General features: G+C 44.6%; 2 protein-coding genes across 2 annotated transcripts; one reads left to right on the forward strand and one right to left on the reverse strand.

The window, feature by feature from the left end:
* Nucleotides 1-32,295: 32,295 nt before the first annotated feature.
* On the forward strand, nt 32,296-63,081 carry PPP1R14A (protein phosphatase 1 regulatory inhibitor subunit 14A). The gene is made up of 4 exons (XM_044305752.1): nt 32,296-32,689; nt 47,901-47,981; nt 52,743-52,772; nt 60,401-63,081. Exons 1-4 carry the CDS (start codon nt 32,498-32,500, stop codon nt 60,509-60,511), a joined length of 414 nt encoding a protein of 137 aa, XP_044161687.1. The 5' UTR covers nt 32,296-32,497; the 3' UTR covers nt 60,512-63,081.
* A 19,067-nt stretch (nt 63,082-82,148) lies between these two features.
* Nucleotides 82,149-101,813, reverse strand: LOC122946447 (cdc42 effector protein 2-like). Its single transcript, XM_044306089.1, has 2 exons — nt 101,703-101,813; nt 82,149-84,426 (listed from the first exon to the last, which is right to left on the reverse strand). Exon 2 carries the CDS (start codon nt 84,269-84,271, stop codon nt 83,573-83,575), a length of 699 nt encoding a protein of 232 aa, XP_044162024.1. The 5' UTR covers nt 84,272-84,426; nt 101,703-101,813; the 3' UTR covers nt 82,149-83,572.
* Nucleotides 101,814-144,179: the final 42,366 nt, after the last annotated feature.

A 144,179-nucleotide genomic window follows, 5' to 3' on the forward strand; every position in this document is an offset into this window, starting at 1 on the left:
TGCACTTTGGAATGTGTGCCCCTTTGCCCACCTTGGCTGCAAAAAAGTGTCACACATCTGGTATCGCCGTACTCAGGAGAAGTTGGGGAATGTGTTTTGGGGTGTCATTTTACATATACCCATGCTGGGTGAGAGAAATATCTTGGCAAAAGATAACTTTTCCCATTTTGTTATACAAAGTTGGCATTTGACCAAGATATTTTTCTCACCCAGCATGGGTATATGTAAAATGACACCCCAAAACACATTCCCCAACTTCTCCTGAGTACGGCGATACCAGATGTGTGACACTTTTTTGCAGCCTAGATGCGCAAAGCGGCCCAAATTCCTTTTAGGAGGGCATTTTTAGACATTTGGATCCCAGACTTCTTCTCACACTTTCGGGCCCCTAAAAAGCCAGGGCAGTATAAATACCCCACATGTGACCCCACTTTGGAAAGAAGACACCCCAAGGTATTCAATGAGGGGCATGGCGAGTTCATAGAAATTTTTTTTTTTTGCATAAGTTAGCGGAAATTGATTTTTTTTTGTTTTTTTTCTCACAAAGTCTCAATTTCCGCTAACTTAGGACAAAAATTTCAATCTTTCATGGACTCAATATGCCCCTCACGGAATACCTTGGGGTGTCTTCTTTCCGAAATGGGGTCACATGTGGGATATTTATACTGCCCTGGCTTTTTAGGGGCCCTAAAGCGTGAGAAGAAGTCTGGAATATAAATGTCTAAAAATGTTTACGCATTTGGATTCCGTGAGGGGTATGGTGCGTCCATGTGAGATTTTATTTTTTGACACAAGTTAGTGGAATATGAGACTTAGTAAGAAAAAACAAACAAAAAAATATATATATTTCCGCTAACTTGGGCCAAAAAAATGTCTGAATGGAGCCTTACAAGGGGGGTGATCAATGACAGGGGGGTGATCAATGACAGGGGGGTGATCACCCATATACACTCCCTGATCACCCCCTGTCATTGATCACCCCCCTGGTAAGGCTCCATTCAGACGTCCGTATGATTTTTACGGATCCATGGATCCATGGATCGGATCCGCAAAACACATGCGGACGTCGGAATGGAGCCATACAGGGGGGGTATCAATGACAGGGGGTGATCAGGGAGTGTATATGGGTGATCACCCCCCTGTCATTGATCACCCCCCTGTAAGGCTCCATTCAGACGTCCGTATGATTTTTACGGATCCACTCCCCCTGTGCTGGTAGGCAGTGCTGGCTGCCTCTGATTGGTTGGAGGGCGGGAAGGGGCGGGGCTAGCGTCCACTGGAGGCTCCTATTTCACTGCCTGCTGCTGCCTCTATGCTGATCTGACTGAGCCGTTTCATTCGGATCGGCTCAGTCAGAGGAACCGACTCTTCCGGATCAGTGAACTGAATCGGTTCAAAAGAACGATTCGTTCATGATCCAGACATCACTAACAGCCTGACACCCGGGGCAGTAGCTAGCAGGGCTCAAGAGGCAGCTGCCTTGGGCCCCCCAGGAGCAACTGGGCCCAGGGCAGCTGCCCCTTTTGCCCCTTGGTAAAGACGGCCCTGCCCCTGAGCTGCAGCAGAAAGACACTCCCCTTGAGCGGTCAGCTTGATATAAATCTAGCGGAGCAATGAATGGGGAGATCTCTGGACCCATGTGAGGTACAGGGCTGGTTCTAGCTTTGTTAGAAAGAGATTATCATGTACTATACGATGTCTGATTTTTATTTTTTACATTGGTCATGGGATAATCCCTTTACAATGTGCACCAAAATTTTTGTGCAACATAAGCAAACTAATATTTGGTAGTCTAGTGTTAAAGGGTCGTCCCAGGATTTTAATATTGATGTCCTATCTTTAGGATAGGCCATCAATATCTGTTTGGCGGGGGTCTCGCACCCCTGCTGATCAGCTGATTCAGAGTAGTTCAGGCACCAGAAGTTGGCTCTGGAACTGCACAGTTCTGTCCAATCTGTACTGGATAAAGTTGGCTACTGCAAGGCTGATCCCATTCACTTCAATGAGAGCAGCGCAGCAGTAACCAGCTCCGTCCACTGGATGGAGCTGTCAGTTCTGGTGCCGGAACTCAAAGTGCTGGATCAGATATTGATTAGATGAGTAGTTCTCTTATTTTTTTCTGATCTTGGAAATTCACTTTATATATAAAGAGATTGACGCAGCTCAGAGAGATTCATTTCAACAAACTGCATAGATCAGTAGTAGAAGCAAAGGTAAGAAAATGTGACATTTTTATTGAAGACATCAGCAGTACATGTACATGTGCATGGTACAAAACAAGCAAGTCCATTACATGCATCTTCCACCCTGTGTCATATAACAAGATAAGATTCTTGCCTCGTCTCCCTTCTTATTTTTTTTAAGGGGTTGTCAGAGTGTTTAAAGGATTTCTGTCACCTGAAAAATGGGTATTAACCTCCTAAGGACACAGGGCTTACAGGCACGCCCTGATGTCCAGGTACTTAAAGACACAGGGCGTACCTGTAAGTCCTGTGTATTTCCTTTTTTTTATTTTTTATAATTGTATATTTATTAAAGAGTGAAGAAATAACAAAGCATATCCACAACAGATCTATGCACATTAGTACAAAGCATGAGGCATAACATACGAAGCATCAAATGCACAGTAACCTAGGCAGTAATAACATTCAGTAATATTCCACAACAGAAAGAGAAATGTCAATCATTAATATGACAATAAAGTGCACAGAAGAAAAATAAACTGCGTCTGTCTTTAATTAGTCCATTATAGGACCACTGAATAACAACAAGACAAGGCTAACAACAAGAACAAAGACACAAAAGGGAGGGGAGGGGGGGGAGATACACTAATCTCAGCAGCTCTCTAAGGATGTCTCGTAGCCCAGTAAACGTCCCAGGGATCCCATATGGCATTGAAGAGAGCAATTTTGTCCTGAAACATAGATGTGGAGTATTCCAGGGTTCGGACTTCCGTCACCCTAGCGTACAAATCAGAAACCCTGGGTGGTTCGGGGCTTTTCCAACATCGAGGTACTGTGTATTTCCGATCACTGCTGCGTGGTGATCGGAACAAGGTGCCTGCTCAAATCATACGCGTCCGTATCGACCGGCTCTATAAACATATCGCATGACCTAATCCCTCAGATGAACACCATAAAAAATAAAAACTGTGCTAAATAAGCCATTTTTTTTGTCACCTTACATCACAAAAAGTACAACAGCAAGCGATCAAAAAGGCGTATGCCCACCAAAATAGTACCAATCTAGCCGTCACCTCATCCCGCAAAAAATGAGCCCCTACCTAAGACAATCACCAAAAAAACAAAAAAAAACAAAACTATGGCTCATAATTTGGAGACACTAAAACATAATTTTTTTGTTTTAAAAAAGCTGTTATTGTGTAAAACTTAAGTAAATTAAAAAAGGTATACATATTAGGTATCGCCGCGTCCGTAATAACCTGCTCTATAAAAATATCACATGACCTAGCCATTTCTTGTCACCTTACATCACAAAAAGTGTAATAGCAAGCGATCAAAAAGTCATACGCACCCCAAAATAGTGCCAATCAAACCGTCATCTCATCCCGCAAAAATCATACCCTACCCAAGATAATCGCCCAAAAACTGAAAAAACTATGGCTCTCAGACTATGGAAACACTAAAACATGATTTCTTTTTGTTTCAAAAATTAAATCATTGTGTAAAACTTACATAAATAAAAAAAGTATACATATTAGGTATCACCGCGTCGGTAATAACATGCTCTATAAAAATATCACATGACCTAAACCCTCAGGTGAATACAAAAAAAAAGGTGTAAAAAAAAGCTAGTTTTTTGTCACCTTGCATCACAAAAAGTATAATAGCAAGCAATCAAAAAATGTAAAACTTAAGTAAATTAAAAAAGTATACATATTAGGTATCGCTGCGTCCGTAATAACCTGCTCTATAAAAATATCACATGACCTAACCCCTTAGGTGAACACCGTAAAAAAAAAAAAAAACGGTGTAAAAAAAGCTATTTCTTGTCACCTTACATCACAAAAAGTGTAATACCAAGCGATCAAAAAGTCATACGCACCTCAAAATAGTGCCAATCAAACCGTCATCTCATCCCGCAAAAATCATACACTACCCAAGATAATTGCCCAAAAACTGAAAAAACTATGGCTCTCAGACTATGGAGACACTAAAACATGATTTTTTTTGTTTCAAAAATGAAATCATTGTGTAACACTTACATAATAAAATAAAAAATTGCATACATTAGGTATCGCCGTGTCCGTGACAACCTGCTCTATAAAAATACCACATAATCTAACCTGTGAGATAAATGTTGTAAATAACAAAAAAAAACGGTGCCAAAACAGCTATTTCTTGTTACCTTGCCTCACAAAAGGTGTAATATAGAGCAACCAAAAATCATATGTACCCTAAACTAGTACCAACAAAACTGCCACCCTATCCCATAGTTTCTAAAATGGGGTCACTTTTTTGGAGTTTCTACTCTAGGGGTGCATCAGGGGGGCTTAAAATGGGACATGGTGTCAAAAAAACAGTCCAGCAAAATCTGCCTTCCAAAAACCATATGGCATTCCTTTCCTTCTGTGCCCTGCCGTGTGCCCGTACAGCAGTTTGCGACCACATATGGGGTGTTTCTGTAAACTACAGAATCAAGGCCATAAATATTGAGTTTGGTTTGGTTGTTAACCCTTGCTTTGTAAATGGAAAAAAAATATTAAAATGGAAAGTCTGCCAAAAAAGTGAAATTTTGAAATTGTATCTCTATTTTCTATTAATTCTTGTGGAACACCTAAAGGGTTATAAATCAGTTTTGAATACCTTGAGGGGTGTAGTTTCTAGAATTTGGTCATTTTTGGGTGGCTTCTATTATGTAAGCCTCGCAAAGTGACTTCAGACCTGAACTGAAAAATTTCAAGATTTGCTTCTAAACTTCTAAGCCTTGTAACATCCCCAAAAAGTAAAATATCATTCCCAAAATAATCCAAACATGAAGTAGACATATGGGGAATGTAAAGTAATAACTCTTTTTGGAGGTATTGCTATCTTTTATAAAAGTAGAGAAATTGAAACTTAAAAATTTGCAAATTTTTCCAAATGTTTGTTAACCCCTTAAGGACCGGGCTCATTTTCACCTTAAGGACCGGGCCATTTTTTGCAAATCTGACCAGTGTCACTTTAAGTGCTCATAACTTTCAAACGCTTTGACTTACCCAGGCCGTTCTGAGATTGTTTTTTCGTCACATATTGTACTTCATGACACTGCTAAAATTGGGTCAAAAAAGTTATTTTTTTTGCATAAAAAAATACATTTTTTACCAAAAATTTTGAAAAATTAGCAAATTTCAAAGTTTCAGTTTCTCTACTTCTGTAATACATAGTAATACCCCCAAAAATTGTGATGACTTTACATTCCCCATATGTCTACTTCATGTTTGTAGCATTTTGGGAATGATATTTTATTTTTTGGGGATGTTACAAGGCTTAGAAGTTTAGAAGCAAATTTTGAAATTTTTGAGAAATCTTCAAAATCCCACTTTTTATGGACCAGTTCAGGTTTGAAGTCATATTGTGAGGCTTAGATAATAGAAACCTCCCAAAAATGACCCCATTCTAGAAACTACACCCCTCAAGGTATTCAAAACTGTTTTTTCAAACTTTATTAACCCTTTAGGTGTTCCTGAAGAGTTAATGGCAGATGGAGAAACAATTTTGAAATTTCTATTTTTTGGAAAATTTTCCAATATAATAAATTTTTTCCAGGAGTAAAATAAGGGTTAACTGCCAAACAACACTCAAAATGGGTTGCCCTGATTCTGTAGTTTGCAAAAACACCCCATATGTGGTCGTAAACTACTGTTTGGCCGAACGGTAGCACATAGAAGGAGGGGAACACCATATGGGTTTTGGAAGGCAGATTTTGCAGGACTGGTTTTGTTTATACCATGTCCCATTTGAAGCCCCCTGTTGCACCCCTAGAATAGAAATTTCAAAAAAGTGACTCCATCTAAGAAAGTACACCCCTCAAGGTATTCAAAACTGGGTTTACAAACTTTGTTAACCCTTTAGGTGTTCCACAAGAGTTAATGGCAGATGGAGAAACAATTATGAAATTTCAATTTTTTGGAAAATTTTCCAATATAATCAATTTTTTCTAGGAGTAAAACAAGGGTTAACTGCCAAACAACACTCAAAATGGGTTGCCCTGATTCTGTAGTTTGCAAAAACACCCCATATGTGGTCGTAAACTACTGTTTGGCCGAACGGTAGCACATAGAAGGAGGGGAACACCATATGGGTTTTGGAAGGCAGATTTTGCAGGACTGGTTTTGTTTATACCATGTCCCATTTGAAGCCCCCTGTTGCACCCCTAGAATAGAAATTTCAAAAAAGTGACTCCATCTAAGAAAGTACACCCCTCAAGGTATTCAAAACTGGGTTTACAAACTTTGTTAACCCTTTAGGTGTTCCACAAGAGTTAATGGCAGATGGAGAAACAATTATGAAATTTCAATTTTTTGGAAAATTTTCCAATATAATCAATTTTTTCTAGGAGTAAAACAAGGGTTAACTGCCAAACAACACTCAAAATGGGTTGCCCTGATTCTGTAGTTTGCAAAAACACCCCATATGTGGTCGTAAACTACTGTTTGGCCGAACGGTAGCACATAGAAGGAGGGGAACACCATATGGGTTTTGGAAGGCAGATTTTGCAGGACTGGTTTTGTTTATACCATGTCCCATTTGAAGCCCCCTGTTGCACCCCTAGAATAGAAATTTCAAAAAAGTGACTCCATCTAAGAAAGTACACCCCTCAAGGTATTCAAAACTGGGTTTACAAACTTTGTTAACCCTTTAGGTGTTCCACAAGAGTTAATGGCAGATGGAGAAACAATTATGAAATTTCAATTTTTTGGAAAATTTTCCAATATAATCAATTTTTTCTAGGAGTAAAACAAGGGTTAACTGCCAAACAACACTCAAAATGGGTTGCCCTGATTCTGTAGTTTGCAAAAACACCCCATATGTGGTCGTAAACTACTGTTTGGCCGAACGGTAGCACATAGAAGGAGGGGAACACCATATGGGTTTTGGAAGGCAGATTTTGCAGGACTGGTTTTGTTTATACCATGTCCCATTTGAAGCCCCCTGTTGCACCCCTAGAATAGAAATTTCAAAAAAGTGACTCCATCTAAGAAAGTACACCCCTCAAGGTATTCAAAACTGGGTTTACAAACTTTGTTAACCCTTTAGGTGTTCCACAAGAGTTAATGGCAGATGGAGAAACAATTATGAAATTTCAATTTTTTGGAAAATTATCCAATATAATCAATTTTTTCTAGGAGTAAAACAAGGGTTAACTGCCAAACAACACTCAAAATGGGTTGCCCTGATTCTGTAGTTTGCAGAAACACCCCATATGTGGTGGTAAACTACTATTTGGCTAAACGGCAGGACATAGAAGAAGGGGAACGCCATATGGTTTTTGGAAGGCAGATTTTGCTGGACTGGTTTATTTACACCATGTACCCTTTCAAGCCCCCTGATGCACCCCTAGAGTAGAAACTCCATAAAAGTGACCCCATCTAGGAAACTACGGGATAAGGTGGTTGTTGTTTTGGGACTATTTTTGGGGTAAATTTGATATTTGGTTGCTCTATATTACTCTTTTTTGAGGCAATGTAACAAAAAAATTAAAATCTAAAATTGTTTCTACATTCGCTATTTAGTTTTGTGGAACACCTAAAGGGTTAACATAGTTTGTAAAGTAACTTTTGAATACCTTGAGGGGTGTAGTTTCTTAGATGGGGTCACTTTTTTGGAGTTTCTAGTCTGGGCTACATCAGGGGGGGCTTCTAATGGGACATGGTGTCAAAAAAAAAACTGTCCATCAAAATCTGCCTTCCAGAAACCGTATGGCGTTCCCTTCGTTCTATGCCCTGCCGTGCGGCTATATAGCCATTTACGACCACATATGGGGTGTTTCTGCAAACGACAGAATCGGGGCAATAAATATTTAGTTTTGTTTGGCTGTTAACCCTTGCTTTATTACCGGCAAAATGGATTTAAATTGAAATTTTGCCCAAAAATAGGTGTTTTGGCACCGTTTTTATTTTATATTTTTAACACCGTTCATCCGAGGCGTTTGGTCAAAAGTTATTTTTATAGCGACGACTTTTACGCACGCGACGATGCCCAATATGTATGGCTCTCAGACTTTGGAGACACTAAGCAGGCATCCTAAAACTGCGGCCCTCCAGATGTTGTAAAACTACAATTCCCACCATGCCCTGCTGATGGCTGTAGGTTGTCTGGGCATGCTGGGAGTTATAGTTTTACAACATCTGGAGGGCCGCAGTTTGAGGATGCCTGCACTAAAACTAATATTTTTGGGGGAAAGAAAAATAGTTTTCGTGTCTCCAAAGTCTGAGAGCCATAGTGTTTTATGTTCTCTAGTGAACTGTTGGGGATTATAAAAATTTAGTACTCCATGGAAGTGCGATACTCCCTGAAGCAATCGATAACGCAGAGGCCCGGATGATCGGGGCACGTGTCGCACTGAGTGGTGGTGTCCTTCCGTATCCCCCTCCTGCGACACACTCTGCACTTTTTTTGGGTTCGTCCCTTCTTTCCAGTATGGGGGACCACACCTGGAAAGTGTTGGCCAGGGACGATCCGGGCGCCTCCAGTTCCCGAGGTACTCCGGCCTGCTCTTTCCCGGTCCGAAAAGATCAGGTCCTTGAGGACTGCCTCATAGAATTGGAGGAATGTCCCTGTGCTGCCAGCGCTTCGGGATAGTACAAAAGAGTTGTACATGGCAACCTGCACCAAGTAGACCGCAACTTTTTTGTACCATGCCCGGGTTTTGCGCATGGCGTTATATGGCGTGAGGACTTGATCCGAGAGATCAACTCCTCCCATATACCGATTGTAGTCGACGATACAATCGGGCTTGAGGACCGTTGCCGCGGTACCTCGCACAGGGACTGGGGTGGTGCCGTTACCGTGGATTGTGGACAGCATAAGGACATCCCTCTTGTCCTTATACCTGACCAGCAACAGGTTTCCACTGGTAAGTGCACGGGTCTCACCCCTGGGGATAGGTACCTGGAGGGGGTAGGCAGGGAGGCCGCGCTGATTTTTCCGCACGGTCCCACAAGCGAACGTAGATCTGGCGGCAAGGGACCTGAACAAGGGAATGCTGGTATAAAAGTTATCCACGTACAAGTGGTAACCATTATCCAGCAGTGGGTACATAAGGTCCCACACGAGTTTCCCGCTAACACCCAGAGTGGGGGGACATTCTGGGGGTTGAATACGGGAATCTCGCCCCTCGTACACACAAAATTTGTAAGTGTACCCTGAGGTACTCTCACAAATTTTGTATAGCTTCACGCCATACCTCGCTCGCTTTGTGGGAATATATTGGCGGAAACTGAGTCTCCCCTTGAACGCAATGAGCGACTCATCAACCGCGACCTCCCTTCCAGGTACGTAGGCCTGCTGAAATGTGGCCCCAAAGTGATCGATGACAGGCCGTATCTTATACAGCCGGTCATAGGCAGGATCACCTCGGGGTGGACATGCTGCATTATCGGAATAATGCAGACATTTCCGGATGGCCTCAAACCGGGAGCGTGTCATGACCATACTGTACAGTGGGGTCTGGTACAGGACGTCCCCACTCCAGTATTGCCTGACACTGGGTTTTTGGACTAGACCCATATGCAGCACGAGGCCCCAAAATGTCCTCATTTCGGCTGCACTGACCGGCGTCCAGCCACCGGGTCTAGCCAAAACTGAGCCTGGGTTTTGAGCGACGAACTGTTGGGCGTACAGATTCGTCTGCTCCACCATCAAATTCACCAGTGGGTTACTGAAAAAAAAACTAAAATAGTCAATTTCAGTAAACCCCACTGTGGGAATCTGGATTCCAGGATTGCCAGCGAAATCCGGAATCTCAGGCTCAAAGTCCACTGGGGGACACCAGCTAAGTTCATCGGCAGGGGTCTCCGGTGAACTTATTTGGTGGGCCGGGAAACCAGTACGAACCCCAGGGCGGCTCGTACTAGGGTGGGCCACAGGATCCCTAGCATGTGCGGCCCCTGGCTCCGCCTGGCGGCGTCTCCGCCGCCTTGGTGGCTCATCGTCATCCGATGATGATGAGGAGGATGCTGATGATAAGAGGAATGTGGGGTCATCCTCATCCTCACTGGGGCTCTCGGAGTCGGAGGCAATCTGGGCATATGCCTCCTCGGCCGAGAACACCCGGCGGGCCATGGGTGTGTGTGCGTGTAGGTGTGCGTGTGTGTAAAACTTTATTATATGTGCGTGTGTGTGGGGGCAACGGGTGTTCGCGTACTAAAAAAAGGAAAAAAGGGCAAGTGTTAGGAAAAAAAAAAAGTTGCTGATTAGCGGTACAACGCTGATCAGCGGTGGGGCAGGCGATGCGCTAACAGTGGACGGACGCTAAAAAGTGCCGACCAGTCAGCGAACGCAGAAAAAAAAGTGGTGGTGAGGGGGCTAGTGGTGGTGGTGGGGGGGGGGGGGGGGTTGGGGGGAGTGGTGGGGGGATGGGTGGAGGGGGTGGGGGGGCTGGTGGTGGTGGGGGGCTGGTAGGGGGGGGCAAGTGGCAGGGGGGGGTCTGGGGTCTGATAGATTGATCAAAAAAAGTTTTGTGTAAAAGTTAAGTTTTTTTTTTTTTTTTTTTTTTCCTAACTAACTTTTCCCTTCTTTCCCTGCCTAACGATGCCTCTCCCTCACTGACCCTAACCTACCTGGGTGGCGATGGGTGCAGGAGGGTGATGGATGGCGATTAGGGGGACACAGGAGCTGGTGCTGGACGATGCTGCCGGGTGCTCGTGCAGAACAGGAAGAGGAGGGGAGAGAGGAGCGCAGGAAGTTTGAATCTCGCGCCTCTCTCCCCTGCACCAATCAGCACCCTGGACAGCAGTGTTCAGCACCAGGGCCAGCACCGCCTCCTCAAATCCTCGGACTGCGATTGGTGGTGTATAATTACGCCACCGATCGCAGTCTTTTTCCGGTTCATCGGGTCACCGGACACCCGAATGGACCGGAAACGCAGAAAACCGCAGGTCTGAATTGACCTGCGGTTTTCTGCGATCGCCGATACGGGGGGGTCAAATGACCCCCCCCTGCGTTGTTACGGGATGCCGGCTGAATGATTTCAGCCGAAATCCCGTTCCGATTAACCCCCGCGGCGCCGGAATGCCGATTTTAAGTCAGGACGTACCGGTACGCCCTTGGTCCTTAAGGACTCGGGAAATAGGGCGTACCGGTACGCCCTGTGTCCTTAAGGGGTTAAAGAGGACCTTTCACTACTCTACAAACTAAAAACTAACTATACCTGTGGGCAGAGCGGCGCCCAGGGGTCCCCCTGCACTTACTAGTAAGTCTGGGCGCCGCTCCGTTCGCCCAGTATAGGCTCCGGTGTCTGCGCTCCCTCTGACTGATTTCTTGTAGGAGGCGTGTCCCTTGCTGCACTGCTGGCCAATCGCAGCGCACAGCTCATAGCCAGGCTATGCAGCAAGGGACACGCCTCCTACAAGAAAACAGTCAGAGGGAGCGCAGACACCGGAGCCTATACCGGGCGAACGGAGCGGCGCCCAGACTTACTAGTAAGTGCAGGGGGACCCCTGGGCGCCACTCTGCCCACAGGTATAGTTAGTTTTTAGTTTGTAGAGTAGTGAAAGGTCCTCTTTAAATTTGGTATTTTTTTATAAATTAAAATGATTTTTTTTTACTTCATTTTACCAGTGTCATGAACTACAATAGGTGACGAAAAAACAATCTCAGAATGGCCTGGATAAGTCAAAGCGTTTCAACGTTCTCACCACATAAAGTGACACTGGTCAGATTTGCAAAAAATGGCCTGGTCCTTAAGGTGAAAATGAGCCCGGTCCCGAAGGGGTTAAGCTGGCTGACATTAGCGATGTGTTAATGTCAGCTGAACATAACTATATTAGTGCCATCTCACTGCCTAAAGCCTTTATTGAGAAAAATGAACTTTTATACTATGCTAATTAGCCTCTTGGAGCGGGGGGGGGGGGGGGGGGGGGGGGTTCTCCTGCTCCTATGGGGCCCCGTTTGCCCACCTCTTTTCACGCCCTTCTTCTCTTGATTGACAGGGCCAGGGCAGCGCTGCTCTCCTCCCGCTGGCCCTGTCTGCAGTGTAAATCTCGTGCCGTTCAGTATTCGGCACAGGCGCAGTGAGGAAGCCAGCAGCCGCCAAGCGTCCTTCCCTCACTGTGCCTGCGCGGAATACTGAACAGCGCAAGATTTACACTGCAGACATGGCCGGCGGGAGGAGAGCAACGCTGCCCTGGCCCTGTCAATCAAGAGAAGAAGGGCGTGAAAAGAGGTGGGCAAACGGGGCCCCTAGGAGCAGGAGAAACGCCCCCCCCCCCTGCTCCTAGAGGCTAATTAGCATAGTATAAATGTTTGTTTTTCTAAATAATGGCTTTAGGCAGTGAGATGGCACTAATATAGTTATGTTCAGCTGACATTAGCACATCACTACTGTCAGCCAGCTTAATGCCCATTTATTTAGGTGACAGAACTCTTAATACTGATGACCTATCCTTAGGATAAGTCATCAGTATCTGATCAGCAAGGGTCCATCGCCCGACACCCTCGCCGATCAGTGGCTGATGTCTTATGATAAATTTTCTACTTCTTGCTCTTGCCTAACTTTGCCTAACTTTACAACACCCATTGGACAAAATTTGGGCACATCAGGCATTTTAAGCCAAACCCTCTCCAACTCACCCTTTCTCTATAAATTCATTTTAAAGCACCCATAGATATTTAATGAAAGGGGTTGTCCATTGTCATGATATTTCTCAGGATAGGACATCAGTATCGGATTGCTGGGGGCCTGCTGTTTGAAGGGGCTGCGGTGCTTGTGCGAGTGCTGCATCCTCTTCAATATTTACCTGTATGCTGAGCGTACGACATCAATACCATGACACTGGAAAAACCCCTTTAATATTAACCGATGGTTCTCATGGTAACTGAAGGCCTATGGAAATGGATACCTGTCAGCATATTGCAGTTTGTTACTTCAGCAATAAGTCGATTGTATTGAAAAGCCTTCTAGTTGGACAAAGAAAAAGGGAAAAAAAAGTTAAATAAATAAACAAAGTGCACATAATGAATAAAGTTCCGCAAACCTGCCTTTTTGCAGGTTCAAGTTCGGCGTTTAAGCGAATTACGTTCTGTTCTCACAGAATCCATCATGTAATTCAATGCCGGCATGCCGCATAATACAAGTGTGTGGCCCGCTCCGAGGGTTCTGTTGCTGGCCATACATTTGTATTATGACGACATGCAAAGTATATGTTTTTTTTTTTTTGCTGGACATTGCAGGATTGTAAAGCGTAGTGTACTGAGCTTTTGCATACTTTTCCCCCAATGTATATCTGTTAAATGTGGGACAAAAACCTGATGCGAACAGACCCTAAGGGCTCATGCACACAAACGTATTTTCTTTCGTGTGCATTCCGTTTCCATATGTCCATTCCGCAAAAAAAAATAGAAAATGTCCTGTGTTTTGCGGACCATAAAATACATACGGTCATGTGCATGAGCCCTAAATGTGATCAAAACATCACATATATCCCAAAATAGTACCAATGAAAGCGACAGCATGTCCCATAAAAATAAACTTCATTAATGGAAAAGGGGCCTTGGAATGTGATAAAAAATCCATAATCTTTTTATTGTGCAAAAGCAATAGTTGCGCAATAATGGCTACGTCGATGTAAAGCGAAGATCAGGAAACCAAAATATATTACTTATTGAAGCAAAGGATATTCGGTTAACCGCCTCCGGACCGCCTAACGCAGGATCGCGTTCCGGAGGAGGCAGCTCTGCGCACAGTCACGCATATACGCGTCATCTCGCGAGACGCGAGATGACGCGCTTAGCCGGCCCGCGCATGCGCATCGCGGGCCGGCAAAAGTTAGAGGGGGGTCACGTCACCAGCCTGCCAGCCAATGATCGTTGCTGGCAGGCTGGCGATTTTTAAAATCTCCATTCAGAAGCCAGTTAACACATCATATTTGTAAATATAATGTGTTAAATGGCTTCCCTGCTCCTCTGCTGGTCCTTTTCGTCGGTTGGTTCCAGCAGAGGAGCAGGCATCACAGTGAGTACACCAAACACTACACTTAGCCCCAGATCACCCCCTGCACCCCAATTAACCCCTTGATCACCCCTTCTTGCCCCTGTCAATCACTAGTGAAAGTGAAAAAAGTGATCAGTGTAAACTGTCACTTTTTTTTTTACTGGTATTGACTGATAGGTTTCAGTATAGTTTAGGCCCCTTGGTTAGGTAGTTTAGCGATCGGTTAGCGCCCAGCCCACCGCACCGCAGTCACTTATTCGCTGATTAGCGTATCGCTAATCAGCTTTTGTTTTTTATAGTATCTGTAAGTGATCAAAACTGATCAAAGTCAGATCTATAATAGTATTAGTGTCACCTTAGTTCGCCCTCCACCCAAAACGCAGTGTTTGCCCGATCAGGCCTGATCGGTCGCCCACACGTGCGTTCACCCACGCCCGCCCCGCCGCAGTGACAAAAAAAATATTTTTTTTGATCACTGCACATTCACTTTACAAGCGCTGCGGCGATAAAAAAAATCAGTTTTGATATTTTTTATCAACCGCAGCGGCCTCCGGTACTTCGCTAGCCTCCCATTAGTAAGACAGGCTTGCTTTTTTTCTTGGGTAGTCTCAGGGAATACCCCTAAATTTAGTTGGAGTCCCCAACTTCAGCCGCACCTGTAGTTCCCCCTTTCACTGCCCAGTCTGGAGTTCGGGTTGAGACAGCTCAGATCGGTTCGGCCCTGGGATTTTTTGAGCTGTTCTTGACTGCGGAGCTCTTGGACTTAGTTGTGGCAGAAACAAACCGATATGCCACTCAATTTATATCCGCCAACCCGGGAAGCTTTTATGCCCAGCCTTTCCGGTGGAAACCAGTCCAAGTTTCCGAATTAAAAAATATTCTGGGCCTTCTCCTCAACATGGGTCTAACCAAAAAGCATGAATTGCGGTCGTATTGGTCCACGAACCCAATTCATCACATGCCCATGTTCTCTGCTGCCATGTCCAGGGCACGATTTGAGGTCATCCTGCGTTTCCTGCACTTTAGTGATAACACCACCTCCCGTCCCAGAGGCCACCCTGCTTTTGTCCGGCTCCACAAAATTCGGCCCCTCATAGACCACTTCAACCAGAAATTTGCAGATTTGTATACCCCTGAGCAAAACATCTGCGTAGACGAGTCCCTTATACATTTTACCGGGCGCCTTGGCTTCAAACAATACATCCCAAGCAAGCGCGCCCGGTATGGGGTCAAATTGTATAAGCTCTGTGAAAGGGCCACAGGCTATACCCACAAATTTCGGATCTATGAGGGAAAAGATCAGACCCTGGAGCCAGTCGGTTGCTCTGACTACCTGGGGAGCAGTGGGAAGACAGTCTGGGACTTGGTGTCACCCTTATTTGGCAAGGGGTACCACCTTTATGTGGACATGTTCTACACAAGTGTGCCCCTCTTCAGGCATTTGTTTCTAGAACAGATTGGCTGCTGTGGCACCGCGCGAACTAGTCGCGCGGGCTTCCCCCCAACGGCTCGTTACCACCCGTCTTGCAAGGGGGAAAGGGCTGCTTTGTGTAACGAAGAAATGCTCGCGGTGAAATGGAGAGACAAGCGTGACGTTTACATGCTCTCCTCCATTCACGCAGACACGACAATCCAAATTGAGCGAGCAACCAGAGTCATTGAAAAGCCCCTCTCGGTCCACAACTATAATTTGCTCATAGGAGGGGTGGACTTCAATGACCAGATGTTGGCTCCGTATTTAGTTTCCCGACGCACCAGACGCTGGTATAAGAAGGTGTCTGTATATTTAATTCAATTGGCGATGTACAATAGTTTTGTTCTCTACAGTAAGGCTGGGAGAACAGGATCCTTCCTCAAATTTCAGGAAGAGATCATCGAGAACCTCCTGTACCCAGGAGGTTCCGTGGCCCCATCCACCAGTGTAGTTAGCCGTCTACACGAGCGACATTTCCCCAGTGTCGTTCCTGGTACCTCAACCCAACCGTCACCCCGAAAAAGATGTGTCTGTAGAAGGAGTGGAGTAAGGCGTGACACCCGCTATTTCTGTCCTGACTGCCCTGACCTGTGCCCTATGCTTAGGAGAGTGTTTCCGGAAGTACCACACACAGGTACACTTAGCATAGGGATTGCATCTCAGAGGACAGGCACACAGGGCTATTAGGGCCCATTCACACACAGCTGCTGCAAACCTCTCCTTTCACCTGGGACAAAGTGCATAATGCACTTCGCCACATCTTTGGGCGATTTGCGCTTTGCACATTGTCCCATGGGGAAGGAGAGGTTTGTACTATAAAGGTAAAAAAAAAAAAACAGCAAAAAAAAACACCAGTAAGCAAAAAAGTTAACGTTCAGTTTCAAAAGTTAAATAAAGTTTATATGTTCTGTTCTAAAGTTATTATAAAGTTAATAAAATGTATTGCGTTGCGGCCTGTTTTTTTCTCATTTTTTTTTTTTTTTTTTTAACCTTCCAGGTGGACCAACCGATCGACTAGCTGCAGCACTGATGTGCATTCTGACAGAAGTATTGCGCTGCTGTCAGATTACACACAAGTCGGTGTATGCGGCGCTGCAAGATGAGATTTCTCCTCTGCAGTAAAAGATACGTTTGCCGAGGCATATGAGCTGAGGAGGTGGCGGTGTTCCTATGCTTTGGCAAACACTTTGTATATATATAAAAAAAAATAAAAAAATCCCGGCAATGATTTATTCATCCACATCGATTGATGTGAATGGAGCAATCGGGTTTGCCAGGGCATACGAGCTAAGTGGGTATGGATGTTGGGCGGAGCTCCTATGTCCTGACAGACTTTCCCCTCATTGAATACCTTGGGGTGTCTTCTTTCCAAAATGGGGTCACATGTGGATTATTTATACTGCCCTGGCTTTTTAGGGGCCCTAAAGCGTGAGAAGAAGTCTGGGATCCAAATGTCTAAAAATGCCCTCCTAAAAGGAATTTGGGCCCCTTTGCGCCCCTAGGCTGCAAAAAAGTGTCACAGATGTGGTATCGCCGTACTCAGGAGAAGTTGGGCAATGTGTTTTGGGGTGTCATTTTACATATACCCATGCTGGGTGAGAGAAATATCTTGGTCAAATGCCAACTTTATATAAAAAAAAATGGGAAAAGTTGACTTTTGCTGAGATATTTATCTCACCCAGCATGGGTATATGTAAAATGACACCCCAAAACACATTCCCCAACTTCTCCTGAGTACGGCGATACCACATGTGTGACACTTTTTTGCAGCTTAGGTGGGCGAATGGGCCCACATTCCAAAGAGCACCTTTCTGATTTCACAGGCCATTTTTTTTACAGATTTTGATTTCAAACTACTTCTCACGCATCTGGGCCCCTAAAATGCCAGGGCGGTATAACTACCCCACAAGTGACCCCATTTTGGAAAGAAGACACCCCAAGGTAATCCGTGAGGATTCCACTAACTTGTGACAAAAAATAAAAACTTCCATGAACTCACTATGCCCATCATGAAATACCTTGGGGTGTCTTCTTTCCAAAATGGGGTCACTTGTGGGGTAGTTATACTGCCCTGGCATTTTAGGGGCCCAGATGCGTGAGAAGTAGTTTGAAATCAAAATCTGTAAAAAATGGCCTGTGAAATCCGAAAGGTGCTCTTTGGAATGTGGGCCCATTTGCCCACCTTGGCTGCAAAAAAGTGTCACACATGTGGTATCGCCGTACTCAGGAGAAGTTGGGGAATGTGTTTTGGGGTGTCATTTTACATATACCCATGCTGGGTGAAATAAATATCTTGGCAAAAGACAACTTTTACAATTTTTTTTATACAAAGTTGGCATTTGACCAAGATATTTCTCTCACCCAGCATGGGTATATGTAAAAATACACCCCAAAACACATTCCCTAACTTCTTTTGAGTACGGCGATACCAGATGTGTGACACTTTTTTGCAGCCTAGGTGGGCAAAGGGGCCCACATTCCAAAGAGCACCTTTCAGATTTCACAGGCCATTTTTTACAGATTTTGATTTCAAACTACTTTGCACGCATTTGGGTCCCTAAAATGCCAGGGCAGTATAACTACCCCACAAGTGACCCCATTTTGGAAAGAAGACACCCCAAGGTATTCCGTGAGGGGCATGGCGAGTTCATGGAAGTTTTTATTTTTTGTCACAAGTTAGTGGAATATGAGAGTTTGTAAGAAAAAAAAATCATAATTTTCCGCTAACTTGTGACAAAAAATAAAAAGTTCTACGAACTCACTATGCCCATCAGCGAATACCTTAGGGTGTCTACTTTCCGAAATGGGGTTATTTGTGGGGTTTTTCTACTGTCTGGGCATTGTAGAACCTCAGGAAACATGACAGGTGCTCAGAAAGTCAGAGCTGTTTCAAAAAGTGGAAATTCACATTTTTGTACCATAGTTTGTAAACGCTACTACTTTTACCCAAACCATTTTTTTTACCCAAACTTTCTTTATTATCAAAGACATGCGAACAATAAATTTAGCGAAAAATTTATATATGGATGTCTCATTTTTTTGCAAAAAAATCGTTAAATTTCGATTAATAACAAAAAAAGTTAAAATGTCAGCAGCAATGAAATACCACCAAATGAAAGCTCTATTAGTGAGAAGAAAAGGAGGTAAAATTTATTTGGGTGGTAAGTTGCATGACCGAGCAATAAACGGTGAAAGTAGTGTAGCGCAGAAGTGTAAAAAGTGGCCTGGTCATGAAGGGGGTTTCAGCTAGGGGGGCTGAGGTGGTTAAAGAGAAATTCAGCTACAGCTCTTGGACTCGGATTCACCATCTTCTTTACTGAGCCAGGACTGATGCGATGCCTGGTATTGTTAGCACCAGGCGCCCACCCAGTGCCTCAGCTGTCTGGTTTCTATTTCTTACCGTTGTATCCCCGGGAATTGGGAATTGTTGTATCTGCCATGCTGCAGTGTTGCATACTACTACTTCACCACAAGATGGCGGCAGAGAAAAACGTACAAACAGTAGAAGACACAAAAGAGGAGATTTATCAAGACTGATAGCTCCTATGCCGGTCTTAGGGTGTGAGGGTTAATATTTTGAGGGTAATATTTAAATTCACTGTTTTTTTAAATGTCTATTCTTTAAATATTCTTTTGCAACAAATTTATTAAATGTTGTACAAATGACCTAGTGATTTTTAAGTCTAATGTTAGTGCCATCAGTTTTTACACCACCAGGGAACTGGAATGCACTTGCAACACTTTTAGTTGCGATTGATGAATCTGGCTAAAAGTGTAACTCCGTCCGCAAGACATCTGTCCACCCGTTCGTAAATACCAAGTACCCGGCATGTTGGAAGATACAAAGAAATGTTGCAAACACTTATATAACTTGTATATGATAAATCTCCCCCTAAATGTCAGCACTGTACACATCCTAGTGTATAAGCTGACTGAAGTGAACACGTGAGCAAGTGCTGTCATACAAACTACACCGACTGGTCAAAAAGATGTATTACGTGCGTGACTATATTTAACGCATGTTTTAAGATCCTTGAAACATTCCAGGCAGCTGCTGTTTGGTTTTTTCCACTTCTGTAATTCTGATCTGGTTTACGTATAAACTCTTGACAAATATAATATGTTGCAGGGTTGACATAAGAAGGAAGGCAACATGAAAAGCTATAGCGGGGCACAAGAAGTTGCATTATGTAGACGCCGGCGCCCTATGTCTCTGGGGCTATAGCTGGTGTTCTTATGAGATAACATATAACTGCGGCAATGAGGAAACAGTTGTAGATCACCGTCAGTAACAATCACAGCACAAACATCATATGACTTGCGTGTGACTTGCCGTGTTTTTCTTTCAGCCCATATCTTTCTGTTTGCTGTCTTTTATAAGCGACTGTGGCACGTCATCCGATATCAAAGCCTTCGCCTAATGGGCCAGGTATATTGAATCGTTAGCAGTTTCTGTCATTTGAAATTGACTTCTATGGAGGATGAAAAATTGTAATAAGTTACCACTAACATGCATAAAGTATTTAGCATAGATATACATCGGGACTTCGCTTACATGATCAGTTTGAGCCATAGGATTAAGTAACATAGTAACATTGTTTATAAGGCTAAAAAAAGACATCTGTCCACCCAGTTTGGCCTGTTATCCTGCAAGTTAATCGATAGGAAGGCAAACAAAAAACAAAAAAAAACCCTGTGAGGTAGAAGCCAATTTTCCCCACTTTAGGGGAGAAAATTCCTAGTTATGAGATCTCCCCTCAGTCGTCTTTTTTCTAAAGTGAATAACCCTAATGTTGATCATCTTTCAGGGTTCTGTAGTTGCCCTATTCCAGTTATTACTTTAGTTGCCCTCCTCTGAACTCTCTCCAGCTCTGCTATGTCTGCCTTGTTTACAGGAGCCCAGAACTGTACACAGTTCTCCATGTGTGGTCTCACTAGTGATTTGTAAAGTGGCAGGACTATGTTCTCATCACTGGCATCTATGCCCCTTTTGATGCAACCCATTAACTTATTGGCAGACTCGGACTGACCCACAGGGGTACAGGTGAATCCCCTGGTGGGCCCCTGAGCAAGGTGGGCCCCTAGTCTCCCACCCCCTACACACGTGGCACATAACACAGACTTCCTGCACTACATACATATATCCAATGTTCAGCACCTCAACCAGCCTATATTCAGGGGTGCACCGCCAATGAGGCCAGGTTTGGCGATCGCCCTAGGCAGCACCAGGTAGGGGTATAAGGGGGGCAGCAGAAGAGCCATGGGCAATGAGCACTTTCATTGTGGCAAAGGGGTTAGGTTAAGAAATTGGCAATGGGGAAGGGGGCTCCGCTGCGGTTTTCGCCTCAGGCAGCAGAAAGGCTAGGTGCACTCCTGCCTATGTTCATATAAAAAACTTGGTGGATGAGGAAAGAAACTCCCTAGTTTATTATTATAGCCACAATCAGAGCTGAGATGACTTCTAGGTATAAAGGTAAGCTGCCAGTGTCCTCTTTTCCCCAGGACCTACCTTCTCAAAGTTGCTGCAGGGACCCCCATATTCAGTCATCTGGTAACGTCTTGCTGCTGTGTGAGCAGGTAATATTTGAATGTATCTATACGGTGGGCCCCAAAAAAATACATTTTACTGGTGGGACCTAGGCACCCCAGTCCAACACTGCTTATCGGCCTTGGCAGCAGCTGCCTGACACTGGTTTCTACCGCTTAGTTTGCTGTCCTCAAAAATCCCTAAGTCCTTTTCCGTGTCAGTGTTACCCAGTGTTTTACCATTTAGTATGTATGGGTGACATGTATTTTTCCGCAGATGCGCCTAATTTATGACAAGGCGCATGCCTTGTCATAAATTAGTCATATCTAGCTGCAGCGCAGAGGGGGAAACTAAGACCAACATAAAAAGCCGGTCTTAGTAAATGTGCTCCTTTAAGTTATTTATAATTAATAAATGGCGCGGCTTACACTAGTGCGTATTGGATATTGGAGGGTTCACTATCAATTTGGGTCACCCAATCCCAATCTGCCAAAAATAAATATGTAAATAAGATAGGCACTCCTCCTTCTGGTATGTATGTAGGATAGAAAATGTATTAACTTAAAAAAAAAAATGTATTACAACACAAATAATAATAGTTATAAAAATATTAAAAGAAATATATACACAAAATAAAAATATTTTGTGATTCATTATTATTCATAATCCATTATCCCACATGATTAGACAGTGCAAAAATAACTCTCCAAGCAGTAATTCATATAATGCCACTGAGGAAGGAGCTTGGAGCTCCGAAACGCGTCTGGTGTTATATGTCACTACGAGATATATATTTTGTTGGCATGTCAACAGATTCATCTAATGAAAGATACTTCTACGCTTAGGCCTCTTTCACACAAGCATGACGGATTGGCTCCGGATGCGTTCAGTGAAACTCGCACCATTATTGCAAGCAAGTTCAGTCAGTTTTGTCTGCGATTGCGTTCAGTAGTTCCGTTTTTTCCGCACGGGTGCAATGCTTTTTGATGCGTTTTCAAACAACATCTCCTAACAACCATCAGTGAAAAAACGCATTATACCCGCACTTGCTTCCGGATGCAATGCGTTTTTCACTGACGCCACATTCACTTCTATGGCGCCAGGGCTGCGTGAAAAACACAGAATATAGAACATGCTGTGTTTTTCACACAATGCAGAACTGATGCGTGAAAAAAAAACGCTCATTTACACAGACCCATTGAAATGAATGGGTCAGGATTCAGTGCGGGTGCTATGTGTTCACATCACGCATTGCACCCGCGCGGAAAAGGGGCCTTTAACCACTTAAGGACCACAGGTTTATACCCCCCTAGTGACCAGGCCCTTTTTTACAAATCGGCACTCCACAACTTTTGCGGTTTATTGCTCGGTCATGCAACTTACTACCCAAATTAATTTGACCTCCTTTTCTTCTCACTAATAGAGCTTTCATTTGGTGGTATTTCATTGCTGCTGACATTTTTACTTTTTTTGTTATTAATCGAAATTTAACGATTTTTTTGCAAAAAAATGACATTTTTCACTTTCAGTTGTAAAATTTTGCAAAAAAAACGACATCCATATATAAATTTTTCGCTAAGTTTATTGTTCTACATGTCTTTGATTAAAAAAAATGTTTGGGTAAAAAAAAAATGGTTTGGGTAAAAGTTATAGCGTTTACAAACTATGGTACAAAAATGTGAATTTCCGCTTTTTGAAGCAGCTCTGACTTTCTGAGCACCTGTCATGTTTCCTGAGGTTCTACAATGCCCAAACAGTATAACTACCCCACAAATGACCCCATTTCGGAAAGTAGACACCCTAAGGTATTCGCTGATGGGCATAGTGAGTTCATAGAACTTTTTATTTTTTGTCACAAGTTAGCGGAAAATGATGATTTATTATTATTATTTTTTTTTCTTACAAAGTCTCATATTCCACTAACTTGTGACAAAAAATAAAAACTTCCATGAACTCACTATGCCCATCACGAAATACCTTTGGGTGTCTTCTTTCCAAAATGGGGTCACTTGTGGGGTAGTTATACTGCCCTGGCATTCTAGGGGCCCTAATGTGTGGTTAGTAGTTTGAAATCAAAATGTGTAAAAAATGGCCTGTGAAATCCGAAAGGTGCTCTTTGGAATATGTGCCCCTTTGCCCACCTAGGCGGCAAAAAAGTGACACACATCTGGTATCGCCGTACTCAGGAGAAGTTGGGGAATGTGTTTTGGGGTGTCATTTTACATATACCCATGCTGGGTGAGAGAAATATCTTGGCAAAAGACAACTTTTCCCATTTTTTTTATACACAGTTGGCATTTGACCAAGATATTTTTCTCACCCAGCATGGGTATATGTAAAATGACACCACAAAACACATTGCCCAACTTCTCCTGAGTACGGCGATACCAGATGTGTGACACTTTTTTGCAGCCTAGGTGGGCAAAGGGGCCCACATTCCAAAGAGCACCTTTAGGATTTCACCGGCCATTTTTTACAGATTTTGATTTCAAACTACTAACCACACATTAGGGCCCCTAAATTGCCAGGGCAGTATAACTACCCCACAAGTGACCCCCTTTTGGAAAGAAGACACCCCAAGGTATTCTGTGAGGGGCATGGCGAGTTCCTGGAATTTTTTATTTTTTGTCACAAGTTAGTGGAATATGAGACTTTGTAAGGAAAAAAAAAATAAAAAATCATCATTTTCCGCTAACTTGTGACAAAAAATAAAAAATTCTAGGAACTCGCCATGCCCCTCACAGAATACCTTGGGGTGTCTTCTTTCCAAAATGGCGTCACTTGTGGGGTAGTTATGCTGCCCTGGCATTCTAGGGGCCCTAATGTGTGGTAAGTAGTTTGAAATCAAAATGTGTAAAAAAGGACCTGTGAAATCTGAAGGGTGCTCTTTGGAATGTGGGCCCCTTTGCCCACCTTGGCGGCAAAAAAGTGACACACATCTGGTATCGCCGTACTCAGGAGAAGTTGGGGAATGTGTTTTGGGGTGTCATTTTACATATACCCATGCTGGGTGAGAGAAATATCTCAGCAAAAGACAATTTTTCCCATTTTTTTATACAAAGTTGGCATTTGACCAAGATATTTCTCTCACCCAGCATGGGTATATGTAAAATGACACCCCAAAACATATTCCCCAACTTCTCCTGAGTACGGCGATACCAGATGTGTGTCACTTTTTTGCAGCCTAGATGCGCAAAGCGGCCCAAATTCCTTTTAGGAGGGCATTTTTAGACATTTGGATCCCAGACTTCTTCTCACGCTTTCGGGCCCCTAACATGCCAGGGCAGTATAAATACCCCACATGTGACCCCATTTTGGAAAGAAGACACCCTAAGGTATTCAATGAGGGGCCTGGCGAGTTCATAGAATTTTTTTTTTTTGGGCACAAGTTAGCGGAAATTGATTTTTTTTGTATTTTCTCACAAAGTCTCCCTTTCCGCTAACTTGGGACAAAAATTTCAATCTTTCATGGACTCAATATGCCCCTCATGGAATACCTTGGGGTGTCTTCGTTCCGGAATGGGGTCACATGTGGGGTACTTATACTGCCCTGGCATTTTAGGGGCCCTACAGCGTCAGAAGAAGTCTGGAATATAAATGTCTAAAAAAATTTACGCATTTGGATTCCGTGAGGGGTATGGTGAGTTCATGTGAGATTTTATTTTTTGACACAAGTTAGTGGAATATGAGACTTAGTAAGAAAAAACAAAAACAAACAAAAACTTTCCGCTAACTTGGGCCCAAAAAAATGTCTAAATGGTGCCTTACAGGGGGTGATCAATGACAGGGGGGTGATCAGGGAATCTATATGGGGTGATCACCCCCCTGTCATTGATCACACCCCTGTCATTGATCACCCCCCTGTAAGGCTCCATTCAGACGTCCGTATGATTTTTTACGGATCCACGGATACATGGATCGGATCCGCAAAACACATGCGGACGTCTGAATGGAAGCCTTACAGGGGGGTGATCAATGACAGAGGGGTGATCACCCATATAGACTCCCTGATCACCTCCGTCATTGATCACCCCCTGTAAGGCTCCATTCAGACGTCCGTATGATTTTTTACGGATCCACGGATACATGATCGGATCCGCAAAACACATGTGGACGTCTGAATGGAGCCTTACAGGGGGGTGATCAATGACAGAGGGGTGATCACCCATATAGACTCCCTGATCACCTCCGTCATTGATCACCCCCCTGTAAGGCTCCATTCAGACGTCCGTATGATTTTTTACGGATCCACGGATACATGGATCGGATCCGCAAAACACATGCGGACGTCTGAATGGAGCCTTACAGGGGGGTGATCAATGACAGAGGGGTGATCACCCATATAGACTCCCTGATCACCTTCGTCATTGATCACCCCCCTGTAAGGCTCCATTCAGACGTCCGTATGATTTTTTACGGATCCACGGATACATGGATCGGATCCGCAAAACACATGCGGACGTCTGAATGGAGCCTTACAGGGGGGTGATCAATGACAGAGGGGTGATCACCCATATAGACTCCCTGATCACCTCCGTCATTGATCACCCCCCTGTCACTGATCACCCCCCTGTAAGGCTCCATTCAGACGTCTGTATGCGTTTTGCGGATCCAATCCATGTATCCGTGGATCCGTAAAAATCATACGGACGTCTGAACGGAGCCTTACAGGGGGGTGATCAATGACGGAGGTGATCAGGGAGTCTATATGGGTGATCACTCCTCTGTCATTGATCACCCCCCTGTAAGGCTCCATTCAGACGTCCGCATGTGTTTTGCGGATCCGATCCATGTATCAGTGGATCCGTAAAAATCATACGGACGTCTGAATGGAGCCTTACAGGGGGGTGATCAATGACAGGGGGGTGATCAATGACAGGGAAGTGATCAGGAAGTCTATATGGGTGATCACTCCTCTGTCATTGATCACCCCCCTGTAAGGCTCCATTCAGACGTCCGCATGTGTTTTGCGGATCCGATCCATGTATCAGTGGATCCGTAAAAATCATACGGACGTCTGAATGGAGCCTTACAGGGGGGTGATCAATGACAGGGGGGTGATCAATGAAAGGGAAGTGATCAGGAAGTCTATATGTGTGATCACCCCCTTGTCATTGATCACCCCCCTGTAAGGCTCCATTCAGACGTCCGTATGCGTTTTGCGGATCCGATCCATGTATCCGTGGATCCGTAAAAATCATACGGACCTCTGAATGGAGCCTTACAGGGGGGTGATCAATGACAGGGGGGTGATCAATGACAGGGGGGTGATCAGGGAGTCTATATGGGCTGATCAGTGGTTTATAAAGGGTTAATAAGTGACGGGGGGGGGGTGTAGTGTAGTGTAGTGGTGTTTGGTGCTACTTTAGTTAGCTGCCTGAGTCCTCTGGTGGTCGATCCTAACAAAAGGGACCACCAGAGGACCAGGTAGCAGGTATATTAGACGCTGTTATCAAAACAGCGTCTAATATACCTGTTAGGGGTTAAAAAAATCACATCTCCAGCCTGCCAGCGAGCGATCGCTGCTGGCAGGCTGGAGATCCACTCGCTTACCTTCCATTCCTGTGAGCGCGCGTGCCTGCGTGCGCGCGTTCACAGGAAATCTCGGCTCACGCGAGATGACGCCTATTGGCGTTAGTGTGACCTGGGAGAGCCGCCGCGATGATGCCTTTCGGCGTTAGCGTGGCGGCAAGCGGTTAAGCAAGCTACCTATTGAGCTTTGCAGCTATCAACTTTGGAACAAAGTAAACAACGGGGGAGCAGTAGGAGAAAGAAAGGAAAGATACTAACTACCACCCATATGCTCACACGTGTACTCGAGTAGTGTTAATCGAGCACCAAAGTGCTCAGGTGCTCTGGTGATTGAGTAGAACACTTTGCGATGCTTGGGTGCTCTACAGAGCAACCTGGCACAATGGAAGTCAATGGGAGAAACCAAACATTAAACCAGCAACCCCCTGCTCTGAAGAGAGGAGGGTGTCGGGTCCCACTGCGGTCTATGCAGAAGATTGCTGTACAGTGAGGGAATCCTCCAGTGTGAGTCCACGGCTTAGAAGTCCCTGCTATGAAACCATATATAGCTATGTCCATATATGGAGTCAGTGCTTGGGGACACCCAGTGTATTTAAATCTAATTTAGCTTCTATTTCTGAAAAGTTTCTGCTGGGATTTGAACTCACAATCTTCTACATTAGAACCTTAACCACTACGCTATACAGCTACATGTTAACCTGCAGTGAAATATGAAATGATACTTCTGCTGTATATCCTTTATAGCTGAGTGGTTAAAGTCCCTGTCTCTAATGTAGAAGGTTGTGAGTTCAAATCTCGGCAGAAACTTTTCAGAAATAGAGGCTAAATTGGATTTAAATTCACTGACTCGAGCACACAAGGTATTCGGCCGAAAACTGTGATGTGCCAAGCATCGTGATGCTCCAGCTGAACCGGTGTTCGGCCGAGCATGCTCGCTCAACACTAATGTATTCATAGAAGAACGCTGAGTGCCATTTATACCACTTACAAGTGCTTCTAAAGAGGATACCTAAAGGTAGGGGTAAGTGCACAGCCCCGGATACTTCTATATGTGGTTCAGAAAGTAAGCGCTATAATACGTTGCTGTTGGAATCTTTTACAACATTCAATTAAGCAGTGTCTGCAGTATTTGCACCTATGGACGTCATTATTAAAAAACGAATCAATAGAGTAGAGTTTTATTCATATTGAGTGACTCTAAGGCCCCTTTCACACGGGCGTTGCGGGAACACCCGTGATTTTTCCGCGCGAGTGCAAAATATTGTAATGCGTTTTGCACTCGCGTGAGAAAAATCGCGCGGGCTTGGGATCGGTGTTCTGTAGATTGTATTATTTTCCCTTATAACATGGTTATAAGGGAAATCAATAGCATTCTGAATACAGAATGCATAGTACAATAGCGCTGGAGGGGTTAAAAATATATTTTAAAAAAATTAACTCACCTTAGTCCACTTGCTCGCGTAGCCGGCATCTCCTTCTGTCTTCATCTTAGCATTGTGTAGCAACAAGGACCTGTGGTGACGTCACTCCGGTCATCACATGATCCATCACCATGGTAAAAGATCATGTGATGGATCATGTGATGACTGTGACGTCACCAAAGGTCCTTGTTGCTACACAAAGCTAAGATGAAGACAGAAGGAGATGCCGGCTACGCGAGCAAGTGGACTAAGGTGAGTTAAATTATTTTTTTTATATTTTTAACCCCTCCAGCCCTATTGTACTATGCATTCTGTATTCAGAATGCTATTATTTTCCCTTATAACCATGTTATAAGGGAAAATAATAATGATCGGGTCTCCATCCCGATCGTCTCCTAGCAACCGTGCGTGAAAATCGCACCACATCCGCACTTGCTTGCGGATGCTTGCGATTTTCACGCAACCCCATTCACTTCTATGGGGCCTGCGTTGCGTGGATTATCACACCGCAATGCACAAAGAGGAGCATGCTGCGATTTTCACGCAACGCATAAGTGATGCGTGAAAATCACCGCTCATGTGAACAGCTCCATAGAAATGAATAGGTCGGTATTCAGTTCAGGTGCAATGCGTTCAACTCACGCATCGCATCCGCATGTGAAAGGGGCCTTATTATATTATTTCGCTCCAAAGACTCTGAATTCACTAATTCCCATATCTGAACTATCTAATGTATAATCATGAAGATTTATTACTAATTATGTTTACAAAAATCAAGTTTCGATCATGTTTGTGGGAATTAAAATTTTTATAATTTTTGGGAATTAACTTTTGGGACATTTTTATCTAATTTTCATTTGCTATATATATATATATATATATGTATATATTATTATTATTTTTTTTTAATTATTATTATTTTTTTTTTATTAACCTTCTCCCGACCGTCTAACGCAGGGATCCGTCCTGCGGGCGGCTGGGTTGTTCCTCATTGACGCACCGGCGCGTCATCCCGCGAGAGCCTGGATTTCGCGTTCACAGCGACGCGCTGCTCGAAAGTTATACTACAGCCTGCCAGCGATGATCATTCGCTGGCAGGCTATAGATGTTAAAATAATCACATCAGAAAGGTATATTAGACGCTGTTTTGTTAACTGTGTCTGATATACCTGCTACCTGGTCCTCTGGTGGTCCCTTTTGCTGGGATCGACCACCAGAGGACACAGGCAGGTCTGTAAGTAGCACCAATCACTACACTACACTACACCTTTCCCCCTGTCACTTATTAACCCCTTATTAACCCCTGATCACCCCATATAGACTCCCTGATGACCCCCCTGTCATTGATCACCCCCCTGTAAGGCTCCATTCAGACGTCCGTATGTGTTTTCCGGATCCGCAAAACACGGACACCGGCAATGTGCTTTCCGCATTTTGCGGATCTGCACATTGCCAGAACTATATAGAAAATGTATTTTCTTGTCCGCAATTGTGGACAAGAATAGGACATGTTCTATAGGCTCTACAAAAAAAACAGTGTTCGCCCGATCAGGCCTGATCTTGTGTGCACACTTGCGTTCAGTCCGCTCCACCACAGTGACAGAATTTAGTTTTTTATGATCACTGCAAAAACACCGTAAAATCGCTGCGGCGCTATAAAGATCACTTTTGAGGGGCATGGCGAGTTCATAGAAGATATTTTTTTTTGGCACAAGTTAGCAGAAATTTTTATTTTTATTTATTTTTTCTTACAAAGTCTCATATTCCACTAACCTGTGGCAGAAAATAAAATCTTACATGAACTCACCATACCCCTCACGGAATCCAAATGCGTAAAAATGCCCTGTGAAATCCTAAAGGTACTCATTGGAATTTGGGCCCCTTTGCCCACCTAGGCTGCAAAAAAGTGTCACACATGTGGTATCACCGTACTCAGGAAAAGTAGGGCAATGTGTTTTGGGGTGTATTTTTACATATACCCATTCTGGGTGAGATAAATATCTCTGTAAAAGACAACTTTTCCCATTTTTTTTATACAAAGTTGTCATTTTACAGAGATATTTATCTCACCCAGCATGGGTATATGTAAAATGACACCCCAAACCACATTGCCCTACTTCTCCTGAGTACGGCGATACCAGATGTGTGACACTTTTTTGCAGCCTAGGTGCGCAAAGGGGCCCAAATTCCAATGAGTACCTTTAGGATTTCACAGGGCATTTTTACACATTTGGATTCCAAACTACTTCTCACGCTTTAGGGCCCCTAAAATGCCAGGGCAGTATAAATACCCCACAAGTGACCCCATTTTGGAAAGAAGACACCCCAAGGTATTTCGTGAGGGGCATGGTGAGTTCATGTAAAATTTTATTTTTTGTCACAAGTCAGTGGAATATGAGACTTTGTAAGAAAAAAAAGAAAAAAAAATTACATTTCCCCTAACTTGTGACAAAAAATAAAAACTTCCATGAACTCACTATGCCCATCAGCGAATACCTTGGGGTGTCTACTTCCTGAAATGGGGTCATTTGTGGGGTGTTTCTACTGTCTGGGCATTGTAGAACCTCAGGAAACATGACAGGTGCTCAGAAAGTCAGAGCTGCTTCAAAATGCGTAAATTCACATTTTTGTACCATAGTTTGTAAACGCTATAACTTTTGCGCAAACCAATAAATATGCTTTTATTGCATTTTTTTTATCGAAGACATGTAGAACAATAAATTTAGAGACAAATTTATATAGAAATGTAGTTTTATTTGAAAAATTGTACAACTGAAAGTGAAAAATGTAATTTTTTTGCAAAAATTTCGGTCAATTTCGATTAATAACAAAAAATGTCAGCAGCAATGAAATACCACCAAATGAAAGCTCTATTAGTGAGAAGAAAAGGAGGTAAAATTCATTTGGGTGGTAAGTTGTATGACCGAGCAATAAACGGTGAAAGTAGTGTAGTGCCGAAGTGTTAAAAGTAGTCTGGTCATTAAGGGGGTTTAAGCTAGGGGGGCTGAGGTGGTTAAGAAACGCAAACAAAATACGGTACATGATGTGAATTACTGCTTGGAGAGGTTTTTTTGCACTGTCTAATCATGTGGGATAATGGATTATGAATAATAATGAATCACTAAATATTTTTATTTTGTGTATATATTTCTTTTAATATTTTTATAACTATTATTATTTGTTTTGTAATACACAATTGGTGATACAATTATATATATTTTTTTATGTAAGGCTACTTTCACACTTGCGGCAGGACGGATCCGACAGGCTGTTCACCATGTCGGATCCGTCCTGCGGCTATTTTGCCGTGCCGCCGGACCGCCGCTCCGTCCCCATTGACTATAATGGGGACGGGGGCGCAGCACGGCGGTGCACGGCGAAAGGCCGCCGGACTAAAATTACTGCATGTCAGGCTTTTTAGTCCGGCGGCTTTCGCCGTTCTGCGCCGGAGCTCCGCCCCGTCCCTATTATAGTCAATGTGGACGGAGCGGCGGTCCGGCGGCACGGCGAAATAGCTGCAGGACGGATCCGACATGGTGAACAGCCTGTCGGATCCGTCCTGCCGCAAGTGTGAAAGTAGCCTTAATACATTTTCTATCCTACATACGTACCAGAAGGAGGAGTGCCTATCTTATTTACCTATTTAAGGTATTATTTATGCCAGTTTTCTGGGGATAGATGGCCTGGCAGACACCACTGGCGTTGCTTATCTCTAGTGGTCAGAAAGGATCTGTCAGGAAACCCAGTTCCGTCAGTTCCTGGTGTCAGAGCTAGATAAAATCCATCATGGTGAAAGTTATAAATGCTATAGTGATAACGGTAATTAGAGATGCCGAATATTAGCTTCTGTGTTCCCCAATGTCATCAGGATGTGTTCCTCAGAGGACAACGCATGGTCGCCTCCTCTGTAAATAAGGAAAATCATCTACTCTGTATATGTTCTGACCATTGCTTTTTGACAAATCTTTTCTTTTACATTTTTAGCATATGTGTCGCTTTACTCATGTAGATTTCGGAGTCAGTGAATTGTGTATAAATTGCAGGGTGGGAGAGGGTTATGTTGGAGCGTCCGTGCACATGGGAGGTCTGTGTCTCATTTGCACATGGGTGAGAGGCTTCCAGCCAGAATACTGTGTATTTTACAGGCGCCCCTCCCTCCCTCCTCTGTGGCTGAAAGGGCTGGTGCAGGATTGTGCTGTGTCAGTCCAGAGAGGTGCAGCTGGGATGTGCATGGCTACCACCGTCCTACAGCTATAGAGGAGATGCATGTAGTGGACGGTAGAAGTGAGATTTGGGATTAACCTTCCTTTGGATTGAGTGACTTGGTTGCACTGACCACCAGATCAGGAGCCCTGACCACCCACCTCCCCGAGACCAGGACTTTCAACAATGGCTGCAAATAAGGTTGGAAAAAGACTGTTAAATAAAAACCATTCGCCATCCAGGAGCAGGGATTCGGGACAAGCCATACAAAGGAGACAAGCCCGGGTGACTGTCAAATATGACCGCAAGGAGCTGCAGAAGAGGCTGGACGTGGAGAAGTGGATAGATGAGACCATTGAGCAGCTGTACCAGGGCAGGGTGAGTGGATGGGGGGTGATGTGGTCCTAAGGGTTGGGGTGGTGGGAACTCCTGTAACTTTCCACCCCACTATTTTACATCTGATCTCATGTCGCAGTCCGTTGTCTGCTATGGAGCACGACTATTGCTGCAACAACCAAGGAACATAAGAAGGTGCAGTCAACCTGAGCCTTCCCTAAAACCCCGGAGAGAACGCGGGAGTCGCACAATGTGTGTAATTAAAGATTTAAATAAAAGCGAGGAATTGAATAGAGGTCATATATGTATGGCTGGCTATCGTTAGGGGAGCGGGACAAAGCCCATAACCTCCATAACTGAAGGTCCTCGTGGCTTTCACCTTTAATCACACATTTTTTGCCCAAACACGGAACAGGTAAGTAGATATTCATCCGCGTCGTTCCTTGGTTATTGATTTGGCAAGACAGTTCTGTCAGTGTGTTATTTGTATACAGTATGATTGTGTTATTTGGGCACCACACGGTGCGCCATAAGCGGAGTCATCAATACAATGTACTGCACAGGTCACCGCCATCATTTGCCCAACATATGTAACCTCGCTGTGTAGTCTGGGCTTGAAGGTGCCCTGAACACGTTGCAGATTATGTGCGTTTTTCCATGTGGCTTCTTGTGCGGAAAAAAAAAAAAAAGCAGCATAATAGAGCACGAGCAAAGTGTATGAGACGATTAGACAAGTGTATTCGGTATCAGACAAGTCTCATGTACACTCAGCTTTTTTCTTTTGTGCAGAAATTGACCTGCCATGTGGAATTATTTATTTATTTATTTATTTATTTTTTTGTTTGTAGATTTCACCCTTTTCAATGCAAGGATGCGATCCACACCAAAAACCGCAAGTAACCCATGTGCTTTTTGGTGAGGAGTGCTGTCCGCATCTTTTGCGGCCCCATTGAAGTGAATGGGTCCGCACCCGAGCTGCAAAAACTGCGGCTCGGATGCAGACCCCGACACTGGTCGCGTGCATGAGGCCTAAGGGCTGTATTAGGGTCCATTCACACGTCCATGGTGTGTTGCGGATCCGCAACACACCCGGCCGGCACCCGCTATAGAAATGCCTATTCTTATCCGCAGCTGCAGACAAGAATAGGACATGTTCTATCTTTTGCGGAGCTGCGGACCGGAAGTTCGGGCCAATAGAGAATGAATGGGTCCGCACCCGTTCTGCAAAATTGCGGAACGGGTGCGGACCCTTTTGCGGATGTGTGAATAGACCTTTACACTGACAGATTTCTGACCAATCATTGGTCAGATGGCCGTTTACACACACTGTCTTTTGTTATACACACCAACTATTGGTCGGATTGGACAGATATTGGTCAGATAATCTTTTGGTGTGATACAGCCCTAAACGACATTGCCTGTTTTGTGGTCCGCATTTTTTGCGGATTTGATGTGGACCCTTGCATTTCAATGAGGATTCAAAAAATGTGTGCTGTCCGCATCCGTATGTCCGGTCCGCAGTCCGTTTTGAGGACAAGAAAAGGCATTGTTGACATTGGTCCACAAAAAAAATGGATGCAACATGGACGTCACACAGCCGCCATCTGTATTTTTGGCGGATCCGGATTTTCTGGACACATATGGTCATGTCAATGCATCTTTGGTCTGTGGTTTTCAGTGTAATAAGCATCACACCCGTAGGGCAAAAAACAGACACATAGACCAAACACGGATCCTTCAAGGACATCTTCACGGACAAACCACTGACTATCTTCTCACAGATGTCATTATGGACACAGATGTGTGAAAGAGGAAGCCTAACCGGCCCATATCGGTGCTTTCACATGCTCGTATATATTTTGTGGTCTGCAAAAAATATGGATGACGTCTGTGTGGCATCCGTTTTTTGCGACCTCATTGAAATGAATGGGTCAACAGCCAATCCACAAAAAATGCGGTTCGGTTCAAAGATACGGACATGTGCATGAGTCCTAAATCTGGGGCTATATGAAAACTTTGCCTGAGAGAGGTTTCATGCGACCAAAGATCGCTGTGTAGCAGTGCAGCCTTAACACAAATGGGGTCGGAGCAACTTACAAAAAAATCCAACGCTTCTTTATGTGGCGTCCGCCCCCCATAGGTGCTCATGTTAATAAAAAGAAAAAAAAAAGTGCAATGGACAATCCAAGTGCTAACTTCTGTGCTAACTCTAAAAAAACGGAAACCCTGACAGAAGCCGCCAAATAGAGACCAAAAGAACACTTTAGCCATCGGCTGTTGTAATTTGGGCCTATGGTTCAGTTTTTACAGATGCACTGCCTTCCTGGCACATTGGGTAAATGGACACTCAAGACGCGATGTGAAAAATGCTGCACTTCAAGAAGAAAAGTTGTACAGCCACCTAGGCTTTCATGCTGTTTTTTTTTTTTTTTACCTAAAACTGTGACACTACAACTCTCAGCATCCTATTATGCTGCAGAACCCTATAGTCACGTTTATTAGCCTAATCCAGTGTTCTTCTCCATTCCTGTAGTCGGTGACGATGGTATAACAGGAGAAATCAATAACCCCAATGGTCGCTGAGATGACAAGACTGTGTAGAGACTATACTTTCTGTTTCAATTCCTTCTGGTCTTCAAGATCTCTGCTTGCAGTCATTCAGTGGAAACCTTCATCATTTTTTTCCAGTGGATAAAAATCTGCCCTGGACAGGAGTACAGGCGCATTGACGCATGCTGAGCGAGCAGACCATTATTGGGAAGGTAGCGCTCCTTCCGGATAACTGCCAGCTCGTCAGTGGAGGTGATATTTACATGCAGTGATCCCCTCCACTGTATGGGGACGAGCGATGGCCACTGCTATTGCTTGTCTGCATTGGGGCACATTTACTAAGACCGGCTTCTTGCATCGGTCTTAGTTTCCCCCTTGTGATTCGTCTAATTTTATGACGAGGCTCAAATTAGGTGCCTCTGTGGCGGTCCTTGCGTTTGGTGAATAACGACACCAGCCCCTGGCTGGTGCAGTTTTTTACTAACATTAAGGCCTCATGCACACGACCATTGTCTTATTCCGTGTCCGTTGCACCGTTTTTCGTGATTTTCTGCGGACCCATTGATTTTTTAATGGGTCCGTTGAAAACTCGGCTATGGCACCGTTTGCCATCCGCATCCGTGGTTCCAGTCTGTCAAAAAAAATATAACCTGTCCTAATATTTTCGCGGAAAACGGTTCACGGACCCATTTAAGTCAATGGGCCCGCTAAAAAACACGGAGGCACATAAGATTGTCATCCGTGTCCTTTTTTTCCTATCATTTGCATAGTAAAAATGACATTTTTTTTACTTTCCTTTATGTCTGGTGATCCTCTAAAAATAAAGGGAGACACACGGAAACGGAACAACGGAACCCCATTTTGCGGAACGGAACACAACGGTCGTGTGCATGAGGCCTGAGGCTGGAGTTCCGGCCGCGACAAGCACCCACTCAGCCCCGTACCGCCCCAAACTGGTGAACGCAACGTAAAACTGTCCGTGCCACTAAATATTGTTACACGGCCGATTAAAAAGGGGTCTCGTGATTTTATTTTATTTTTCTCAAATAATCGCAAGTCCCATAATAACTGTACATTGTTTTGCTGCCCAAAAGTGATGACTGAGGTGTTCTCGTGAAAGACCATTTCACCCGATGAACGAGCGCTTTGGTTCTGGATTACCAGGAGCTGTCTTTCGTATGCACGTTCGTTCCTGAAAATCGGACTCGGTACAAGCCGCAGCTCTGATAACTGTACTGCTGGGCACGTCCACATGGGGCACAAACACTGCTGGTTTTCCACCGCGGCTTTTTGTGCGACCGATCTGCAGCGGTTTACAGTACCAGCAATGTGGATGACCTTTTAAAGAATTCTCATCCACACGCTGTGGAAAAAAAATCCCTGCAATATAAGATTTGATCTCAATGCACAGGCTGAACTCGTCAGCGAAATCCGTGATATATCCACAGCAGAAAGTCCACCATGGAAAATCCGCTGTGTGGCCGTACTCTAAGTGTATGTTCACTTAGAGACTGGCCGTGCGCGTTGTGCGTTCTGGTATTATCTAGCCCATCATAGAACTGTCCTAACACGACCGTGTCTATTTTATGGTCCGCAAAATGCAGATCCGCGAAAAATACGGATGACGTCCGTGTTGCTTTTTTTTTTTTGTGTGGATCCATTGTAACCATGCCTATCCTTGTCCGCAAAACAGACAAGGATAGGACACATTCAATTTTTTTGCGGGCTACGGAATGGACATACGGATGCGGACAGCATGCGGATTGTAGTCTGCATTTTTTGTGGACCCATTGAAATAATTGGGTCTGCAAAAGATGCAGATCGGGTGCGGACAAAAAGTACGGTGGTATGAATGCAACCTAATGTGGTTTTTGATGAGAATTTGTTGCAGATTTTCCTGCACCAAGGCGCGCCACATATGGCTGTACCCTACGGCCACCTGCACATGGTGCGTAATATGCACGGATTTTCACGTGGAAAATCCACTCCGTAATAAAGTACCAAGTAGATGACATTTTCAAATTATCATCCACTGAATATGGAAATTTTTCATGAGGAAATTGACCTACGGTATGGATTTTGAAATTGCAGCTTGTCAAAAAAAAAAAATTGTGCAGGTTTGACCCTTCGCAACGCAAAATCTGTGACAAAACCTCCCAAGTAATATCCGCGGATTTGGGTGCAGAAGAGCAGAGAAAACCGCATAAAAATCTGTATAAATACCAAATGGCAAAGCTGAGTATGAGCTGTATACTGTCTAGAGCCCATCTTCAGCTCGCCAAGTGCCAGAAAGGAAAGCCCAGGTGCTCGGAGGATCGCTGGTGCCTCTTTTGTTATAATGCTCGGTGGGGTCCCAGACCCACTACGGTCACAACTTCTGCCCGTCTCTGTGGTAGGCACACTTTAAAATGGCCAATTTTCCCAAATTTGCCTCGAGGGGGCGAATGGACAAGCATTAGACACTTCTGAAGTGACTTCTAGAAATGATGGCAGCAGCGGTGGTTAACCTCTGGGATTACTTTGGTGTTGGGCGGGTTTCAGTAACGTTCCTGTTGTCATCATGTCCCTGCTGAAGTGTTCTGCTCCAGAACCTCTCAAGATCCTGCTGTGCCGACGACAGCCATAGTAATTGCAGTGACAGGTGAGCGGCGGGTTTTGTACCAGAAACATGGGGTCACGTCAGAAGCTTAAAATAACAGGAGTCTATTAAGCAGGTTCTGATTTTGCAGGTGACAGCTAGTAGTAAGAGTCATCACTCAGCCATCCGCTTTCTGTGCACCTGCATGGTCCCCGGAGGTAAAACGTGAAGCTCCTTGAACCCAAAACTGTAACAGGCTTTACCACTTACCATGTGCCATGTGTCATCTTCTATGGCAGAAGGACCCTTTGCCCCACTGATACCTGACTGTGACTGCCTTCTCTGCACCCCCTAAAGCTATACCCCAGATGCTCCCTCATTGCTACTACTCTATATAAGGTCTTGTTCACATGGGGGGAATCTATTTAAGAGGAGCTGTCACCTCTCCGGACATGACTGTTTTAGGAACTGCTTGCATTTCCCCTGAAATAACCTATGCAGTAAAGATCCAGATGAGGGTCACCAGTATCCATGCAGTCTGACACTGGCAGCACTGATTGGATAGTGTCAGACTGTGCAGGGATATCCTCTTCCGCAACTGGTAACACCCGGCTGGACCTTCATAGCAAACTGGCAGTAATTAATTCATGACTTCTAGTAGGAATAATAGAAGAACGGCACATAACAATTTTGGAGCATCTATTCTTATGATGCTATCACTAGGGGAATGCAAGTAGTTAGTCAAACAGACATGTCAGGAGAGTTGGCAGGTCCTCTAAGACTGGTGTCTTACACTAGTCTTAAAGGAGTTATCCAACTTTAAACTTTTTAATCAAAGATGTGCACAGAGAGCTTCTAGAATAACCCCTGTTTCTAGAGCAGGATGCTGCCGCATATACTGTTGGTTTGCCTGTGCATTGCAGCCATGGTAGCGTGCACCTGTACTTTATTTCACATTCTTTGGAGGTGCTTGTCTGACTTTGTTTTTTTGAATACTAAAACAGACAGGTCAGGAGAGTTGGCATAAGACAAAGGGTTGTCTCGCTCCAGTAAGTGGCCTTTATCATGTAGAGAAAGCTAATACAAGGCACTTACTAATGTATTGTGATTGCCCATATTGCCTCCTTTGCTGGCTGGATTAATTTTTACATCACATTATATCAGTCCAGCAGCGGTGGTCGGGCTTGCACACTATAGGAAAAAGCATTGGCCTCTCTGGTGGCTGGGACCACGGGAATGGATGTAGGCAGGCATACGCAGCAGCTTCCATCCCAGGAAACGTGCAGTGTATAATGTGAGGGATAAATGAATCCAGCCAGCAATGGAGACAATATGGACAATCACAATACAGTACATTAGTTAGTGCCTTATATTCACTTTGTGTACATGAAGCGAGACAACCCCTTTAAAGGACATCTTTTGGGGGCATTTTATTATTGCATTGTACTCATTTTAAGCTAAAAATCCTTTTTTCAATTGGTCTTTATAAAAAAAAAAAAAATGTTGAACCACTGTCTTTGTGCAGCCTTGAGTTTCTCTAGTAGCCAGATCTGAAGTTTCACTCTGTTCCCTCAGGCAGTTCAGCTGACAGGCTCCTTATCTCTGCTCTCTGACCTTATCAACATTTAGTTCTCATCCTGAGAATGTGGCTTAAATTAGTGTATGACCTTTTTGTAATTTAAGGGCCCTTTACATGGGCCAAGAGTGCTAAAGTTAATCTCTAACGAGCATTTATCGGAAGGCTCCTCAGCGTGTGAATGTACCGCCGATTACACGAGTTCATCGGGTAATCCGATTGTTTGTGCACACACAAAAATCGTTGTGTGTCGGCAGCAGATCATGCTGTGTAAACAGCCTCTACTGCCGGCAAACAACGGGTCAGTATGTGGACGAGCGATGGCATTAGTGATCACTCCTCCCCATGCTGCGGAGGAGATCGCTGCATGTAAATACAGGGGTCTCCTCCACCAGCAGGCAGGCGATTGCCGGGAAGGAACACTTCCTTCCCTCTAAAAGGGACTTTTTAGAGGGAAAGTTTATTAGATGACGGCCACAAACTGAAAGTGAACGTGCAATTCACACCGCTAGACAGTTAACCCTTTGTGACGGAACAGCTCAATATTTTTGCTCTGCCTAGCACCTACTCCTGGTTTTGTCTACAAGAATGCTTGCAAGAATTGCAACTAATCTTATCTGTATGAACCAAGCCATATGTTGTATACACTATTTATAGTGGTATAAACATGAACCAGAAGGCTCAGGATGAACTGCACTATGCCCCAGGCAAGCAGGTAGGCATATACTGTATATGCCTAGTAAATATATGCTGTCATTAGGGGTGGACGGAAGGGAGTATGACTGCAGGATCGGACTAGACAGGGGTTTGTATTCTCTCTCTAAGGGCTTGTTCACAAGAACATGCCGTGTTTTGCGGTCCGCTCGTGCCGGTTATGCCACTCGTGTGCCTTCCACAATTTTTGGAACGGATGGCTCTTTATAGAAATGCCTATTTTTGTCTGCAAAATGGACAAGAATAGGACATGACTAATTTTTGCGGGGCCACGGAACGGAGCAACGGATGCGGACAGCACACGGAGTGATATCCGCATTTTTTCCGGCCCCATTGAAGTGAATGGATCCGCACCCGATCTGCAAAAAGTGCGGAACCAAACCACGGTTGTGTGAATAAGCCCTAACTATGGAGACACACCTGTTTGCATAGGAGCTGTAAACACAAAACGATAGGAGATTTGCAATTTAAGACTATTTGCAAAGTTGGTTAATTTTTATTTATTTATAAAAAAAATTGCATTATGAAGGAAAAAAATGGAGGTTCATGTGCTGAGAGCTTGGTTTCTCTGATGTGTTTCTGGCTACTACTTCATATCCTAGGTCCATATGGGTACATGGTGTAGGTGATGTCCAGATCAGCCGTTTTCTGATATTAATGCTTAGGCAAGAATTCCCTTGTAAAGCTTGGTCTTCAGATTTCACTCGCGGCCTCCGAGACATAGATTTTTGGATAGACTTTCAGCAGATGGCATTTTTTTAAAAGGAATCTCTTGTCAGATATTGATCTTGTGCCGTGGGTGGAGGGGCAGGAAGGGATCACCGTATCAGTAATAATGGGAATAGGATCTACAATGCTGGATGGATATTACATATATCAAACTGAGTGCATGGATCACCTTTCTTTCAGATAGACCAGTGATGGCTAACCTCCGGAGCTCCAGCGGTGGTGAAACTACGACTCCCAGCATGCTCCATTCATTTCTATAGAGTTCTCTGAACAGACGAGCAAGTGTACATCTTGGGAGTCGTAGTTTTACCACAGCTGGAGTGCCGGAGGTTAGCCATCACAGAGATAGACCATCAATGTGCAATCGATGGAGAGCACCCCTAGAAACCCCCCCCCCAGGCAGTAGAAAGAAGGGGATTTTCAATATGGTAGCTGCCATAGAGCAGGTGGTTATTGCATTCACTTCATTTGCATGGATGTGGATGTTACTGATTGGTGGGGGTCCCATGGGTTGGATCCCCTGTAAATCATACCTCGATGGCCTATATTCCCCATACTTGCCAATCTGGGACATCAGGAAGATTCTGATGAGGGACAAAGAGTAGCAACATTATTTTTTTCCCTTATGCACGACCCATTTATATAGGACACCCCCTAACCCATTGCATTTGAATCTCAAATTATACATATGACCCCCGTCAGCACCCCCCAAAATAAATGTAGACACATACCTGGTCCGAGAAGGATGCAGATTCCAGACCAACCCTTATACAGATGGCAAGGCCAGACTCGCACTGTATACAGACCCCAGACCAGATTCCCCCCCCCCCCCCCCCCATATACTGTACATACTTCAGACCCTCCCGGGATGATCCATGTGCTGTTCTCATCTGTATGTCCATTCATCAAAAAGATGGAACATGTCCTTTACTTGGCTGCTAAATGTGAACCATGGACTCAAGTGCAGATGCAACACGACGGTATACATATTTTGCAGATCCACAATTTCTGGGCCGCAGAATACATACAGTTGGGTGCATGAGACCCTTGAACGATGCAAATTCGGCAGTGACCCCACCAGAGACAACGTGCTGATTCCATTCATCATCAGGATCTTGTCTGGGGTGGAGGGGAGAGGTGAGTATGTTGCCCACCTAGAAAATTTGCCAGCTTTTCCCGGACATCTCCTTTTTTTCCAGAAGTCTCCTGGACATTTCAGGGGAATTGGAACGCTTTACTTTATATAGTAGGACACCCCTGCCTAAACCTATTACACGGTTATCAGGAAATGTCCCCAATAAAACTTGTAGGACTATGCCATTAATGTTCAATAGGTTTGGGTCCCACTTCTGGAACTCTCTCCTGTCTCAAGAACGGGGCCCGTCTTGTGGCCGTTGTGGCACCTGCACAGCTGTCCCCATTCCCTCCTATGGGAGTTCTGAAGAAACTCGTACTATCTCTGGGACCCTCACCTCATGTATCCTGTGGATGTGCCGTAAATCTACGTTGAGTTAATAGAAGAGGGGGTCCTTTTGTTCAGGATCTTGGAGAGGAGAGGGTCAACAAAGGACCTCCATCACTGTCCTATCCTGCAATGAACGGCCCACTGATGTGAACGGACAATGGGTTTCGGTGATTTCTCCAGTGGTGGCCCTGCAGGAATATGGGTTTTGCCAGGGAGCACAGCTGATCGCTATGGATCCTAGCAGGGGGGCAGTTTCTCATCAGCTTTTTGTAAAGGGACCCTTTTGACCAGCGTGGGTTGTCCAAACAACAGAACCCCTTTCACTGGTCACTTTTAAAGGATTTGTCGGACATAATGACTTTCACACGTAAGATTCTTGGGATTCCCCAGTCTTTGTTAGGTAGTGAAATTCTTCACATTTTTGCATTGTTACAGGAACAATGGTGCTCAGCAGGTGCTGCCGTGACCATCTTGTTACCTAGAAATACATGTACAGTGTGTGCGCTTCATGGGGTTTAGGACTTTAGAGAGAGTCACGCTGTATATAACCGAAAATTGTCACTTCTTGCCCATTTCTACGGAGTTCTGAGTTTCCTTCTGTGGCTCTGTAGCACTGGGCCTCGTATGGACCAGGCCACACGATTAGGATTGCGTGCAGAAATGCACATTGTATTCTATGAGAATTTGAAATTCTCATGTACAAAATGCTGATTATTTTTTCCGTGCGGATTTTGATATGCAGTATGTCCAATTTATTTTATTTTTCCTGATCGGATTTTCTCCATTCACTTCAATGAGGAGAGGAAAATCTCCATCAAATCTGAACTTATTGACACGGATTGTCCGCGTGGATTTTCCAGCGCATTTCAGTGCGGATTCTCCGTAAATAAATCCTGAACGTGTGCATTTACCCTTGCACACCATCAGGATTGCGTGTGGATTTTCCCCGCGGATTTGTGTGTGTAAAATCTGCACCGTAGGGCATTCACATTTGTGACTGACACGCTTAAGGGTTCATGCACACGATCGTATCTGTTTTCGCAGATCCTGGCCATGTGCACGCCACCATTTTTTATTTTTTTTCAAAACCGCTCTAGAAATGTCCTATCCTTGTCCATCTCTTTTGTGGGGCCACGAAACGGAGGTGGACCGCGCACAGTGTGCTGTCCACATCTTTTGTGGCCCCATTGAAATGAATGGGTCCGCATCTGATCTGCCAAAAATGTGGATCGGATGCGGACCGAACATACGGTCATGGGCATGACACCTTACACTAGCATTGTATGACGGCATTTTATGGGGACCATTTCTGTTCAGTCTCGGACTGCTGTCTAGGATCTACGGCTTGGTCTGGTGAACAGTTCCTGCCTGTAACCCCGGCACGTCGCCCACGGTGGGGGTATAGCTGGTCCATTTTCTTTCCCTCTCTGTAACATATTCATGCATGTATACGGTATAAATAATTCATGCAGTCCTCAGCACTGAACAGTTTCTCGGGGACATCTATCATTCATCTTCCGGCGAGCATGGCTGGACACTGTGTGTATGTGACATTAGTCAGGGTCCCTGGAGGAGCACATCCCCCCTCTGTAAGTGTCCCCTCCATTCTCCGGAGGCCTCGTCTCATTATCTGATAATTGGGCAGCTGGGTTCATCTTTGTGCTATGGTGTGACAAAGTGACCCGCGCAGGGCGACTTGTATTTAATCTGTTTACCCTCCGTCTCGCCCTTTACTGCCGGCATAATGTGCAGGTTTAACATATGTTTAGTAAATGACATCATATTCACATTTGGTTAAAGATATCTTTTCAGATCGGCTTTAGTTGTAGGCTACAGTGATGAATGCAGACTATACGTATGATGAAATGCCCTATAACTGTGTGTGTGAGCCTCATACTTCATCCTACTGTCGCCTGGATTTCGCATTATAGGGGGAATTTATGAAGAAAAATGGTGCAAAGAAAGTCACACATTTTTTAAATGCCCTTTTCTTTAAAAAAAAAAAAAGTGGGTGGGGCATTAGTGTGTGTGGGGGGGGGGGGGGGGGGGGGGACATATGGCCAACAGGTTTAACATAACTTACATCTGAAATTTACGCTACTCCCGAGCTAGTGTAGATGACAGTTTCTGGTGCACAGACCTCCCCGGGTGCATCAGAATTCTTAAAGGGGTATTCCAATCTGAGACAATGGGGGCATATCGCTAGGACATGCCCCAATTGTCTGATAGGTGCAGGTCCCATCTCTGGGACCCGCACCTACACTGAGAACGGAGGGGGATGGTGGTGGCCGGAGGACCCTGGGTTTTCTGGGGTCCAGCCACCACCAAGCGCTCTCCCCTTTAGTACTGAATAGGAGAGCACCGCGTTTGGGCGGCCACCCCTCTCCTTCATCACTATGGGGCCAACTGAAATAGCAGAGCCAGCCCTCCACAACTTTCGGGGCTCCGTTCTCGGTGTAGGGAAACCCCCTTTAAGAGGCTTGTGACTTTTAAGTGGAGTGTGTCATGAGGAAATTCCCTGGTAAGTCGGGCACAATGCCTTGTAGGTCTAGATCAGCTGAATGTGATAACGCCTTTTAATTTAGTGATCCATTGCTTTGTTCTGGAGAAAAAGTACTTGTAATCCATATGCAAATGAGCAGTTAAGGGCACTGAAGGCAGGGCTGAGCCACTGTGTGCACCCTTGCTCCTCCTGCTTCCTCTGCCAGCCCCTCCCTCTCCTTGATTGACAGGGTCAGGCAAAATGGTCCTGTCGATGAAGAAGAGAGAGGGAGGGGCTGTCAGAGAAAGTAGGAGGAGCAAGGGTGCACACAGTGGCTCAGCCCCGCCTCCAGTGCACTTAGCTGCTCGTTTTCATGTGGATCAAGGCTTTTTTTTTTTTTATGGCCTGTGAATAGTAGGCATCAAAATTTATGACATTTACTATCTTGTCTGTTTTTAACCGCGGTACAATTCATAGGGGCCATTTCGCCATTTCTAATGGGTTTCTTAACAAGGGCATCTTTAAAAAAAAAAAAAAAAAGGCTGTGGAAAATAGAAAGTGCTTTTACCTATATTGTGCAAGCACGACCACCATTGCTGGACTGCAGGGTAACCATTGAAACAAGCTGTGTATAATGTGAAAAATGAATCCAGCCAGCAAAGGAAGCAAAATGGACAATCACAATACATTAGTAACGGCCTTGTATTAACTCTACCCATTCTCTGGAGGAGATTGCTGCATGTAATAGCAGCAGTCTCCTCCGCTAGCAAGCAGGCGATCACCGGGAAGAAATGCTTCCTTCCCAACAATCGCCTGCAGAACCGGGCTGTGTAATAAAGACTTTACACAGGGAATGCTGTCAATCCCATCCCACTCTTTTCCCACAAAGCTCCTAGTTTGCACTGGCTTTCGTGGTGACAGGTTCCTTTTAATATCCCTGTTAATTCTGAATTCTGTACCCATCATGTCCCTGAATAGACCAGAGATATAAAATGCTCTTTAGGGACCATTCACACGTCCGCAAGTGTTTTGCGGAGCGCACACGGCCGGCCCTGTGATAGAAATGCCTATTCTTGTCCATGGCTGCGGACAAGGATAGGATATGCTTTATCTTTTTTGCGGGCCAGCGGAACAGAACTACGGATGCGGACGGCCTTGTAAATGAGGAGGCGGAAACATGAATAGCGTGTAACTGCACCTAAGGCCGCATGCACCCGACCGTGTGTATTTTGCGGTCTGCAAAAAAACAGATCCACAAAAAATACGGATGATGTCCGTGTGCATTCCATATTTTGCAGGATGGAACAGCTGACCCCTAATAGAACAGTACTATTCTTGTCCGTAATGCAGACAATAATAGGACATGTTCTATTTTTTTTTGCGGAACGGAAATACAGACATACTTTTTTTTTTTTAAATGAATGGTTCCGTATACGGTCCCAAAACCCGTAAAGGACCTGGAAAGATAATCCGTTCGTGTGCATGAGTCCTAACTGTTACAAAAGTAAATTCTGTGTCCCAAAGTGACTAGGCCCAAGTCTATGTCCCTCCGAGTAGCACCTCATGTCACAAACCTCTTACAAAATGCCTTTATTATGACAGAATGTCATTGTGTTATTTTGTGGCATAAAATGGCATTTTGTGAGTTCTCGCCCAGTGCTGTCCTCACTAGCGTTGTGTTACAAATTAAAACCAATGGTTATGCAATAAATCCAGTTTGGGAAGCATGTCTGTTATAGAAGTGTCTGCTCACTGGTTTATTGATCCATGCGTGATTGATGTATAACGGTGTCTGTAATTGCATTCAGTATATAATGGTTTTTATGGCCATGCACAGATGTAGCGGGGTCAGGACTGTATCAAGCGGCCATTACCATGTAGTCCAGTCTAAGTGTATTGTCTTCCTTCACTAGTCTCCTGCACTCCGTACAAGGCTCCAGGTTAAGAAAACAATAGATCACTTGGGCGCCTTTGACTCCCAGGTCTAAAAATGCAGGAGCCAAATTATATTTTTGTCGCCAATTAAAAAATCAACATGATTTTGTGCATAAAAAAAAAGTTACATGCTGTCTCCAGTAGAGGGTGCATAGGAGCTTACCGCATACACCGTTTTAGTCCTCATCTGAAACCATGCTGTAGCCACACAATGGGGTTGCCTGCTTCATCTCAAGCCATGTCCCTTTTACCGAAGGCCACATCCTTTCCCATTGAGCCATGCCCCTTTGCTGGGCGTCACACGCTTTTCTGTTAAGCCATGCCGCTTTACTGAGGAGATCTTTACAGTGATCTGTTATTTGAGACGGGGGGGATGTCCTGCATTCAATACTTATTTTTTTTCCGCCCCAAAAAACGGATCTCGAGCGGAAATGGCTCAAACGGATGCCAAATGTGCATAACTGATGCTCTGGATCCGTTTTTTTTATTTTTAATTTTTTTTCAAGCTCCATTTTTTTTTTCTTTATTTTTCTGTTCTTCTAATGGATAAGAAGAATGGAAAAATAACAGTGATGTGAACTCGGCCTTATCGGTGCTTCGGTTCCAGCCCGAGCTTCCTGACCCCACTGGACCAGAAGTGTAACGTCCTGTCTACTCAATACGCAGATAATAGGCCGCAGCTGTGGCAGCGGTCACGTGCTGTACCTGCAGTGGTGACATGTGTGTCCATCGGGGACCGGAAGTGTATTAGAAGGGTTCGCCGCTGAATCAGGAGAGCCATTGACAGCTGAGTCCTTTTTTTTTTTTTTTTTTTTTTTAACCCCTGCACATATGTAAAGGGCCTCCTGTTCTCTGAGAACCCTTTAAGGGAAAAGCTCGGAGCACTGAGCCACCATACTGCCCTATGAGGTCACTTTGCTGAGACACCATGCAACGTCTCCTGGGAAGGGTACATTAATCTTCTGCTCAGTCACCCCCACTGGGCTCGCTGACGTCTTCCAGGAACACAATGGTTCCGTAATCCTTGAATAATAACCCTATTAGTGGTCTTAGTGGCCCCGTTGAGACCCAGCAGCCATCCTGGAGACACATGGTATATAGACACTTCCCATTTCCTCTCTAGCTTCCTACGTTCATCTGTGATCACCACGAGGACCTGGCTAGAAGCCATATCTGAGCTGTTTAACCCTTTCTCAACATTTCATGCCTCTCTTGTCTTTGCAGGAAATGGACATGCCCGATGAGGTGAATATCGATGACCTCCTGGACCTAGACACAGATGAGCAGAGAAGAAGCAGCTTGCAGGTGAGGAGAGTAATGCTGGTGAACTGGTTGACTACAGAGAAGAAACAATGATGTTATCTTTTTCCTTGGAACTCACTGGAGTCATAATGGACAATTGCCAAGAAATGTTGCAACGTGCTGTAACCCTTCCGGCATAATATGCACATTGCCCCATTTTCAGCGTGTCTGCATGCAGGGCCAGATTATAGGGACCCCATGGTCACCACCACTTTGGGGTACTAGGGACATAAGTCTCTGCCAGAGGTGTCTGGGACTGGCTTGTTCCCCTGTGCCTATTGGGGACACATGCATGCTCAGCCGGCAGACAGCTACCTAAGGCCTCATGCACACAAACGTATTTTCTTTCCGTGTCCATTCCATTTTTTTTGCAGACCATATGCAGAACCATTCATTTCAATGGGTCCGCAAAAAAAATGGAAGTTACTCCGTGTGCATTCCATTTCCGTATGTCCGTATTTCCGTTCCGCAAAAAAATAGAACATGTCCTATTATTGTCCACGTTACAGACAAGGATAGGACTGTTCTATTAGGGGCCAGCTGTTCCATTCCACAAAATACGGAATGCGTCATCCGTATTTTTTTGAGGATCCGTTTTTTGCGGACTGAAAAATACATATGGTCGTGTGCATTTGGTCTAAGGCTACATTCACACGAACATATTCTGTTTCTGTGTCCGTTCTTTTTTTTTTTTTTTTTTTTTTGCGGATTGGATGAGGACCCATTCATTTCAATGGGTCCGCAAAAAATGCGGACAGCACACAGTGTGCTGTTCGCGTCCGTATGTCCGTTCAGTAGCCCCGCGAAAATGATAGAACATGTCCTATTCTTGTCTGTTTTGCGGACAAGGCTAGGCATTGTTACAATGGAGCCGCAAAAAAAATGGAAGCGACACGGACGTCATCTGTATTTTTTGCAGATCAGCATTTTGATGCAGACCGCAAAATACATACGGTCATATGAATGTAGCCTAAGGCCTCTTTCACACTGGCGTTGCCGTATTGTGGCCTGCAAAATGCGGGCCGCAATGCACGAGCGCAGTTCGTGGGGCAGCCGCAGCGGAACGCAAAAAGATAGGACATGTTCTATCTTTTTGCGGAACGGAAGTACGGGACGAAACCCCACGGAAGCACTCTGTGGTTCCGTTCCGCATCTCTGGATTTGCAGACCCATTCAAGTGAATGGGTCCGCATCCGTGTATTGCGGGTCCGCAATACGGCAACGGGGCGCAGACGCCAGTGTGAAAGAGCAGTGTGAAAGAGGCCTAAGGGAGAGGGCTACATGTAAGCACCTGTCCTATCTGTAGCTGCTATAGGGGGTCTGGGTTCAGCACTCGAGATGTGGCCTCGTCACGCTAAGGGCTCATTCAGACTGCCGTATGTTTTTTGTGGCCCACAGAAATGCGGATCCGTTTTTTCTTGCTGTCAGTTCAGCGCGTACGCAAAAAAAAATGATCGCATTCCACATTTTTGCGGACCCATAGACTTCAATGGGACGACGTCCCGATTTTCACTGACAATTATAGGACATGTTTTATTTGGAGTAAAAAATGCGGACGGCACACGGAGTGCTGCCCGCATCTTTTGGGGCCCCATAGAAGTGAACAGGTCCGCATCTAATCTGCAAAATTGCGGATAAGATGCGGAAAGTGACATACGGCTGTCTGAATGAGCCCTAAGTCTATATGTTGTGTAAACTGCGTCCAATCTATAGAAGAAAAGGGCAAACCCAGCTCGCCCCTTGTGTCTCCAGGAATAATCCTCAGCGCCCATATATCTTGGAGAAGCATAATAATACATTATAACTATAAAATATAATAATAAAAGCGTGCTGGACTGCCAGGTAGAAAGGTGGTCTAGTACGGCTCCATTAAAGCATCAGATTTAATTTATTATTAAAACCATATACATAATGGCGCTTACGCTTTTCGAGCCATCTCGCGCTTGGCTCAGCCATTATAATATAATAACCACATGACAAGGGGCAGTAAATCACAGTGCACAGGATGAGTACGAGACAAGAGATTAAGCGCCATTGCCATTATGTATACGGCTGAAGTCAATAGTGAATAAAACTTGATGGCGTAGTAGAGTGGTGTGCGGCTAATGCCATAAAGCGTTTCCGTTTTGTGACCTGGAGAGTATAGGGATGGTTTTTTACAGCCTGAGAAAATTTCTGCAATAAAGTGCCTCACACTAAGTGCCTACATATTACCATACAGGTGCCATACTGTGCCTGCAAAATTCTCCCATGCTGTGCTTATATCATAGTGCCACACAGTAAACATATAATCGCAATATAGCGCCTATATATTACCATACATGAAGTCCTTAATGGTCTAGGGCAGTGAAAATGTTTAACGGTAAGGTCCCTGATAGTACAGGTTTACATCCTTCACTCTCTGATTGCTTCAGGGGGTCCATTCATTGTGGATACCTAGGTGAGAGGGGGCCCTAGGCAGCTGCCCGGTTTGCCACTCCCTTAGGCTACTTTCACACTAGCGTTCGATCGGATCCGTTCTGAACGGATCCGCTCATAATAATGCAGACGGAGGCTCCGTTCAGAACGGATCCGTCTGCATTAAAATGCCAAAAAAAAGCTAAGTGTGAAAATAGCCTCGGACGGATCCGTCCAGACTTTCAATGTAAAGTCAATGGGGGACGGATCCGCCTGAAGATTGAGCCATATTGTGGCATCTTCAAACGGATCCGTCCCCATTGACTTACATTGTAAGTCTGGACGGATCCGTACGCCTCCGCACGGCCAGGCGGACACCCGAACGCTGCAAGCAGCGTTCAGCTGTCCGCCTGTCCGTGCGGAGGCGAGCGGAGCGGAGGCTGAACGCCTTCAGACTGATGCAGTCTGAGCGGATCCGCTCCATTCAGACTGCATCAGGGCTGGACGGCTGCGTTCGGGTCTGCTCGTGAGCCCCTTCAAACGGAGCTCACGAGCGGACACCCGAACGCTAGTGTGAAAGCAGCCTTAGAGGGAATGTGTCCTCAGAAAATGACTTGTTGTTTAAATCATGTTTTTATGTTAAACATATCTTTAAAGAATTTTCGGTGAGGTTTTTCTTTTTTTCATGTCACTATATTTAAAAAATGTCTATAATCCTATTCTGTACTTTCCAGTAGCCATTAATGGTAAAGCTATTCGGCAGGCTGTTCCAGCAGAGATACAGCCTGCCGGAGTTCACCATAGCTGGATACTGTCATGAACCACCAGGCCCCATTGACTATAATGGGATCCAGGTCATTTCGGGCATGAGTACTGGACAAAAACTGGTGCCCAGATCTCAGTCTCGTGAATGGGCTACGGTGGTGCACTGCAGTGTCTGGCCATGCCTCTGCCAGAACAGCCTGCCGAATAGCTTTACCGCAGATGTGAACGTAGCCTAAGGCTCAATTCACACATCCGTAATAATGGGTCCGCATCCGTTCCGCAAATTGTGGAACGGGTGCGGACCCATTCATTCTCTATGGGGATGAAATGGATGGATGCATCCGCATTTCCGGAGCGCACCGCTGATCTTCTGGTCCGCGGCTCCCGAAAAAGTAGAACATGTCCTATTCTTGTCCGCAATTGCAGACAAGATTAGGCATTTTCTATTATAGTGCCGGCGATGTGCGGTCCGCGTTTTGTGGATCCGCAAAACGCATACGGATGTGTGAATGGACCCGAACACCTCCTGTCCATTGTGTGTATGCCCCATGTCGCTGCTCTCAAAGGGCAAATTTTAGGCCTAGTGGCCAGTGTGAAAACTGCAGGATTTTATGTTTTTTTTTTTTGTTTTTTTTAAATATAATAAAACAGAAAAGATATATATATTTTTTTTAAATGTTCTAAAAAAACAAAATAGGCAGAATTAAGCAATACCATTTTCTGAGGACACTGGATAAGGCCAGATCACTGGATAAGGATCACTGGATAAGGCCGAGTTCACACGAACGTGTGTGACCCGTGCCCCTGCTGCGGCCCGCAATGCACGATCGCCGGCCGTAGGTCAGCCGCATCGGATCGCGGACCCATTCACTTTAATGGGTCCGCGATCCGCTTGTTCCGCAAAAAGATAGGACATGTTCTATCTTTTTGCGGAACGGAAGTACGGGACGCAACCCCACGGAAGCACTCAGTAGTGCTTCCGAGGGGTCCTGTTCCGTGCGGCCGTTCCGCAATTCCGGATTTGCGGACCTATTGAAGTGAATGGGTCCACATCCGTGATGCGGAATGCACACGGAACTGTGGCCGTGTATTGCGGCCCGCAATTTGCGGGCCGCAATACGGCCACGGATCACATGCGTTCGTGTGAACTCTGCCTAAGGAAATATTTCTCCTTGTTTTCCTTCCGTTAGTCCAGCAGATTTTTCCTTTCCATAGACGGTTTTGCTTGCGCATATTATCTCGTGGATACGAGGAAGCGCACTGGGGTTTCCAGCAGAGAACTCTCCACCACTTCAAACTAATGGCAGAGGAAGATTACGTTTCAGCTGATAAATGCAATCTGTGTTTGTGTTGCTGGGGCTTCAGTGAGAAGGTCTCATCTTTGATGTGGTCTGGAGTGAATGCTTTCCACATGGAGCAGAGACGTAGGAGGAGGTCGGCTCCTAGGTCGCACATCCCCGCTTTAGAACTCCCTGTATAAATCACATCACATAATTAGCTTTTTATGCTTTTAGTTATTTCTTCTATTTTACTGTTATTTTGTATTTATATTATATCCTTATCACATCTTTCCAATCATATGTATTTTGTGTTTGTTCCCAGGTCATCCTTGGTTCTTGTACTAACACAGAGGTATGTATTGCATTTAGTTATATGGTATTTTGTTATGTCTTCTGTATTTTGTAGTTTTAAAGGAGCTTTCCTGAAGTCGAAAATTGATGACCTATTGTCAGGTGGGGCACCGAGTCCCAGCACCCCCGCCTATACAGCACAGGGCGAGGGCGAGCATCAGGGCTGAACGGGGGACGGAGGGGGTTATGTCCTTTGTTAGCTCTGAACCCAGACAACCCCTTTAAGGCAAAGCTTAGCTGTCATTTCCCTACTAAATGGACAACAAACTTTTGGCATTTTTTAAATTATTTTATGCTGTTCACCATACAGGGACATTATGGATACAGCAATACTACAGTTATTTATTTATTTATTTTTTTCACTTGAATGTTTCCAAACTTTTTTTTTTTTTTTTTACAATTTTATATGTATTTTTTCTAATTCCTATTACCGTATTGATGTGTGTTACATCAATTAGAGTAAGGTCTCATTCACACGAACATGTGCTGCCCGTTGCCGTATTGCGGACTGCATTTGCGGATCCGCAGTATACAGGCATTCCGCATCACGGATGCGGACCCATTCACTTCAGTGGGTCCGCAAATCCGGAGATAGGGAACGGAAGCACTACGAAGTGCTTCCTGGGGTTCCGTTCTGTGCCGCCGCACCGCAAAAAGATAGAGCATGTTCTATCTTTTTGCGGAACGGGGGGATCGCGGACCCATGCAAGTGAATGGGTCCACAATCCCCATGCGGCTGCCCCACGGATGGTGCTCGTGCATTGCGGACCGCAATTTGCTGTCCATGTCACGGGCTTCAAACGTTCGTGTGAACGAGCCCTAAAACTGACATAATGCTTTTTTGTCCGAATAGGCATCCATGTGTATTTGGGCCTAGGGGCCATTGTTAGGACTCTGGCTGCTATAGAATCCCCTCAGCACCCTGTGATTGCATTCATCCCTTCTGTATGGAGACGGACGATTGCTACTACAACCCCCTACAGATTCATTGTTTGTTTGCATTTTGGGTTGACCGATGTGGTGAGAGAAGAGCCCTTTCCATCTATCTAACCACTTAGATTCTGAGGTCATCATTGACAGCGGCATCTAAAGAGTTAAAGGGTTTCTGTCATCACAAAATTCGTTATGTAGCTGGCTGACCTTAGCGATGTGCTGTGTAACTTTTATCTGCCTACATGCCGCTGTTCGCACAGAAAACTAACTTTTAAAATATGCAAATGAGCCTCTAGGTGCTATTGGGGCGTTGCTGCAGCACCTAGAGGCTCCGTCTCCTCACCGTTCGGCACGCCCATTTTGCTTTGATGGACATCTCTGCTCTGCGCTTTAAAAGTAAAATCCCGCGCCTGCGCCGTCCCGATTAGTGTAAGGCGCAGTGAGTGAAGGACGCTCGCCTGCTGCCGGCTGTCTTCACTTCCGGGGAGCTCTGTGACGTATTCAACGCAGGCGAGGAAGCCAACAGCAGGCGAGCGTCCTTCACTCACTGCGCCTGCGCCGAATACTAAACGGGACGGCGCAGGTGCGGGATTTACGGGACACCGAGGAGAACTCGAAAGTCAATCAACTGGACCTGGGCGTGCCAAAGGGTGCGTAGACCGAGCCTCTAGGTGCTGAAGCAACACCCTAATAGCACCTAGAGACTCATTAGCATATTTAAAAGTCTTTATTTTAGGAGAACGGCGGCAGGCAGGGAGTTATAAAGAACACTGTTATGTACTGCTGACAGTAGCCCATCGCTGTATTCGAGATTATAATCCCTGACAAGCAGAGCAGAAAGGAGGAGGAGGCCGCTCTTTACCTCATGTGTGATCAGGACAGGTTTTGTGTGAACTAATGGGACAGCGGCCATTTTGTTTCTCCTGATTGCTCCCCAGACAAAACGAGCCATTATAAATAAAGGTATTTAAGAATATATTTATAATAAAGTAATGTTTAAGTATTTTCATTTTCCTAATTCCCTTTAAGGGGGTTTTAAAAAAAAAAAAAATGACCATGGACAGCGGGACCATGTACATTGGATAATGTTGGCAGAACCCACTAAAAATGACCAGAAATGCAATTTGCGTGGTGGCAGCCTGACAGTCCCCTGACTACCAAAATTGGGCATGTTCAAAATGCTTGATCCTTCATCCCCCTGAGAGATTCGCTGGCAGTTTCTTATCTCCCTTTTTTTTTTTTTTCTTGCATTAAGTTCTGTCCATATGAGTTTTCACTTCCATTGATAACAGAAGCAGTGACGCTGTGCCAGAACCGTCTTAAGACAGATCCCAACAGTGTCCTATGTGGCCCCATTAACCCCTTAGTGACCAAGCACATTTTTTTTAAATTGCATTCCAAGAGCTAGAACTTTTTTGTTTTTTCATAAATGTACTTGTATGAGGTTTTATTTTATTTTTTTGCAGGACAAGTTATCGTTTTTAATGCACAATTTTAAGTACATGTAATGATTGATTAAAGCCAGCCGTTTAGCTAAAACCCCCTTTGTTTACGTCAGTAAAAACACGTATGGGTGGTCACTAAGCGGTTAACTTATAAGGGTTCCGTTTAAGTGTCATGTGGTTTCCACAACAAAAATAGAGCTACATGCCGTGATCGAACAGCCAACAGAGGCTCCAACCAGCTGTGTGTGAACATTGCCTAAATGTTACCAGTCCAAGCATGCATGTGTACAGTGGAATAAGAGGTACGACGGGCGCCTCCCCCCAGGACCCTTTAAGAGTAAAAAGTATACTTGTTTTCGTGACGCCAGTTGCAGTGAAGCAACAAGGGCACAGGACCCCTTTTTAGTGATACTGTGGACGGTACACAGGTGTAGGAATGCCAGAGTGGTGTAGGGTGGCCTAAATGTCCCTTAATGTTGGTGCACGTGTCACGGTGCTCCTACTTGGATATGCTGGACCCTAGGCATTGGCTCCAAAGCACTGAAAAGGGGTGTTGTTGATGAAGGGGATGAAGAAATAAATTGAGTCCAGACCTTGTGATGAAGTTGATAACAGCTTTACTTTCAATAAACTCAGGCTTTGTCTTGGTTCCCAGCAGGCGTTAGCATACTGTGGCAGGCAAATGCCTCTCTGCTACGTCTGTCGCTCTCTGGCTCTGCTGTGCTGACAAGCTTAAATGGAATCTCTGCTTCAGCAGGATGCTTTAAAGGGCTTCTGTCAGCCCACTAAACATTTTTTATTTTTTTTTGGTTTACCAATAATCCCTATACTGCGAGCTCCCTATACATAAGTTAAATAATCATTTTGGTTCAGTAGAATTTTATTAAAAAAAAGCTATTTTTAAAATATGTAAATTACCTTGCTACCAGCAAGTAGGGCGGCTACTTGCTGGTAGCAGCCGCATCCTCCGATCCTAATGACGCCCCCTCCGCATTGTGATTGACAGGGCCAGGGAACGGAATCGTTCTCTGCTGGCCCTGCCTGTTTGCAATCAAAATCCGGCTCCTGCGCCGCGGCCGTACCTATCTTCAATGTGCGCAGGCGCACTGAGAGGCGGCCGCTCGCTCGGCGCTCCATCCTTAATGCGCCTTTAGTGGGCTGACAGAAGCCCTTTAACTTCTCTCTTGTAGTCTGGCTCTAGGTTAGTCCAGGGAACTATACTTCCTGGCTTCAGAAGCTCCAAGCTTCTGCCTCCATGTCCAGCTGAGCTGAAGGTGCTCCAGCTGGCCTGGGCAAGGACATGCACATGCTTCCTTCCCCTAGCAGGGGATAAGCTAGACTGACTAAAACTGGTCCCCACCCTTCTGAAGGAGAAAATGAAAAATATATAGTATAACGCCGCCTGATTATCACAGACACTACATTCCCGAACCTTATGTGTGTGTAAACATTCCTAAGGTGGGGGGTAGGGTTATTTGGGTGAGGGGCTATAGATTAGATGAAGCAAGCATGGGTAATGAATAACAGATGTTGGCCAAGAAGAACATGAAGCAAGCACGCATTATCCATGTATGGAGATGTCCAATGGGGTTGTAGAGAGTTTAACCTATCCAATGAGTATGTAAAGTTTAGGATGGTTATGTGTATAAGATGAGTGTGGGCCTCTCTCCCTTTGAGCATTTTCCTTTGTGCCATTGCAGCTGTTAATGCTCCCGGCTAGCCGCAATAAACCCTATTCTTCCTGAAGATTGCGTTTTCTGAGTGGTTTTCCACAACACTTCCTGCAGGAAATGGGACTCGCCCACCACACTACAGAGGGGGGTGTTAGAATGGAAGATAAGCTCCATTCTCTGTACCTGTAGCTCTGCCATTTATGCTGCCACCTACTGGTAAACCAGGCATATTACATGTAAACATAAACAGTTGCAAAATAGGAAATGCACATTATATAGGACTTGGAAATACACAGATGCAGGGACGTAGCTAGAAATGACAGGGCCCCATAACAAAAAAATGTATGAATCTAAATGTCTGTGTATTAAAGAAGATTGTTTGGCTTCAGGGGTGCTGGCTGGCTTTGGCTTCAAGGGTGCTGGCTGGCTTTGGCCTCAGGGGTGCTGGCTGGCTTTGGCCTTAATATGAATGAGCCCCATGCCTCATATCAGCCCCCAGTAGCCTCTCCATCAGCCCCTAGTGTACCCCCCCCTCCCCGGTATTAAAATCATTGGTGAACAGTGCGCCCTCCCCCTTCCCCTCCCAAGTATTAAAATCATTGGTTGGCAGTGCGCCCCCCCAGTATTAAAATCATTGGTGGGCAGTGCGCCCCCCCTAGTATTAAAATCATTGGTGGGCAGTGAGCCCTCCCCCCAGTATTAAAATCATTGGTGGGCAGTGGGCCCCCTTCCCCCCCATCATTGGTGGCAGCGGCAGTTCCGATCGGAGTCCCAGCAGTGTAATGCTGGGGCTCTGATCGGTTACCATGGCAGCCAGGAAGCAGAAGTCCTGTCTGCCATGGTCAGTTAGTCAGCAGCATACTTACATGCGCTGTGGCTGCCCGGCGCTCCTCCTTCTTGTAACTCACAGGTCTGTGCGGTGCATTGCTTATGCTTATAGCAATGCGCCGCACAGACCTGTGACGAGTTACAAGAAGGAGGAGCGCCGGTAAGAATGCTTCTGCAGAGTAACTGGCCATGGCAGACAGGACTTCAGTAGCGTCCTGGCTGCCATGGTAACCAATCGTTGCCCCAGCATTACACTGCTGGGACTCCGATCGGAACTTCCGCTGACACCAATGATGGGGGGAGGGTTAGTTGGGGGGAGAGGCAGCCCCCTATCGCACCGCCACATGATTTTTTATTTTTTTTTATCCTCAGCTGGCGGCCCGGGCCCCCAGTGGTGTAGGGCCCCATAGCCATAGCTGCTATGGTGATGCCCTACGCCACTGCACAGATGGCATGATATTAGAGATAGTAGTGAGGTGCAGAAGTGGTAATGCCACTCTGGGGCGTTACAGAGGCGACTCGTAAGGCTGTAGTAGTCGGGAATCATTCCTTCCTTGCAATCGCCTGCTCGTTAGTGGAGGAGACAGCTGCTATTACATGCAACGATCTCCTCCACAGTATGGGGAGTTGTGATCGCTATGCCTTCGCTCGTCCCCATGCTGTCCAGTTTGCCAGCGGCAGATAATTTTTAAACCTGTCAATATATTTGGGTTGCGTGATGTACGGACATTTGTTTGTTCATCGGGTAATCGATGGCAGTATTACACTGCAAGGTCATGGCTAACATGCATTCATACGAACGCTCGTTGTCGATGATTGGCCCGACAATCGCCTGGCGTAATACAGGCTTTAGGTCTCATACACACAACTGTATTTTGGGTCCGGCATTTTTTGCGGATCGCACACGGACCGATTAATTTCTTAGAATCTGCAAAAAAGACAGGACAGGGATGTCATTTGTGTAATGGGCATACGGGCACAGCACACAGATTATAGAACATGTCCTATAATAAGAATAGTCATTTCTAATAGAAAAATGCATAATGCACAAGGCCGGTTTCTGTATTTTGAGGATCAGTGGTTTGCGGACCGCAAAAAGGTTATGTGCATGAAGCCTTAGTCAAATGGGTATCTGGACATCTGCTTTCTCCTTTTCATGACCAGAATTGGCCTTCGTTCTGGATTTCACCTTTCCCTATGGAAACTTTGGGTTCAGTATGATTATTATTGCATCTGGGGAGCCTGTCACTGTCTCTTCATGGATTGATTGAAAGGGGGGGGGGGGGGGGCGTTCTCCCTCAAACTGGGGAGCCTGATGAGCTGGCTCCCCAGTTCCTCCATGTACCCCAGGCTATTCTGCCTGCAGCTATTTTGCAGTCTTGTATTACACCTGTATCTGTGACGTCACCTGGTGTTGATGCTTCGTCTTAAAGATGGAGGTGTAACCTATGAGAACTGTAGTGTTTATGTGCGGGCAATGTACAGTCAGGACATTGTTCACACTGAGTTTATGCGCAGATTACCGGCTCGTCAAATTCCACGCTGATGGTTTAGCATTTGCCTGTGAAATGTCTGTGCAGTGTTATACGTCTAGGACGCTTCCTCTGCCTGGCGCTGATAAATGGCCTCCTTGTACCCCGAGCATAAACCTTTTCCTGTTAAGGGTGTGCGCGTATGAGCAGAACATCCCAACCTGACCCCGTCAGCAGAATTCGGGCCACCAAAGGAAATCGTGGTGAAGGCAGGGAAAATCAATTCCTGTTGTATCAACTTTAAGCAGAAAACTATGTAACTTTTTTTTTTTTTTTACTTGAAGTTACTTAAAGGGGACCTGTCCCCTCTCCTGACATGTAATAACTACTTGCGCTCTCCATGTAATAACCATTCTGGAGCATCTATTCTTATCACGCCATGTTGTGCCGTTCCCTTATTATTCCGGCTAGAAGTTATGAATGAATTACTAGCAGTTTGCAATGAAGGTTCAGAAGGGTGTTACCATTTGGGGGTGTGCCCCTGCACAGTCTGGCAGTAAACTTCACAGACACAATTTCCTTGGTGAAGACCACCAATTTGAAGTTCTCTTCAAAGAGTAGGGCTAGTTTCACACTAGCGCTAGAGATCTCTTTACCGGCAGTGCTGGAAGCTTGTAAGCATGCCGCGGTTTTCTTCCATCCAATTCTTGGCATATTTGCCGGAATGCGTCTGGATCTCCGCCGGTTCCCATTATAGTTAAAGGGGGTTTCCCGGCTTTTAATATTGATGACTAATCCTCAGGATAGGTCATTAATATCAGATCAGCAGGGGTCCGACATCCGACACCCCCGCTGATCAGCTGTATGAAGGGAAGGCGCACAGGGCGCACGTGCCGTCTCCCTGCTCGCTGCTGCTATGTCTATGGGCGCCTTTCCTTCATACAGCTGATCGGCGGAGGTGCCAGGTGTCAGACCACCACCGATTTGATATTGATGACCTATCCTGAGAATATTAAAAGCCCGGAGAACCCCTTTAATGGGGTCGGACGGAGAGTTATAAGCGATCCAGTAGACTGTTCCCTGCTTCCACAGCCTGCCGGATCGCTAGCGCTGGTGGGACACTAGCCTAATTCTCTTGGCTCCTATGAATAGTCAACCAAATTGTTGCATTGATCAAAAATCGTCTGCAAAAAAAAAAAAAAAAAAAAATGTTGCTATATTTGTACCACTAATTAGACTGAACCCTGATATTTGCTAAATGTGACTCTTGTTTTACAGGCTTTTATTCGAGATTTGCTGTTCAAGTTAAAGGGACTTCAGAAACAGACTCTCCTAAGGAAGAACGGTCTGGGGATCAGCAATGAAGATCAGATTCGGGAACATGCGTGACCGACGAATACTGCTAACCTATAACGAGGGGGGGGGGGGGGGGGGGTCAGCAAGCACAAGGCATCTCTATACGTGAAAGATGGATGGATGCAAAAGACAAAATGAGCATGGCAGTGGTGATCAGGAGGCATCTGGTGATGGGACCACATCGATGTGTCGCACATTCCCGCACTTCATTATTCTACAACCTGATGCTTCAGATACACCGCCACCTTCTTCTGCATTATCCATTGTACTAGAAAGCTCAACCAAACAGATTGCTCCTCAAGACCCCCCCGTCCTGAACGTGAAGGAAGACATATCTGTATTACGTATATATTGTTCACAATAAGTGTTATTTTTCTTTATAGACTGTGATCTCACCGGGCCGGGGACCATATAGTGATATCTTTAGCTGGTACTTTGCTTTTCCATAAACATTAAAGGGGTTATTTGAGACTTTCTAACTGATGACCTATCCAGAGGGTATCCAGAGTATCTGATTGTGGGGGTCCAACACCCGAGACCCTCGCCGATCAGCTGTTTCAGAACAGGTCAGCCCCATTCACTTGAATGGGCCTGAGCTGCTGAAAGGCCATGTGACCGATGAAGGCATGTCCTAGAGAAAACCGCAAGAAGGCAACGGCACTCACAGGAACGCTGGTGACTTCAGCAGATCGGCGGGGGTCCGGGGTGTCGGACTCCCTCCAATCAAATACTGAAGACCTACCCAGAGGATAGGTCATCAGTTTCAAAGTCTCGGAAAGCCCCTTTAACCAAGGGGGAAAAAAGTTGCATTCCATAATTTGCACATAGGTTTTGGCTCATAGTCACCTGATAGACCTATTCGGTATCCTAATATCACTACACTAGTAGGTGCCACTTGCTGGGTGATCACTATCACCTTGACCGGTGAATGAGTCAGGTGATCCATCGTGGCCAATCGGCTGAGAGGGACGCAGTGTTTAACATACACTGCTCTCTCCCTGTTGTCACCCCCAACCGAGAACTGGTACTGGGGCATGTTATAGAGGTCATCCTATAAAGAGGCCTTTCTAGTACCTTTATCAAACTTGGATTTTAGATCATATTTCAGTCATATCTTTCGACAGCTCTTTCTGCCACCTCCACCATGAACATGCACACTCTGCTGAGCTGCTGCAATCCAACATGACCAGTTAGAGGATGATCAGCAGGTCCCCATTTACCTAAGATCATCAGTCAATCCTACCAATATTGGTGGCTTTGGCCAATTTGTCGCTCATCTATATGGCTCTGGCTACTAGTATCTACAGTAAGTGTTCACATCTCGTTTGAGCCTTCCGTCAGAGGGAGGACCTGCGATGGAAAGCATTGACGTGCGCCACTGTATAGGTGTGCCGAAGCTTTCTTCGACCATAGGCATCTGTATTAAAAAAGAAAAAAAACAAAGAAACCCTCTGTAGACATTTTTTCGCAGAAAGCCTCTACATGTACAAGCACAGTTGACTGTATAATTCTATACAGTATTAAAAGGTAGCCTGACGGGGGCCAAAACTACAACCCTTAACCTCAGTCAGGTGAATAGGGGTCTATGGATACCTATAGGAGTAGGCACAGACACTAACCGCATACCACAGATGCCGTGTGAGCATAGTCTTAGCCTTGGCTCACACACCACTGGAGGAGCCGTCAGGTATAAAGTTAAGTTTAGTTGCTTTTAAAGTGTTTTTAAGAGATTTTTTTAAAGAGATTTTAGTGAGTTCTTGACAGTTTGTATTTATCCTGAGATATAAATTTTTATTTTTTTTATATTTGCACAAGGGTAGGTTCACACAATTTTTTTGGAGAAGGTTTTGAGGCAGATTGTCCTGCATGTTTTTCAGCCAAAACCAGAAGAAGTTTTGGAATTAGGTCCTTCAGAGTGAGAGACAATCCTTATAGCCTCTCTGCACTCTGACTAGTACATGGGGGTCTTGAATGGGGACCCTTTTCTATTAACTCTGGGTTTTCTCTACCCTTAGGCCTCATGCACACGACCGTTCTTTTTCTTTGCGGTCTGCAACCCGCGGATCTGCAAAAAACAGAAGCCGCCTGTGTGCCTTCCGCAATTTGCGGAGCGGGTGGCCCATTGTAGAAATGCCTATTCTTGTCCGCAAAACGGACAAGAATAGGACATGTTGTTATATTTTTTTTTGCGGGGCTACGGAACGGAGCAACGGATGCGGACAGCACACGGAATGCTGTTCGCATCTTTTGCGGCCCCATTGAAGTGAATTGGTCCGCATCCAAGCCGCCAGAAAACTGGGGCTCGGATGCTGACCAAAACAACGGTTGTGTGCATGAGGCCTTACATGTACGTATAGCAGTGTTCCTGATATTTTAAGGTGACCATTTCTTCCACAGACCATAGGACCTGGTAACTTTCCAGAATCTAGGAGGTTCTTCTAAGCTCTTTGGCCCTTTTCCACCTCATGAGATTTTATACTGCTGGCTAGTTAACTTTGGAGCCTATGTAAGCGTATTTATACACGTTTTGTTGCCTTTTTAATATAAGTATTAACATGGATGCCGTGATGTTACTTCAATGGTAATAAAATGTTTTACTTTGAGTTTGTGGTCTGCTGTCATGGAAATCTTGTAAAGTTTACATTGAGATCCTGCTGAAACAGTAAATGCATAGTAGCTGTCATCAGCATGGCTTCTACATTTATTGTCTTCATATGACTAGTCTTAAAGAGGATAACCCCTTTAAGTTAATACAGTCCCATTAGCCTCTCACTTAGGGCTCATTCAGACGGCTGTATGCTGTCTGCATAAATGCGGATCTGTCTTTTTACAGACAGTTCAACATGTCTGCAAAAAAACGGATTGCCTTCCGTATTTTTGCAGACCCATAGACATCAATGGGGCCACGTCCTGATTTTCACTGACAAATATAGGACATGTTTCATTTGTTTTGCGGAGCCGTGGAATGGAAGAAAAGGGCCCCATAGAAGTGTTTGGGTCTGCATCTAATCTGCAAAAAAAACTGATCCGCATTTTTGCAGACAGCATACAGCCGTCTGAATGAGCCCTTAGGAAAGGACTGCAAGAGGCCCCTGTACACATTAGATTGTTAAACAATCCCATCTGCAACTATGGCTCAGCCAACAGTTATCTCATGTATAGTCAGGTCCATAAATATTGGGACATTAACACAATTCTAACATTTTTGGCTCTATACACCACCACAATGGATTTGAAATGAAACAACAAGATGTGCTTTACCTGCAGACTGTCAGCTTTAATTTGAGGGTATTTACATCCAAATCAGGTGAACGGTGCAGGAATTACAACACTTTGCATATCTGCCTCCCACTTGTTAAGGAACCAAAAGTAATGGGACAATTGGCTTCTCAGCTGTTCCATGGCAGATAAAAGGTCCAGAGTTCATTTCAAGTGTGCTATTTGCATTTGGAATCTGTTGCTGTCATCTCTCAAGATGAGATCCAAAGAGCTGTCACTATCAGTGAAGCAAGCCACCATTAGGCTGAAAAAACAAAACAAACCCATCAGAGAGGTAGCAAAAACATTTGGCGTGGCCAAAACAACTGTTTGGAACATTCTTAAAAAGAAGGAACGCACCGGTGAGCTCAGCAACACCAAAAGACCCAGAAGACCATGGAAAACAACAGTGGTGGATGACCGAAGACTTCTTTCCCTGGTGAAGAAAACACCCTTAACAACAGTTGACCAGATCAAGAACACTCTCCAGGAGGTAGGTCTATGCATGTCAAAGTCAACAATCAAGAGAAGACTTCACCAGAGGGAATGCAGAGGGTTCACCACAAGATGTAAACCATTGGTGAGCCTCAAAAACAGGAAGGCCTGATTAGAGTTTGCCAAACGACATCTAAAAAAGCCTTCACAGAGTTCTGGAACAACATCCTATGGGCAGATGAGACCAAGATCAACTTGTACCAGAGTGATGGGAAGAGACGAGTATGGAGAAGGAAAGGAACTGCTCATGATCCTAAGCATACCACCTCATCAGTGAAGCGTGGTGGTGGTAGTGTCATGGCGTGGGCATGTATGGCTGCCAATGGAACTGGTTCTCTTATATTTAATGATGATGTGACTGCTGACAAAAGCAGCAGGATGAATTCTGAAGTGTTTCGGGCAATATTATCTGCTCATATTCAGCCAAATGCTTCAGAACTCATTGGACGGCGCTTCACAGTGCAGATGGACAATGACCAAAAGCATACTGCAAAAGCAACCAAAGAGCTTTTTAAGGGAAAGAAGTGGAATGTTATGCAATGGCCAAGTCAATCACCTGACCGGAATCCGATTGAGCTGCATTTCACTGGCTGAAGACAAAACTGAAGGGAAAATGCCCCAAGAACTGCCTAACAGACAGTGGCAGTAGAGGCCCGGCAGAGCATCACCAGGGATGAGACCCAGCGTCTGGTGATGTCTATGCGTTCCAGACTTCAGGCTGTAATTGACTGCAAAGGATTTGCAACCAAGTATTAAAAAGTGAAAGTTTGATTTATGATTATTATTCTGTCCCATTACTTTTGGTCCCTTAACAAGTGGGAGGCACATATGCAAACTGCTGTAATTCCTGCACCGTTTACCTGATTTGGATGTAAATACCCTCAAATTAAAGCTGGCAGTCTGCAGGTAAAGCACATCTTGTTTGTTTCATTTCAAATCCATTGTGGTCGTGTATAGAGCCAAAAATGTTAGAATTGTGTCAATGTCCCAATATTTATGGACCTGACTGTATATCGCTTTAAAGTGAATGTCCAAGATTATGTGCTGAACCATTTTTTTATTCATTTTTTTTTCTAATGGAAAAATCCAAACTTATGCTTCGCACAACCGTAGAGTTAAAAGTTAAAACTCTCATTGTTTTCAGCCACCACTAGGGGGAGCTAGATATTTTACTGCAGACTATTTAAACATTGCACTCAGTCAGGACAGATGATGCAGGAAGATACAGCTCCCTCTAGTGGCAGCTGCAGGCAGCCAGTGCGTTGTGTTTTATATAAATGCCAATGCAGAGGTTTTGGAGCTCTGCATCAGAAAAATGAGGATCGAAGCAACGATAGAAAGATATAGTATTATTGAATCAGCATAATATGTTAAACATGAAAACAACATTGCTTTGAAACAAGGATGCTCAACCTGTGGCCCTCCAGCTGTTGCAAAACTACAACTCCCATCATGCTCTAATAGCTGTAGGCTGTGCAGGCATGCTGGGAATTGTAGTTTTGCAACAGCTGGAGGGCCGCAGGTTGAGCATCCTTGTTTTAAAAAATAGTCTTTCAATTTAGGATCCAGTTCCTTATATACCGGTACCTAACGCTTGTACTAAGCCACATTGCAGCTAGTGTATAAACTGTTATCTGCAGGATATTTCCAAAGAAATCAGATCAAATTTATTAGTCTATAAAAATCTACTGATTAGGGGTCTGGAATATCTTCCATGAGGATTAGAACTGTTACTCATGGATTTACGGCCACGATCAGTCCTGGGGAATGTCTGGTTGTTGATGATCCTGCAGATGGTTCACAACAGAGGGGTCCATATTTGGCAATGACATTAAACTATGTGGGATTATCGAAGAACAGGACTGAACCTTCCTACAGAAAGTAAGCAAAAAATAAATAAATTTGACTTCAATTAAAGGGGTTTTCCATACTTTTAATATTGATGAGCTATCCTCAGGACAGGTCATCAATATCAGATCCCCGGGGGTCCGACACTCGGCACCCCTGCCGATCAGCTGTATGAAAATAAGGCACGAGCCGTGTACGCATGCTGCCTCCTGTCTCTCTTCTTCTAGCTGATCAGCAAGGGGGGGCCGGGGTCAGAACTCCGGTGATCCTGAGGATAGGTCATCAATATTAAAAGTCTGGAAAAAAAAAAACGTTAAAGCAAGAGACTGAAACGCAGCAGCACAGTGACTCCTCACATAAAAAATAAAATCACATACTGTATGTACTTTTGTCTGATCCCTGTACAAGCCTCCATGGCAGAGAATGTAATGCGTATGGCACAGTTGCCAACCAGAATGTAATTTTTTTTTTTTCTGGACAAATTTTCCCAAAATCACGGACAGACAATATTTTTTAGGGACACATTGGCAAACCATAATGAATGCTAAAGATTATAAGTATTCCATGTCTATAGCTCAATGTACCATAATAAATCATTACCAGCATTTACTGTGAGCTGTAAAATGATAATTACCACCAACCTCATAAAAAAATCAATGGACGCATCTTTTTTTTTTTTTTTACACAAACGTAGAAAAAAATTGCCTATTTTTACGCACATGCAACAGGTCAGCCAGTTTCATAGGTACAAATCTGCTGACAGATGGCCTTTAATAGCCACATAAAGGAATCATCTCCAGTCTACTGAGATTTTACACCATACATTCACGCAACCGTATGTATTTTGAGGTCCGCAAAACGCGGATGATGTCCGGGTTGCATCCATTTTTTTTTTTTGCAGACACATTGACTTCGATAGGTCCATGAACCGCATTTTGCGATCAAGTAGGACATGTTTTAGCTTTTGCGGAACGGGCTTACAGATGCGGAAAGCACAAAGATGTCCATTCTGCAGAAGATAGAACATATCCTATTCTCGGACCATGGACCCACTGAAGTCAATGGGTCTGCAAAAAATGGATGCAACACAGACGTCATCCTCGTTTTGCAGACCACAAAATACAGTTGTGTGAATGCAGTGTATCACGTTAGGAAACTATTACGAGGGTTACATTCTGAATTGGATATCACAATATAGTTTCCATTTCCACACTCCTCTCGTACCCCTTGGGGATGGTTCCTATTGTGCAAATCCCCCCCCCCCCCCCCCCCACACACACACTCTGCAGCCGTTGTCAATGTGTCATTGTTCCTTCTCCAGGGATGGACATGTGGCCTCAATCAGTGTATGGCGGTGACAGCCAGCCCCGGCGCTAATCAGCCTCAGACAAGTCTTCTACAAGAAGAATTCCATTATACATGTAAACATCTTGAGTTTGTTTGAGGCAAACATCACATGAGGGGTGCGGGGGCAGACCCCGGCGTGACTACAGCGCTCATCTGCCTATATACACACCCTAATTCCTTGGCTTCTGTTTCAGCTACTCAGCTATTGCATAGACAAGGCATGGATGAAGTTCAAATGATGCGTCCAGCGCTGCGATGTCTGAAAAAAACCCTGAAATTTATTTTAGCGGGGGTAAAATACAAGTAAAGCTGACGCGTTTTTTAGCCCTTTCGCAAAGCAGGAAAAAAATGCTATAAGGTATAATGTTCTGGTTTTATGGAGACATCGCAGTGCAGGAGGCACTTTAAACTTTATCTAGGAGCTCCAACTTGATTTATAGACAAGGATGGGACTAGCCCACCAGGGCACCAGAGCTTCCTCGAATGAGCCCCAGTGACTACAGGACCTCCATGGTTCGGTGGCACTTGTCACTAGGGTCTCTTTCTTATGGGATGATTTACTAATAACCTACTAGATCTTTCTGATAACCCTCCGCTCAGTATGGTGCTCTGAAAGTAGCACCCCGCTTTGGGGATATATTTTAACTAAAATGGTAGGTGACTGCATGTCACGGTCCCTCCTGTGACCGAGGTTAGAAGATCTGAGAGACTGGCTGCACGTTGGGATATCTGGCATCCTATGTTTTCACTTGTTGCAGTGTTGTTGGTGGTGACCACACCTCTTGTCTCAGGTGTAGCTTGTGGTCATTACTGCTCCTCTATTTAGTCTGGACTCACACTTCTTACCATGCGGTTGATATTATCTGCCTGGAGTTGGAAGAGCTGGTGTGTGGTCCTCATCTGTGTTCCTGCTCCTCCATTTTCTATTGAAGATAAGTGTACTTCCCTTTGTATTTTGTTGTTCCCCTGTGCTCGTTGTTTACTAAGCCTCAGAGAGACGCTGGTTCGTTCATCTGGGATGGAACCAGTGGTCTCAGACCCAGTCACTACTCCTAAGGATATTCAGGGTTTCTAGGGCCTAGGTTTCCAGTGTATTAATACTCCCACCTTCAGGGTCTATTCATACTGACAGGAATCAGGGCTAGGTTTAGGGTTTCCTAGGTGGTGACAGTTTCCCTAGCCGTGAGGCCTAGTTTTTGGTCATTTTCCTTCTGTTGTCATTCTATGTACCTCCCCTCCCCCTACATTGTGACACTGCAATTATGTGTGGTTACCTAAAATATTTCTACAGTGCAAGAGCTGAAGGACTTGTGATGATGTCACTGTCATGTGGTCAGTGCAGGTAGGGGTGGAGCTAAGCAGTGTAGAGGAGAAGTGGTAAGGACCTGTGATGACATCAACATCAGGTGTTCAGTGCAGGAGGGGTGGAACTCAGGAGTGGTGAGCCTCAGAAACCTTGGAAGTTGTAGTCCTCTCCTCCTATACTCCCTCTCTAAATTATCCTCTGATATCCCATAATAATGGCCTGGACACGTTGAGAGTTGTTCTCTCCTCTCATACCTCATCCCTGTAATGACCTCTAATATCACATAAGAGCCTGGACATGCTGGGAGTTGTAGTTCTCTCCTCTTATACTCCCTCTCTGAATTGTCCTCTGATATCCCATAATAACGGCATGTACAGTACAGACCAAAAGTTTGGACACACCTTCTCATTCAAAGAGTTTTCTTAATTTTCATGACAATGAAAATTGTAGATTCACACTGAAGGCATCAAAACTATGAATTAACACGTGGAATTATATACATAACAAAAAAGTGTGAAACAACTGAAAATATGTCATATTCTAGGTTCTTCAAAGTAGCCACCTTTTGCTTTGATTACTGCTTTGCACACTCTTGGCATTCTCTTGATAAGCTTCAAGAGGTAGTCACCTGAAATGGTTTTCATTTCACAGGTGTGCCCTGTCAGGTTTAATAAGTGGGATTTCTTGCCTTATAAATGGGGTTGGGACCATCAGTTGCGTTGTGGAGAAGTCAGGTGGATACACAGCTGATAGTCCTACTGAATAGACTGTTAGCTTTTTTCTTGCCATAATACAAATTCTCAGTAAAGAAAAACGAGTGGCCATCATTACATAAATTTTCAGTCAGTCCAAAAAATTGGGAAAACTTTGAAAGTGTCCCCGAGTGCAGTCGCAAAAACCATCAAGCGCTACAAAGAAAGAGCGCTACAAAGATGGCTCACATGCGGACCGCCCCAGGAAAGGAAGACCAATAGTCACCTCTGCTGTGGAGGATAAGTTCATACGAGTCACCAGCCTCGCAGGTTAACCTGAAATCGCAGGTTAACAGCAGCTCAGATTAGAGACCAGGTCAATGCCACACAGAGTTCTAGCAGCAGACACATCTCTAGAACAACTGTTAGGCCGTGTGCGGACCGTGGAACCGCGGCCTGGATCCCTCCTGAGAGCAGGAGCGCACGGCGTCACTGGTTGCTATGACGCCGTGCGCTCCCTGCTGCCGGCACAGTACAGTAATACACTGGTATGATCTATACCAGTGTATTACTGTACTGTGCCGGCAGCAGGGAGCGCACGGCGTCATAGCAACCAGTGACGCCGTGCGCTCCTGCTCTCAGGAGGGATCCAGGCCGCGGTTCCACGGCCCGCACACGGCCGTGTGCATGGGGCCTTAAGAGGAGACTGTGTGAATCAGGCCTTCATGGTAGAATATCTGCTAGGAAACCACTGCTAAGGACAGGCAACAAGCAGAAGAGACTTGTTTGGGCTAAAGAACACAAGGAATGGACATTAGACCAGTGGAAATCTGTGCTTTGGTCCAATGAGTCCAAATTTGAGATCTTTGGTTCCAAACACCGTGTCTTTGTGCGACGCAAAAAAGGTGAACGGATGGACTCTACATGCCTGGTTCCCACCGTGAAGCATGGAGGAGGAGGTGTGATGGTGCTTTGCTGGTGACACTGTTAGGGATTTATTCAAAATTGAAGGCATACTGAACCAGCATGGCTACCACAGCATCTTGAAGCGGCATGCTATACCATCCGGTTTGCGTTTAGTTGGACCATCATTTATTTTTCAACAGGACAATGACCCCAAACACACCTCCAGACTGTGTAAGGGCTATTTGACCATGAAGGAGAGTGATGGGGTGCTGCGCCAGATGACCTGGCCTCCACAGTCACCGGACCTGAACCCAATCGAGATGGTTTGGGGTGAGCTGGACCGCAGAGTGAAGGCAAAAGGGCCAACAAGTGCTAAGCATCTCTGGGAACTCCTTCAAGACTGTTGGAAGATCATTTCAGGTGACTACCTCTTGAAGCTCATCAAGAGAATGCCAAGAGTGTGCAAAGCAGTAATCAAAGCAAAAGGTGGCTACTTTGAAGAACCTAGAATATGACATATTTTCAGTTGTTTCACACTTTTTTGTTATGCATATAATTCCACATGTGTTAATTCATAGTTTTGATGCCTTCAGTGTGAATCTACAATTTTCATAGTCATGAAAAAAAGGAAACTCTTTGAATGAAAAGGTGTGTCCAAACTTTTGGTCTGTACTGTACGTCCCGGGAGTTGTAGTCCTCTCCTCTTGCACTCCCACTCTGAATTCTTCTCTGATATACCATAATAACAGACTGGACATACTGGTAGTTGTAGTCTTCTCCTCCCTGTGATGTCCTCTGATGCTGGCATATAGATGACTATTTCTATTCTATGTGTTGTCATCACCCAATGTCCTGGGTATGGTGTCCTTCTTTTGGTGGGTTATGAAAGTGGTCACCCTAATCTTGTCCCCATCTCCCGTCTATGGTCCCGGTAGGAGGTGTGAAGATCATATTGTTCCTCTTCTTTAAAAAAAAAAAAAACAGTTTTCTGGTTCCCCAAATTTAGGCCTCCTGCACACTAACATGTGCACTTCGTGGTCGTGCTGCGGCCCGCAAACACCGACCGTGGGGCAGCCGCAGCGGATTGCGGACCCATTCACTTTAATGGGTCCGCGATCCGAACGTTTCGCAAAAAGATAGGACATGTTCTATCTTTTTGCGGAACAGAAGTACGGAACGAAACCCCATGGAAGCACTCCGTAGGGTTCTGTTCCGTGCTTCCGTTCCGCACCATTGAAGTAAATGGGTCCGCATCCGTGATGCGGAATTCCCACAGAACAGCGCCTGTGTATTGTGGATCCACAAATGCGGTCCGCAATACGGCAACGGGCAGCACACTTTCGTGTGCAGGAGGCCCTAAGCAATAAGGTAGATGATGGAGGTAGATGGGGACCCCCTGACCATTACTTATATGGGGTCTAGATACTATATTTCTGATGATGGCCCTGGTTGGGGGTAGCCAGGGGGATTTGGCCTTACTTCGGAGCAGTCCTGAATCATCTGGCACATGTTCTCGCTTTCAGTATTTATTTGTCTGCTTTTACTTAGACATTTGTATATAATGGTCCAGATGCAGCCGGCCACCAGCACATGGAGTCATTACCGTAGAAGGGAGGGGGCTTTATTTTTGTCTAAACAAAACGAGGAAGAATCTGGACTTTCCTCCAAACGGGTGAACGTGGCCCCTACTATTGTGCAAACACGAAAAGGAGGAAAACAAGTTACGGTGTATTCGGAGTGATATCCTTGATGGGTGACATGCCGGTTCTTGGGTGCATCCTCGTGTTTTGTCTCAAAAACTGACATTTTTGTCATGTTTCCCTATACAGCCGCATACCATTCTGCTTGCTAGCGGGGAAATTTGCCTAAAAATTCATAATTCAGAAGAATATGGTTGATTGCAAAAGTTTCCTCTATTGCTTAATCCGTAGTAACCACCTACCTCCCACCTACCAGATGCAATACATAATACTGGTCTGGTCTTATTCAGTACAGGGACATGGGTGTGACTGTTGCCTCTGCACCTCTGTAGCTCATCCTGACTGTTTAAACCGTTTTCCTCTTTTTGAAATTCCGATAATACAGCAAGGCGGGCTCCCGCCAGCCCCTCAATTAGACAATGGTGGGGGTTAAATTTAATGCACTTTCTGGGTCCCTATTAGTCTCTGCTTCCTAAGCCCAGCTTGACACACAGGAAATAGCAGGGTATGCCCTATCAGCCAATCACTGGCTGAGACGGGTCACTGCTATGGCTCGTGATTGGCTGAGAAGGCATCTCCTGCCATTTCCTGTGTGTCAAGCTGAGACCCGGAAGTGATGCTTTGCAGGCACTTGGTCAGCAGCTGCAGGGGTCTGAAAAGTTAGTAACACTCTTTAATTTTTTAACATGTTCTGCCCCTTATTTAACAAATGTCCCAACCTCTCCTGACTTGTCTGTTGTTAGCAACTGCTTGCATTCATAGAATAACAATTCTGAAGTAACTTACTGTACAATTCTACTTTGCACCATTCGTCTGTTATTCCAATTGGAACTGTATGAATTAGGCTACTTTCACACTCGTCATGGATCTGCAAAAACGGATCCGTTACAATAATACAACCGCATGCATCCGTTTGTATTATCTGTAACATAGACAAATCGGATCCGTCATGAACTCCATTGAAAGTCAATGGGAGATGGATCCTTTTTCGATTGTGTCAGAGAAAACGGATCCGTCCCTATTGACTTACATTGTGTGCCAGGACGGATCCGTTTGGCTCAGTTTCGTCAAGCAGGCAGCGTTTTGGTGTCCGCCTCCAGAGCGGAATGGAGACTGATCGGAAGCAAACTGATGCATTCTGAGCGGATCCTTTTCCATTCAGAATGCATTAGGGCAAAACTGATCCGTTTTGGACCGCTTGTGAGATCCCTGAACGGATCTCACAAACGGAAAGCCAAAACGCCAGTGTGACAGTAGCCTAAATTGACGACTGGGTGCTACCATTACCCAATAGGGTGTCTCTACACTGCCCAATCAACGCTGACACACAGGCGCACACCTGTAACACCGAGTTATCTATTAATTTAAACATTTCCAATAGGAATAACAGAGGAGCAACACAACACAAGGTACTAAAAAATATTCAAAAGCTGTTATTTTATGGGGTACGCAAGTATTTACTAAAACAGACATGGGTTGATCTATTTTAGGATCAGTAGATGAAGATGCAATCCTGGGGGCAAGATCGTCCCCATTACTGTCCCCTAATATTCCATCTATCCCAGCAAGTGCATTCTGTTGAATCATATACATTAATCAACCATTCAGGGGGTATAAGGAAAGCTGGCGGATACCCCTATGGAAGGCAAATAGGGGCAATACTGGTTGTCATCCAACTTTCCGAACACAGATCTGAATCTAATTTTACCAGAGGAAAGATGACGACTTACATTCACTGCTGGTTGTTTTTGGTTCTGCTGTGGGTTTTTGGGTTGAGAAGGGGTCAAATGCTTAGAACCTAGAATATTTATTTTCTTGGTGAGCCAAAGTCTCGTTTTTTTTAGCCTTTGCCTCTCATGTCCTGTTCTCTATTTATAAACACCTAATAACATTCAGATGTTGGTATGTAAGGAATTCTTACTGGTAGCACTGGTTCTGCTGGAATTTGCCTGTTAACGTGCGGTACAAGATCTGGTGACTACTTTACTGTTTACCCATATGCAACAATATTTCAAACATCCAATTATCTAGATACAGATATAGTATGCTGGACAATTTCAGAAATATTGCTCGAGTAATATATGGTGGTATTACAGTATATGAGAATTATATGGTAGTATTTTTAATAATTGAGTACTGTATGATGGCTTTTATTTGAGCACTGTATGGTGGTATTATTTGAGCACTGTGTGGTGGTATTTACTCGAGTACTGTGCGGTGGTATTATTTGAGTACTTTACAATTGTATTTTTGAGCACTGCATGGTATTATTTGAGCACGGTATGGTGGTATTTGTTAGCACTATATAGTGGTATTTTTCACCACTGTATGGTATTATTTGAGTACTGGATGATGGTATTATTTGAGTACTGTATGATGGAATTTATTTGAGCACTGTATGATGGTATTATTTGAGCACTGTATGGCAGTATTGTTTGAGCACTATATTGTGGTATTATTTGAGTACTGTATGACGGTATTGTTTGAGCATTGTATGGTGGCATTATTTGAGTACTGTATGGTGGTATTATTTGAGTACTGTATAATGGTATTATTTGAGCAGTGTATGGTGGCATTATTTGAGTACTGTATAGAGGTATATTTTGGAACAATCTAAGCACTATTTAGCCATAACCTATTGATGGCGGTACTATGTATGCACTGACTGACATTATCATATAGACTGTTTATATCTTCTTACCATGATACTGAGACTGATGAATAGTGGACACCTGAAAGGGATCCTTAATAAAGAAGGATATCATCTAGATTTGTAGAGGAGACCCTTTTTTATTCTGGTTCATACTGTTGGCAGTAAGGAAGTTTCCGTGCACCCAGACACGTATAAGCCAGGATCCCGTCTGTTTGATTTCTATCATTACACCTCAGAAAACCAGAGTTGCTGACTATTGTTTATGTGGTAAGTAAACGACGTGCCAGGTCCCCGCACTCCACTTTGGGTTCATTTATTTTTTTAGGGGGTAACTGTCCTTGTTACTTCATCTGCCTTTGCTACAAATGCAATATTTAAATAATGCGATGTCGCCCTCTACTGGATGCTTTTGATATTGCAATTGCTGAAATACAGTGTATTCGTAGGCTACATTGAGATTTTGCAGCAATTTTGATGCAGATTTCAGAATCTGCATCATGCCCTAACATCTGCACTGTGAATAGGGATTTGAAAAAGGTATGTCTTTTGAGAATGGAGCAATAGGGTTGTTACTACTATCTGTTTAGTGTAGGTCCGACATCCTGTGCCCCTCATATTGGCTGTTCTGCAGTAGCTCTGGTGCTGGAAGTTTGGGACAGAACAACAAAGTTTCATCTATTGTGTAGTGGGCAAAGTTGGTTACTGCAGCACTGTTCCCATTCACTTCAGTGGGAGCAGTACTGCAGTAACCAGCTCCATCCACTGTGCAATAGATGAAGTTGTGTGGTTCTGGCACCAATGCTACTACAGAACAACTGATCTGATGAAGGGTGTAGGGTGTCAGACCCCCACCGATCAGATAGTAATGGCCTATCCTGAGAATAGGCTATGTTTTGGCAATGGACGTGGAACCACTTGCTAACCAACAGATTTGACTTTGGGCTAAACCTAAGGGCATTACTCTGGCATTGACCCTTTAACCCCTCTTCAGGGATCTGGACTTTGCTGCAGGGGAACCACCAGGCTGCTACCTCCTGGAATAGTCTCTCTGTGGTTTATAGCTGACCAACATAAGTCAGAGACACCAATATCGGGGCAGTAAGGGGTCAGGCAAAAGCACAGTGGAGAACAGTCCGAGGTCAGAGCAGGCAGCGAACGGTCAATACGGAGGTCCGGCACAGGTAAGGTCAGGCAATAGAGGGTAAGAGTCCAGTACACAGGCAGAGGTTAGTACAAGGACAGAAAAATATGGGCACTAGCAAGCTGATGAACATATTGCTCTGGCACCCTCCCACAGGGGAAGGTGCCTAAGGTACCCCAGGGTTTTCAGCCATGGGCTGGTAAAGATTAGAATGCAAGCACGCTGGCCCTTTAAGAGCTGGAGGAAGCACGCATACGGGCAAAGGATGAGGTAAAGAGCAGACCCGGCATGAAGAAGACAGTGGGATGCAGGTCTGGGCCGACTGGCAGGGTACGCGAGGCAGCAGCAACTTGTGTCTGCCTCTGTAATAAGCCATCACTTGTAAAAGAGTGGACAACTCCTATGTAGAGGTCCCCATCTATATTGGTGGCATAGGTTTATCATAAAGACATAGAAGATTGACGGCAGAAAAAGACCACCTGGGTCTATCTAGTCTGCCCTTATGTCAAACTTCCAGGTGAACCTTATTACCTGGATTTCTACATTCATTACTGATCTAATGTCTGTCTATTTATCTATCTATCTATACAGGATAAAAAAATAAAAAAAAGTGGTGTGCCAGCGGCTACGGACCCGACTAAACCTCCAATAAATAGCGAAAATGATTCGACGGCACTCCCAAAAGAAATGTCCATCCATGGGTTATTAAAAGTACACAACTTTCGACATTTCTTATGGGAGTGACGTGGAATCATTTTATCTATCTATCACCTATCTCTCTATCTCTCATATCTAGAAAAGATGTATAGAGGTTGGGCAGCACAGCTGTATATCAAGTATAAGCGGAGTGCCAGCGGCTGTGAAGGCGATCCCCCTTCAGATAATTAGCAGGAAAAATTCCACGGCACCTCCATGGCGTAAAATAATATCAGACTTTATTCACCAGACCAGTGACGTTTCGATCCGCTTCCTGGGATCTTTCTCAAGCAGTGACACTGCTTGAGAAAGATGCCAGGAAGCGGATCGAAACGTCGCGGGTCTGGTGAATAAAGTCTGATATTATTTTACGCCTTGGAGGTGCCGTGGAATTTTTCCTGCTAGCTCTCATATCTATCAATCAATCAAGCTTTATTGGCAGGTCTAAAATTATACATTAGTATTGCCAAAGCAAGTGGGAAATAGGGGGTTGAGAAATGGGGACACACCCGGGGTCGGTGTATAGGAGTCCATGGCATATCATTACAGGGGGGAAGGGGTGCGGACACATCCAGGGTCAGGGTATCGGAGTCCATGGCATATCGGGCTCCTCTCAGTCTGTTAAGGTAAAACAAAAAAGGACGATGAACAGTGCTGTTCCAGGGGTTTCCTGGGTGCACCAAGGGGGCGCCACAGAGCCAGAGAGTTTGCAGTGTTCTGAATATATTATAGGTTTTATAAATTAAAAATTGTATAAAGATAGACAGATATATAAATATGTAAAATACTGTTACAAAAGCAATAATGCAAATTGTGTATAAAAACACATACACATCAGTCTTAAAACCATTTTTTGTCACAATTGTGACTGCTGATGGATAAAATTGCAATGGTAAAGGACTTACTTTACCGGGGAGGGAAGTAAAGGAAAAACTCAATACACCAATACTTGCACCTTCCCCGCCGAGGTCGCCTCTATGTTGTGAATATGGCTTCTCCGTCCCCAAAGGATGACGCCGAGGCTCCTGGATATTGTAGAAGTCTTTATTTCTAAATAAAGACTGTGGCAGGCACTGACTGATATATTGTGCTGCTATGTCCACAGTGTTCTCTTCCTCTCCCAGCAGGATGGGCAGTTTCTCTTCCTCCTCCATGGAGCTGAAGTCTGGGCAGAGATCAGACAGTCTCCTAAAGTGGATGTCCCTCATTGCTGATTATTAAGGGCAGTATATCAGGAAGTGGGCCTCATGCTCCACCGCCTCCAGGTGGCGCTGCTGGCACAGTCGGCTTTCTCTAGGCATGTAGCTCTGTCGATGCCGTCCGGATTCGACGGCCAGGCTGTGGGCGCTCAGTCTGTAGCGGCTCAGGATTTTCCGGTCTCTGGGGTTCCCTAGTTTCTCCAGATATGGGGCCAGTTTGTAGTCTCTCTGCAGGCTCTGGTACACCGTCAGCTTCTGGGATGCTCTCACCTCCTTCCTCCATTCACTGACGTATTCCTCTTGTCTCTTGTTTACTGTGTTCCCGATCCCGGCTTTTGTGAGGTGGTGTGGGGTGATTATCTGGTCGGGCTGGGTTCCTCTCTCTCTCTCTCTCTCATATCTATCTATCTTCATATCAAGGATTACAATTCAGGACAAAGAAATACGATCCAAAGTACAAATGTATTTTTTATTATTAAAACTGACAAACCAATATCTATAAAACACCTGCTATATGTATAAATAGATACTATACAAACATTGTGTGGACAGAAAGGTTTTTACAAAGAATTTACTTTTAAAGTCATAATAATGGAAGCAACATCATATAGATTTAATAAGTGGCGCTCTGCTTTGTTTTATAGTGGACCCTAGTATACGATGTCCCCTTACTCCAGACCCTGACATGGACTTCAGTCAATGAAGAGCTTATAAAGTAATCCGGAAAATCCAAAATTAAAATCAGACACGGCCTTTGGGAACCAGTATACAGGTTATGCACCTTTGTCTTACAGTAATGGATATGCACAATTCGTATTCAAGACTCGTAGTCAAAATCATTGTCTACACAACACAATTATTAAAATGCAATATTTGTGGAAGTACCCACTTTGTCCAGCAGAGGGCAGAAGCGTCCACGTGAATTCTCCCAGCCTGTAATAAGTGTCTGCGCTGGATTTTATAAGTGTTCTTGTTCCTGTCAGGGGAGGTCATTATTGTTTTTTAGGTCATGGGATTTAAGTGCTTATCTCTAAAAATAACAAATAACTTTCAACCAGAATTGTGCCTGATGTGGGGGTCAATGACCCAAGCATTCATCAATTGTCATAGCCTTTCTTTTCTTCCAGTAACATCAGAAATAACATGCAGAGTTATCTTTCTAGCAATAAAATGACTTACAGTCTCCTCCTCCTCACATCCCGAAACAGATCAGTAGCCTGACAGACCGCTTCCTGGATAATGATATATCACCAATCCGGGGTGGGGGGTTACATGTTAGGCGGGGTCATATAAGAAAACCATGAGACCACATCTAACCACTGCACTCTGGTCCAGTATCCAGTACTGTAAGCAGTGGCATACCTTCAGTGGGGGCAGACTACAAAACACAACTGCTATGGAGCCCCAGGGCTGAACTTCCTCTTTCTATTCCTGATGGAAAAGCATTGTATTTTCTTGCAGCCACCACTAGAGGGAGCTAAGTGCAAACAGTAACTGTATACATTCTTATGCACTGAGCTCCCCCTAGTGGTGGCTGCGGCAGCCAGCATTATAATAGTAGGGAAGCAGGAGATTTATCTTTGTATTTATGAATACATGAAGAAAATATGGTGTTCAGAATGAACTTCAAATTCATAAAACACCTATTCCACTTTACTAGAAGTTGGATAAACCGGGTGAGGCCAGGTGTGACTTTTTTTGTTCCAATTTTTTTAAATAAAAATTTCTTAATAAAAATGTCTTAGTTAATTTGTCCGAAATCTGTGGCGTTGAAGCATTCTGCATTACTTGGGAGTGATTGACGCACGTGTACTCGTTTGCTATGGGGCTCTATGAGATGTATGTACACCGGCCCCTGCTGTAATGCGCTCCTAATCGTCTATTGATCATGTACCATATAGCGCACAAATATCACAATAATAGGAAGAGGTATGGAGGGGGTTTACATCTAGGGCGACAACTGGTTATGTAAGGTCTTTACAGACACTGTGCCAGCAAAGGAGATTTCAGCTCTGAAGTCTGCAGAGTGCAGCTCTGGAGTATATAATGCAGGATGTACCTCAGAACTAATCAGCAATCCAATTTATTTACAAAGTCAGGCTACTTTTCGGCAGGGTTCAGCAAAAACGCTTTCATTACTGATAAAACAACCATCTGCATCCGTTATAAACGGATCCGGTTGTATTATCTTTAACATTGCCAAAACGGATCCGTCCCCCATTGACTTTCAATAGAGTTAATGACAGATCCGTTTTCTATTGTGGCAGATTGTGGCAGAGAAAACGGATCCGTCCCCATTGACTTGCATTGGGGGTAATCGGATCTGTCTTGCTCCGCATTCCCAGGACGGAAAGCAAACTACAACATGTTGCGGTTTGCTCTCCGGCATGGGAACGCAACTAAACGGAACGGAATGCATTTTAAAGCATCCTGTTCTGTTTAGTTTTGTCCCCATTGACAACGAATAGGGACAAAACTGAAGCGTTTTTTTCCGGTATTGAGCCCCCTATGACGGAACTCAATACCGGAAAACTTAAAAGCTAGTGTGAAAGTAGCCTAACTATTTTTATCTACACTAGTTCTATGTATTTAAAGGTAGACCCACGCCTAGAGCATAGTGCATCATGTGGCCGCAAAGGGTTAATGCTGGGAGGTTGCAAGGTAATTACTGTCTTGACTGTAATATGGGACCCGAATTAAAAAACAACCCCAGCTAATAACCGGCATATATAGCGGAGAAGTGGGATAGGAGGAGATAGGAGGGTTATGGGCAGTGATGGCCAGTTCGCATGCGAACACATGCGGGCTGCCATCTTTTTTCACAAGTCCGGCGAGGCGCAGGTAAGTCCTTACTTGTGCCTGTGCCGCGAGCCGGTCTGAAAACAAGTGCGGTCAGCGGGAGCAGGCAGTTCAAAGAACGGCCACCGGGGGCCTTCATCGGGCTGTTCTCAGAACTGCCCGCTCCCGGTGACCGCATTTGTTTTCAGACCGGCTCGCGGCACAGGTAAGGGCTTATTTGCGCCTTGCCGGAATTGCGAAAAAAGATGGCAGCCCGCATATGTTCGCGGGCAAACAATGCGAACTGGTTATGGGTGGTGGGGTCCCACCCAAACACACCTATTCCGAAAACCCAAATCTTTGAGTTCTATTAAGTGGTCTATAAAATGGTAAAGACACCTTGTGCAATAGACGTGGCGTAGGTAAGTGTCCAGGGGACCGTAAAGCCAAAACAGATAGCAGGTAAGTATAACATAAAAGGTTAAAACATATTTGCAAAGCTGTGCATAAAAGGATACGTGTATAAAATAGTATACAAAAGTATCATGGACTTTTACTTTCTTCACGAGGGGGGCGGTTTATCAGGATAAGCCGAGATCACTTCTAGGATGTTACAAGATGAAGGCAGACAGTCACAAGGGGCTTCTGTTCAGTTGCCTTTATTGCTCGGAGCCGGATTTTATACTGCAATGGGGGGTGTAAGGTTTACAGGTGTATTATGCCTATCCTGATAAACCGCCCCCCTCGTGACTTTTGTATACTATATTATACACGTATCCTTTTATGCACAGATTTACAAATATGTTTTAACCTTTTATGTTATACTTACCTGCTATCTGTTGGCTTTACGGTCCCCTGGACACTTACCTACGCCACATCTATTGCACGAGGTGTCTTTACCATTTTATAGACCACTTAATAGAACTCAAAGATTATATACAAGATACTGGCGCTCCTATCTCCTCCTATCCCACTTGTCCTACACATGCAGACAATTGGGTTCCGCATGATAAACCCCTGAGCAGCCTCTACACTATTCTGTCTCCTTCACGCTTATTCCTACCATCCCCTGGCGCCTCAAGTTTTTCGGGTCTTCTAGATCCACTTCCACTAGATCCGAATAACCCTCAAACTCCCTTATATATAGCGGAGCCCAGTTTGGTGACTCAGCCTACATCGGAACCCTCCGAGTATGATTTTGTGACCAGTCTACAGGACAATCAGGTCATGTGTATACAAAGCAATGTCCTAACTGGTGACCTGCATCTAAACCCAAAACCCAATCTGGTGACTTCTATCTAAGGCTACTTTCTCACTAGCGTTAAAGTTTTCCGGTATTGAGTTCCGTTATAGGGGCTCAATATCGGAAAAAAAAGGCTTCCATTTTGTCCCAATTCATTGTAAATGGGGACAAAACTGAACTGAACAGAACGGAACTCTCCAAAATGCATTCCGTTCCATTTAGTTTCGTTTCCAGTCCGGAGAGAAGCATGCTGCTTTTTTCTTTCTGTCCCTGGGATGCGGAGCAAATTGGATCCGGCATGACCCCCAATGCAATTCAATGGGGACGTATCCGTTTTCTCTGACACAATAGAAAACGGATCCGTCCTCCATTGACTTTCAATGGAGTTCAAAACGGATCCATTTTGGCAATGTTAAAAAAAGTTAAAGATAATGCAACCGGATCCGTTCAAACAGAAACAGATGGTTGTATTATCAGTAACTGAAGGGTTGCCGGATCCAGCAATAACGCTAGTGTGAAAGTACCCTAAAGTGGAGCCCCATATGGTGACCTCTATGGGAAATTGAGCCCAATCTGGTCAACTCTGTGCAAAATTGAGCCCAATCCAGTTACCTCTATGAAAAATTTAGCCCAATCATGGTGACCTCTATGGGAAATTGAGCACAATCTGGTTACCTCTATGCAAAATTAAGCCCAATCATTGTGACCTCTGTGGGAAATTGAGCCCAATCTGGTATCCTCTATGCAAAATTAGGCCCAATCTGGACTCTAAGCAAATTGGAGCCAAATCTGGTGATCTTTAAGCAAAGTGGAGCGCAATCTGTTTAAAAGTTTAGCCTATTCTGGTGACCTGTATGCAAAATTGAGCTTAATCTGGTGATCAGTATACAGGATCACCATGCTGACCAGTATACACAGCATGGTGTAACCTAATGACCATTACATAAAGCAAAGTGCATTCTGGTGACCAGCATCCAAAGCTGAGTAGAATTTAGCAAGCATTATATGAAACTAAACATAGTCTGGTGGTAGGTTTGAAGGCTAAACCCAGCAGGCTATCAAATGTCTTCCTTCGGTTTCCTCATCTCACTTTCCCTTATATCTCTCGGACACTTTCTGCAATTTATTAAACCTAGTGATCTTTCTCTCATACTTGGAGCCATCTGAGAACTTCACCCACATATTAAGATAATTGTAGGACAGTTGCTTTGATTTCTGACAGTTTTGTTGACTACCATTCACATGTTTATGACATTGAGAGGCAGATAGCTCTTGACCAAGGCAACTATAGCATGTCCTTAAGGAAAGGCATAGTAGAGTTTTCTTTTTCATCATGTGGAAACAAAACCGTGGTGAGATCTTTGAGCATAATCACTAACGCAATCATAAAAACAGAGAAATGTTCCAAAATTTTGGTAGGTTTTGGAAATTGCACAGGAGACAAAAATACACCTAGTTGTACAGAAGTAAAGGAAAATACAGAACTGATATTTTTAGGCATCCAGTATTCGCAATACCTTATGTCAACCGTTCCCAGTAACAAGAGGATTTCCTGAAAAAATGTGTTTCCTTACGGAATTTAATATTTTGTTCTCCTGTAAATTGAATTTTTAACAAAAATAACTTGAAGTTCATGGACCTTTATACCAGCAAAGTAAATTATAAATAAGAGTAAAACATCTAAAATACTGATATAAAAGGGCCTCTTGGTTGAAAAGACCTTATTTATTACTCTGAATGACTAGATTGTCAGTTGTCCTTCTGAGGAGCATTCCTGCCAACAATAAATAGTGTCCATAAATGTCCATGTACAATTTCCCATCTTCATACAATCATGAAGCTTTGTAATCATCCATTATCCTCAGAACATCATCCAGAATTGATGGGCCAAGGTCCAGCTCCAGCCCAAAGAGAGATTCAGAAGGAGGATTATCCTGGTTCTGGGAGTCCATGTTGTCCATTTTACTTTGAGATACATCGGTCCCACTTCCTGGGCTGAACATTCCACTTCCAATAATGGAACCTTCAGAGGAACTTGTAGAAGCTGTCAAGAACCTGCTGCTTTCTTCTTTAGAAATGGAGGAGAAAGACATATCTTCTTCTCTACGAAAGCATCCTTCCCCGTAGCTAATAGACATAGAACGTTGGCTTGGGACTTCTTCCAGGTGCAGCCTGGGTGGTTTTGGAGGAGCTCTCTCCTTACTCTGTGTTCCAGTGAAGACAGGGAGAGATACTGCATTTTTTAAGAAGGGACGGAAACTTCCATCATTGTCATTAAACTCTGGGTCCAGACTGTTGTCTGTAGCTTGGAGGGTCAACTTCCGGCCCAAATTTGGAAGCAGGTCATACTTGCCTTGTAAAAAGGACAACTCCCCAAACATGTCTTCTCCATCTAGTCCTATATGAGCGCTGTGTCTGAAGTCACCTAAAGGAGGGCTAATCATTTCCCTCGATAACACATCTCGAAGTTTGGGCTTTTTACCTCTCTTAGGAGTGGACGTTTTCAAGTATATTGGGGTTTTTGCTGGCATTTTGTAAAATGTGAGGTCCAAGCTTCCAATGCAGGGTCAGTCCTGAAGAAAGGAACCACAAACGGGAACCTTCACTTCAACCTGGAGGACATGATCTCCAAAATGATACAATACTGAAGACTTGTTTGGGTTTCTTATTCAATCTTTTGTTGGATCTGAAAGAAAAACAACATGTTGAACTTGGAGTATCATGATTATTGGTCATACAGACCACAAATGATCTATTCTGCAGATGAAAGCTGTATTTGATAAATTTTTGGGTGCTACCACGACCCTATAGGGATTCCCTAGTGAAGGCAGAGGTTGCAGGTCCAATGGCTTGCTATGTAAGGGGACACCAGTATGAAAATTGTGCACGATAGTTGATGGAACTTTTGCATCGGGGCATAGGATATATAACTTCTTGGTCAAAATTTTCCACTATGAAGTTATATTGATCCTGCTTTATAAGAGTTTTAGTATAATCTGGACTAACTAGGGTAAACCAGGATTCCCTTCTGTTTTATGGTTTTATCAAGTACTAGTAAAATGCATCTCCAGTGTACCGGGGAGGACGGGTACCAGGATATTAATATCTCTCCTCTGATCATTAGTACTTGGGATTAATATAAATAGATTTCCTGTGGAAATGAGGGCCTTTGGGATAAGCTTCCTTCCCTCCACACAAACAGGATAGAAGTCCCTCCCGGAGAGGACTGCAGACAGAATCCACTGTCAGTCACTTTCATCCCACGGCCAACTTTCTCTTCTGCAGTGATTACACAGAGATTACATACTGCAGGCTCTACAGGACTAATGACAGAAGAAAAATCACTTAGAGACATGAGACCTTTCTATTTTTACTGATATATGTGACTGCCACCATAGATACTGTAACTCTATCTATGGTTTGTAATCTGACCAAGGACAACATCTGCATGGAGTTTGTATGTTCTCCCTGTGTTTGCGGGGGTTTCCTTCAGGTTCTCCGGTTTCCTTCTACGCTCTAAAGACATACTGATAGGAAACTGAAATTGTGAGCTCGACTGGAGACCGTGTGTGATGATAATGTGTGTAAAGTGCTGCAGAATATTTCAGTATGTGAGTAACAAATAAATAATAATATCTATCTCCTATCTATCTATTATCTATCCATCTATTAAATTCAAATGAGCTTTATTGGTAGGACTAAATACATTTTTTTCGAATTGCCAAAGTAAGTGGAAAACAGTTGGGTAGGTTTGGGGAATGGGGACACGTCCAGGGTGGGGAGGTGAAGTCTGAGCAGAGATCAGACAGGCTCCAGAAGTGAGTGTCCCTCACTGGTATTTGGGGCACCGCAGCAGAAAGTGAGCCTCATCCTCCATGGCCTCCTCGCCGCACTGCTGGCACAGTCTACTCTCTCTATCTTCTATCTATATATCAATCAACTCACTATCTGTCTGTACTGTAGTTGTTCAAGTTCTGTCAAGTTGACAGAAGTTCGGCTATACTGGTAGTTGTTTCTAGAAAAGCCGGTGAACAGTATCCCCCATTATAGCTCCTGTCACTCTTTTTTGTTGCTTTTCCAGACTCCTGACAAAAAAATCTTCATAATTACTCAATGATACTGGAGCAGACAAGCATCCCTGCATAACTAGACAGATTTGCCATTCAGGATTTACCGAAAGCTGGGTAACAGTCCTGTAATCGGAGTCAAATCACATTGGGTACGACCTTGCCTTCCCAGCACCATCAGCAACTGAACATTGGATGGATATGATTCTGTCCAGTCCAGGGAATTCTAGCTATGTCTTGGATGTCTTGTAATAGGAATAAGGAGAAGAATGGGGAATGCACTTTCTTCAGTTCTCCACATTTCTTTACAAATGGTTTGCTGCAGCAGACAGATGGCTGTAAAGCTGATCTGACAGATTATATCCCGTAGCGCTCACATCCCAGCTGGCTGCCTCCATTAATGGGAAACATGGGATCCATTTCAGGACAGTTCTCTGCTGCTCCTTTCTATTGGGAAGTGGCTGGAGAATATGAAACACATGAAATTCAAATGGTTTCATATAGTAAAACGTGACTCCATCTGGTGCGTGTTACATAGACCATCTAGAATGCATAGATAGTCCTTCTATTCCGCTCTAGTCCTGTCATTGTTCTGGAAACAGCAAAACAGAACCAGATCCAAACATAACTGGATCGAAAAGACAACCTCAGGAACCCGGCTGGATGTTTCCACCCTGGCCACAGGTTGTTCCACCAGATTTCACCACCTTGTGATAACCAAGATCTTCTCACAGGAGTATTACATTAGAATTGGTCTGCAACAGCCTAGCAACAGACTTATCCATCTGAGATGACCATGTTGGATCTCCACACACCAAGATCTCAATGCTCTTGATACAGGAGTGCTGCTAGCACATGTTGACCCGCCACCAGGACTTTCTACCCGGGGCAGACTGGCCATAGACCTCACAGGGAATTTCCCTGGTGGGCTGATGCCCATGGTGTGAGGAGGCCACAGAACTCACAAGAGCTCCACAGCCCTCCACAAATAGTTGAGGATAGGTCATCTATATTTTGCTCCTGGAAAACCTCTAACTTTTTAACCCCTTGATGGCAGATGTCATCTCTAAAGATCCAGAGAGGAGCTGGGCGCCATAGCCACCGAGTTTCTGCTGCCAGAGGATTCACTGTTACTCCAATGGGCCAATCCATCTCGGTGTTCTGCAGAAGAATACACCAGTGGCACACAATAACTGGGGGCCCTGTTTCATATTTTGCATTGGGGCCCAGGAACTTCAGCATTCGCCTCTAGCCAAGATCCATGCCTCTATTTCTCCAGCATCACATTTCTGCCTGACTCCTTGGCTGAACCTTAGCCGTGGCCAGAGATTACACCTGATTACGGGTTACATGATTGCTGAGGCTGGTAATGCAAGCAGTAGGTGATGTGTGTGTGTGTGTATATATATATATATATATATATATATAGCATGGATTATCTGCAGTGCTATATGAGCAGAATCTATGCCAGGAAGCAAATCAAGTCAGTCCGCATATATATATATATATATATATATATAATGCTCTAATCCCCACAGAACTGCACCATCGTGTTATCCATAAGGTCTGAGGCAAAGAAGAGTTTAATATGTGAGCAACTGAGTGTGGCCACATCATAGTACTGCCAAAATGTAGTATTTTATGGGTTTTCACTGGGTATACACTAATACATACATAATGAATGGTTCGGTCATGATGTAAGGTACGTGCGATAATTTCCTTTGTAACCAATTTGTGAACTATATTGATCCCAGTGCAGAGATTTAGAGGGGCTGTTGGGCTAGTAAACGGGTCGACACTGCTTCCCATGGGTTCTGTCTTATATTAATGATTGGGGACGAGCTGCAATACGAAAAAAACATCCACAAGGGCGGCGCTGATTTATAATTACAGATGCAAGCTCCTTAATGTGTCCGCACTCATTTTAACCTCTTTTCGGTTTTATCTGATTGTCATGAGCGTTGGATAGTTTGGCCCCGTGGATAGCAGATTCAAGTAATTTATCTGTGTAGCTCTCATGTAATAGAAATTGTGTTACTAGCTGAAGCTTTCATTGCTGACTCTTCCATGATGTACCCCCAGACAGGGCCCATAGAGAAAAATGTGCCTGCTCCTCTGGGTCAGGAGTAAATTACAATTCATTACTCTGTATGTTAGTGAGAAGTAGGGGACAGATGGAAGGTGGTATTACTGCAGAATCAGACTACACACAAGGTTTGTTTGTAGTCTGTTACCGTGGAAATACAGATCATTTTGTAGTTAATTTTTTGCTTTGCTTCTTAGGTAAGTATTATAAGGTCACAGGTAATAAAAAGCTTAAAATCTATTGCATTGATTGGACTGAGGGGGTTGTCCTCCTATTAAATAATAACCTTCATGCAAAGTATGGAACCTCTGATGGAGACGCCAAAATGCAAATGTGAACAGAGGCTAAAGACTGTCATACAGGGGATCTTTCAGTTGACTATCTCTCCCGACTATCCCATATGCATACACTTTTGCTTCGATCAAACATATATGTGTATACAATGTGGACAGAGGAGAAAGCCGCTGTCAGACACTTCTGGAGGTGGCTTATCTCCTGGAAGAACAAAGGGTTGGGTGAAAATATTCCCATCACCCGATCCTTCTCTCTCCTGACATCATCTGTGGGGTAGAATCGGAGCTCTCCATATACATTAGCCTGTTGGCCGAAGCTGCCGTTCTTGGTAGGTTCAGCTGTCAGTACACTAATGTGTACAAGAACCTTAAGAATCAAGCATTAGCCGGACCTTATCTCCTGCCCCTGAACTTGCCCTATAAGAACTTCCAGGATCAGCAGGCTGTAGGAGCAGACAGTGAAATCATGTCCTTCTAATCAAAGCCCGGCGAGTGGAGTCAGCATTTCCCCGCAGGAAGATGGTTAAATTACACATATCAGTGTTCAGTCTCCTGTCCAGATCCCTCAGCCAAGAATGTGTCATTACAGAGGCGTGGACCACCATCTGTCCGTCCATCCCTGGTGCTAAACTCTCACTGACTCTGCAGGGATAGTCCGGCTACAGAATGAAAACCCATTAGAAAGGTGCTCCAGATAACTGCCCTTCCCCCAATAACGTACGTTGTATTCTACACCCCAATAACACAATAGGTCCAGTTAAGCAAAAGCCAAACCTAAATTATTTCATTTTAAAGCAGAAATTTCTAAATGTCCTGGGATTTTGCTAAAGTCCCAGCATACAATCCAAACATGCGATGCTTCTAAGCCAGCGACAGCTGAAGTGCCACAGTCTTTCCAAACATGCCGTGGATGTGTAAGGGGGGTCACCCTATACGCTCGCTTTCTAGCACGTGAGCAGCAGTTGTATCCTTCATTGTTGGTTGCCTGTTTCTTTAAATGGACTTATTATTTGATGGACTGCTCTATGCCTTGTACATATGTATATATATAAAACTGTATATATGTTGCTTTTACTTTCCAGGTTGGGTCTCCATACCCTTTGGCGCCGCCATTACAGGTTACTGTGGCTTGCAGGGATGACAGCCCTCTTGATTAACAGCTATAGGGGAAGGCGATTACTGATGACCAGCCAACAGAATGTCACTAACTCTTCTCACACAGGAGGGACACAGTTACTTGGTTCAATGACGAGCCTGTATAAGGGCTAAAATGGTGGTGCCCGTTTGTGGCAGTCAGCTTTCTGCAGTCCTGATCCCACGGGATGCCTCTCTCAGGGCCATCCTCTGCTTGCCTAGCACACACACTGCCTTATATCTTGTTGCACTCCCGTCACAGTTCTGGAGTTCACAAAGAGGTATCTCCCAAGAGAGAGAGAACCATCTTGCCAGCTCCACCACTTGGAAGTGGTTCCCTATGAGTCAAGATCTGACTTTCCAACAAGCCTTGGGATTTGACAAGGGAATATAGCCAAGCCAGATATCCATCCATAGACAGTGAGATGGTCCTCTTTCCTGGGAGATACCTGTTTGCATATTCCTTTCCCATGAAGTATTGCCAATAAGTGTCCATACCATGAAACACTTCCAGTAAATCTCCATACAGGACTGGTCTCTTTAAGTAGATTCTGCGCCCTGCCTAAGTAAGTTCTGGAGGTCTTCTGTAAAAAAAAATCACATTGCCTTCACTCAACCAGGGTTCTCAGACTCTATGTCCTAATCTCCTCCCAGATGGGTCATATGGTACCACATGGCATGCGCCCATTCTGGTAGAAACAGGGCCATAGCACATCTCCCTCTTCCAATCAGGTGCTCTCTATACCAAAATGGCAGCTGACCTTTACTCTCTATATCACCCACCACACTTCACTCCTGCAATAAAAATATTCTTAAATAAACAGTTATATGACGTGTGTACAGTTCCCTACCTGTACACCACCTCACAGTGACAAATAGCTGCTGAGAGGAGCAGATATAAAATTGAATTTGAAGGTATGAAACCAATAGAGGAGCGTGAGGCCCGTTTGTGTTGTATTGGGACTGCGATTGTCTTGCGAGATTGTTAGGCTTGGGACCTGTACCACCTGGCTGCGGTGTGGCGGAAACCGATGGACTTTGTGTGGCTGTCATGGCCCATAACAGGTAGGAACTAGTGTTAGGGACCACTCATGAAGGATACCTTGACGTGGTGAGTGGCTTATTACGCTTTGGCCAAAATGTACACCAATGCCTTATTCAACATCCAGCATAAAGTCAGGACAGAGTGCTGGTTGCAGAGTGTGATTGCATTTGTGTTTTTGCGTTGGAAACCAATGTTGGCTTGGACATTGGTTGCAGTGGTGGACTGGAGGCTGGGAGCGGGTTGTCCATTAGAGAGACTGGTAGGGAGTTGGAGGCTAGAACGTATCACACAAAGACTAAGGAGAGTTGTCTCTCCCTGGGGATCCAGAAAATCCCCAAAAATAAAGCCTCCCTTTTTTCCCTTATGTTGGGAGCTGCTAGGTTATTCCTTCCAAGATTCTGGCTTTCCTCAGACATCCCTAGCCTTGCGAACTGGTACACTAAGATAGACCAGATTTATAGGATGGAAGAGATTTCCCACTGGGAGCTTAGAACGAGATCTGTCTTTCTAAATGTATGGAACCCCTGGAAGAAGTTCAGAGGTTACTCCTAAACTTCTTAAGTAAACTGCCTATTCTCTTACCTCTGCCTAACTAACCCTCCCCCCCTTCCCTCCTCCTTTCTTAATTAACCACTTAACACCACTGTCCTACCCGACGCTGTAATATCAACAAGCCATATACCTGTATTTCTTACAACCTGTAATAGTCATAACAATCATACTCTACCATGTATATGTCTATGCAATACTTGTGATATTTATACCTGTATTGTTCCTTGTTTTTTCATATATGTTTTTTATGAAAATAAAAATTATCAATATAAAAAAAGACTAAGGAGAGTTGTGCAGAAGATCGCCAGGGATGTGGCAATGCCTGGTGTGTTAGAGCATGTCTCTGGAGGGGTGCAGTTCAGTTGCTTCGCTGAGCAAGGCCTGGTTCTCACAGGAGTGGATAGTGACCAATAGGGTCTAAGGGAGGCTGTCTGTGGAGGAAGGTTGTTTGAGTGTGCTGTCAGTCTGCTTGGGGTTAGCTCTGGGGGAGTATGCTGAAACTGTGGAAAAAATGTCAGCATAGACAAACCATGGTAGAATGAGAGATGCTGAGTTTATATCCTGGGGAGGGTATAGTTGACTCTGGTGAGGGCTGTGATACATCAGCTCTGTGGGGACTAGAGAGCTATAGCAGATGTCTGGTTACCAGAAAGCCTGAAGTGCAGCCTTATGGGTTCAGTTTTATGGTGTTCCAGACTAAATGGGTTTGTTTCTTCCTAAAGAGGAGTAAGGCCTTTGAGAGCATAGTCTGGGTAATGAGGTACTGAGCTCTGGAGAGTAGGGCCTGAGACTGGAGGAATAGAGTCTAGAAGAAAGAGCCTTGGCTGAGGCATATCTACCTGATTTTTGGTCAAAAGTGAATTGTCAGTGGAGACCTGTATGAAGTAATACAGTCCTAGTTGTGGCTCCTGTGGAAGAAAACAGTACTTTGGATACAGGCTTACACAATTGTTACGCAAAGGAATGCTAGGAAACTCTGTACTGCTTCAGTGCTTACCTCAGCTATTTCCAAGACACCCCCCCCCCCCAGGATGGGAGATGATTGATTGGTGGTCTAACTGATGGGACCCTGATCCTGAGAACGAGCATCCTGTTCCCCCACCCTGATAACAATGGGGGAACAGGACCCCGAAGCCAGCTAGGTAATGTCAAAGGGTCTTATGAGCTCAGACCACCAAACAGTGCTTTCCAATGATATGGTTTATGTGGGCTCTTATGCGGTTTACAGAGAAGTGTGAGGTGGCACTGCTGGTATACCAAGCACTATCAGGTGCGGGACGTAAAACTGTGTGACCCAGTCAAATATTGCAATGGGTGGTGGTGCTCTGCTATCAGACAAGTCCACAATATATTATGAGACGATCCAAATGAAGAGAGAATAATGATAGTGGCACTCACCAGATTGCATATCTGATGAGTACCACTATCATTATTCTCTCTTCATTTGGATCGTTATGTGGGCTCTTATGCTGGGGATGTTATCTCAGGAGCTTTTGGAATGAGGACAGAGATAGTGAGAGGTGAGAGCAGGAAGTGTCCTGAATCTCCCATGACATCACAGGACTTTCATGAGGCAACATCAAGTGATGACATCACATAATGGTCATGGCGAGATTTCGAGAGGATAGTCCAAATGTAATGTCACTGTCAGAGTAGTGGTAACTTTCATATGACAACATGACACCTGTTTTAGAGATTTTGGATGCTGGGTAGACCCAAAGACTCCTACACATGATCTAATGGTAACCCCATCTTGGTAATACAAAAGAAAACAGCATGTGTGAACCCTGACAAACTCCCACAAAATATATTACTACGGAAACTTTCCATTGTTACATATCTGCTCTTGACCTTATTGATACCTGCTACTTGTTTACTAATTCATTAATTTCCACATTGCTCAGATTCTTTGAAAAACTGAGAATGCTTCCAGTCAGCCATTTATTTTCATCTGAAGGTATAATTTGTCAATATGCTTGTCATTGACTTTACTGGCCAGGACATTCCCAATTACACTAGACTGGCAAGCAGCTTGATTGATGAACCCCATTTGCACACAAGCCATCATTAGTCCCAATCACAAAACTGTAGTTGCAAATGGCACAAGTTACCTCAGACGTAATTGGTAAGGTTGAAGTCCACATGGAGGGAAGGAACAAGTACATTCAATTTCAGCACCCAATCCTTTTGCTCTCTCAGGAGATAAGCCACGACCAAAGGTGTCTGGCAGCAGATTTCTCCTCTCGTCCTGCTGATAACACATTCCCATTCAGCCGAACTGAAAGTTTTTTTTAGCATGGTGGCTGGTAAAGTTCTGGAGAAGGTGTATATCTTACCCAGGATGCTCAGATGGGTGAGGTAAAAGAATCCAAAAATTCTTGGTGGTTTCAGCAAAATGTAGTTTGCTGAGGCACTTTTCTTTAAAGTGTTTTACGGGCCTGGATTTTTATGGAATGGCATATAGGTGTTAGTAGTGGGACGTGCCATTCCCTTCCACTCCAGTACTCCACTTCCCCCTAGCCTAAGGTAAACCCAGGTATAGCTACTGGGCTCATTACTGTGGAGATAAATACAGTGCTAAAATGCTCTGTCAGTGTCAGAGCATGTAAGCTGGGTGACCCGGTGGCTGTGTGAATCCTGATCTCCCTGAGTTTGGTGAAATTGCCTAGGTGAGGTAACGCCTTTGTTTAGTTAGTGCCCAGACGGGCAAGGTATTTGTCTTTATGCACAATGTCTGTGGAGTGCGCGAAGTGACTGCAGAACTTTGATGCCCATGTATCAGTTTGTACCAAAATAAACATTGTTCGGACTTTAAAGCTGCTGAATCCAATGAAATCTGTCATTGACGATCCTAACTACACACTGACCTGCAACAATGTATATGTATGGCAGAGTTGGGAGGAAGTCAGGAAAGATAGCTGTTAGCTGAACCAGCGGCTATTGAATGCCTGTGGCCAGCTTTACATACTCTCTAACATTCTGGCTTGTACAGTATGGACTCTATATTAAAACTTCAAGAACCATATATGAAACGGAGGGTGGACAACTTTGTTCCATGATGTGGACCAAACACATCCACTGAAGTCTATGGGCTCTGTGAAAAGCAGCGGTTTTCACTAACCATCGGTTATAGGAGATGTTATAAAAATCCCTTCTCAGCCTAGCAATGCTCATGGAAAAACGGATGTCTCATGGAGGGCAAAAGACAGACACACGGACCAACAACTGACCCCTCACAGAAATCTTCATAGATGAAATACCTGCTGCTACACTTTTAATTTACATACACATAAATGCTCGACTTGGCCAAGTGTGCTATGTTCTGAATGAGGAGACATCTCAGCCAGCATCTTATATAACATACTGATGTTTATTCCCTTGTCTGCTGCTGTTGGATAGAATCGTCAGGCTCCCCGACAAAATCAGTGGGTACGGCCGGCATTAATCTAATATGTATATCCAGCTTATAAATCAAGGACAGGTAAAACATGAGGGTATGGCCACATTGTCAGGTTTCCTGATGCAGTTTTAGAAACCAAAACCAGGAGGGAATTAAAAAAACAAAGTCGAATCTGTCCTTTATACTTTTTCACCTTTTATGATTCACTCCCGATTTTGGCTTTCAAAACTACATGGAGAAACCTGACCGTGTGGCCATACCCTTGGACTGTTCTTAGTGCTTTCAGTCAACTGCACGTGTATGTAGCCATCAGTAGGGGAATATTTTCTTTCCAGAAGGACAAGTAGTCACGACCAGCATTGTATACACAATATATCCTCATGCAGTGTTAGACTGGCCTACCAGAGTACCAGAGGATCCTCTGGTGGTCCCAGGCTGTCATACTACAGTGTGCCCCAAAGGTCCAGGAGAAAAATACCAATTGTTGCTGCCTTTGGTACCAGTCACTTGCCACTAGGGTCCAATGCTTTGATTAAAAACCTCTTAGACTTTATTTCATATGGTGGGCCCAAGGAACCCCAGTCTGACCCTGTCTCCGTATTTTAGATATAGTATAGAATACCACACCAATAGATGACATGTTCTCCAGTACCAATGTTTTTTAATCTCTGTTGAGACGTTGCACATTGCTTGTCACGTCAGGACTGTAATTCATAGGTCAGCAGTGGAAGGGTTAAGGTTCCTAGCCTCTTGCATCTGCTGCATCCTCCATATGGGACCATGATGGGGCTACAAGGGGGTCTGAGGTGAGAGTTCACCGACTTCTCACAGTCCAGATTCTCTATTAACCCTTCCAGAAGCTCATAACAGACGACTTGAGCGTTTCTAGTAAGGTTCCTGTGCTGGAAACTTCTGCTATGTCCTGTTCTCCTGAAGCCGGAAGTGGTTGTTTACATCTTCGATATTATTGTGCTGGGTACAGGAGAACAGGCGTTTTTTGTACTTTTTGTGGATACACACTATTTTTAAATGTGGCACGAAAGTAGTATTTATTTATACAGGGATATGATCCACATGTATGTGTCGTGTCAGATATTGGGATGATTCCAACATTTCTGTGCATGACCCAAATCAAGCATATGAGTATGAAGGACCTAAAGCTGGCCATACATACAGATACTTCTTGAAAGTCATCTATGGTGATGATGTTACCACTCTAATCTTTCAGCTGAGCAAGGGGAAACAATAGGACTGATCTTCAAAACCAAACATGGTCACTGAGAGCGAAACCCAAGAGTTTCTTAGCAGACCATTGTCTACAGCAGATCAGCAGCAGATGGTTCCAAAATGGTTGAATTCACCAAATGGTCTCTAATGTGTACGTTGGCTTCTCACGAGAACATAGAAAAGGATGTGTGTCCTACTGCTATGGTATGCCCTTATAGCTTTTTTAGGACCGTGGGGAGAAGGCTTATTTTAGGTTGGTTCCATCCTTGTTTTAATAGGTGGTGGAAACATGCCCAGAGATGTGTTCTCCATGAGTAGTGCAATGTTAGAACATAGCAGAAAATGTACTACAGTCATGGAAAGAGGATGGAGGCAGCAGGACCTCCTGTTACATGTGGTTGGCAGTGTGGTGGCTTCAGGCTCCACCAGAAAGGAGTCTAATTTACATCTTTGCCAGTAGGCAACCATCTTCCACATGTTGTACTTCTGACCTCTACAGAAGGATGACTCAATTTGCCCAATTTGCCAGATTCAGCATTTGCAGAAAATTGGAGTAATTAGCAATTGGTGGACCCAACAGAGAATAGAATTTGATTATCTCTGCTAACGACCATATGCTGAATAAATCACTGACAGAAAAGACATATATTTCAATAGGACTTCTTTTAATGCCGCCTAAAGTGGTATGGCATCTGATGGAGCAAGCCACATATGAAACTGGAGGTACTCTAGGGGCCCCTATAGACTTCTGTGAGTGACATTTTATGGCTCCATACATCTCCATTGCTCGGAGCTGTAATAAAGTCTGGTTTATGAGGTCTTCTGCTTCATCTACTACTTTGAGTTGTATCCTCAGGCTACAAATATAAAAGCTGTGATCAGATAAAAGCAGAATGCTCTACATCTACAGAGAGGAACATGGAAGGTGATGAATGGATGACATCTGGAAGAGGAAAGCCCTGTGGGTTACATTGTGTAATGCTGGGGGGAATCCAGATAGAGCGGCTTCTCAGACATGACATCACTAACAGCTCATTACAGGTTACTAATGACTCACAATAGGAAATAAATCACAATATCAGAGAATTTCCAAGTGATGTGATGTAAGTATTAAAAAATGTCCCATCCCCACCACTACCACCACCTCACATCCCAGTCCAGTCTACCCAGTGCAACATGACATCACAGCTATACTTACTGTACAAGAGGACAACCTACAGGAGGGTTATCCTACAGTCACAAAATGTAGATATGATTTACTCTATCTATATATCTATCTAGAAAAGTAAAAAGCGGCAGTACATCCAGAATTCTGTGAAAATGTGTCCTTCATTTACCCATATGGCGACGTTTCAGTCCTGAAGGACTATTGTTGGAGAATCTAGTAACGATCCCAGCAAGAGGTCTGAAACGTCGCTATATGGGTAAATAAAGGACACTACTTTTTTTCACTGAATTCTGGATGTACTAACGCTTTTTCCCTTTCTATTGTTGGATGGTTTGTCACATATTATAACTGCTCCCTTCACTCCAACATTGACAGTGCTGTCCTGATTCTGGCATCTATCTATCTATCTATCTATCTATCTATCTATCTATCTATCTATCTATCTATCATATCTACTTATCTATTGTTTCATCTACCTTCTGTTAAAGGGAATCTGTCACCAGCGACCTCCCTATCTAGCTGTTTGCACAGACCCATAGCTGTGGTTCACCTGATTAAAACACTGTTTTTCTTTTATTGATCCGAGGCTCCCTTCCACAGTTATGATACTTTTTATTAACATCCAAATTAGGGCTTTGGTGCAACAAGGGCGTCACCATTGCTCTTGTTTCACCCAAGCTCCACTCCTTTCTGTGGTCACCCCCTCCCTGACTGCTTACATTGACAGGTGCAGGAAGTGTCAAAGCAGCCAGGGAGGGAGCGGAGCTTGGGCGCAACAAGAGCAATGGTGACGCCCTTGTTGCACCAAAGGCCTAATTTGCATGTTAAGAAATGTGTCTATGCCGGTGACAGATTCACTTTAAAGAGGAGGTGTCACCTCTACTGATGTATATTGTAGTAACTACCTGCAATCCGCATGTAATAACAATTCTGGAGCATCTATTCTTATTGCTCTATGTATTCTTATTGCTCTATGTTGTGCCGTTCCTTTATCATTCCTGCTAAAAGTTTACAATTAAATTGCCAGCAGCCTGCAGTAAAGGTTCAGATGGGAGTTACCAGTTGGGGGTGTGTCCCTGGGTAGTCTGACAATGGCAGCACTGATTGGACAGAGTAAGACACACCCACTACTGGTAACACCCAGCAGTACTTTTAGGGCTCATGCACATGACCGTATGCCCTCTGAGACATACGGTCCGTGAGCGGGTAATATGTCCCGGAGCGGCATACATCGTGCGCACGGGAGCCCACAGCATCATAGGTTAGTATGATACTGTGTGCATCGGGCCACCTGCGGGACTATTGTCCCACACTCATATCTATGATATTATATGTTCGGGACAATAGTCCTGCAGGCGGCCCGATGCGCACAGCATCATAGTAACCTATGATGCTGTGGGCTCCCGTGCGCACGATGTATGCCGCTCCGGGACATATTGCCCGCTGTATGGCCCGCTCACGAACCGTATGTCTCGGAGGGCGTACGGTTGTGTGCATGAGCCCTTACTAAAATAGACGAGGAGAGGTGACAGGTCTTCTTTAAGTGCCTAGCGTTCATGTAAGCCTCTTATGTGCTTTTCACATTAAAACAAAACACAGTACACCTTAGGCTACTTTCACACTTGCGTTTGGTGCAGATCCGTCATAGATCTGCACAGACGGATCCGCACCGATAATACAAACGTCTGCATCCGTTCAGAACGGATCCATCTTGAACACCACTGAAAGTCAATGGAGGGGCGGATCCGTTTTGCATTGTGTCAGTGAAAACAGATCCGTCCCCATTGACTTACATTGTGTGTCAGGACGGATCCGTTTGCCGGCGCCTCCAGGGCGGAATGGAGACGGAATGGAGGCAAACTGAGGCATTCTGAGCGGATCCTTTTCCATTCAGAATGCATTAGAGCAAAACTGATCCGCTTTGGACCACTTGTGAGAGCCCTAGAAGGATCCCACAAACGGAAAGCCAAAACGCCAGTGTGAAAGTAGCCTAAGGCCTCTTTCACACTTGCGTTGTTAGTATCCGGCGTGCACTTCCGTTGCCGGAAGTGCCGACCGGATCCGTAACACCGCAAGTGAACTGAAAGCATTTGAAGACGGATCAGTCTTCAAAATGCGTTCAGTGTTACTATGGCAGCCAGGCTAATAAAGTCCTGGTTGCCATAGTAGTAGTGGGAGCGGGGGAGCAGTATACTTACCGCCCGTGCGGCTCCCGGGGCGCTCCAGAGTGACGTCAGAGCGCCCCATGCGCATGGATGACGTGATCCATGCGTGTGGGGCGCCCTGACGTCACTCTGAAGCGCCCCCGGGAGCCGCACGGACAGTAAGTATACTGCTCACCACTACACTTTACCATGGCAAACAGGACTTTAGCGTCCTGGCAGCCATGGTAACCATTCAGAAAAAGCTAAAAGTCGGATCTGGTAATGCGCAGAAACTACGTTTAGCTTTCGATGGGCATTAATTCCGGATCCGGCCTTGCGGCAAGTGTTCAGGATTTTTGGCCGGAGCAAAAAGCGCAGCATGCTGCGGTATTTTCTCCGGCCAAAAAACGTTCCGGTCCGGAACTGAAGACATCCTGATGCATCCTGAACGGATTTCTCTCCATTCAGAATGCATGGGGATAATCCTGATCAGGATTTTTCCGGCATAGAGCCCCGACGACGGAACTCTATGCCGGAACAGAACAACACAAGTGTGAAAAAGCCCTAAGATACACTGTACATACATGGTGTCCCAGAGATCCCTAAACAGAAAGTCCAGTTGCAATCTAGAAGGCTGGTCCATGTACAGGAAGATGTCTTACAGATGTTTGCTGAGACATAATGTGGGAAGCCTTGGGGATTGATCCTTGTTTTGTAAAATGGTTTTCAATAATTAACGTTTAAAGGGATTTTCCGAGATTTTCTGTTTTCTCCAACTTTCCCTAGGCCAGTGACGTTACGGTCATCTGTCATGTGGCCCAGGAGCAGCTCAGCCCCATTCAAGAGAAAGGTCCTGAGCTGCAATACCAAGTGCAGCCACCTACAATAGATGGCGCTGTGCTTGGTGAGCTGCAGAAGGCCATGGTGCTACTACAAGCGCTGATGTCTTCTTAAACAGCTGATCAGTATAAAGATCTCAGAAAAAACCTTTAATCATTACATAATGACAAGTTCAGCAGCTTTCCAATCAAGATCTCTGCTGGCAGTATGTGAATGGAAACATTCTAGTCCAACTTCATACATTGCAATCCGGACGCAAACGGATGGCATTTGTCAGACGGATCCGGATCCGTCTGACAAATGCATTGAAATACCGGATCCGTCTCTCCGGTGTCATCCGGAAAAAACGGATCCGGTATTAATTTTATTTTTTTTGCATTTTTAAAGGTCTGCGCATGTGCAGACCGGAAAGCCAGATCCGGCACTAATACACTTCAATGTAAATTATTGCCGTATCCGGCATTCCGGCAAGTGTTCAGTATTTTTGGCCGGAGAGAAAACTGCAGCATGGTGCGGTATTTTCTCTGTCCAAAAAACGTAAGAGGGACTGAGCTGATGCATCCTGAACGGATTGCTCTCCATTCAGAATTCATTAAGATAAAACTGATCAGTTTTTTTCCGGAATTGAGCCCTAAGGACGGAACTCAATACCGAAAAAGAAAAACGCTAGTGTGAAAGTACCCTAACACCGCTATCTTTTTATACGGAAGGTGATCGTCTGTGAGCTCATTACATCAGCGTCTCAGATCTCTCCCCGACCCTGAGGGTTCATAAGAAATATACCAGTCTAGGTATCATATCTCAAAGGTCACTGTCTACACAGGGTGCCTTTTATCCACCTCTTGGGAGTTTGGGTAGGACTAGATCTGTACAATTTCAGCACCTGGATGTACAGAGGGATATTCTATTTAGTGACAGCAAGCAGAGATCTTGAAAGCAGCAGGGAATTGAAGCACATTGATATACATAAAATCAAACCCACCCCCCTACCACCCCGCCTACTTTCTTGCTTCTACTACCCTGCCTGTGACAGTTTTCACTGTTTGTCTGGCATTCAGTGTGTGAACCAGGAGGATCAGGATGAACAAAGCTATAGGTCCTAGATAGGAACGAGTTGGCTGACGTTTTTAGTTTTGCAGCAGAGTAAAAGCAGAAAATAAATATCCAAACATTCGTATTATTGTCAGATTCCAGATAACTCGTTACTCTGTGCAAGACAATGTGCACAGTAATGGAGAACCCTACAATATAGGCATCCCATGGCATAAATCACATAAAGGGTCCACAACATGAAACATAAATAAATAGCGTGGTATAAATCCAATAAAACTCTTGAAGATATAGCAGAGCCAGGTGTGTCGCTGTAGCAGAGCTGAGTTTGTCACTTGGCACAACTCCACCATCCACAATGTGTTAGCAATGGTTTTCTAAAGGAGTATAGGCAGGCTCAGGGAACAGGTCAATCCCCAGGTGGGCCCCTCAGTGGGCCCCGCATGGGAGGGCCCTCAGTCCCCCCCACCCCTTGCAGCCAACCAACACAATCTCAACCATCCTATGCGTCCATAGAAGAAACTGGGTCGATTATTTAGGAGACTGCCCAGTTTATTATCATAGATACATTAGACACCTGGAGCGTCTTGCTGCTGTCTGAGCAGGTAGTATTTGCATGTAGCTGTACATCTGACCCCCAGAATGAATTTTACTGGTGGGCACCCCAGTCTGACACTGAGTACAGGTACACTTACCGCATTATCCAGATTACGCAGAAATGATACCAGTTCGGCTCTGCTACATCTACATGCCATTCTTATATGTAAACCGTATGGGAGTAAGATGACACAGTACATGGATCTCCGGAGACCCTCGTATCATGACAGCCACCGCCCCCCTTATATCGTAGCAGTCCCTAGCCTAATACAATAAATGACAGCCAGTCCTCGTATTAATCCACTGAGCTGGTCATGACCCATGCCAGGGTGCTGGTACCTGTCATGGAGGATCCTTACCTGTGGTGTCCCTCAGGATGGGGCAGCGGCAGAGGCTGCACACAACCGCTCTCCTCCTGGTCACAGGGCTGCAGTCTGGGATCTGTGGATCCTGCAGAAAGGGAGTACAGAGTCAGGGAGGAGCCAGAACACATTCACCTTCCCTTGCCCTGACTATGGAATCCCTAAAGACCCTGACGTCAGGCTCATCGTATTAACCCCTCCATGACTGGACGCGGCTGCCAGGAATAACATCCTGTATATTGTGTTATCACTGGGACGGGATCAGATAGTGGCCGCTCTCTACATCTACTATAGATCCTCTGATATCATCGGGGCACGATCATGGAGTCAAGGGTGTCTGTATATAATATCCGATACGATCAATTGCGAGCAATAATTGAACCCTCTGGGGCAGGGGGCAGCAACCTTCGGCACTCCAGCTGTTGTGAAACTACAATTCCCAGCATGCTCCATTCATTTCTATGAAATTTCTGAGAAAAACAGAGGATGTATGCATGCTGGGAGTTGTAGTTTTACAACAGCTGGAGTGCCGGAGGTTGCCTACCTCTGATCTACGGTAGGAAAATCAACCATTTTTACCCTGCTTAGAGGCACATTACCCAGCACTAGGGCACGTCATCGCTGAGGCCAGTCATCAACCCTGTCTGTCTGGAAGTTGCCAGGCGGGGATCAGAAGTCCAGAGGAGACAACGCAGAAGCCAGGGAGCAGGAACTGAGTGGCGGGCAGCAGGCATGTATGGGTTTCTCCACTGGCTGAGGGGCAAATAAATAAAAAAAACTGGACAACCCCTTTAAAGCTAGGTTAATGGTGCACTGTGGCACATTTTAAATTTTTCGGCATTTGTTTTAGTCAGTGAACCCCACTGACTATAATGGGGTACATTGGGTTTATGTTATTCTCTCCTGCCTTTTTTTGCCTGAATCTGTGGGGCAGTCTCACTTCAGCAGATGGCATTTATTATGTAGAGAAAGTTAATACAAGGCACTTACTAATGTATTGTGATTGTCCATATTGCCTCCTTTGCTGGCTGGATTTATTTTCCCATTGCATTATACAGTGCTTGTTTTCATGGTTATGACCACCCTGCAATCCAGCAGCAGTGGTGGTCGTGCTTGCACACTGTAGGAAAAAGTGCCAGCCTCTCTGGTGGCCGAGACCATGGGAGTGCATGTATGCACCTGGTATGTGTTCCCCTGAAAACTTGAGAAGTGTATAGTGTGATGGAAAAACGAATCCGGCCAGCAAAGGAGGCAATATGGATAATCACAATACATTAGGAAGTGTATTAACTTTGTGTACATGATAAATACAATTTGCTGAAGTGAGACAACCCCCTTAATGAAACCTGTGCAGCAGATGTGAACTTCAAAGCAACTCCTGTCCATATGTCCTATTTGAGGGGATCCTCCGCTAGGGACACCCTTTATGATAGTGAAGAGTATCAGAATGGCCAAAGTGTAATACTACATTTAAAGGGGTTGTCCCACAAAAAAATATTCTACAGTTTTCAATCCAGCACCTGTATCTGAATACTTTTGTAATTGCATGTAATTCAAAATTTTGCATAGCCACGGAGTTATTCAATAAAATGTATCTGTATAGCGACACCTGCTGTTTGTTTTTTTCTTATTTCTTTGACCTGCTCACTGAGATGGCCGCACATGCTCAGTTTCATCCTGAGTGCCTCCTCAGCTGTGATAGGGAGAGCTGAGACACACCTCCTGAGCTGTGATAGGCAGAGCATGGACACGCCCCCTTTAGCTGCAGCAGAAAGGACAAGCCCCTCAAGCTTGATATAAATCTAGCAGAGCAATGAATAGGTAGATGTCTGGACCCATGTGAGGTACAGGGCTAGAAAGAGATGGTCGTGTACTATAGGATGTCTGATTTTCATTTTTCACATTAGTCACGGCATAACCCCTTTAATACATATTATTATTATTTTATGCACTTATTCCGCAGTCCCAATGGGGCTCACAATCTCTATTCCCTATCAGCAGGGTTGCACCTAGCCTTTCTGCTGCCTGAGGCCAAAAAACCTGAAACGGTGCCCCCCTCCTCATGCCAATATCCTAACCTAACCCTTTTGCCATAATGAAAGCGCTCATTGCTCATGGCCCTTCTTCTGCCCCCCTCTTGCCCCTTACTGATGCTGCCTGAGGCGATCGCCTCACCTGGCCTCATTGGTGATGCACCCCTGCTTATCAGTATGTCTTTAGAGTGTGGGAGGAAAGCCACGCAAACACGGGGAGAACATACAAACTCCATGCAGATGTTGTCCTTGGTCAGATTCAAACACATGACTCCTGCGCTGCAAGGCAACAGTGCTAACCAGTATGCATCTACAAAAAAATACAAAAAACAAAATAACTATATTGATAAATCTGCTCCAATGTGTCTTTGTTTGTGGTGTTTGTGCCCCTGTGACATTTTACTAAACAGCAGAATACCCTAGTTTTTAGGGTGTTTTTGCCCTCTAAACCTTAATTTGCTCACAATTGACATTTATCACCCATCTAAAGGATAAGTAATAATAGTATGATGGCCCCCAGAGATCACTAGAAATGGGGATGTGAACCCCCCATTCCACTTCACTGCAGTGAGGAGGCGGTTGAATTCAGCAGTGGTCAAGCATGTGTGGCACTGATGGGAGCACTTGGCTATGTCCGTCAGCCCCGTAGACATTAAATGGAGTGGCAAGGTGCATGCTCCATTCAAACTCCTCCTCACTGCACAACGAGAGGTTCAGGACTGCTTTTCTAGCGATTGTGGGGGACCCAGGGTTGGAACTAGAGCGAATAGTAACACCTAGTTGTCATTTTCAGGAGGGACAAATAAAGTATTAAAGAAAACAGGAGAGCCCGCGGGTGCTCTTTAAAGATCATCTGTCAGCATGAACAACCCTATTAAACAGGCACAATGCCTGGTAGGGCTGTTCCTGCTGATTAAAATGATACCTGTCTTGTAAAAATCAGTTGCAACGTTCCCGAGAAACAAGACTTTACTTCTTTATGCTTGTGAGGACTTCAGTGCACGGAGAGGCGGAGCCTAGCCCCTCAGTGCACCTAGGCTTTCCAGTGCTGGTCCCGCCCCTTAGTGCACCTAGGCTTTCCAGTGCTGGTCCCGCCCCTCAGTGCACTAGAGATCTCACTTGCATAAAGAAGTAAGTCCTTTTTTCTCAGGAACCCTGCAACCGATTTTCACAAGACAGGTATAATTTTAATATGCAGGAACAACCCTATTGGACAGCCTGGTTGACTAGGGTCGATCCTGCTGATAGGTGCTCTTTACAGTTGATGTTTTCTGCTTTGTTCACTTCCAAAGCAAAATTTAGAGTTTTGATGGACTCTTTTTTGGAAAATGCAGGGCGTTGTAGGGCTTTTAAGAAATTACGCCTAATCTGTATAGATTGGGTGTGAATGGAATAAGAAAAATAATGTAAGTCAAACTAATGACAATAAAGTATAAGCCAAGTTTCTCCATCTTTTCCATTGATATAAACAGTGACATGCTGTGAACGATCACGTTTGTTGTTGGTCTCTTAGGTTTTCAGATGGGACTTTTTTAGCTGATCTTCCAGGATTGAGCAGCTCCTTAAGGGGCCACACATTGTGATTTTGGCGCAGTGTGTGGCCGGACTTATTGGGAACACATTTGGAATCCTCGGCACTTTCCATATAGCTTGGGTGGTAAATAAAAATACTTTACTGAATAATTCCCATCATGGAAGGTTAGTGGAGAATGGACATCAACCCATGGATGATGTTATCACCATTTATAAATCATTCACCAGTCATCCCCTACTTTACCACACCCAGATAAAACTGCCGGTTCTCACAGACTTGAAGAGCACATCTGCCAAACAATGACCACCTTGTAGATGTCTTCAGAACATGCTCATCATTCGTTGGGAGGAACATACGGTTCACACAATTCTACGTTCTTCGTTCGAGGTATGTAGAAGATGGGCTTCCCAGAAAAACACAGGTGTTGGAGCTAAATAAACAATTTGACTTTGCTGACTTTCCTTAACACCTGGGCCCAGGACCTCAGCCTGTCCTACCGTGCCCCCTACTCTATACCACAGCCTGCCCCAGCTACACACCACTCACAGGGTTGCACGCACCTCTATAGGTTCTTGTGGCTGCAAGTCCACTACCCTTTGCATACTACCGAGTTGCAAGGATGCAACTCACAGGAGAATGATCACACACCACAGGGTGGCAAATATGTGTCTAGTCAAAGTCCTCTAGAAGGTTACCACCACTTTGGAAGACTGCTTGATATATTTTGCAGTAACAGTAAAGCTTGAATGCTTGCAGAATGCAGCTTTACAGGAGGAGTACATTTATGATTCTTCTCTTTTATCTAGCAGTCTACCTTCTCTGCCAAATAAGCCCTACAGAAGGCTTCAAAGCATATAGACACTCGGGTCACTGTTCTGTCCAAGTCTTGGCAGGAATACTCATAGCCAATCAGCCAATAGGTCCTGATGGCCTTCAATCTCTTCCACCAGCCTACCAGTTTGTCTCGTGATGGTTGGGGGGTGGTCGAAAAATAGAGGGGACCTCGCAGACTTTTGGAAGAGTTTGGCAAATCCCTCAGGTGTCTCTGAAGCCTCCCAGCACCTTTTGGAGAGCAGCCTTAATTGTGTGTAGAGCCGGGATGTTGCGTCATCAGGCAAAGCCCTGGCGTCAAAACACACAGCGGAGGAAAAAATAGGCAGAAAAAATGGTGGTCGCACGAGACGTGCACTGCAATCTTAGCCCTTCTAGAGCAGTTTTCAGAAATTTTGGGCAAGTACAGTATGCTGTACAAAGGCTTGATGCCCTTAGGCTCCACTTAATATGTCCTTCTATTGTTGCAATGCTGTGCACCAACACATTTGCAGCGAGCCCCTGTGGAGCTGGTGCAGAGGATGGGAGTGGTAGTAGTCCTGATGAGATGTTGTGTCACGGTATACTCAGGCCATCGCTTCATTGGGTTCGGTGCAGTGAAAATGTAGTTTGAAGAATCAGGCCAGAAGTAAACGTATAACAGTTAATTCATGATAGGAGCATCAGATACTTATGCACTTGGCCAATGGCCACAGGTGTGCTCCTGAACTCAACTGTATTGCCGTCCTTGGGATGATGATACAGTTGAATGCTATGGTGAGGATGGTAGTATTATGTGCAGCACTGTGGTATTTGCTTCTGTTGAGGCAATATTTTGTGCTGCACTGTGGTATTTGGTTCTGCTGGGGTGATATTTTGTGCTGCACTTTTGTGCCGTTGCCTTGTCTTTTGTCAATTTTGACCCACCTTCAAATGGAGCCACTTTAAGAATTTTTCCAGGGCCTTCTTAAGTTCCCAGTCTGTCCATGACTAGCAGGCACTTGTGGATATAGGTGTCCACTGTAATACAGGCTTGATGTTATTCTGGCCTAGTGACGGTTTAGGTAGGTGGAGGTGTCTGAGCTGTTGTCCCTCACCTTGCAGCAGTGTCTGAAAAGCTGTATTTCACTGATCACTCTCCTGTCTTGTCACACTGATGCTTTTTTTGAAGCTATGTTCTTGGATTTTGTTGATTTCTCTGAAGTGTTGGTCTCACAGGAGAACAGAATCTGGTTCCTGAGTTTCCCTCTGGAGAGTTGGTCTCACAAAGGAATAAGATATGATTCCTGGGAGCAGGAGCTCCGACATGTGCTTCCTCACTCCCCCACTATCAGAACAGGAACTCTTCTCTTTCACAAGACTAAAACTCCCCCTTCCAGCAGGAAGCAGGACCAGCCCTCTCCTACCAAGAGGTGGGCAACAGGGTGGTTAGCCCTGTCCCTGCCAACCTTTGCCAACCTTACCTTTCTGTAGCTGGAATGAATGGTCAAAACATAAGAAAATACACAACAAATCATTATAATACATAACAATTGCAAATACTGTATCTGGGGTATTGCACATTGCACATTGCCCAAAATTTAACACAGCACCTGAATCTTCCTATTTTTCAGAGTGAAAACTGGATACATAAAAATGTCTCTTGCACTTGATATTACATGATAGTCCTTTGATTTCAATGGTAACTGTATAATACTTATTACAGGGGTGCTACAGGGGTGCTGCAGGGTAATTGAGCAGTAGTCACCAGGTTTTCCCCTGGATTACATCGGATTACTGAAATCACAGCAGGGAACACTTTATCAGGACATGACTTTCTAACCAAAATGCATTGTCCAAAGGCAGACTACCTACCTCTATGATTGAAATCTTTTACATCACGTCTGATTTTGACATGATGTTCCTTTTAGATGTTTTAAGAAACATTAACAATATTTTAGGTTGGTATCATCACATACTGATGGAGCATGTGCTATGGACATTTTAAACAGGCTCATCTTGGTGTTCTCACTCTATAGTTCCTACAGTAGATGATCTTATTAAAGGGTTTCTCAAGAAATTTTCTTTACGTATGTTTCCTCCATATAATATCATCTGCTGTCTTGTGCATCAAGGATTGGATCATCCTTTTGATCAAAAAAGATGTACGAGAAATACCAAACATGTACGTCAAGGGCCTAGGAGCTGAGGGACCTAACTGCAACACAGAACATAAAGGAAGCTGAACAATCCGAGTCTAAAACTGGGTTGCAAAACCTATCCTCCAGTACGACACAAAATAATTCAATTTTGCTAGTGGATAACCATCCTGAGAGTCAAGTTTCATCTACGTTAACATGTAAATGCCCATCAATAAACAGAAGTGTGAAAGATCTGAAGGATGAATCAGGTAGAACAGGAAAAGAAGTGTTCAAGGTGCAGCCACTGAAAGCTCTAAGCAATACAAGAGGGTAAGGATCTGTATGAAGTCAATCTCTAAAGGCAGAAGACGAAGTCTGACCATCTTAGATCCTCCTTCTATAAGATTCGTTTATGGAGGGGGATGGGGGGGCAGGGGAATTCACCAAGAGGTCCAAGACTGATCTTCTATCATAGAAATATGTGGGAAATGCTGCTATGACCTTTTACCACGACTGATTAAATGGAGTCTGTCACTTAGTGATCCGTTGCTTCATTCTGCAGAAAAAGCATCTATATGCAAATGAGCAGTTGTGTTGTGTGCACTGAGGGCGGGCCCAAGTTGCTCTGTGCACCCTTGCACGTCCTACTTTCTATGTCAGTCCCTCCCTCATCTTCATGATTGACAGGGCCAAGTCAGATGTCTATGCAGGAACCTTGCCCTGTCAACCTAGCAGGAGAGGGAAGGGTTTGCAGAAAGGGCTTGGGCCCTCCCTTGGTGCACATAACTGCTAATTTGCATATGGACTAAAAGTACTTTTTCTCCAGAATGAAGCAATGGATCCCTAAGTGGAAGGTATCATCACATTCAGCTGAGCTAGCCCTTAAAGGCAAGGTGCCTGGTTAACCAGTGAATTTCCTGGTGATGGACATTTAATCAGTCATGGTAAAAAGTCATAAACCTCATTTCACAGAATTTTCCACATATATCTATGATAGAAGGTCAGTCTGAGTGAATCCCCCCACCCCCTCAATAAATAACCCTCTGTATGGTATTCAATAAGCACGACCTTTAGGAGGAAGACCTATGATGGTCAGACGTTGTCCTGTGCCTTCAGAGATGGACGCTGTCTTGCACTCATTAGCTCTTAGAGCATTTGACATGTACTAATAACATAGCTGACAGATAATGGCAGCACATCAGAGAAAGGAGCGTGCGGTCCCTGTCATAGTAATCCGGGGACTTACACGCCTATTTAAAGCCTAAGAGGATAAGTGACTCGCGTGAGATTAATATGCAGGCAGACAATCGCATTAATGAGACCATTTCCCAGGCAACTTCGTCCAGTGTAGAAAACCTAATTTCATAGGCATTTTTTTAGAGAATTCTGAGTTAATAAAGGGGGGTCCCATGTACAGGTTACTCATCGATTCACCAGAGTACAGAGGGGTGACAAAGAACGTCTCTCTCGCTTTGGTGGACCTGGCCTGTTCTGCATTACACAGACAATCCAATGGTTGGAATGGACATTGTGTAATACATTATTCTGGCTGTGGTGGCGCTGCAGGAAAGTTAAAGGTTTACTGCTGGGTTTTCCCACAGATTACACTGATCATGAGAGATCCAGGAGGATCTACAAAACAAAAAAGTCAATACTGGAACTACTAAAGAAATCCTCAAATGCATTTTTCATCAACAACCCAATCCCTTTTCATGCAGAAGTCCAAATGGATGCAATGCCTGCAGGGAACAGTAAAGGAAATTGACCACTTTTTTTTAATGATAAGCTGACAATAAGTATCCTGCTGTTAGGTATAGGGTTATATTCTCTGGGGGAGACTGGAAGCAAGCGTTCATTTTCCCTACACCGCCACCAGAGGAGAAGCAGAGATTCACACAGTTTCTATTGATGTCATTAGGCTCTCTGAAATGTAAGGAAATGTTGGGTCCTCCAGAGAGAGAGGGAGAGAGAGAGATACTCTTTATAGCCCACTCTGGCTAATAGATAAGGATCTTCTATGGGAGACCTTCCTCTATTCTAGGCGTTCTCTGGAATTTTGATATTGATGGCCTATCTTTAGGATAGGTCATTAATATCTGATCGTTGGTGGTCCGACTCTTGACACTCCCGCCGCTCAGCAGCATGTAGAGACCACAGTGCTCTGTTAGTGCTTAGGCCTCTTCCTAGATGCCACGTTCATTGGTCACATGGCCTAGGAGCAGCTAAGCTTGGTAAGCTATGAGGAGGCTGTGGCCTCCTGCGCTGTGGCATGGGTACCAGGAGTCGTATGTTCTAGCATAAGCAAGGCATGGCCCGGATTAACCACCTGCCCTAGCCATCTCTGGAACTTAGGGTGTGATCTGGCCCCACCTCCTAGTTCCAGAGTTTTTTAGTCAGTCTAGCTGTAGAGAGGGAGGAGGTAGGGAGCAGTGTCCATGTGGTCTTCTCCCACAGACTCCAGCTTCAAGCCCAGGAGCCTTCAGTACCTCCATGAGCTCCAGGGGATGAAAGAGAGAAAAATCTGAAGGAGAATTTGTATGCCTACAGCATGAGAGTCAGCAAGGTAACCCAGCATAAGGCTCCATTCACACCTCCGCAACCTGTTTTGCGGATACACTGAGCCACGGATCCGCAAAACACGGAAAGCGGCAATGTGCGTTCCGCATTTTGCGGACCGCACATTGCCGATACTAATAGAATATGCCTGTTCTTGTCCGCAATTGCGGACAAGAATGGGACATGTTCTATTTTTTTGCGGAAACGGAAGCACGGATGCGGAAGTGCGGATCCGCAAATGTGGATGCCGACAGCACATTCCGGCCCCATTGAAAATGAATGGGTCTGCACCCGTTCCGCAAAATTGCGGAACGGATGCGGATCCATTTTGCGGACGTGTGAATGGACCCTTAAGCATTCTATACCCTGCTGCTGGAGAGGGGTAACCTGTTAAGACACCCTCTACACTACAAATTAGTGGACAATACAGCCAAAGTTGCCAAATTGTAGTTGCTAGCCAGAGATACCAGTCCCAGATATTTTAGAAAGAGAAAAATGAATCAGAGGGCCATTGCTGCCAATTAACTTGCTTAGCTCATGCTTTGACATCTGGGAAGAATTTTCACTGTGTTCAGATAATTGCTGGATGTACTACAACTTCTTTTTTGTACACAGTGAAGAGAGAGTTTGGCTGAGTTCAATCTGGCCTGGTTACTGACTCTTCTCACACCCTATGCTGGCCATTGCACCATTTCAAGCCCCGTCTTGCACCGACATGAACATGTAACATCAAGGGCACCCCCTACAGCCCTAGCTACAGGGAGTGATGGCCTGAGGGAGTAAGCTGTCACACATTCTCCAGTCGGGGGCCATTACTATTCTTATCCTCCACTCACGCCCCTCAGGGGCTCGCTGCAAAAGAACATAGTATAGTACATTGGGGGATATAGACCTGTTGGACAAAGTAACTTGAAAAAGGGTAGATAGGTTTAGTACTATAAGTATGAGGAACGGTCTATAAAACCGTGTCATAGTTGAGCACCAACAATTTCGGACACACTCTAGAAGACAACATCTTGGCACAACATTTTTTGGATGGCAGGGTTGGGGAACTTGTGTTGAGGGTCAGAGATGCAGTAGCTCTTGATCATGTAGCTCAGGATAAACAAAAAAACAACAGCCCATGACATGAATGATTGATCTGATGTAGACTAAAAGGTCACTTTGGCTGCAAGCAACATGGTCTACCAAATATAGATTGTTTTATTTGTAACGTTTGATGGTTCCAGTGCGATGCAGAAGGTCAGTAACATGGTCGATGTGTCCTGTAGACCAGAAGGTCAGGCTGAAATGGCCCATGGAATGAAGGTTAAGCTATTTAGAGTCTTACTGAGAGGGTCACTCTATGTACTCTCCTAAAGGACATTAGTTGAGGGTGCTTCTCATTTTATTCTGTACCACTGTAAAGGCTTTAGCTATCCAGTCTCGAGAACAAGAAGTTAATTTAAGAGGCAGAGCTGGATAATCCCCAGTGTCAGAGGTCGGAAGCCAAAATTAAACTCTTTTCCATGAGAGGAACATTTTGTACTGTGAAAAAAATATCTCATTATTTCAGTAAAAGCGATAGTCAAGGTGATCTTTCTCTGTGTATTTCTCCTTCCTCAGCCAACGTTCACCCCCATCCCAGTTGCCCCCTCCACACTCTATTCATCATTTACTATCAGCTCCCCAATCTCTGACTCCTTCAAACCTTTTTTGGTGATCTCAGCTGCAGTTGACAGCAATTTTTCTCCCAACAAATTCCCAACCCTCCCAGTACGAGATAGCGCCGTGATGTTATTGTTTTTGCTGTAGATAGAACAGACATTTATGAGTGCCTGGTATGGGGAGAGCCTCGCTCAGTTATACAACTCATGGTAATAAACTGGGGAATGATGATATTATATTAAGCTGGGTAATGAGGCGCTATGTAGAACATCCAGTACTCCGATTTTATAATCATATAAAAAATATAAAAAATGATATAACGAGCCAGCCCTGGAACTGAACATTATTACACTCCAGTTACAATCCACTTTATGTATCACGTACCTGTTTTTGCAATTTAAAGCATATCAGTGTATGAAGAAGTGATTTAAAGGGGCTTTCCATTTTTGAATAATCACTCATATCATAAGAACAGGGGGCTTCTGTGGACTGGGAACCCCACCAATGCCCTGTATAACCGGAATTAACATATGGTTAGCAGCCAGACCTCTTAAGTTCTACACCCACCCATAGACCAATGCCAAATGTGTTTCAACTATTGATCTACATGGTTTTTCTTTCTACAAAAATTATAATGCGGAGTATCTACTCATAGCTATCTCTCTACTGATTATCTGTATACTTCTATCGCTCTATCTGTGTGTCTGTCTATCATACATTCATATGCCTATTGATTTATCTATCTAATCCCCCCAAACAGAGGATCCTTTTCTATAATTCCTGTATTCACTTAAAGGACATTTTGAAAGGGTTTCTCCTGGTTTAATAATAATGGATCAGATTTACGAATCCTGTCTAGTACTGAGACTACATGCACAGAAGTTATCAGATTGGGTCAGGCCAGAAGATAAATCTGGTGGATCCCTGGACACTGTTGTCTACCTTTACACCACCTATTGGTTGGCTTTCTTTGCACGGAAATGTTTGCACCTCCTTTGAGCAGATTCATGCCTCTTTCTCTCTAAGCCATGCCCCGTTTGAGCAGAGTCACTCCCAAGGGATGCCCCTAGCCTTTCTGCTGCGTGAGGCGAAAATTTAAATGACGTGCGCCCCCCCCCCAATCCCCATGCCAAATTCTCAACCCAAGCTCTCCCCTCCTAACATTACATACAGAACCTTATAATGTGTGCCAGTGCAAAAAATGTCCCCTTATAATGTGTGCCAGTGCAAGAAATTCCCCTTATAATGTGTGCTAGTACAAAAATGTCCTCATGTGTGCCAGTACTAAAATACCCCACTACCTTATTAGGGCCCCCATAATGTTTGCCAGTTTTAAATACCCCTATATAGTTCCACAGTGGATGCCCCATAGTGCTCTCCGTGATGTGTGGCAGTATATAATGCCCTTATATAGTGCCCCCAGTAGAAGCCCCCATAGTGCTCCTCTCTCCCTTCCCCATAGTGTCCCCCATAATGTCTGCCAGTATATAATGCCCCCATAGTGCTCCTCTCCCCTTCCCCATAGTGCACACCAAAATATGTGCCAGTATATAATGCCCCTATATGCTTCCCCTAGTAGAAGTCCCCATGGTGCTCCTCTCCCCTCTTCCCCATAGTGCCCCCCATGTGTGCCAGTATCTGAAAGCCCCATAGTGCTCCTCTTCCCCCTCCCCCATATTGGCCAACAGCATGGTGTCAAATGAAAAAAAAGAAATTCATATACTTACCTCTATGAGGCTGTCAGCAATGTGGTGCCGCGCCATCCACTGCCCGGCTCAGGTGGTGCAATGATTATGACATCATTGTGCCGCCTGTGCCGGCCTCTGATAGGCTACATACACTAGTCTTGAAGCCTCTCAGAGGAAACAGCGGGGTAGGGAGATGTTGCTCCCGTGCCCCGCTGCAGCATCCGACTGTATAGAGGGAATACAGAGAAATGAGCTCCTCCACAATGGAAGTGTGCATTTCCTTCAGCCCTGTCACCACCCCCAACTCCTCTCCAGGGCCACGCCGCCTAAGGCGTTTGCCTCACCTCGCATAATTGGCGGTGCGGCCCTAGTGACGCCTCATTCTCTCTAAGCCATGCCCCTTTGAGCAGAGTCATGCCTCTTTCTGCATCAGCCATGTCTCATTTTCTGGCAAAGTGCATAAATTGTCAAACACATAATAAATGGGGTGCAAAGTTTGTATATCAGGTTTTTTGGTGTAAATCAATCTAGAATGCTGGCACATGATGTAGCTTAGTAAATGTTTCCCAATATTTCCCGGTGTCTGGATAAGAAATGTCTTGATTTACAGCTCTGGCCCTTGAACTATTACACAAGGCGCTCAAGGGACGTGCTTAACATGTTTCCATCTAGTTTGCGCCAGCTGACTCAGAGTCTTATTCGTTAACAGTTGTGGGGAATCTCCGCAGAATGGTGGAAATTCCCAGATATTTCTATTATCACTTTTCAACTCTTCCGTCCCAGTGTGTTCAGTTACTTTCCTAAACATGACCTGTCAACAGTTTGGGACAGTACCTGTTTTTGACCACATGGGCTTCGATATATCTGTGCTCCTGGCTTATTCTAGTGACCATTTTTCACTACAAAGTGCATCCAGGGCAGAATAACATTGGCGGGGCCTTTATTTTATCTCTGTGATTTGGACCCCACCTGACACCCTATTATAGCCACTTATACACACGAATGTAAACCTCTCCACTGAAGTCTATATCAGCCATGGAGATGGCCAAACCAGTAACCCAGAATTGCTTGGCTACCCCCCTCTGCTATATTTTGTCTGAATGGGTTCACCGAACAGCCAACAAGGAGGGTGGGTGATGGACACCCCACGGCAGGAGCCCCATGTGCCCTCCCGATAATTTACTCCTCCTGCTTTCTTACCGAATTTTAGCTCCAAGGTTGCCTACCCAACTCAAAATGTTTATGGTCACATACAACACCCCACAACCTAATGGCCTTGAATTACGTGGACCACACATCAGTTCTCCAAAATTAGTTGAGGTGGACCTCCAAGATTAAGACATACCCTATGATTGAAGAGGTGTTCCCATCTCCTCGCACATGAGGAGGGTGTCATGTTTAGGCTCATATACTTTTTGTACATAATGAAGGCTTGCATATTGTTGGAAGGAACCACAGTATTAGATAGATTTGGTTTCACTTCCAGCAGAAGTAACTTTAACAGACGGTGTACACACATAGCGCCACCAGCTAGCTGTGCCACGCTGATTCCGAGTGCCATAGTACAAAAGCCAGTTTTGTTCAACTTTCCTAATCAGAAAAGTGGTAGAAAACTTCCATAAATGAAGAACTACTCACTTTTTCTGAAACAGTTGCAGAGATGTGTCAGTCCATATTTTGCAGCTCATTAACGTCCCAGTCCATTACTGCATTGTCAAGCCACCTGGTGCACTTCAACTCCCGAGACTGGCCGGCTCCATTGCACACTTTGCACTGGATAATTAGATGAGAGGAGCTGGGGAGTGGACTATCAGAGGTGCAGATGGAGAAAGAAAGTGTAAGAGGCACAATAGCTGTGCAAGGCACTCACACAAGTCTGCATGCAGGGCTGCCATCAGAAATTTTGGGGCCCCTTACACAGCTCAAGGCCTGGGCCCCCCCTCCTACCCTTCAGAATTCGTCCTGACTCCACCTCCCCTCCACCCCCAAGGACCTACCCCCAATTTCATTATTTTTTTACAACTACAAAGACAGTAAAAAGTGATAATCAACGATTTCAGTGAGGAATTAATTTTTGACCAAATAATATGAAGCCTACTACCACGACAAGGTAGACTCTTTTAAGCAGGACCCTACACTAACACTAACTACACTACCTGTTCTAATCTGCCCTAGCAATCTTCCCCTGGCACATTTAAGAAAAAAACACCTTAAAAGCACAAGGTTTTTTGTTACAGTGTTATGGGGGGATCGGTGGATGACTTACTGTTATGGGGGGAATCTGTGGATGACCTACTGTTATGGGGGAATCTGTGGAGGACTTACTGTTATGGGGGAATCTGTGGAGGACTTACTGTTATGGGGGAATCTGTGGATGACACACTGTTATGGGGGGAATCTGTGGATGACACACTGTTATGGGGGGAATCTGTGGATGACACACTGTTATGGGGGGAATCTGTGGATGACACACTGTTATGGGGGAATCTGTGGATGACACACTGTTATGGGGGGAATCTGTGGATAACGAACACTGCTATGGGGATCTGTGGATGATACTGTTATGGGGGATCTGTGGATGACACACTGTTATGGGGGATCTGTGGATGACACACTGTTATGGGGTACTGTGGATGACACACTGTTATGGGGGATCTGTGGATGACACACTGTTATGTGGATCTGTGGATGACACACTGTTATGAGGAATCTGTGGATGACGAACACTGTTATGGGGATCTGTGGATGACACTATTATGGGGGATCTGTGGATGACACACTGTTATGGGGGATCTGTGAATGACGAACACTGTTATGGGGATCTGTGGATGACGAACACTGTTATGGGGGATCTGTGGATGACGAACACTGTTATGGGGGATCTGTGGATGAAACACTTTTATGGGGGATCTGTGGATGACACTCAACCACTCTCAAACCCAACTGGTCAAACTTGTTAAATGGATCCCAAACACAATATGCACAATAACACACCCCACCCCCTCCAACACTTAATTAACCCCTTCATGGCCTAAACATTTTTTTTCAAAGCAGAACACAAAGCTAAATAGAGCTGGGTGGGCTGGCAAGGGAGGGGTTAATAACAATAAGTGATGGAGGATCCTGGCCCTGTGGGATAATCCAGAAAACAGCTTTGCATTTTACCCCCGAGCAAAGACCACACAACATAGAGCTGCCTAGCCAAGTAGACAACATAAGGATCAATATGAAAATAAATAATTTGGAGCCTTTGAAATAGCTTAGCTCAGTATGCGGCATAGGCTACTTTCACACTGCCGTTTCTGGGTCCGCCTGTGAGATCTGTTTCAGGGATCTCACAAGCGGCCCCAAACAGATCAGTTTTGCCCCAATGCATTCAGAATGGATAAGGATCCGTTCAGAATGCCTCCGTTTGGCTCCGTTCCGTCTCTATTCCGCTCTGGAGGCGGACACCAAATCGCTGCTTGCAGTCGGATCTTTAAAATATTTTAACCTGTGACTCATTAGATTCTCAGACTCCCTGTACTTGTGTCAGTGACTCAGACTCAGAGCTGCTAGTGCTTACCTTTCCTCAGCTCTGATTGGTTGGTGGGCGGGGAGGGGAGGGGCTGGCAGCAGCAGCTTCCACTCTAGGATCAGATTACACTCCTCCCGAGTCCCTCCCCTCATCAAATGAATGATTCGTTCATGAACCGGACATCACTAGCAAGGAATAAACAATTGCCCCCCTCTAGCGATGCAATAAAGTTTAACTCAAGTCACTGACAAATGGGAGGGGGAAAAATAAAAATAAAAAAAATAATTTTTTTTTTTTTTTTTTTTTTTTTTTTGGAACTGGCTGGGCCCCCCCAGGGTCTGGGCCCCTTACTGGGGTATTGGCTGTACCCCCCTGATGGCGGCCCTGTCTGCATGTAACCTATAGGTGCAAGCAGAAGCTTTTGAAGGACCTGTGGTCAAGTGAGCAGGTCCTCAAGTCACAGCAGGAGAAGAGGGCTCTTCCTGTTCAGGCAAATGTGAGAACTGGGATGGGGTTAAGTGGACCCCATACTAGAGATAGGTGCAGGTCCCAAAGTTGGGACTTGTCTCTATCAGAAATGAATGGCATATCCAGGGAATACCCTTTTAACCCCATACTGCTTTAGACCTCCAGGGTGCTGCCTTAGACAACCAAAAATGCTTAGAACCTCTTACTGCCCTAAACCACTAGATATACTGACATTCATCTCTTTTGGTGCCTTAAATACCAGGGGTGGCAGATCAACCTCTTATGGCTCTAGACCACCAGGGATGCTAATATTAACCCCTAATGCCCTAGGCCACCAGTGAAAAATCTGTGTGTGGGATCCAGTGAAAAATCTAAAGAGCCTCCATCTGCCCTGTGACATTTATACTACTACTATTTTCTTATGGGCAGATGGATGCTTTTGGTCTCCTTTGGCACCAGGGTCTGGGTGCCACTGCTACTTCCGCTCCTCTAATAGCTACACGCCTAGCTGCATCTGATCTTATCTCTAGACCACAAATATTCTGGTCTTTTTCTTTTGCAGGATCCAAATATTCAGATGACCTACCTGATGAGATTACCTGGCAAAAAGGGTTAATAGGCTCCAATGATCTAAAGCACAAATGACATCTATAACCCATGTACAGATATATAAGATGCCCGACACCTATAATTGACAATGATGTTAAGGAGACATATTTATATTAACACAGCGCCACCTGCTGGTCCTTCAATGAATGACAACATGTTCCCCTGACTAGAAATGTCTTGATAGATTAGAGATTTCCAGTCTGTTGTTGTGCACAGTAATTGCCATTTTTGTGTGCTGCACATTATATTTATTTTTACACTTAGGCAAAACCTGGACTTGCTGACTGGTTTTGTAAAAAAAATTCTGATATTGTAGAATCCAAGATTTGTTTGGCACTTTTGTTTGAATGTTTTGTTCAACTTTGTGTAAAATTGTTGTGTCATTTTTTTATCTCATTTAATTTCTGTTCTCCCCATCCCAGGGACACCAGGAAGACCAATATTGGCTATAGTCGCCATGGCTGGAACATCAATCATTGTCCTCGCCCTGGGGCTCGGACTGTGGCTGGGAGACATTTATAGTGATTGGTTACTCACTTCTCCCATGCTTTGACCTCAGATCCCCTGTCCAATGGCATTGCATAGAGACATCATGTCACATCTAAGCCTTGAGGTGCATCTCCAAACCTCTGTGATGAGTGCAACATGCTCTGGACCCATAGTAAAACTCAACGACGAGAGAAGTGTGCAGGAGGGAATTACTTTATACGAAAGTCAACTATTTCCATATCCCAGGTTTTTTCATTTATACATTACATGTTGTATAATTTTTACTCAGTTGAGAACTTTTCAAAATGTTTTCACTTCCAAGTGAATGCAGGCTAAAATATCTGTCCTGTGGGAGCTCCTAGAGAGCGATGAGGTCCATATCTCTAACCGGACTGTACTCAATGATGCTGCAAAAACCAGGTAAGCTTCGCTCTATAAGCAGGTAAGATAATGTAGCAAAGGGCTAAACACCACCTTGTGATTTGCTCACCTCACATCTCTCTATAGTTGTGTTGCCAAAACTATTTTTATTGACATTTGCCCATTTAATATTTTAATAGTCCCTAAGAAACATCAAGTTGTAAAATTAAAGGGCGGTTCTAAATAAGATGACAACTAAGACCAAAGGCGCCATAACTTTTTGAGTTGGCAGAACACACAGCGAACAATGAGCAGGTAAGTGAGTAGGATGGAGATGACAGTGCAGATGAGTGTGAAAGAAAGGACAAGAAACCTTAACGACACCTTCGGGGCAATATTTCTTATGATTGTATTTTACACATTTTGGGCTAAAAATCAGTTTTTCAATTGGTATTTATTAAAAATGTTCAGCCATTTCTGAGATACAGGGTTTAGGAAGTCAGGAGATCTAAGACAAGAGCTCCACATGACCGGGGTGACAAGATTCAAAGGAATCAGAAAGTGACAGCTTGCAAAGAGACTGATTTTTAACCCCGGTATCTCAGAAAGGGCTGAATATATTTAATAAAGACCAATTAAAAAATGTATTTTTTACCCAAAAGGAGTAGAATGCAATCATAAAAAATCCTTCCAAAAGTGTACATAGCCTTTAAAAAAACAAAAAGGAGAAAAGGAGGAGAAAAGTGCAGCAATTATTATTATTATTTATTATTAAAGCGCCATTCATTCCATGGCGCTGTACATATTAAAAGGGGTATACATACATAATACAGACAATTGCATTATTCATAAACAAGACGAGTTACAAACTGGTACAGAAGGAAAGAGAGCCCTGCCCGTGAGGGCTTACAATCTAGTTAAGAACTATATGGAAGATAAAGAGACTAAAAAGTCAAATAAAAGATGGGAAAGATGCTATAAAGGAGGTCACAAAGACCAAAAATATCAAGGTCAAAGGGGCCAAAAATATCATCCCCATCGCCTTGCATCTGTCCTTCAAGACACTTCCTGCTTGTTCAGCCCTGCTCTTGGATTGGCCAGCACTGCTCACACTGGTTAACCTGAGAGCGGCAGGAAGTGTTTTGGGCTACTGAATGCACAGTATGCACCAGGCAGTCTAAGATGCAGTGCGGCCATCTTGGATGGCAGAAGAGGAGCCCGGAAATTGGTGAATCTGCAGCTGTATAGAAAAAAAAGGTTGCTAGGTAAGTATTCTGAAACTGTTCAGAAACTGGCTTAAAGTCTAACCGTCATTCTTTTTTTTGTTGTTGCAATGTATCAGGGCAGTGATACTGACCATTTTTGTACTATACTTTCATTACTGAAGTCGTACATTTTTATTAGAGAAATTGCTCTAAAGTGGCCAATTTTGAGCCTTAGCGACGCTCCTCTGTCTTCTGTTTACATAACAGTGGAGACCTGCTCAACACTGACTGTGTTATGTAAACAGAAGACAGAGGAGCGTCACTAAAGATCAAAAGGGGCCACTTTATTGAGCTATTTTTCTAATAGAAATGTGCGATTTCAGTAATAAAAGTATATTACAAAAATGGTCAACATCACTGCCCCTATACGTTACAAAAAAAAAAAAAGGAATGATAGTTACACTTTAAATTTACAGCTCGTGTTAGTGTAGATTTGAGTTTTTGCAGCATGAAGGTCCAGAGATGCTCCTAATTTATTAAAGGGCATGGGCACATCTCACTCCAGCACATAGGAGATCAAGACTGTTGTAGGAAACACCAATCTTGATAAGTCTATCTGTATATTTTCTGGTAAAAAAAACGGGAATCTTCCCAGAACGTACTCCAATGATCCAGTGAATATTCAGGAAGTTTAAAAAAAATTAAATACAAAACCTGAAGCCCCCATATATTCAGGTATAGTCAAATTCAAAACTTCAATATAAGGACAAGAACAAGGAAGAACTATAAATTCTGCATTGTGACAAAATATTCCTTAGGAAAAGGGACCCTCTAGTGGGCCCATGCTTCTAAAATAATGGTCCCCCGAGGTCAGAAGAAGACAACGCCATTAATTTCCAGTTGCTTGTTGCTGGGATCTATTTCTTATGAGATATTCACTAATAACCAAAGATACCTCATTGATATGTCCTGTGTGTACCCTGAGACCAACAGAGATTACAATAAGATTAAGAATGGATGTGCAAATGTTTTGTATAGCTGGAGAGTGAAGCAAACCCATTGCTAATTTTATTGGAGGGGGCTTTAAGACGGGGTATTTCGATTGTAGCAAGTTATCTCCTATCCACAGGATAGGAGATAACTACGAGATCGTTGGAGGTACTACCACTAGGACCCCCATCGATTACAGGAATGGGGATACCATACTCTACAGGCACCCCCAAAATTACAAGTAGCAAGTTGAACATGTGCACTGCCGCTCCATTCATTTCTATAGGCCTTCCAGAAATAACTGAGCTTTGTACTTCACTTTCTCCGAAACTCCTGTAGATGGATGGAGTGGTGCATGCTCGACCTGACACTCCATTTATTTCGGAGGCCCAGTGGAGCAGCGAGTCCTCCTTCTCCTGATCGTTGGGGGAATATCACTTACTATTGTCTTGCATTGTTTGTGTACAATAAAATATAACCTATAGATACATTATATGACAATGTATAAAACAGTAAGGGAAAGTATATTTCCTCCTGAAATTAAAAAAAAGAGATAAAGATCAGTAAGTAAAATTGTTTATGTGCAATGCTTAGGACTAAAGTTACGGCTCGTCTGTGAGGACGACTACTCCAGGGAGACTGCAGAAGACCTGCAAACTACAGCGTACAAAGACAGCAGAGTGATCAGCACTACAGTTATACAGACTCTGCTGCAGGTGAGGGGATAACACGTTAAGACACCCATCCTCACAGTTCAGGACAGGCATATACAAAAGCCTGCATTTCACAAGTGGACACCTATAGCCACAGGCTGGAGAGAAAGGACTACTCTAGAGTGCTATTGTGTGCCATCTTGCCTGCTACTACAGTTCATTATCTGGGGATAGAGACATTGGACCTTGTACAGACCACAGCTGGATGTACTGTAGCTCATCCTTTGCACTCAGTAAAGAAAAATATTTGTTTTTCTTCTACGTCTGCCTGATTCCTTCACACCACCTCTTCACTGCACCAAACTCCCGGGGTCAACAGCCAGAGGGAGTCACAGTCACAAAACATCTCATCAGGGCCACTATTACTCCCATCATCTGCACCGGCTCCTCAGAGGCTTGCAAATATCCTCCTGGAACAGCTGGCAAATTTCTCAGATACCCCACATACTCATATCTTCCTGTTGCTGCACTTCTGGGTGGGGCACCAGATAACAACCTAACGCCATGTAGCATCAGGGCGAGGTCTGCAGTGGCACCCAGGAAAGAAAAATTTGAACATTCTTGTTTGGGGTCTTTAAAGGAGTAGCTTGGAGGCTATATAAAGGTTTGGTCTGGTGCCTGTAAACAGAGGGTCTGGTCTAGGGTACATATTTTTTAGGAGGTAATTTTAGAAGTTCGGTCTAGTATCACTCTTAGTTTAGGGAGTTGGGAGAATCTGTATTTCTTTATGGATCTGTCCGCGTTTAGAGGGTCTGCTCTGTGGTGTGCACAATACGTGGTCATATGTACTATTTGTGACTTAAATGCTGTATGTTGAGCGCATGTCCTATGTAAAGAGGCGGTCCATAAAGTCCATAAATGTGCTGCGCATGACGCTTTGTATTCTCCCCTTTGGAATCCCTCTGGTGTCCCTTCTCAAAAGTTGGGAAGTTGGGGTTTTCATCACCGGTTTCTGGATAGGCAGAGTTCTCAGAGCCCAGGTCATCGGAATTGGTGCGGGTTAATTTCTTATCCTGAATGAAAGTTAAAGAATTCCTCTTGATCCAATCCGACACCTTAATATCGTCTGAAAGTGAATCAAAGTGTACAGTGTTTTTGCTCAGATCAAATTGTACCGAATTCTTCTTCTTCGAGTCAGACTCTTTCCTGTATGAAGTCAGTCTGCAAAGAGTCCTTCTTAATATTGTCTGATTGAAGAGACCCCTTCCTGCTGTTATCTGACTGGAAAGAATCCTTCCTGTTTGATCCAGATGGACTAGTAAAATCTTTTCGGCACAAATCAGTCTTTAAAGTGTCCTTCCTGCTTAAATTAGTATTTGCAGAATATTTACTGCCATAATTGGGGGCGTTGTTTCGCGCTTTCGATGGTTCTTCTACACCCAATGCTTTTATCGTTTCCCCCATAACCAGGATTATTTTTACGATCAGCCAAATTACATTCACTATAGACAGTAGAAAGTGAATCAATAATTCAATAATCTCACAAGAAGTGTTCACAATGGCCGACACGGCTTTCAGGATGTTACTCAGCGCCATGATGAAATCCAGTGATATTTTTTTCACATGATCGAGGCTTTGATAAAATTCCATCCACAGGTTTTCAAACGTGCTTGGCGGTGTGAAATACTTCATTTTTCTTTCTGTATAAATTTTTTTGCCCATTGCAGTTAATCTGTAGCTTGAGAACACTGGAATAGAGTTGTATCTGGAAACAAAAAGATAAATTCTTACTATTATCAAAAATGACAGAAACTTAGAATAGCACCCTCCATAGTTTATACAGTTACCATTGTCTGCAGCCGAAGCTGTAATCATCTCTTTGCACTGAGCTCCCCCTAGTGGTGGCTTCATGAAAAAGCAGTTCTTTCACATTGTGAACAGACAAAGAAATCTATAGCCGGGCCCTTCCTCCCCCCTGGCCCGGTAGCAGTTGCGCCGTCTGCCTCCATTGAAGGTACACCACTGCCCCTACTGATATGAATTTGATGACCTATCTTAAAGGGGTTAACCCAACATTAATGTAAAAAAATGAAAATCAGACTTTATATGCAGTAGTACATGACAAAGCCAGAACCAGCCCTGTACCTCACATGAGTCCAAATATCCCCCTGATTCATTGCTCCAATGGTTCTGTTACATTTATTTCAAGCTGGTAGCTCAGGGACGTGCCCTTTCTGCTGCAGCTCTCTCCCCATCACAGCTCAGGGGGCATGTCCTCTCTACTGCAACTGTGTCCCTGAAAATGTCACAGCTTCTAACAGTAGATACTGCTGGTGGCAGTTGAAGGATGGAACTGAGCATGTGCGACCACTTCGGCGAGGTGAACAGAGAAATAAGGAAAAGAACACACAGCAGGTGGCGCTATACGGATACATTTTATTGAATGACTCAGTGACTATAATACATTTTTAATGATATGCGATTACAAAAGTATTCAAAACTAGGGGCTGGTTTAAAAAAAGTAGAATATTTTTTGTGGGACAACCCCTTTCAGGTTGTGTGTGATGTTGCACCTCAGCCCAAATAATTTCTATGGAGCTGAGCTGCAATACCAACCTACAGACAGGCATGAAAGAAAGCAGCCATGTTTTTAACATCATGGACCAATTATTATTATTATTATTATTATCATCCCTGTAGAAATGCACAGCTCATCATCGGAGGCCCAGCAGTAGAGAACCTTGTGATCAGCTAATATTTGAGGATCCTTCTCGAAGACGTGTACCCAGGCTCGGACTGGCCCACAGGGGTACAGGGGAATCCCCCGGTGGGCCCCTGAGCAAAGTGGGCCCCTAGTCTCCCACCCCCTGCACAAGTGGCACATAACACATTAGATTTACTGCACTACATACATATATTCAATGTACAGCACCTCAACCAGCCTATGTTCATATAAAAAACTTGTTAAATTATTTATTATATTCAACTGTACGGTACGGTGGGCCCCCAAAATACATTTTACTGGTGGGCCCTAGGTACCACAGTCCGACACTGCGTGTACCTGAATGTAAGAATCCTCTCTCCTGATATCCGAGAGAGTCCAGTCCCCGGGACCGTTCATATTTATCACTGTAACAGGAGCGAAGTGCGTGGAGCAGCTCGACCTTAGAACTATTGAAGATTATCTTTCCGATTGTAATGGTTACAGTGGACTTTAGAGACTCCACCTTACTGTAAACCCTGCATTATACACAAATACCTCAACGCCCGTCATCAAGACTTATTTAAAGACGTCCATTTTACAGTTCTCTTAAAAGGACGCAGGAACAGCTTATCGGAAAATACGTTTCAGCTGCTTTTAGATGGGGGAACGTTCCATAAGACTGGAATATATTTACTTGTAACTCCCATAGAGATGAATAGGGCAGCAATGTGCATGCTGGACCCACCACTATGCTGAGAATGGGGCCCCATTATGATGAGTGGTTGGGGTCCCAGCGCTTGGACACCACCAGTCTAATATGTATTCCCTACCCTGTGGAGAGATGAATTGATAAATTGCTAGAACTGGAACAGCCCTTTAAGGCTCTGTTTTCACCGTCCGTGAGCTGTACGATTTAAAGGGGTTGTGTCTTAAAACATATTCCACATTTGGATCTGAATACTTTTGTAATTCCATGTAATAAAAAAAAATTGTATAGCCAGTGAGTTATTCAATAAAACATATCTGTATAGCGCCACCTGCTGTTTGTTCTTTTCCCCATTTTTTTTGTCCGTCTCACTGAGGTGGTCGCACGTGCTCAGTTTATATCTTCCCCTTCCACCGGCCATATCTTCTGTTAGAATCTGTGGCAGTTACAGGGAGTGAGCTGCAGCAGAAAGGACATGCCCCCGAGCTGCAAACCTGAAGATAATCTAGCAGAGCAATTGGAGCAGTGAATGTGGAGATCTCTGGATCCATGTGAGGTACAGGGCTGGTTCTAGGTTCGTAGAAAGAGATTGTCATGTCCTACATGATGTCTGATTTTCAGTTTTTTACATTAATCTTGGGATAATCCCCTGTAAGCATTTATCCCGATGTGCTCTCAATATACTGTATATGCAACTATGCCCATAGGAGGAGGAATTCATCATCTCCCCCCCCCCACACACACACACACCGACACCACTTTTCTGGCATTAAAAAAAGCCATAAACCCTGAGTTTGCAACTTTTTAAATATCATGACAAAATTTTGCATTTTTATGCAGCCCTCGCCACTTTCCGAAAAGGGGACACGGTGAGAGTGGAAGGGGGCAGGGCCGACACATTTATCTTCATTTACGCAGTTTTCTGTTTAGGCGCACGGACCGCCAGAGGATGAGCCTAATATATGAAGAGATCTGAGCCTCCCCTGCCACAGCGCAGGGGATATCATAGACAAGCGCAAAACACCGTTCTATGATAAATTTTCTCCATACAGGTTATTTTTGGCATATGTTAGACCAGTCTACCCCAGTATACCCAGTCTACTTTTTTTTTTATTGCAGGAAATACATTTTTCTTCACAAATCAAACTCACAGAGGCTCGGCAGTACTAAAACAAGCAGTTCCCTCCAAGCATCACTGAAAAACCCATATGCAAAAAACACTCAAAACCACACGACCGCAATATGGTGCATAATACGGCTCTGAGCCATGTAGCATCTGTAGTCACCTATAATGTGGCAGTGTTAGATACAATCCACTGTATAGTCCATCATTCAGGAGGTATACAGGCTCACGCAGAACTTGTATCTAGTCCATATAATGCAGATATACAGGTAGGAGAATAGACTCTACTTACGGAGGTGTTAGCGTGTCTGTGACAAAAAGTGAGAAGATTGTCCATAGTGCAGTTCTAAGATCATATACCTGATGGGAGTGTAAGTTACAAAGAGCAGAATCATCTGTGAGCAGTCAGGAGAAAGGAGGTGACGACACAGTCGCTGATCTGGAGATTTCACAAGAAGTCGCCACAGACCGTAACCGGAGAAATCAGAGCGCTGACGCGTTCTCATCAGTTCCAGTGCCTAAAGGCAATCCTTATCTGTAAAGGACCATAAACAGCGCAGAGAGAGCAATATCATTTGGTGGTACTTGGGAAGGGGAGAAAAAGTGTTGGTCACCTGCTGGGCGCACAACAGTCCAAAAGGATTCGAAAGATGGCGAAGGGACCGCTGCTCTTTGGTGGGCCCTCCGGAATAGTGTTCGGAAAGACGATGATAAAAGTGCTGAAAGGTGCAAAGAGGGAACCTTGTCATGGCACTGCTATCCCAGTGATGAAGAGCGGGATTCTCTTCCATACGTTTATTAAATGTGTATAAAACGACGCGTTTCGGCACTGGACTAGTCCCTTCCTCTGGCACTACACACTAAAATGCTAGGTAGGTAAGTCTATAGATATTTACTTACTTATTATACGCACTTATATTCTGCAGTGCTTGACATTAACACCACTCGCTCCCTGATAGATAGTATTTATGTATAAATTATGGTTTATTTTACTAGTTATGTTATATGATTAATTATTCAATGGGGTATACAGTGCTGCCCAAATTTATTCATACCCCTGGCAAATTTTGACCTAAAGTTACTTTTATTCAACCAGCAAGTAATTTTTTGACGGGAAATGACATAGGTGTCTCCCAAAAGATAATAAGATGATGTACAAGAGGCATTATTGTGGGGGAAAAACATCTCTCAGCTTTTATTTACATTTGAGCAAAAAGTGTCCAGTCCAAAATGATTCATACCCTTCTCAATAATCAATAGAAAAGCCTTTATTGGCTATTACAGCAATCAGACGCTTCCTATAATTGCAGACCAGCTTTTTGCAGGTCTCCACAGGTATTTTTGCCCATTCATCTTTAGCAATGAGCTCCAAATCTTTCAGGTTGGAGGGTCTTCTTGCCATCACCCTAATCTTTAGCTCCCTCCACAGATTCTCAATTGGATTCAAGTCTGAACTCTGGGCCACTCCAAAACGTTAATGTTGTTGTCTGCTAACCATTTCTTCACCACTTTTGCTGTGTGTTTTGGGTCATTGTCAGGCTGAAATGTCCACTGGTGCCCAAGGCCAAGTTTCTCTGCAGACTGCCTGATGTTGTCGTTGAGAATCCTCATGTATTGCTCTTTTTTCATGGTGCCGTTTACTGTGATTAGGTTCCCTGGTCCATTGGCTGAAAAACACCCCCAAAGCATTAGGTTCCCACCACCATGTTTGACAGTGGGGATGGTGTTCTTTGGGTTGAAGGCTTCTCCTTTTTTACACCAAATGAAGGAAACATCATTGTGACCAAACAATTCAATTTTTGTTTCATCTGACCATAACACAGAAGACCAGAAGTCGTCTTCTTTGTCCAGATGAGATTTTGCAAAGGCCGAGCAAGCTTTTGTGTGCCTTATCTGGAGAAGTGGCGTCCTCCTTGGTCTGCATTGTGCAGTGTCCGTTGGATTGTCTGCCTTGAGACATTGCCACCAGCAGAGCCCAGATTCACCAGGACGGCCTTGGTGGTGATCCTTGGATTCTTTTTCACCTCTCTAACTATCCTCCTGGCCAGCACAGGTGTCACTTTTGGATTCCGCCCACATCCTTTCCACAGTGCGGAACATCTTGTATTTTTTGCTCAAATATAAATAAAAGCTGAGAAATGTTTTTTTTTCCCACATTAATGCCTCTTGTACATCGTCTTATTATCTTTTGGGAGACACCTATGTAATTTCCCGTCAAAAAGTTACTTGCTGGTTGAATAAAAGTAACTTTAAATTAAAATTTGCCAGGGGTATGAATAATTATGGGCAGCACTGTATGTGTATGCACTGAGCACCACTGTATTTTGTCACTGCTTGAGAAAAGTCCCAGGAAGGGAACTTTCACACTTGCATTTTTCTTTTCCGGCACTGAGTTCCGTCAAAAGGGCTCAATGCCAGAAAAGAACTGATCAGTTATATCCCCATGCACTGGCGTACATACAGGGGTCGCAGTGGCGACCGGGCCCGGCACTCCAGGGGGCCCGGCCGCCTGTGGACCCCCCACCCAGGCCGCCCTAAAGCATGTTAAAAACGGCCGCTGGCAGGGGCCCCGCTGTACTCACATGTAATGGAGTGCTCTGATGGAGACCGGCATGAAGTACAGTGGCAATTTCGGGCCCCATCAGAGCGCTCCATGCCTCCAATACATGTATAATATGGGGGGGGGGAACGCGCACTTACACACACCCGGCCAGGTAGTTTGTTTCCATAGTGAAGCAGGGAAACCTCTCTGCTCCCTGCTTCACTGATCTTCAGAGCTCAGGGGCTCCCCCTGCTGGCCCCACATCGCGCTGCTGGCTGTGGGAGGAGAGCTGAAAGCGGGAATCTGCCTTCAGCACAGCCAGCAGCGCGATGAGTGTGGGAGCCTGTCATCAGGGAAGAAGGTAAGTATGTGGTTTTTATTTTTCTAACACTGCAGACTGGGGGCAAGGGGGATGGGGGTCGGTGGGTGTTTGATGGGCACAACTAGAGTGAGGGGGCACAAAAGTGGGCATCTCTACTGAGGGGCACCTAATCTGCCATAACTAATTTGAGGGGGAACCTAATTTGGCATAACTACTGTGAGGGGGCATGTAACCTGGCATAACCATTGTGAGGGGCACATATGTGGGCATATCTAATGTGAGGGGCACATAATCTGGCATAACTACTGTGATGGGACACATAATCTGGCATTAGTACTGTGAGGGGCACATATCTGGGCATAACTAGTGTAACAGGAACAAAGGTGGGCATAACTACTGTGAGGGGCCACAAGGTGGGAATTAGTACTGTGTGGTTGCAATTAGGGGAAATGTCCTAGATTACCCTGCTATACATTGGCATGGCTCAGTCTTACAGGACCAGCACAGCGCCCCCTGCTGATGATTTCACAGGGGCAGTACGCATCCCTTCCTTATGTGATTATTATTTTTTTCTCCCCACAGGGACCTTGTTCTGGATCCAGCGGACATCACGCCGACGCCAGTGACACCCTGGATGAGGTAGGACCAGATTTTATTAGGACTGGGTGAGTGTAGCCATGCATTGGATTTAGGGCTCTTTAACACAAGCGGATCCCGTGCGGGTAATCCACTGCGTGAAAGACAGCCAAGCCCTGTACCGGACAGCAGAGACACAGAGCAGTAACATGACTGATAATGCTCCGTGCCTCTCTGTGATCTTTTTACTACAAAATCACAGTGAGATAAAGTTGTCACCGTGATTTTGTAGTAAAAAGATCACAGTCAATCATGTTACTGCTCCGTGTCTCTGCTGTCCAGAATGGGGCAGTTCAGGCAAAAGATAAAAACCGCACCATGCTACGGTTTTATCTCCGGCCCAAAAAACTGAAGACTTGCCTGAATGCCAGATCCAGCATTTTTTTTCATAGGAATGTATTAGTGTCGGATCCGGCATTCAAAATACCGGAAATGCCGGATCCGTCCTTCTGGTCTGCGCATGCACAGAACCGAAAAAAAGGTTAAAAAAAATAAAAATGACGGATCCGTTTTGCCAGATGACACCGGAAAGACGGATCCGGCATTTCAATGCATTTTTCTGACTGATCAGGCATTTTTAAGACTGATCAGGATCGTGATCAGTCTTACCAATGCCATCAGTTGGCATACGTTTTGCCGGAACTGCTTGCCGGATCACTCTACCGCAAGTGTGAAAGTACCCTAAAAGGACTGGAACTTCGCTTTTTGGTGATTAAAGAACACTACTTTTAATTTACTTTTTGGGAGTGCCGTGGAATTTTTAATTTTATTTGTTGGATGGTGGATTGCTTCTACAGCCACTGGTGCTGTGCTGTTCATATTATTGTGGACTAGATAGATAGATAGATAGTGTGGGGTTTCGCTCTGGTAGACAGGATTAGCGGACGCAGTACAGAGGCAACAAGTTCTTTGGATCAAAAAGTTCAGTGTTTTATTCACACTTTAGGCAAGTGACAAAACAAGCAGTCATATTCCAACCAAAAGTCACCTTGTGGTGTTGGTGGTAATTCACACAATGTGGCAATTCTGCCTCAAACAGTCCTTGCTCATAGCAGCACCAACCTGTTTTCACGCCAAACAGGTAGCAAGCCTTCATCCAGACACAAGGCTCCCAGATCCCAACACAGAGACATCTCTGCTGAGCCCAGCTGCCTATTTAAGGACAGCCAGGTGCTGCCAAAACCCGGACCGGCACTTAAAATCCGGTCCGGTATTTGACCTCACCTGGCTGTAAATCAGCCCAGCAGCACATGCTGGGAGGAAAATACCTGTTTTCCCAGACCAAACCTCTCACTGTGTCACTAACCTCCCTCCTTTGTTCAACCCTGAGGGGGTGAACACACGCCAGACAGTGTACACAGGACAGGGCATCCACGTTTCCCTGTAACCAGCCTGCCCTGTGTTCCACCAAAAACGTAAAGTTTTGTAGGGAGAGAAACCATCTGGTGACCAGAGCATTCCTCTCTTTGGCCTGGTTAATCCACTTGAGAGGGGAGTGGTCGGTCACCAGGCGGAATTTTCTCCCCAATAAATAATAGCGGAGAGATTCTAGTGCCCACTTGATGGCCAGGCACTCTCTCTCCACTATACTATACCGGGTCTCCGATGGGGTGAGCTTATGGCTGAGGAAGACAATGGGATGCTCCTCCCCGTTGACTTCCTGAGACAGTACAGCACCGAGGCCTACATCCGTCTGTACTATAAACTCCCTTTTGAAGTCGGGCGTCACCAAAACCGGGGACCCGCACAGGGCCGACTTCAAAGCGGAGAAAGCCTCTTCCTTCCGATCATCCCAGCGAACCATCATTGACTTGTGTCCCTTCAAAAGTCCTGTCAAGGGTGCGGCTAGAGTAGCAAAGTGTGGAACAAGCGTCATGTAATAGCCCACCATTCCCAGGAATTACTTTATTTACCTAGTGGTGACAGGTCGGGGCCAATTCCGTATCGTCTCTATTTTGTTCACTTGGGATTTGATGACTCTGACCCAATGACATACCCCAGGTACTTAGTCTCTTCTAACCCTATTGCATATTTTTTGGGGTTAGTGGTTAGGCCAGCTTTCCGAAGTGAGTCTACTACAGCCTGCACTTTGGGTAGGTGACTTTGCCAGTCGGTACTGTGGATGACAATATCATCCAGGTAAGCCGAAGCGTACTGACGATGTGGATGAAGCACAATGTCCATTTGTTGCTGAAAAGTGGCGGGGGGGGCCTGGCCAGTACCCTTTCGTGAGGTCCAAAACAGAAAAATACCGGGCTTGTCCTAACCTCTCGATAAGCTCATCCACCCGGGGCATGGGATACGCATCGAATTTGAAAACCTCGTTAAGATTTTGAAAGTCGTTACAAAACCGCAACATCCCGTCCGGCTTGGGTATCAATACTATAAGGACTGGCCCACTCACCTTTTGACTCCTCAATGACGTCTAGCTGCAACATTAGCTGTACCTCCTCCGATATGGCATGTCACTGAGCCTCGGGTACCCGGTTTTAATCGGACTTTTGCCTGAGGCTCAGTGACAGTGTCATGCTGGATTATGGAAGTGCGTCCAGGGAGGTCCGACAACACATCTGTGTTCCGACTAATAAACTCCCTGGCCTCCTGAGTCTGTTTAGAGGAGAGGCTGTCAGCCAGTGGCGTAACTATAGTGTTATGGGCCACAGTGCAAACTTTGGATTGGGGCCATCTCCCCCCCCCCCCCATTTTTACAAAGAAGCGGCAGATTTTCTTACTAAGGGCTCTTTCCGTGCGGCTAATCCGCTGCGTGAATGAGCGCCAAGCCCTATCCTGGACAGCGGAGACACGGAGCAGTAACATGACTGACTGTGATCTTTTTACTGCGGAATATGTCAGCACTATATAAGTGCGTATAATAAGTAAATATCTATAGACTTATCTACCTAGCATTTTAGTGTGTAGTGCCAGAGGAAGGGACTAGTCCAGTGCCGAAACACGTCGTTTTATAATAAATGTATGGAAGAGAATCCAGCTCTTCATCACTGGGATAGCAGTGCCATGACAAGGTTCCCTCTTTGCACCTTTCAGCACTTTTATCATCGTCTTTCCGAACACTATTCCGGAGGGCCCACCAAAGGGCAGCGGTCCCTTCGCCATCTTTCGAATCCTTTTGGACTGTTGTGCGCCCAGCAGGTGACCAACACTTTCTCTCCCCTTCCCAAGTACCACCAAATGATATTGCTCTCTCTGCGCTGTTTATGGTCCTTTACAGATAAGGATTGCCTTCAGGCCCTGGAACTGATGAGAACGCGTCAGCGCTCTGATTTCTCCGGTTACGGTCTGTGGCGACTTCTTGTGAAATCTCCAGATCAGCGACTGTGTCGTCACCTCCTTTCTCCTGACTGCTCACAGATGATTCTGCTCTTTGTAACTTACACTCCCATCAGGTATATGATCTTAGAACTGCACTATGGACAATCTTCTCACTTTTTGTCACGGACACGCTAACACCTCCGTAAGTAGAGTCTATTCTCCTACCTGTATATCTGCATTATATGGACTAGATACAAGTTCTGCGTGAGCCTGTATACCTCCTGAATGATGGACTATACAGTGGATTGTATCTAACACTGCCACATTATAGGTGACTACAGATGCTACATGGCTCAGAGCCGTATTATGCACCATATTGCGGTCGTGTAGTTTTGAGTGGTTTTTGCATATGGGTTTTTCAGTGATGCTTGGAGGGAACTGCTTGTTTTAGTACTGCCGAGCCTCTGTGAGTTTGATTTGTGAAGAAAAATGTATTTCCTGCAATTAAAATAAAAAGTAGACTGGGTATACTGGGGTAGACTGGTCTAACATATGCCAAAAATAACCTGTATGGAGGAAATTTATCATAGAACGGTGTTTTGCGCTTGTCTATGATATCCCCTGCGCTGTGGCAGGGGAGGCTCAGATCTCTTCATATATTAGGCTCATCCTCTGGCGGTCCGTGCGCCTAAACAGAAAACTGCGTAAATGAAGATAAATGTGTCGGCCCTGCCCCCTTCCACTCTCACCGTGTCCCCTTTTCGGAAAGTGGCGAGGGCTGCATAAAAATGCTAAATTTTGTCATGGTGTTTAAAAAGTTGCAAACTCAGGGTTTATGGCTTTTTTTTAATGCCAGAAAAGTGGTGTGTGTGTGTGTGTGGGGGGGGGGGGGGGGGATGATGAATTCCTCCTCCTATGGGCATAGTTGCATATACAGTATATTGAGAGCACATCGGGATAAATGCTTAAAGGGGTTAGCCCAAGATTAATAAAAAAAATATGAAAATCAGACATCATATAGGACATGACAACCTCTTTCTAACAAACCTAGAACCAGCCCTGTACCTCACATGGATCCAGAGATCTCCCCATTCACTGCTCCAATTGCTCCGCTAGATTATCTTCAGGTTTGCAGCGCGGGGGCATGTCCTTTCTGCTGCAGCTCACTCCCTGTAACTGCCACAGATTCTAACAGAAGATATGGCCGGTGGAAGGGGACGATTTAAACTGAGCACGTGCGACCACCTCAGTGAGACGGGCAAAAAAAAAATGGGGAAAAGAACAAACAGCAGGTGGCGCTATACAGATACGTTTTATTGAATAACTCACTGGCTATACAAAAAATTTTATTACATGGAATTACAAAAGTATTCAGATCCAAATGTGGAATATGTTTCAAGACACAACCCCTTTAAATCGTACAGCTCACGGACGGGGAAAACAGAGCCTTAAAGGGCTATTCCAGTTCTAGCAATTTATCAATTTATCTCTCCACAGGGTAGGAAATACATATTAGACTGGCGGAATCCTAGCGCTGGGACCCCAACCACTCATCATAATGGGGGCCCCATTCTCAGCCTAGTGGTGGGTCCAGCATGCACATTGCTGCCCTATTCATCTCTATGGGAGTTACAAGTAAATATATTCCAGTCTTATGGAACGTTCCCCCATCTAAAAGCAGCTGAAACGTATTTTCCGATAAGCTGTTCCTGCGTCCTTTTAAGAGAACTGTAAAATGGACGTCTTTAAATAAGTCTTGATGACGGGCGTTGAGGTATTTGTGTATAATGCAGGGTTTACAGTAAGGTGGAGTCTCTAAAGTCCACTTTAACCATTACAATCGGAAAGATAATCTTCAATAGTTCTAAGGTCGAGCTGCTCCACGCACTTCGCTCCTGTTACAGTGATAAATATGAACGGTCCCGGGGACTGGACTCTCTCGGATATCAGGAGAGAGGATTCTTACATTCAGGTTCACAAATTCGAGAAGGATCCTCAAATATTAGCTGATCACAAGGTTCTCTACTGCTGGGCCTCCCATGATGAGCTGTGCATTTCTACAGGGATGATAATAATAACAATAATAATAATAATGGGTCCATGATGTTAAAAACATGGCTGCTTTCTTTCATGCCTGTCTGTAGGTTGGTATTGCAGCTTAGCTCCATTGAAATTATTTGGGCTGAGGTGCAACATCACACACAACCTGAAAGGGGTTGTCCCACAAAAAATATTCTACTTTTTTTTTTTAAACCAGCACCTGGATCTGAATACTTTTGTAATCGCATTTCATTAAAAATGTAATATAGCCACTGAGTTATTCAATATAATGTATCCGTATAGCGCCACCTGCTGTGTGTTCCTTTCCTTATTCCTCTGTTCACCTGGCTGAAGTGGTCGCACATGCTCAGTTCCTTCTTTCAACTGCCACCAGCAGTATCTACTGTTAGAAGCTGTGACATTTTCAGGGACACAGTTGCAGTAGAGAGGACATGCCCCCTGAGCTGTGATGGGGAGAGAGCTGCAGCAGAAAGGGCACGTCCCTGAGCTACCAGCTTGAAATAAATTAAACAGAACCATTTGAGCAATGAATGGGGAGATATCTGGACTCCTGTGAGGTACAGGGCTGGTTCTGGCTTTGTCATGTACTACTGTATAGAAAGTCAGATTTTCATGTTTTTACATTAATGTTGGGTTAACCCCTTTAAGATAGGTCATCAAATTCATATCAGTAGGGGCAGTGGAGTACCTTCAATGGAGGCAGACGGCGCAACTGCTACGGGGCCAGGGAGGAAGGAAGGGCCCGGCTATAAACTTTGTTTGTTTGCAATATGAAAGCACTGCATTTTCATGAAGCCACCACTGGGGGGAGCTCAGTGCAAAGAGATGATTACAGCTTCAGCTGCAGACAATGGTAACTGTATAAACTCCTATGCACTGAACTCCCCCTAGTGGTAGCTAAAGGCAGGCAGCTTTGTAATAAGTGGAGTGCATCAGATTTATCATTGCAGTTATACACCATATTTGTCTGGTCTAAATACATTGAGAAATATGGTGCGCCATATTTTTGAAGCCCTAGTTTTACTTTTATCAACATAGAAGTCGGATACAGTGGGTTAGGCCAGGGCAAAAATTTTATTACAATTTTTTTTTTTTTAGCCTAATAAAAAAGATCATAAATTTATCAGTAATATAGGGCATTGCTCTTTGCATTCTACATTGCCTGTATGCGTTTGGCAAATGCCTACTAGGAAATTGGTGGTGCAAGGGGCCCATAGTAAGCTTTGCTATGGGGCCCTATCAACTGGAACTCCCGACGTTCAACCGTTTACAGGAGCCTCTGTGCACCAGAGCCAGGAATCGGAGCAGCACAGCTCCGTGCACCATCTAGTGGCCGTGCCTGGGTACTGCATCCACTTGAATGGGAGCAGTGATGCAGTAACCAGGCACGGCCACTACTATAACTGGAGGGTGCTATTCTAAGTTTCTGTGATTTTTGATAATAGTAAGAATTTATCTTTTTGTTTCCAGATACAACTCTATTCCAGTGTTCTCAAGCTACAGATTAACTGCAATGGCCAGAAAAAATTATACAGAAAGAAAAATGAAGTATTTCACACCGCCAAGCACGTTTGAAAACCTGTGGATGGAATTTTATCAAAGCCTCGATCATGTGAAAATAATATTACTGGATTTCATCATGGCGCTGAGTAACATCCTGAAAGCCGTGTCGGCCATTGTGAACATTTCTTGTGAGATCATTGAATTATTGATTCACTTTCTACTGTCTATAGTGAATGTAATTTGGCTGATCGTAAAAATAATCCTGGTTATGGGGGAAACGATAAAAGCATTGGGTGTAGAAGAACCATCGAAAGCGCGAAACAACGCCCCCAATTATGGCAGTAAATATTCTGCAAATACTAATTTAAGCAGGAAGGACACTTTAAAGACTGATTTGTGCCGAAAAGATTTTACTAGTCCATCTGGATCAAACAGGAAGGATTCTTTCCAGTCAGATAACAGCAGGAAGGATTCTCTTTAGAGTTGAGTGGACACCTGGATGTTCGGGTTCGACGGGTTTGGTCGAAGTTCAGAAAAAAGTTCACGTTCAGTACCCGAACTTGACCCTGAACCCCATTGAAGTCAATGGGGACCCAAACTTTTGAGCACTAAAATGGCTGTAAAAATTTATTGGAAAGGGCTAGAGGGCTGCAAATGGCATCAAAATGTGGTCAAGAGCATGCCAAGTGCTCTGCAAACAAATGTGGATAGGGAAATGACTTTAAATAACATAAAATACTTAAAAATAAAAAAAATAATCTTGATCTAGTAGGACGAGGTCCATATGGAGTAGGAGGTTGAGGAGGCGGTGGATGTGGTGGTGTAGGTTGAAGCGGCAGTGGAGGAGGAGGAGATAGCCTACACTGCTTTTTGGTTTTAAATTTATTTTAATTTTTTAAAATTAGGGTACACCCCAAAACATTGGGAAATATAACCTATGATAACTCCCTCCAGTCGTGCTAAACACAGGTTCAGATAATACACTGGCTGCAGGGCAGGCCAGCACCTCCAAGGGGTAAAGGGCAAGCTCAGGACATGTGCCCAATTTGGAGACCCAGAAGTTGCAGGGCTGACCCCTGTCAGTCAGTTCGTGTAGGCGTGTGCACACTTACTGCCCCACCATGTTGCACGTCCCCGTGATGTTCACGATCCAATTTGATATCTGCTCTATCAACTTTCGATGTTCTTTTATGCGCCTACCATGGTGATTATGGGTGGCGGGGAATCGGGGTTCCACGCTGGAGAGGGAGCGTGAGAAAGAGAGACCACATCCAAGGGAGGATTCATTTTTTTCAAATTTAAAATTATAGAGCAGAACTATGGGACAAATTATTAAAGCTTAAAAGTGGGACAACTTTTTAAAGTTTAAGCATTGAATGAAAGGATGTGGTGCACATTAATTAATTAAGAATTTATTAAATGTTATTCCCTGTCAACTATGAGCAGGGGTTTCTATCCGGCAAAATTTGAAAACTGTCACCTGACAATGTAATTGACGATTTTTTTTAAATTTATGTTCCTGTCACCTATGTAGAGGTGCCCCAGTGACATCCACCATCCATTTGGATATCTGGAGGGAGCGTGAGAAAAAGAGACCAAATTTAAGGCCCCTTTCACACGGGCGAGATTTCCGTGCGGGTGCGATGCGTGAGTTGAACGCACTGCACCCGCACTGAATCCTGACCCATTCATTTCTATGGGGCTGTTCACATGAGCGGTGATTTTCACGCATCACTTATGCGTTGCGTGAAAATCGCAGCATGTTCTATATTCTGCGTTTTTCACGTAACGCAGGCCCCATAGAAATGAATGGGGTTGCGTGAAAATCGCAAGCATCCGCAAGCAAGTGCGGATGCGGTGCGATTTTCACGCATGGGTTCTAGGTGACAGTCTATTCACTGTATTATTTTCCCTTATAACATGGTTATAAGGGAAAATAATAGCATTCCGACTACAGAATGCTTAGTATAATGGTGCTGGGAGGGTTAAAAAAAATAAAAAAGTTAACTCACCTTATCCCCATGATCGCCTAGTTCCCGGTCGGTCTCTTCTTTAGCTGTGGCTAAAGGACCTTTGGTGATGTCAGATCACATGCTCCATCACCATGGTGATGGACCATGTGATTGGAGCATGTGATCTGACATCACCAAAGGTCATTCAGCCCAAGCCCACAGCTAGAGAAGAGACCGACCGGGAACTACACGATCTTGGGGATAAGGTGAGTTAACGTTTTTATTTTTTTTTAACCCTTCCAGCACTATTATACTAAGCATTCTGTATTCAGAATGCTATTATTTTCCCTTATAACCATGTTATAAGGGAAAATAATAGAATCTTCAGAACATCAATCCCAAGCCCGAACTGCTGTGAAGAAGTTCGGGTTTGGGTACCAAACATGCGCGATTTTTCTCACGCGAGTGCAAAACGCATGACAATGTTTTGCACTCGCGCGGAAAAATCGCGGGTGTTTCCGCAACGCACCCGCACATTTTTCCGCAACGCCCGTGTGAAACCAGCCTAAGAGAGATAAACGTATAAAAAAATTTGGGGATCGACGGGAAATGTGGGAAAAGCTATTGAGGCGCAAATGTGGTACAAATTACAGAAGCCCAAATGTTGGCCAAAAGAGTGAAGCAGAAATGTGAGACAAATTATTGAAGCGCAAATGTGGTACAACTTGTTAAAGTTTAAGCATTGAATCAAAGGAGGTGGCGCGCATCAATTAAAGAAGTATTTCAGAAATTTTACTCCCTGTCACCAATGCAGAGTAGAGGTTTATTCACATCTAAAATTGTATAATGTCAACCCAAGAATGTAACAGAAAAATTACAGAAATGTATTAACCAGTCTACTTGGTAGAGCAGGGGTCTATGACAGAAAAAAATTGTTTATTGTCACCCTAAAATGTAAAATAAAAATTATTGAAATGTATTAAGCTGTATACTAGGTATAGCAGTGGTACATCACACCCAAAAATTGGTGAATTTCACCAGAAAATATAACTGACAATTTTTTTATTTTTGTTTTACCGGTCTACTAGGTATAGCAGTGGTACTTCACACCCAAAAATTGTTAAATTTCAACTGAAAATGTAACTGACCAATTTTTTTATTTATTTTTTTCGGTCTACTAGGTATAACAGTGGTACATCACACCCAAAAATTGGTGAATTTCACCAGAAAATGTAACTGACAATTATTTTTATTTTTTTTACCGGTCTACTAGGTATAGCAGTGGTACTATACACACAAAATTTGGTGAATTTCACCCGAAAATGTAAATGACATTTTATTTTTAGCCGGTGTACTAGGTATAGCAGTGGCACTATACACCCAAAAATTGGTGAATTTCACCAGAAAATGTAACTGACAATTTAATTTTAATTTTTTACCGGTCTACTAGGTATAGCAGTGGTACTATACACACAAAAATTGGTGAATTTCACCCGAAAATGTAAATTACAATTATAATTTTTTTTTAACCTGTCTACTAGGTATAACAGTGATACTATACACCCAACAATTGGTGAATTTCTCCCGAAAATGTAACTGACAAAGTAGTGAAATGATATAAAATAAAATACTTACAAATAAATAAAAAAATTGATTTATGAGGTGGAGTTCCATATGGAGTAGGAGTTTGAGGAGGAGGTGTAGGTGGAAGCGGCAGGTGGAGGAGGACGAGGTAGCCAACACAGGTTTTTTGTTTTAATTAAAATTTTTAAAATTAGGGTACAGTCCAAAAGAGTGTGAAATATCCAAAATACAAGAATGAGCAATTGCGCTGCAGTATAACAATGGCTGGTTAAGGCCGGTATACATGTCTATTCTGCACAAGGTACGGACAAGTCCTGAGGGATCCATGCCTGGTTCATTTTAATGAACGTGAGCTTGTCCACATTGGCTGTGGACAGGCGGCTGCGCTTGTCTGTGATGACGCCCCCTGCCATGCTAAACACACGTTCAGATAATACACTGGCTGCAGGGCAGGCCAGCACCTCCAAGGCGTAAAGGGGAAGCTCAGGCCATGTGCCCAATTTGGAGACCCAGAAGTTGAAGGGGGCAGACCAGGGGCGTAGCTAAAGGCTCATGGGCCCTGGTGCAAGAGTTCAGCTTGGGCCCCCCTTCCCTCATGCCACCTGAGGCAAAAATTGAAACGGAACCCCCCCCCCCCCCCCCTCAATCCAAATTCTTGACCTAACTCCTTCTTCACTTCAGCCAAAGGTGTAACTTGACCAGCATATACTTTCTATAATTCCAGTGTCCTCTTATATGGCACAAGGGTCTTCGGGCCCCCTCAGGCTCCTAAGCCCGGTAGCGACTGCTACCTCTGCACCCCCTATAGCTACGCCCCTGCTGTCAGCAATTTTAGCTGTGGGTGTCTGCCATATAGCAGTTCGAAGGGCGAGAACCCAGTAGAGGCCTGGGGTACCTCTCGCACTGCGAACATTAGATAGGGCAGAAGGAAGTCCCAGTCCTTCCCATCTTTGGCCAACACCCGTTTCAACATATTTTTTTATGTTTGGTTAAACCTTTCTACCAGACTGTCAGTTTGCGGATGGTAAACGGACGGACGTAGCTGTTTTATGTGCAGCAGCTTACAGACTTGGACATAAAAGGGGTCCCTTGGTCGGTCAGAACCTCTTTAGGTAGTCCTACTTGGGAAAACATCTCCATTAACTCCTTACCTATGAGTTTGGCCGAGGTATGTCGCAGTGGCACCGCCTCCGGGTACCGAGTGGCGTAGTTTAGAATGACTAAGATGTGTTGATACCCTCTGGCGGACTTCGGTACTGGGCCTATGAGGTCCATAGCTATTCGGTCAAACGGTACTTCGATAATCGGGAGAGGTACTAGGGTACTAAGGAAATGTGGCTAGTGGCTAGTTATCTGGCAGTTCGGGCAAGACTTACAAAACTCTTCCACTTCTTTGAATAATCTGGGCCAGTAAAACCGCTGTAGAATATGATCCTGAGTTTTCTGCAGCCCCAGGTGACCCCCGAGAACGTGTTGGTGGGCTAGATCTAACACAAGCTTATGATAAGCCTTAGGGACCACCAACTGTTCAATAGGCTCACCCTGTAGTTGGTTTACCCGATACAACATATCCTGATCAACCACAAAACGGGGAAACACTGATTCTGCCCCAGGTTGTTGTGGTTCACCATCTACTACTTACACATTTTCCCAGGCGCGGGGATAGGGTTGGGTCCCGACGTTGGGCGGTACCAAAATGATCCCTGGAGATATTGAGGTCTTCCAATTCAGAACCCGGCGGCAAGTTCTCCACGTCTCCCACCATCACACTTAGTGGGGATGTCTCCCCCTCTTCCACCAAATTGGCGGTCACCCCTACCGCTGGCCCTTCAGTCTCAGGTTCCCACGGTTCTGGTCTCCCCCCTGAGCCGGCCACTCTGCTAGGGTTACCCCTGTCTCATGGGTATTAGTCACTCTCATAGCAGGCCACAGTGCCGGGAAGCCCGGAAAGTCTCTCCCTATTATGAGTCCATAACGTGGATTTGTTGAGATCTACCGGCCACCGTAGTTAGAGACACCAGCGCAGTGGGGTAGTCTTTTAAGTCTCCGTGGATGCATATCACCCCGACTTTCCGGCCAGTATCCGGGCCTTCACTTTCTGGTAGTCGGTCGCTTGATCGTCCAGCAAGTCGAAATACACCCGCTGGGAATCGGATGCCAAGAACGGAGCGAAGACCTCAGCCCACTGGTCACGGGGTAGCTTTTCTCTGATAGCCACTTTTTCGTACATCGTCAGGTAGGTTTCGATGTCATCTGTGGGGGTCATCTTAGGAATCACGACACGGACTGCTTTCTGGGCATTGTGGACGCTTGGGGTTGCTCCTGCTGTCTGCAAAGCCATCACGCGTTGTAGCAGCAACTGGTTAGTCTCCTGCTGCTGCTTTTTAGCCTCGCGTTGCTGCAGGTTTGTCTCTCGCTGCTGCAGATTAGCCTCCATGAGGGTCTTCACAACAGCCTCCATTTTGTCGTGGGACATTGGTTGTAACACAGCTGGTTTAATGTACGACATACAACCGTGCCTAAAAAATGCAGAAACCAAAAAAATATCGGCGTTTACGCCAGCCTCACTGCTCTTGCCCGTATCCTCCACCAATTGTGGGGTTTCGCTCTGGTAGACAGGAATAGTGGACGCAGTATAGAGGCAACAACAAGTTCTTTGGATCAAACAGTTCAGTGTTTGATTCACACTTTAGGCAAGTGATAAAACAAGCAGTCATAATCAAACAAAAAGTCACCTTGTGCTGTTGGTGGTAATTCACACCGTGCGGCAATTTTGCCTCAAAGAGTCCTTGACCATAGCAGCACCAACCTGTTTTCACGCCAAACAGGTAGCAAGCCTTCATCCATATACAAGGCTCCCAGATCCCAACACAGAGACCTGGCTTCTGAGCACAGCTGCCTATTTAACCACTTCAACCCCCCTAGCTGAAACACCCTTAATGACCAGGCCACTTTTTACACTTCTGCACTACACTACTTTCACCGTTTATTGCTCGGTCATGCAACTTACCACCCAAATGAATTTTACCTCCTTTTCTTCTCACTAATAGAGCTTTCATTTGGTGGTATTTCATTGCTGCTGACATTTTTACTTTTTTTGTTATTAATCAAAATGTAACGATTTTTTTGCAAAAAAAAAAGACATTTTTCACTTTCAGTTGTAAAATTGTGCAAAAAAACCGACATCCATATATAAATGTTTCGCTAAATTTATTGTTCTACGTGTCTTTGATAAAAAAAATATGTTTGGGTAAAAGTTATAGCGTTTACAAACTATGGTACAAAAATGTGAATTTCCGCTTTTTGAAGCAGCTCTGACTTTCTGAGCACCTGTCATGTTTCCTGAGGTTCTACAATGCCCAGACAGTAGAAAACCCCCACAAATGACCCCA

The sequence above is a fragment of the Bufo gargarizans genome, chromosome 9 (genome assembly GCF_014858855.1).
Source record: "Bufo gargarizans isolate SCDJY-AF-19 chromosome 9, ASM1485885v1, whole genome shotgun sequence".
Classification (NCBI taxonomy): Eukaryota; Metazoa; Chordata; class Amphibia; order Anura; family Bufonidae; genus Bufo; species Bufo gargarizans.

What these genes read in the sequence shown, in the direction of transcription:
- LOC122946447 (XM_044306089.1), bottom strand. Translation starts at nt 84,271, where the DNA reads ATGCCAGCAAAAACCCCAATATACTTGAAAACGTCCACTCCTAAGAGA.
- PPP1R14A (XM_044305752.1), top strand. Translation starts at nt 32,498, where the DNA reads ATGGCTGCAAATAAGGTTGGAAAAAGACTGTTAAATAAAAACCATTCG. An exon ending in AGCAGCTGTACCAGGGCAGG is followed by an intron (nt 32,690 to 47,900) that starts GTGAGTGGATGG and finishes TTGTCTTTGCAG; the next exon opens with GAAATGGACATGCCCGATGA. An exon ending in AGAGAAGAAGCAGCTTGCAG is followed by an intron (nt 47,982 to 52,742) that starts GTGAGGAGAGTA and finishes GTTTGTTCCCAG; the next exon opens with GTCATCCTTGGTTCTTGTAC.